Genomic DNA, 106,775 nt, shown 5'->3' with positions numbered 1-106,775 from the left:
ATACTATAGCCTGGCAAATGAAATTAAAACAAATTGAGCCCATGTTCCAGTAGGCTAAAATGCAAAAAAAATAACATTCTTAAATAGAACATAATAGCTTAATAAAACAAAAATAAACAAATAAGCAGGATATAGTCAATTCACAAATGAAACAAATAATTTGATCTATATCAGTGGTTCTCAACCAGTGGTCCGGGGACCACCGGTGGTCCTTGAGGGGGTTCCAGGTGGTCCCCAGCTAAATGATGGAGAGTCGGTAACCAAATGGACCATTTTTATATCTTTAACTCTTGAGAGCGTAAAATGAAACCAATTGGACCCTTATGGGTCCATTTGGTTTCATTTTATGCTCTCAAGAGTTGAATAATTGTTAATTAAACATCTGCATTACTTAATTAAAGAATTGTTATTTTGATCAACGTTTGCCTGTTATCTCTTATGGTACCAACATCAATACAGCATGGAATTGTGGACAAAATCATCTTGTCTGATAACAAAATACATGTGATAGTTGCAACTAACCTGCTGGGTCCAGGACTTCTGCTGTTGTTTGTTGAGGTGTCTGTTGGGCTGCTGGTGGCTGATGGGCTGCTGGTGGTGGCTGATGCATTTCTCCGGATCACGGGGAGGAATTATCCACAAGTTGAACGGAGATGTAAGTGAGGAATGATGCAGATCAGAGGATCCTAATGCAGATCAGACAACACTTCACGTTCACATCACCCGCATCCTATTCTTCTCCTCGAAGTGCCTGCCGCCTGGTCACACTGTCACAGGTGCAAAGTGGTGCACGAATAGTTCTTATAATCCAGTCATTTTCGCGCATATAACGGTGTGGATTTGTGTCAATTTACCACGTTTGTTCAAACTTGTAATGCTATACTGTTCTTTGGCTGCGGTGGTGGATAGGTTACTTTACTTATTCCTTTAGGGTTCCGAGTCTCAGACAGACTGAGGAACAGACGATGAAAGGTGTACGTAACCGATCACGCCATTAGCCAATCAGCAGTCAGATGTAGCCTACCTCTATTTCACTGTTTCCCAAGCAGTGGGTCGGGACCAATGTTTGGTTTGCCGACACATTTCTATGGGTCGCAAGAAAATGTCCCCTTTTTTCGTTTCCTTTTTTTTTTGCAAAAAAGGTTTAGCAAAGAGATTCCATCAACGAAAAAAAGAGAGCTTGTAGTTGGGTCCCAGGGAGACATCAAATTTCTCTTTTGTGTCTCGAGATAAAAAGTGTGGGAACCACTGCTCTATTTAATCAACTGTTTGGAGCAGTTCTTCTTAATCTTGAGGGAATGAATGCGGATTCATAGAAGTTTGTTTTTTCAGGGGTGAATGTGTTTTTCACGGTTTCATTTGGCTATTGCTATACTATACATACTTAAGACTAGAGAAAGAGAATAGCCTACATACACAATGTCACCCACAGAGGAAGATGCTGCAGGAGCCAGCAGGGATGTGGAAGCCAACATATTAGGCTAAGCCTGCTGTTCTACAGTGTCTTGCTGTCTTCCAACGGCAGATAGTAGGCACATTACAAGTTTATCTGGCTGTGTATAGGTTAATATCTCCAAAATAAATAGTAGGCTACTATGATCATGTGGTGTTGTTGTTGTTGTTGTTGTTGTTGTTGTGTGTGTGTGTGTGTGTGTGTGTGTGTGTGTGTGTGTGTGTGTGTGTGTGTGTGTGTGTGTGTGTGTGTGTGTGTGTGTGTGTGTGTGTGTGTGTGTGTGTGTGTGTGTGTGTGTGTGTGTGTGTGTGTGACCACATCAAGCATGGAAGGGATACAAAAACAAAGTGCTACATGGCAAAATATTTATTTGAATTTATCAACTTTTTTTTATAACACTGATACAGGCTTCAGCATTTTATTTAAACTGATAGAGCACAGCTGATAGTCATTCAATAAATAGCAGAGAATGAGATCAGTTAAAAAAGTGCAGTATAATATCTGTGTAGTATTAGCTAATATCTCTTGCACAACTCGATATTGTAAGTTTGCAACATGTTTAACCATTAAAAATACTGCGTATGAATACTTTTTTCCCTCTTAAAGGAGGAGTTCACAAAAAAAGGACTTATTTTATATCAATTGCACGCCCCATAAAGCCTTGAATTCATGGATTTATTTTTGTTTTTGTCGCATTCCTAAGCCAACAATTTGATGACCGTGTGTATTTCCGGTAGGAGACACGAAGAATCTACTTTGTGTCTCCTACCGGATACATTAGTCGGTAGGAGACGGGAATCAAATTATTAGCGTAGGAATGCAACAAAAACAAATCCATGAATTCAAGGCTTCATGGGGTGTGCAATTGATAGAAAATAAGTCATTTTTTTGGTGAACTACTCCTTTAAGTTTATTTCCAGTGACCAGTACCTCACCATAACCTTATTATATAACCTGTTATGTTTACTCCTATATTATTATTTACTACATGTATCATTATGTTTTAACACGATTGATCTGCAGAAACCTTAAAGACCAAATAGAAAAACAAAATGCACTATAGGGGTTATGTTTATGTATTTCTCATACAAAACTTATCTCAGAGAGTTATGACATGAGCTGTAGTGATAGCACAAGAGAGAGAGAGAGGGGCAGTAGCCACACATGACAGCCAAATAAAACCAGTTTATGAGCTCTGCCCTATACATTTTCGAGTGAAACAAACAACTGCTTCATTCACCCTATCGCTCTGTCTTTCACACACAGACACACACGCGCACGCACACGCACACGCACACGCACACACACACACACACACACACACACACACACACACACACACACACACACACACACACACACACACACACACACACACACACACACTACAAGCAAGCGCACACACAAACTCACTATTGATTCACATTCCTATCCTAAACTCTATGGAAATATATATTGATGATGTAGACAAAATATATAGGCAGATAACAGTGCAAACGGCTGTCAAAAGCATCAATTAGTCTTTTAAAAGGATAAATGAACTGTACAGTCGTGGCTACACAATGCAGCAAGAAAGGAGGATTCATGAACTGAACTGCATTCATACGTTATCTGTATGTATATCTTTATTTGTTTATTTAACCTGTTTCTAGCCTGTGTTTCTTTCTCTTCTGCTCTCGCCATCCTCTCTCTCTCTCTTTGCTAAATCAAAATGATTCTGTGGAAGGTAAATGTTGTCAAAGCATCTCCACAATGTAGATGTTACAAATTATTCCCCAAGTGTACTGCAGTCCCTGTCACTGCCAACCTCCTCCGCTGCCCTGGGGAGGTGTAGACAACCTCTTCCAAAACACATGAAGTCGCCAGCCACTTCTTTCAACGTCATATTGAGGAGTTTCACCATGAGAGCATACAGTAAAATGTGAACAGAGGTTCACGCTATCTTCCCCAGTTCCCCTCCCCACTGAATCAATCAGTAGGAGTTGCTAGTGCAGCGATAAAGACACAATTCCCTGCTGGTTTCCCACCCGCGAACACTGCCGATTGTGTTCGTTGGAGTGCCAGACCAAGCTGGAGCGGGACCTGGTCCTCTGCGGTGGTGGGTGAGTGTTCTACGCCTATTATTATTATGGACACCCCGCGGTAAGAGCTTTTTATGACACACTGCAGGTGGAAGACTTGGGAGGCTCTTCCAGGATGGATTCTCTACGCAGGTCGTTTGGCAAACCTCCACTGGGGCCCCACAGGTTGAGCTCACCATAGATCCCTGTCTCTATCATCTCCTCCTGCCAGGGAATGGGGATGTTCCCTATGGCAAATTCATCAAAGAAGGCCTTGTCAGGGTCATCTAGCTGCACTCCTCTGACTGTGGAGAAGGCTCCCACATCATCCAAGCTCTTAGCGTAAACACGCTTGGAGTCCGGCACAAATGGGGGGGACAGCAAACCTAAGAGGAAACACAGTAAGGTAGTAATGTGAAGAGTTATAGACATGCAGACAAAACAATGAATAACTGAAATGGCCTGTAGCATCATGTTAGATAGACATTATGATTGTCTAATGTCTACAACATGATATACACTCAGTCATTCTTAATTCCAGTATTTCTCACAGACACTAATTTTGCATGTGAACGGTTTCTCACACATACCAAATTATCCAGCCATCCACGCGCGCGCACACACGCACGCACGCACGCACGCACGCACGCACGCACGCACGCGCACGCGCACACACACACACACACACACACACACACACACACACACACACACACACACACACACACAAACACACACACTGTACACACACACACCTGCATCCAGCTTCCTCCAGTTGATTTGACTGAAGAAAATATGAGCCCTGATTTCATCACAGGAACCATTCTTGAAGCCCAATCTGTTGGTCACATCCTTGCACAGCAGGGCCTCACAGATTGATTTGGCATTCTCACTGAACTTCTCTGGGTAAGTTATTGGATCATTCAGGACGCGATTCTTCAGCTCCTTGGGTTCCAACTGGGTAGAACATAGTAGAACTTAACTCTTCCATTGAAACACACCAAGTGCACAATTCTAAAGCAAAGGAAAAATGTGTTACACGCTCCAACATAATAAACTATAATAATAACAGCAACTCCATATGCACTTTATATATTATCAAATAAACATATGGAACTGGAGTGGACACATTCTCTTCTTTGTTTTATAGATGTAGCACTGGCCCTTTAAGGAAAGTGCATAAAGAGGGGTGGCCAGGTTTGTGGCCTCCTGTCTAGCCAGAAGCCTGGTTTGAGTGTTTGTGAGAGAGACCTGGAGGCATGAGGGGTACAGACTAATTCTCGGTAAGACAATCTGAAACAAATGACAAGGTTTTTATAACTCATTGTAACAATAGTATATATATATAAGAGTTTAGATAGGCTGACAATATTAGGCCTGTTGTTAACTATACTAATATATATCTGTACTTCCAGAAGCCTCCAGGTCCTTTGAGCAGCAGTACCCTGTGGCTGTGCAGGCCTTTATCAATTGGAGCCATGAGCATATATTGACTATTTGGGTATGTTTGTTATTTTTCTGTATTTTGTCATCTTGCTATAGGAGCCTGATGAATTGTTGGAGGGTTGGTCTAATGCTTTATTATTTGATTTTTGTAGGAGCTGAACTAACATCACTGTTTTCCCCTATATATATATATATATATATATACTATTTAGACTGAGTGCAATAGGGTTGACTGGGGACAGAGCTATACTGGGCCATTAAGTAGCATTGCATGATTTTGATTTTGGTTTTGCTTATTTGAAGTTTGTTTTGATTTGCTTATTTGCTGATTTGCTTTTGGTTACTTATTTACGTTATTTTCTTTTGGTTTTGCATTATTTGGATTTGATTTGTTTAATTTCTGTATATTTAGTTTAGAGGCCCCGAAGCCCTTACCCTTATTGCCCCTTTGCCTCTTGAGTTTAGTCCCTTTTGCAGAACTCTCATACTAACTGCTTTCTTTTCTGTATTTTAACCTGACTATTTTTATACCAACTGTTGAATAAACTTGACACATTTGATACATCAGCCTCTGGTTCTGTTAATTCTGAACCCGTACCTTCCTGGGGAACCTTACCTTGTTCAGTCCTATATATCTATATATATACAGTATATGGTTAATGTGTTTAAAGGATCCCTCACTCCTCTGTGTGGGTGGCGTAGTCATTGCTTTACATGGCCCTGCTACATAGACATTAATTCATACCTTCATAAACTATTCTAACGATACAGTTTAGTGTTTCATGACACTCTAACAAGTCCACAATCACAACATCAGAGACAGCTCCACGGATGTTAAACCCAGATTTGGCTCAACAAAGGGAACAAACTCGTTCTCATCTATGCAACAACGTGGAATGTCCTACCAAAAGGAGTTTAGGAGTGTAAAACCCTACTCACTTTCAAAACTGCACTATGCCCTTATCCAGTTTAGTAGACCTTGTATTGTGAATTGTACTTCCATGTACTGTTTCTCATGTCTTACTAAATAAAGAACATTAAACAATCAATCACACCAAAACCCCAGTAATGAACCACTTGAGCCTTATTTTCACCACTTAAACCCTATACTTGGTTTACCAGAGTCCCACAGGGATCTAAAGTAGTGCCTTTTCTGTTTTTGCTTTACATTAAATATCTTCTCTGAAAATAGCCGATCGATAAGCTCACAAAGCATTATGAGGTTGTAGATTTAGATTTTATACGAAAGTTTTCCCCAGAATACAGATGCTGGGGTTTAAGTGGTTAATGACCACTTAATGACCAAAATAGGTACATGGAAACCAAAGTTAAAGTGGTTAAGAGATCTAACACAATCTAAAAAATGTATTCATTTAACTACTCCCTCAGTCCTTTTGAAAAGAAAATAGAGATTTTTCTTTCCAGTCTTGCATGATGTTTTGGTGTTGTTTTGGAAGTAGCCATGGAGAGACAGCAGGTCCAGGACCTTACAGGTTGAGTTTCACCTGCACAGCTCTGCTGACAAGCCCTGCATTATTTATCAGCACTGCACCTTTATCAGACTCTGTTTAGATTCAGGTCATTCATTCATTCATCTCCACTGATATTCATGTTATAGTATATCACAACATCAACTGCTTTATGATGGATATTGTTACATTTATGTGTAAATATGGCATAATGCTAGCAATAATATACGTTTTTCACCCCATGGCAATCTTGTGGCCCAGACAGTTAGCTGCCTTACCATAGTCTATGTAACAAAAACCCACCTTCACCAGCAAAGCTGCCTTCTTCAGGGTCGAGATTAGAAATGTTTGAGAATAGGATCACCAATCAGTGACCAATTATATTGGGAAGTCAAAAACAGGTTCAGTGGTAGGACACACACAACTGTGTATATTGTATTAACCTGATTTCTGATGTGTGGTTTCAGTTGGGTTTTTTTTTTTACATGAAAGTATGGGAACATTTTAGACTGTATATTTGTTATTTTCCCACTTACACTTTGATAATTGTCCTAAAACTAAACTTGAGTCAGTAGGACACAACAGCAGTGACAACACACAAATGTATGTGGCGAGGAATTAATTGGTGGAGAAAGTTTTTAGAATAAAATAAAAAACGGTACCTGTTTTAACCCTGCCTGTAATTGGTTGCTTCACCTTACCTGTGATTTGTGATCCTTTAGACATGTGTATATTTAAATGTCTCAAACATTTCTGACACCAACCCTGAAGAAGGCAGCAAAGCCAAAACGTGTTGTTGTCCTCCTCAAATAATGTTGATCTAAAGCTATGAATGTGTGGTGACGCCTATATATTTGTACTGCTTTCTGTCGTTGGCCAGCACCTCACTACTACAGGTGTGTATTGCATCTCTTTGGACTGTCGCTGGACTTTGGCCTGTGTCCAGATTCAGCCGCAATCGTCACTGTCCTGTCTATGTCCTGACATTTTTTATTCAAAAATAATACTCTCAAAGAAGTATTTTAAGGTGCAGTAAAGCATGAGCTGCTATCTGTTTAGACCTGCATGATGGTAGCAATATCAGCATCATGCCACAGGTAGGCATGGTTGAGCTATGAAATTGTGGAAGCCAATGTGGCGTTCAAATACTGGAGACATCTTAAGAAGAGATTGAAATGTGTTTACACAATAAAACACAATAGGTAATACAATTCTGAGTAATATTAAGAATAATATTGCAACTTACAGACATAGCGTATGACACAGATATAACGTCACCAGAGTAAAAGCACGATCAAAGGAGACAACAAAACAAGTAAAGAAGAGAGAAGGGGAAAGAGTAAAGGAAGTTTCTTTAGCATACCTTCTCTCCTCGACTCCTGAAAGGCCCTTTGGCAGCCATGAACTCATACAGAGTGACCCCCAGTGTAAAGTAGTCCACAGACCAGTCATATTCCTCCCCTTTCAACAACTCTGGTGCCATGAAACCTGGGTGTGAAACCAAGGTCATTACCTTCCTGTGTCTCGGTAATACAAAAAGGACTCTGCTCTAACAATACAATTCTGACCTTAGATAAACATGGTCTAAAGATTTTTACATGCATTTATACATAAGTCCAAACACAGCTCAATCAAAGCTAGAATCCCGACGACTAAAGACTGTTGTCATCTACAGTAGCCTATGTATGGTGTCATTAAAGGAGACCCTTTGCAGCTACTCTGTAACTGTTGCCAATAGACTGGCTTTGCAGAGCTGTTGAATCTTTTTTTGGCTTGAGTTTGGTCTATTTGAAATTGTTTTCTTTATCAGCCTACTGAGGACACATAGTGCTAGAGCGCTTTGGTGGTGAAGATCTATTTGGTGCAAGATGTTTAATGTAACAAAAGGAATAGTGTGAAGGTCATGGAATGAGCGGATAAAGCTCCTGATTGCTATAATTGTGACTGCAGGGTGCTGCTTTTTCTCTCTCTCTCTCTGTCTCTCTCTCTCTCTCTTTTCTAATTTCCTCGAATTTCGATTTATTAATAATTTTCCTGAACATAATTTTGCGTTTTTTGTCTCTAAGATTATGTACCCAATTTATTAAATGTTATACGTGGTATATGTATATGTATTGTAGTTGTGTTTGTATATTCCAGCCTTGTGGGGAAGGATGGTGGGTGGTTGGGGAGGGTGGAAGAGGGTTGTTTTATTTTTGTAACTTGAATGCAATTGTAACAGAGTGGTTCACTACCTCAGCCTGATGGCCTGAACCTCTAATATCTCCTCCAAACAATAGGGACATCCCTTTGGCTTTGCGGTTAAGATTTTGGCTTTCCACGCGGGAGACCTATAGGTTCAAATCCCGGGCGTTACTCAATGTCATGAATACATGTCTCTACTCTTTGAATAAACTTTCCTTAAAAAAGTTTTCTTTTTATCTGCAACATGTAGAGTCAGTCAGTGAGTCATTTGCACTTGTGCATACAATTGTTCATGTAATCAACTCACTCACACATACATTGCCAATACACTATATAAAGTTTGAATAGAAAACACAGAAGAGATGCTTATGGATATATATATCATTATATGATGATGATTATTTTCTTTCCCCTAGAATCGAAAATGTAACCCATGAACAGGAAAGTTACTATACACACATCACCCAAAACTTTTCTCATTTGTGGATTCTGTTTCAGTGCTTTCAGTGCTCAGGTGAGAGCAGGTGATTTGAGAGGGCAGAGAGAGAGAGAGGAAAAGTTGGGGACCCCCTGGAACCACCTCAAGGACCCCCCCCCACTTTGAGTACCACTTAGTGCACTAACTGGTGGAGTTACCAGTCACCCTCCGAGCCGGTGATTTGTAGGTTGGTTTAGTTCATTAGAGCACCGTACCTGGAGTACCAGCATAGCCCTTGATTTTGTGTTGGTCGTCAGCCAGCTCTACAGCCAGACCAAGGTCAGAGATACGAACGTGACCTGCGAGAACAAACACGAGCACAATGTCAATTACACTTCACTAACGCACACGTCGAGCCTATACGTCTTTGACTCATTAGCCTCCAGTAGTCCAATGATAACTCAAAGATGCCCTTGTGTTAGAAGAGAGAGTTGATAAAAGTGTGTGAAGGGGAGATGCATTTGAGTGCACACTTTTATTATACAATTAATAATTGCATGTCTGTGTGAATGTATATGTGTATATGTATGACAGAGTGAGCGTATGCGAAAGTGCAAGAGCGAGAGAGTGAGAGATTGAGTGAGTGAGTGTGAATGTGAATGCAGCGTATGTGGGCTGACCCTCATTATCCAGCAGAACATTCTCTGGTTTAAGGTCTCTGTAGATGATTCTCTTCTGGTGGAGGTGTTCCATTCCCTGGATGATCTGGGCAGTATAGTAACAGGCCCGCGTCTCATCAAACCCAGGGTTGTTCTCATCCACATTATAGATGTGATACCTAGTCAGATTGGAGATGAACATGGGTTAACTGATCATCTTCAAAATACAAATATTGGATGGATGTAGAAACAAATGTCACTGTGTAAGTGAGTGAGAGGACCTTTGTGAATCCCCATGGGGAAATAAAAAAATATTGGATCGATATAGAAACAAATGTCACTGTGTAACTGAGTGAGGGGACCTTTGTTATTCCCCCAGGGGAAATTCGGTTTCAGCTTAATCCAGCTGATGGCTGTGCAGATGCAGATGTAGCGTCAATTCGGCCGGGAAGGCAAACCCTGAATCTTGGACTTACAAGGCACCGTTACTAGTCAGCTAAAGAGCCAGGCTCTCTAGTGAGCAGCAACGCAGTACCCTACAGTCTAATAGTCATCCAACCCGGTGACCTTCTGATTACCGTGAGTGAGTGAGTACAATGAATGAGAGAACAGTGAGTGACTGCATTTTGGTGTGGGGGTGTGTGCGTGTGTGTCATCTGACCTCAGGTCTCCTCCGTTCATAATGGTCATGATGAGACAGAGTTCCGTCTTCGTCTGAAAAGCGTAAGCCAGTGAGACAATGAACCTGCTATGGACACGAGCCAGGATCCTTTTCTCCACCATTGCGCCCTAAAACACAGAAAATTAGATTGTTGTCATACATACGTCAGTATTTTGTGTGTGTGTGTGTGTGTGTGTGTGTGTGTGTGTGTGTGTGTGTGTGTGTGTGTGTGTGTGTGTGTGTGTGTGTGTGTGTGTGTGTGTGTGTGTGTGTGTGTGTGTGTGTGTGTGTGTGTGTGTGCGCGCACGTGTGTGTGTGTGTGTGTGTGTGTGTGTGTGTGTGTGTGTGTGTGTGTGTGTGTGTGTGTGTGTGTGTGTGTGTGTTGATTGATTGAATACTTTATTAACAGTTTGCAGATTGTACAGAGGTACGGTTTACAATAAATGTTAAAAGGATAACACAAAAAGCCTGTCTGTCTGTCCTTTTTCAAACCTGTCAACTAAGTAATGTTTTTAATCACAGAGCAATCATCCCTCCAGGAAGGCTATGGGATAAGCGTCCCCCCAGGCTATGGACCGGAACTAGCCAATCACAGACATTCACAATGGGTGTTGTTGTTGCTTAAACACTATTATTTGCACCCCCGCCTTAAATCATTACAGCAAATAATGATTCTGCATTCATGGTCACCGAATGTGTTTCACAATTTGTCATAGATTAAACGAATATAACAGCTAATGCTAACACACAGATGTACTGTAGAGCCATATTTGTACACTACCCGAGTTAAATTAAGACTTAGCCCTAGCTGTTCCATTTATAAACACAGACATTCATAAGGAGCTCAATAATCCTATTAATACCAGGCTTGGCTTATCACATAAGCCAAAGATGGATATTGTTACACACAAATAATGTAGATATGATGGACAAAAGGAGCATCCATATAGATTGTGTGCAGAAACACTACTACATGTCCGTAATATAAAAGCACCATAAAACGATGGAAAAGCAGGAATATATATGCATGTGGCACCATAGTAACCTATTAGCTCTCACATAAACCTCACATGTGGGAGATGAATAAAACCACCATGTTTTCCAGAAATTGATATCTTAATTTTAAATATACATCAAATGTATTCTTTGCTGTCAATGTCAGAACAACACATTGTGATGTAATTATTGTGTAATAACTATGAATGGTGCTTTTAGTGTAGGCCTACTTATAGCATGGTGTCTATGGCAGTCCACGTTCCAATCATGCCATGTGATCTGATCGTAGCTATTGCTTTTGTACAGGACTTTCTGGCAAAATATTTCTACATAAAGATCTCATTTTTTTAACCAAAATAACCTTGGTGGCCCTATTTTGGGCAAATATTCAAAATCGTTTACATTTTTCACTTTATTTTAAGTGAAAAATGTGCAATGTGTTGTGAGCTTATTTGCCGTACAGCAAAGTATATATGGCTAAAGTGATTTTAAATAAACCCTCTCTTTTTTTACTTCCAGAAGTGAATTCAACGCCATCAACACCATTTACTTGAAAGTGAGGACCAGTGCTGTGCTTACCGGATAGCCTTTTCTTTTCTTCAGCCTTTTCTTGTTGAGCTTCTTGCTGGCATATAGTTTCCCTGTGCCCTTCATCATACACGCTGACACCTCCCCAAAACCACCTTTTCCCAACACACGGAAGTCCGAGAACCAGTGCTCATCCATGGGCTGCATCTCCAGCCATTTCCACTGCAGAAACCTCTTCAGGTACATGCTCTCTAGGAAGAAATTGTAGGGCACTTCCTTGAGGAAGTCCATCACACAGTCCAGGGTCTCATTCATTAGGGCATCGCCGGCCTCCTGGTGCTTCTCCTTGAGTTTAGTAATGCAATTCTCCGGCAGGAATGGGCAGAAGTATTTGGCATCAGGCTCCATGTAGCGGGACAAGATGTTGCTAGCCTTCTGCACGCGGTCCTCGTCTTCTGCATTGTTATATACATCGATATCCTTCCAAAGGCGGCAGGGACCCTTGTATTCGTTGTTTGCTTCCAGAAACTCTTGGAAGAGGCGATTGCCAATGGGCTGCTCCACACACACAAACTGGAAACTGAGGTCTAAGGTCTCCATCAAGCTCTCACACACTGTAATGTGTGGCAGTTTGAGGCGCGAGTGGTATTTCTTGTCACGGTTGGCTGCCGGGTTGGCGGGGCCGTCGTAGCTCCCGCGGGCCGAGATGTAGGCAGAGTTGGCCACTAACGTTGCACCCATATCCATGATGACAGGAAGGTGTCAGGTGGGCGTCAGGTATAGAAATTACCAAAGAGAGGTGCTCCTAGATGAATGAAGTCAGAAGATGTTTGTTCAGGAGAAAGGAAGAAGGTAGCAGACAAGCAGAAGGTCGACTGAAATCCTGAAAGGAAGTGACAGAGATATTGTCCTCTTTTTTCAGATTTCTTCCTGTGATTCAGGAGTGTATAATATTGTCTGCACCCATTTGTCTGTTTGTCTGTCTGTCCATAACAATTCCACCTACAGAACGAATGGGATAGTGAGTACCCAGCCTTTACCCCGTCGCAGACTATGACAGGACCTGATATAGATAATGATGTACCCTCCTTGCTCTCTCTCTCTCTCTCTCTCTCTCTCTCTCTCTCTCTCTCTCTCTCTCTCTCTCTCTCTCTCTCTCTCTCTCTCTCTCTCTCTCTCTCTCACACACACACACATATACTCATACTCACAAACACGTGCGTGCACATACCCCTTGATCTACCTTACTCATCAGGTTTCTCTAAAGACTTTATCCACTAACTCCATAATACCTGTGAGCTTTCCCATGAGCATCGTGCAAAGCAACAGAGCAAGACAGAGGCAAAGGGACCCAGGGAAAGGAATAACGGAGACGTGGTGGTGTTCACACAGTGGGGGTACAACGAGCGAGTGGTATGCAGTGACTGTGAGAGCGCAAACGTAGAGCCACACAAAGCATCCATTGTCAAAAGTATAAAATCTTCCTGGATTGAAAACATCAATGTGGTCCTATCACCAAAACACTGAATCAACTACACAGAGGGTTTGGCTCTCATGTTTTCAGTAAACATCCTTTGGTCTCCAAAATACTCAGAGTAATGTCTAATCTTATCTAGTCATATCTAGTGGATTCTATAACATGTATAACTCTGGGTAACAGTAAGTGCTGTTCATACTGAATTCATATACTGCACAGCCTAATTTGTACTTTGTCACACAACCTTGTTGCTTGACAAAATAATGTATTTTCAACTGAAAATCTGTTATTTTTAAGTGACTAAGTATAAATTAGCCCTAAGTGTGCATAGACTCTGTCATAGACTGTGACTGTGGTATCTGGCATTGTGTCATGAAGCCATAATGACAGCTCAAGGTGATCCATAGTTTGCCCAAAGGACACCAGTGCGGAAGGATACTCTTTACTTGTTGGCCAACCTTTGTTTCCGTACCAACGCCATACCAAGACTTATCACTGCCTTATAAAAGCCTGAATCAAAGATAACACACGCACCACAGCCTGAGTGTCAGGGAAGGAGTTTTAGCATCATTTAGTATGAAAGCATTGACTGGCAACCAAACAATAACACAAACACTTAGAAAGGGAGTGGGGAGGGACAGGAGAGGGGAGAAATAACTAAGTTGAGTAAAGAGTGTTAATAAGAGAGAAGAGACTTGTGCTGTGGATCCTGCTCAATACAGAACCTCAAGATGGCAACCTTGAAGGAGAAGAGAACTTGTGGGCAACGCTGTGAAGACTTTGGACGCTTTGTCTGGAACTCTGATGAAGGGAAATTTATGGGGAGGACACCAGCGAAATGGGGTAGGAAGAAGTATAAAGATAAGTAAAATCTTACGTGGCAAAATAAAGCTATATTTGCAACTTATGAGTTTTAGATCTCTTTGCACAATGGGACCAATATAATATGAATGACTAGCAACTAGAGTCTAATATTTAATGACAAGATATGCAAACTATTAATTTATTGATTAATTCAAGTGTCTTATTGTCTTCTCCTGCCAGGACATGCCATTTCACATCTGTCATTTTTACAATCTTAAATTGTTTACCAATGATACTATAACATATTCCTAAACCACAAGAACCCCAGCATCCCTATTCTGGGGAGAACATTCGGCAAAAATTGCAGATCTCACGGCAGACCTCGCAGCGAGCTTGTAGATTGGTTATCAGCTTAGAAATTTGGTGTAGACTAGAGGGGGGAAAAGGAGCCCTGTATAGAGAGGCCTGCGGGACCGGTCAATGAAGTATATAGGGTTTTTTATATTAGTCAATTGTTTTTATTGTTACATATGGTACAATACTGATACACGCTGGTAGCATAATTAGTTTCCCTTACAGGATCAGTCAAATATTAAATTCAATTTAACATAATTTATTAATAATTATCTATTGATGGCACAGAAATTATTGTTATTATTGTGACTCATCAGAACATGAAATTACTGAAATAAGTTCTGACTATTCTGCTTTATTTGAAGGATGTACCATTGAAGGATGTATACACAAGTATTACTTTGGATGTGATGTTCCAGGCAAAGTCCTCCTCATTAAAAACGTTTTTAATAGCATTCCCGTCCTCTCTTACTTTCAAGGCCCCAGGGGTCTTCAGGAAAAGTATAAAAAGTTGCCATAACTACTACAGGAGTAGTATGGCTCATGAGCCATTGATGCTGATTTTAAGTTGCCTTGAATCTAAATGAACAAATTATCCAAATGACACCTCAAGTAGATGCAAATATGTGCATTTAGATTCTGCACCACGCGCACACGTACGCACGCACGCACGCACGCACGCACGCACGCACGCACGCACACACACACACACACACACACACACACACACACACACACACACACACACCTGTGTGCTTACATAATTTATAAACACACAATACAAACACCGATACTCACATGTGCAGCATTTTGTATGACTTTTCCTGTCCTTTTAATGTCACTGTATATGACTGTGTTTTCAGTGTGTGGACATAGAGATAAGCACAGTGGTTAAGATAAGACTTTAGGGGGTTGTGAGACTCCTTCCCCTCTGTTTGATTTTACAATCAGATTATCCTAGCTCTCGTCTACAGAGGGCACCTTGACTTCTGGCAGTGCAGGCCTTTATACCCAGGGTTCGATTTGCTGCCCTTGCTTTTGATATCCCCCATCTGATCATTCATTTTTAATCACCAGTGGTGGGGATATGTTTTACCCCTGTCTCTGGTCAGACTGAATACATGCATTTCCTTTTGGGAAAAGTAGACTGATATATCTGATATTTATGTTTGATAATATCACAATTTAACAATTGAATTATAAATGTACAGCATGTTAACCCCATCAACCCCGGCGTCCCTATTTTGGCTAATTAAAAAATGATTGATTTGATTTTCAAAAATAGTAAAAATAGCACATCTACAAGCTCACAGCACGACACATGGCGATACGCTGTGTGCTTGTAGATTGGCAATTTTTGCTATTTGTTGTGCTTAAGTGATTGAAAATAAAATGTAACCCTTATATGCCCACATTCAAAATCCCAAACTACCTCCTGGGGTATGAATAAAACCATATGACTGGCTCAAAATTGCATAAAAGAATATATTGTGGACATGTTATGTGTCATCTCTCTCTCTCTCTCTCTCTCTCTCTCTCTCTCTCTCTCTCTCTCCCTCTCTCTTATAGTGTACATAAGTCTGTATTATGTGGCGTTCTATGTGGTGATGACAGGACTATTTTCTCTAGCCATCTGGGTACTCATGTACACGTTGAGCCCTTATACACCGGACTACCAGGACAGACTGTCGTCGCCAGGTAACAACGCAACAGTAGTAGTAGTACAGTGGTAAAGGCAATTACTTTAAATTAGATATCATGATACCGTATGTTACATAACCGTACGACTGCTGCAGCTTGCAGAAAATAAATGATTTTCAAAGGTAATAACTGAATACAGTTTTCTTTTAAAATGAGACTAATGGTTATTTTCTGTCTGTCCAGGGGTGATGGTGTGGCCAGACACCTATGGCGAGGAGCAAGTGGAGATCAACTATAACACATCAGATCAGAAGTGCTGGATGAGGATGAGCAACTGTCTTCACGATTTCCTGATGCGTTAGTACAGACTCCTCACGGCCCATGGGGTCGCAGACCCATTTCCATGGGTTGTAGTTTTTTTTTTTTTACCCCCCCCCTTTTCAAAACATTTTTTTCAAAAGAGTCTCAAAAGATTTTCAAAAATGTTCACACAAAAAAGAAAAACAAAGGAAATCAGAATCAACTTTATTGTCACATCACAGGTGTACAGTGGGTGAAATTAGTTTTTGTGCTAGCTCCATCATTTTAGTTATATCCATATAAAAGAAAAGGAAGGAGAATAAAAACGACAATGTATCGACACATTTACACATAGTATATCTATCCGGTCCGGTAAGTACCTGAGGTAAGACATAAGGTGCGGTAAGTACCTGAGGTGAGCATAGCAGCAGTCGTATATGGGAGACCGGAGACAAAAGTAACAGGGGGCAAAAGTAACACACTCAATAACTCTAATTAGAAATAAACTAGAGGAGTGAGACTTCTTGTGCACATGCTCAGTAGGGTCCTCTCTCTGCCTATGGAACGATAAAATGATAATTTCATCTCAGCAGAAGTTTTCAACAAAAAACGGATTTTGAGGTGTAAATGCAAATTCTTCTGCTGTCTAAAGATAAGATGTCAGCTAATTAAACTTGGATGAAATGTCAGCTAATTTAAACTTGGATGAAATGTGTTTTCAATGCAAGCAGATTTTTTGTCTGGGATTTCATACTTTTATTATTATTATGAACATATTTCACTAAATGTCACAAAAATAAATATACATTTGAAAAAACAAAATTGAAAAATACAAAATAATTGTAGTCATGTATATAAAACATTCGTAAGTAAAACTGTTAGATTATAAAAAATACATATTACTTAGTGATGTGCTTTTATTTTAGATAAAGTGTATTAATATGGCTTATTTTTTACAGTGTTACAATTGTCCCCAACCATTGTTACAACTGCCCCCGTCACGGGGGCAATTGTAACACTGTGACTCATTGCATTCAAATTAATATTTTAGTCTTGTCCTTATTAGTGAAAGCTTAAAAATGGTATTATTAGTTAGGGCACATATATATGTTTCTTATAGCAAAAGATGACAAGGATATTTCAAGTAGCCTAGTGTGAATTATGAAGGCAAATACAAAAAGTATTACTTTTGTCCCCTGACTCCCCTACTGTACATCTTATGCTATGGACGTTAGTTAAGGTGCGAGAATAATAAAAATCAGTTCATTATACATGGGATTAAGGAGTGTCAGCGCGTGTCGACCGCAAAGTCCACATAAGGTCCACATGAGTAAGAGCAAACAAGTCCAAGTCACTGTCCATGGTATTATCCATAGATAGGTCCATGCAGATGAGCAAAAGGTCAAAGTCCAGCCTGACGACAGGCCGTGATCATGCCTTGTGCAGCAGTCTAACAGTACCCGGGTGGAAGCTGTTCATGAACCTGGTGGTGTTACCCTTGATACTGCGGTAGGCGTCCTTTCCTGGCCGCGGTCGTTGTAGGGGTATGAACAGTTTGTGGCTGGGGTGGTGCCTGTCCTTGATAATGCCCTGGGCTTGGACTATACACCTCTTATTGTACAGTTCCTGGAGCTCTGCCGACCGCACCACTCGTTTTTTTTTCTTCTAAAAAGCCCGAGGATGCAGGGTCTTACTCCGAACTTCTTCAGGCTGCAAAACCAGTACAGTCGCAGCTGAGCCTTTTTTCTCACGTGCGTGGTGTGTGTCCCATTTGAACTCCTCCTCGATTGGGACACACACACCATGCACATGAGAAAATAGCAGATCTACTCAGCTCACAATGTGTAATTCATAATGTATCTTTGTAAGTCTGGATCCAAGAGACACACCACATTTCTCTTTTGGGTTTTGAGCAGAAACGTTTTTGGAACCACCAAACCACCAAATTCGATACAGTATATGAACAGCTGAATCTGCAACAAGCACAGCAATTGTCTAAATGTTCTTTCTTTCTTTCTCACTCAGCATACAATGACACCAACCAAGCGCACTGTAACACACATAACTGCACTAAAGGCAAGTTCTTCATCCAGAAGACCTTCGCAGCACCTAATCACACCAAGTGGGTATGCCCTTTCACCCAAAGCATGCTGGGACCCTGCTCAGGTCTGGAGGACCCCACCTTTGGCTACAACGGCAGCGTGCCTTGTATTATCATCAAGATGAACCGGGTATGTTCAGCGTTATATTGAACCAAATAGTAGTGCAGTTTAACCACTTGGGCCTAGCATAGAGTCTAGTACTGTATAGTAGTGGTTCTCAAAGTGGCCGGGGACCCCCAGGAGTCCTTGAGGAGGTTCCATCGGGTCCCTGGGAAAATGATTTAATAAAGCATCAAAATCAGTTTAACCACTGTAACCCTATGTTCGACTTCTTGAAAAAAGCCGATCTACAAGCTCACAAGGCAAAACGCATTGTGAGTTTGTAGATCTATTGTTTTCCAAACATCTTTGGAAAAAAGGGGAAAATGTGGAATAGCTTTGAAACATTTTAACAACACAAATCCTGTATGGGGATCCCTGGCACAAGACATTTTTCAGACAGGGGTCCACGGCCAAATACATATTAATTTGGGGGTCCTCAACATGAAAAAGTTTGAGAATCACTGCTGTATAGAGCCCTTGGGAATCCGGTCAACTTAAGTGTAGGGTTTAAGTGCTGAGTATTTGCACTGCACATATAAATGACAAAGACTGAGGTTGATAAACTTAATGTTGAATCTTTCCAGATCATTAATTACTTGCCTACCAACAACACTGAGCACCCTCCTTATGTCAACTGCACTGTGCTGGTGAGTAATAATAACCACATGAGATGTTCCACACCATAATGTACAATATGTAGTCCTAACATGTTGTGCATGTTTTTGTGCATAGGAGGGACAGGAAAACGTTGCACATATCGAGTATTTCCCAGAGGGGGGAATTCTCGATCTCCGTTACTTCCCTTATTATGGCAGACTGGCACAGGTAAGCAGTGTGATAAATAAGAATAAATCTGCATAAATATTAGCTCTACAAATATGAGACAAAGAAATCAGAAATCATGACTTGCCCTTGTATAGCTCTGCTGTCAGACAGAAACCAGCTAACTCCAAATTGTTCATTTTTCAGGAAATAACCAGCTAACTCCACCCCCTTTGGTGGAGTTAGCTGGTTTAGCAGAAAGTTTTAGGATCCAATGGAGTTAGCTGGTTTTGTCTGACTTTTTAATACTTTTCAGTGGTTGAATATTTTTTTAACCAACCCACAGACGTAAACGGTGATCAATAGCACTGATTTATGAAAAAAAATGAAAACGCTCAAAAATGGAGTTAGCTGGTTCATGCCCGACAGCAACGATTGGCTATAACAGTGGTTCTCAAAGTGGAGTCCAGGGACCCCCAGGGGGTCCTTGAGGGGGTCACCAGCTAAATTTGTTAATATAACATCAAAATCAGTTTTGACCAATTTAACCTTATACATTGGCTAAAATAGCAGATCTAGCCGACACGTTACTTAGATCTATTTTAAAAAGATATGAACAATTTTGAATATCTTTAAACACTTCAACAACACAACTCTTGTATGGGCGTCTCTGGCACAAAACAAATTCAGATGGCGGTCCGCGGCCAAACACATTAATGTAGGTGTCCTTGACAGGAATTTGAGCACCAATGGGCAATAACATAAAAACATAGGAACAAAAGATAATGTGTAACTAGTTGCTTTCTTACCCGTTTCTGTTTAGCCCACATATGTCAACCCACTGGTAGCAGTTCGGTTCCACCTGATAGGGAAGAAGTCTGTAAAGGTCCAATGCAGAGCGGTTTCAGAGAAGATCGACTATCAAAACAAACATGACCCCTACGAAGGAAAGGTCATCTTCTACATCAAAGCTATGAAATGAGAAATAACACAACAGCAGGAAGGGGCTAAAGAAAATGGGTATTTGGATACCCAATCATCAACCTATACTGTACTTGCTAGTATCAAGTACCGTAATAGAGTATTATTGCTCTTTGAAAACCTCAACCCATATGTATTCAATGTCATTCAGTGCCACATCATAACTGGCAATAAGTGGTGGAACATTTACTCAAGTACTTTTACTTATTTCCATACTTCCTCCATTACATCTCAGAGGAAAATATTGTACTTTTTACTACACTATTATTTGATAGCTTTAGTTAGTTACATACATACATTCATACATTAACTGATAAATGATGATGTAATATCATAGGTTAAGCTACCCAGCATCACATAAAGTGATTAAAATCAGTCTTCACAAGGTGCAACATTACATAAAAGATTAATGCTTTACTAATTACAATACATTAATATATTGTATTTTGTGAATCGGGCCATTCTGTATAGTAATTTTACATTCTGTATACTTTTGATGCCAATACCTTTGTACTTTTATTGAATACAGGACTTTTACTTGCAACAAATTATTCCTACATTGTAGTATTGCTATGTTTACTTAAGTAAAATATCTGAGTGATTCACTGCTAGAAATTACAAAGCTCTAAACTCAACTTCTGACATTTGTAAGAATCAAGTGAAAAAACAATAAGCTTGGTCTCTGTTGATGCTAAAAAGCTCATGTTCCTGATGATTCCAAACTTTCTTTATAGCATCAGCCACTGATTAATCATTAACACACATTAATATCTACAGTTAACATACCTATTGCTGTTGATTGTACTAATATAAACAAGATTTGCCAAGCTTTGCTGAATGATTCATTGTACTATCTGTATTGTTTTACGGAAAACTGAATTAAACATTTAAGCCCAATGATAATAATTATTGTGACATGGCACACACACAGAGCAATAGAGTACAGCAGGCCTATACGTATCAGAGAAAAGGTAAGTTTTGATGATTCTTTTATCTGTTGAGATCTATGGAAAACACTTATCTCAGCCACTCTCCCCATCCCATGCGACTATCTATTTTTTGTAAGCGACACCATCATAAAAGTAGAAATCTGGGTTCAGTGATGTTGCACTGCAGAGATGTGAGGCTTTTTTTTTTATATAATTTTTATCCCACGATTTTGTAACCCCATTTTTTCACCCAGTGCAAATTGCCTATGTAATCCTGGGCGCTACTCTCCCTCTGCCAGAGATGTGAGGGTGAGGCTTAGACAATGATGCTCTGTGCATGACTGTGGTGACCTTTTCCAGAAGGTGGTATATTCCCGGTTCCTGTTCCGGGTTCTGTTGCTGCAAATTAAGCTATGAGAAACTGACCCGGAACAGGACACGGGAATTCCACTTTCAGGAAAAGGGAACTACAGTAATGCACAGAGCCTATAGGTTAGGAACTGAGAATGAAATCATGTGCATCAACTTGGATGTTGTTGTTTTTTTACTTCATAGCAACAAATATGTATTTACAGAGACTAAGTCTCCAAATTGCTTAATTTTCGGAAACATGTTAAAACTTCTAAAGACCAGTATCTTGACTGGTTACTTACCTCTGTTAATAGGATGAGGTTTCTTATAATCCTGCTGACTGCAGTGTTTGTGGGTCTACAGCTTACACACAGGGACGTGCCTGACTGACACACACAAACAAACAAACATGTACATGCGTATGTACGTACATCTTATCATCTGCATTATTGGTAGTTACTAGATTATCTGAGAGAAGGGATTGATTTCTTGGAGATCCTGATCTCCAAAAGTGGTTACCTCGAAGGTGATTATTGTTTCATGGAACAGATTAGATTTGAGCACATCGACCTGCATCATCTGCTTATCCAATCATCCATCGCTCGGCTTCTGTCTGCCTTCCTGTATGAGTGCAGACTATGAGTGTGCTAAAGAATTAAACTAAAGACTCAACACTTCCCTCCAGCTGCAGCAGAAGCAGTAGAGATAGACTGAGGTCTGAAAAGTTCCATTATATACTGTAACTATATTTTCTTTCTTTTGTAAGATTGTCTCCTCCTGGATCCAAGACAAAGACTGTAGTTACACCCACAAAGTGAATACATTCTTACTCACACAAACTTTAATAAATAAACCAAAATAACTGATATACAAAATGAAGCTTGTCTGACTGAAATAAAGTCATCATATGGTTGTCACTCAACTAACAAACAAAAAAAGTCACCTCAAAGCATTTACCAAAATACAGAAACTTTGTTAACAAACTCCCAGACAAACATTCACATTTTATATAAAATATCAAAACATTCATATAACATAATAACAGCTATCTTACAGGCAGTTATATGGCACAGGCACATTATCAATGGAATTTAAAGACAAATCTAAAGCCAGAAGAGAGCAGTCTTTCTTGTACTTCAAAATGTGGTCGGGCAAGCCTCAAAGACATTCTGAAGTATCATGTAGTAGTTTCTTTAAATATATCAAAGTTGAGTGAATACAACTATAATATGGAATTACTTTGACCAACTTTCTATCTTAATACTATAATACCAGTATTTCTCTCACTTCTTCCTTTCTGATATGTAACTTAACACTTTCCCCAGATTCTGCAAGGAATCAAGCTCCAAAACTGGACGAAAAAAGAGAATATAAAAGCAAAGCATAATGCTTTCAAATCTGTCATCCAAAATAGATTCCCTGCGGTATGTTCATGAGAAAATCCTTCACATTACACAACACAGCAGATACACAATGTACTCAAACGTCCGGACTCAAACAGTAGAGTTATTATGATAAATCTCAACAACATGAAGTTCGTGAACACATTTAACATGTCAAGAGTTGACAAAAAAAACAACATGACCGTTCACTAAGCTCCCCTCCCCACACACACACACATAAAATATTCGATCATTTATGGAACTAGAGCTTCAAAATCTCTCCCACAGCCCGTCAACAAGGCCTGCAGTATGCCCTCGGAAAATATGTGCACAACATACTATTTCAACAAACAAAATACAGATAAATGTTTATCACTAGGTTCCCCATTAACAGTTTAACCATAGTGTTATTATGGTATTCCGATTATTTGTATTACTGTTGTTAATTACCGTCTATATGTGTGCTACTTCACATTCACTTACAGTATATGGTATGAATCAGAGTCTATGGCAAATGGCAACGGTTCCTAAACTAGCATTGGACAATTGCTATTGGGGGCGGAGCTTAGCGAATGATCTATTGGTCAATATTGATGGTACAAAACATAATGCAGATTAAATGTAAAAGTGCTGGTGCTGGTTAACCATATTAATAATGAGAAATTAAACAGTCTCTTTTTGATAGTTACAGTATGCACACTGACAGTTCCAGGAAAGTGCTTCTAAGGAGATTGTCAGTGTATGTCAGAAGAATGAGAGGAACAACATACAATCCTCAGTGTTCATTTTGCACTCTTTTGAAGGCTGTAAAAATGACACTCTGACACTGTCAGAGCTATTGAGTTGATGATGTGCTCAGTGCTCCAATGCCAACATCACCCGCAATCTTTTAGACCGCACACCGGCAAGCAAGATCACTTGTGCAGCATCTACTTAGATGCAATAAGTGTCAGGAAAATGGCTGTGCCGCCATACTGTGTCCCTTTAACGAAGGGATTCCATAAAGTGTTAAATATCTCTAGAGGTTCCATATGTATGTAATGGGTCATCCATGTTTTAAATATAGTATTCTTCTATTTATCGTCACAGTTTTTGAGCAAGTAGTAGGATTTTTTTGTAACGCATATTTTAAGACCGCTGATGGACAGCCAGCCAAGAAGAAGAGTACCCCTTTTAGTTCATGTGAAACAATTACACATAATAACAGAACAGATCATATTACATTCTTTTTGTAAGCTGACATCAGCACATTATGTTCAAGTGTAAATGAAGTAAACAATAGCTGCTTCACGCAATGCCAACCTGGACTTCTGCAGGGGTACACATCCCTGCTCTTTGGTTCTAAATCCAGTCAGCTAAGCGTTTTGCGTTCGACTCGGGGAACCCATTTGTGTGTGGCAGCTCTCCATAGTACAGGTGCCAACAGCTGACTCAGCGTGGTGACACTGAGAACCAAAAGATACACCTGAATGAGGGAGAGAAGAATACAGAGAGAGAGAGAGAGAGGTGAGGGGGGTTAGATAGGAAGACATAGATAGGAAGATAGAGAGAGAGAGAGCATAAAGAAACAAAGAGGAAGACAGATAAGATGCTGGAACATAGGGGTGTGCTGATATTGATGCTGGTAATGATCGACTCAATACAGATAACGATGCCTCATATTTGGCATTGGTGAAGCCCACCGATGCCGTGGTCCAAATTAACCCATTAAAACCGGCGAAAGCATCTATGTCATTTTAGATTTTTGCATTGGCTATTCAAAAATAGCAGATGTACAAGCTCGTAGCTCAAGCTTGTACATTGTCTATTTTTTAAAATGTTTTGAAAGATCTTGAAAGTGAAGAGAACTACTGATTTAGAAGGCATTTGTTCTGCTTAAAAGGATCCCTGGCTGATAAGCCAAATATGCCTTAATACATTATAATTGTCTTCTATAACTAAAATGTCAAATTAAAAACACCTTAAATATTGTATGTATTTTAGAAATAGTTCGGGCAATGCCCATTGCAAGTTGATGATGTCATTTGTGTGGTCTAGCCCTATGGAATTTATGGAATGCATGTGAAAATAAAAAACAACGTAATAATTCCTAAGGTTAATAAGAGCATCAAATCAATATTTTAAATATGTTTTTTTTGCACATGCATTCCATAAATTCCATAGGGCTAGACCACACATGGACGAATGACATCATCAACTTGCGACGGGCATTGCCCCTCTTGAGTAAGTTTAATTTTAGTTATAGAGGGCAATTATAATGTACATATGTATACATATGTATTAAGGCATATTTGGCTTACTAGCCAGGGATCCTTTTAATGGGTTAACCAGTCACGAGGGTAGCAGGCCTTTGAGCTCCAGTACACTGACCTCTCTGGAGATGATGCCGGTGCGGCGGGCACGGCTGCCCAGGACAAAAGAGAACTCGCTGACCTGAGCCAGGCCGGCCGACACGATCCAGCGGATGTGTCGAGAGCCTGTTGGCAAGATGGCCGAAAGCACCAGCACAGCCATCAGGAACTATAGGAGCAGATCACAAGATAAGAGAAGATAGATTTTTGTAGGAAAAAAAAGAAAACCTGGATATTTGGTCTCAACCCATAAAAGATGGTTTGGGAAACACTGTTGTAGGCTATTATCGCGATTAGGTGCTCAGTAGTCCAGGATAAAAATAATGAAAAATGGTTCTGAGGGAACACTATAAACACTATATGCACACACTGTGTACAGGGTAGTGCAGTTGGTGCTCCTATGTCCCTCCACAACCGATGCAGGGGGTGAAAGGGACTGTTTATCATCCTCAGCAGTCTACTTAGCATCCTCCTTTCTGACACTTCCATCAAAGGATCAAGCTCCACTCCCATAACGGAGCCGGTGCTCGTGTTGAGCTTGTTGATCCTGTTGCTCTTGCACGCTACACTTTAGTCGAGGGGTGGCCAACAGTTTTGGTCAGTGCCAGACAGTGAAAAACACCATTGATTGTACATGTTATTATAGGTTGTTAATTAGAATAATACAAGTAGAAAGGAAGTCAATAATTTAACCAATTTAAAAAATCTTTCAACCTAGCATCCCTATTTTGGTTTTCTAGGCTACATTTTTTTTTTAAACTCAAAAGAATTCAAAATATTTAGAAAATACTGATCTACAAGTTCACTACATGTCGCATCATGATGACGAAGGACAGCACAGGGCTTAAGTGGATGATAATAAAACCGAACAAAGAATTAGTCAATAATTTAACATGAATGATAAAGGTAAAATATAGATTCTAACTATCTGGGGAGATGTATTATGCACATCAAACAGTAATGGTTAATAATGGTTGTTTCTAATCAACTCAATTGATCACCTACATTTCCCAATCTGATCACCTGGTGGTATATCAAAAGAGTGAGATGCCAACCACTATGTTAGTCTGTGACGTGGACCCACTGTTGACTACATCATAGAACAGACACACAAAACAATAGGGCTGAAAATATAAGCTCATAGAGCTTACAGATCTGCAGGGGGTCCTGTTATGCCATTACAAGGGACCGGATGTGTGTCAGGACCAGACAAGAATATATATATGTGTATATGTGTGTGTGTGTGTGTGTGTGTGTGTGTGTGTGTGTGTGTGTGTGTGTGTGTGTGTGTGTGTGTGTGTGTGTGTGTGTGTGTGTGTGTGTGTGTGTGTGTGTGTGTGTGTGTGTGCGTGTGTGCGTGTGTGCGTGTGTGCGCGTGTGTGCGTGTGTGTGTGTGTCAGGACCAGACAAGAATGAGGTGGGAGAGGAGGAGTGACTGAGGGGAGGAATTACAATTACAAGAGAGACAACGTGTGTGTGTGTGTGTGTGTGTGTGTGTGTGTGTGTGTGTGTGTGTGTGTGTGTGTGTGTGTGTGTGTGTGTGTGTGTGTGTGTGTGTGTGTGTGTGTGTGTGTGTGTGTGTGTGTGTGTGTGTGTGTGTGTGTGTGTGTGTGTGTGTGTGAAAGAGAGAGAGAGAACAAGGAAATCTGTTATACCTTCATGATGACCAAGGTGAATGTCAGTACCAGCAGGATGGTGAGTTCGTACAGAACAAACGTAGGGAACACGTGGAGACCTGAAGCATTGCACAGAACACATGTCACATCTCTTAGCGTGGTCTCACTACGAAACAAGGTACTGACTGCATCCACTACATGAGAATGGAGACGCCTCTGCTAAAATGCTGGATCTAACCGATGGAGGCAAAGAAGATAATGGCCAGGAAATCTCTTATTGGTTCGATGCATCCCAAGACCTCCGATGTGACCATGTGACCCTGGGAGGAGAGCAGCGCTCCAGCCAGGAAGCAGCCCAGCTCCATGGAGATGTCCAGAGACTCTGTCACCTAGGGAACAGATGTTTATCTGACATTTGTAGAAGAGATGGAAGGTGCGGACAATAACATAGAATCAAAGTGTGGTGAATAGCAGAAAGAAGCGCTTATGAAAGACTAAAGTCGAATCAACACACTGCATTTTTGGCTTTTAAATCGGAGCTTGAAGTCGCGAAGGAGGGCCAAAGATTAGAGCATATATACCGTCAGCATGAAGAAGACAAAAGCAGCCATCCCCAGCACCAGGATCTCCTTGTTGCCCTTGCTCTCGGCATGCAGTCTCTTGTAGTAGGGGCCGATGAGGAACGACTTCAGCAAGGCACACAACAGCAACACAGCAGCCAGAGAAACCAGCACTTGTGCCAGGAGGACGAGCACCCGCAACCCTCCATACAGAAGACTGGTTCAGAAAAAGAAAGCATATAATATATATTTTTTAGAATAATTCTATAATAATGACATGACGCCCAAAATAGGAATGCCAGGTTGAAAGCGGTTAAAAAGGCAGGTCTCTTTGTCCTGCTCATAATGTAGCAACCAACCTGTCTACATCTCCACCCTGTGCTTGGATCAGAGTGGGCATGACAGCAATAAAGAGACCAAGCTGGACGTCCTGCATCACCAGCATCCCCAGGAGAACACTGCTGTAGTCCAGCTCACCTGTCACATGTTCACACACACACACACACACACACACACACACACACACACACACACACACACACACACACACACACACACACACACACACACACACACACACACACACACACACACACACACACACACACACACACACACACACACACACACACAAAATCAGTTGTGAGCAGGACAAAGAGGCCTTCCCTGCTCTGCATACATATGAACACGCCCACAGCCACAAACCATGCATAAATGCATACAAACACACATTTTCAACCAATTTAATGGCAAATAAGTATATATAATTGTATCGTTGACGGTTCAGTTACTGTAGAGCCATGGCGTTGCTCTCGGGCACACTCTTACTTATAGCGTTAACTGAGGTGATCTGTGAAATTGGAAGCTACAATCCATATCTATGTCTAGTTGTCTCCCCCTCCTGATGGAGAGAGTTAATTGCAACGATACGTACGTACTACAATAAAGATGCCGGTGCATCTAGTGTCCAATCCTGTGAGCCTTCTGTGTCAAATAACTTTGACATTATGAACCAGTAGTTGTAATACACGACACCAGGGTTGGCTTTTCTCAGTAGAAGAGTATGGAGACCACCTCCAACCACTGCAAATGTGCTACAGTAGTTTTATTGTATTAACATACCCTACCATACAGATTAGTAAAACATTATGTAACAACCGGGTTTTGAACCCGGGTCTCTCCCGCATGGAAAGCCAACATCTTATCCACTCGCCTAAAGGCGGCTTCCCCCTTCGCCGGAGGAGATATTAGCATTTCCCTCATCAGGCAGAGGCTTTGAGCCACTACTGCTACAATAATTCACTAAAAACAAGTCCCGGATTGTAGCTTTAAACCATAAAGCATTTAGCTGTATTCAAATCTGTGTAAACAAACAAATGGCTCTTACAGTACCTTCCCTCTCCCCTCTGGCTCCTCCAGCTAAGAAGCGTGATACCAGGGGAGTGCTGGACAGTGAGAGACACGTGGAGATGAAGACAGTCTGGGTGGGCCGAATATGCAGGACCTGTCCCCATAACAAGCCAGCCCCCACCATCAGCAGGCTCAAGTAGCATGTTCCCTGCACCGATGTCTTCCACACCTGTATACATATCAGTAGATAAAGATATTATGTACTAGCAGTGTTATGTTGAGCATATTTGAGCTGGTGAAGCAACGTACGTATACAACTGATGGGTAGGAGTGAATTCAGCTCAGTTTAAAAAATAAAATAATAATACAAAGTAGAACCTCTTCAGCTCCTGTAAATGGTGCCTTTCTATTGCATGGTTCAACTCTACCTAACTGTACTTTTTTGGCATCACCTCCGTCAAGGCAATGACAGGCAAGGTAACTTTATTTGTGCATGTAAGGCAATGCAATGTGCTTTACAGAAAACATTAAGCAAAGGAAACACATTATGAGAGGACACGGTCAAGGTTCCAAGCGAGCTCTGGCAATACATAAAGGTGATGTTAAAACACTGCGGACGACTGATTCGTCTGAGAGAATCGTTACAAGCAGGACAGACTCCTGTACTACTACTATACTGCAAGGAATGTCCTGAATACTGTTAACACACCTTTCAACTAGATGTTGTAAACGTGAAAGGAATTAATGTTGAGCAAATTAATTGTCTGTTGTTCACCTAATATGTTGTAAACTTTTTTAGAACAGTACAGGCTAAATGGAGATTATTTCCAGACAGTAGTAGCGACAGCATAATTTAACTTTAGCACCCTCCTACGCAGAAGGGTAGACATCGCTGTGACAACTAGCTACTGTATATTGACAGGGTCTGTCGAGTCGAGCCGGTTCTATGGAATGGGAAAGCACCATAAGAGGTCAAAGTTACAAATACCATACATTCCGTGTCAACCACTAGGTGACTTCAACTTGGAAAGATAGACATCCATTTTCCAACACAAAACAAGGGGAGCAAAAATGCAGGGGGAAGGGGGATATACATAGGATAACATCTGTTTAGTTAACCTTGTGCAGGCGTTCCGGGGAGAACTCCAATCCAACCATGAAGAGAGTAAAGAATACACCCAACTCCCCTAGAGTCTCCACCTGAACCATAGACTGTAAGGCAAAGAGAAAGTCAAGTGTTACAGTAGTTGCTTGTAGACAAGAAGCTGCAGTGTACCATTCTTATCGCTTTCTATGGTTGGTTACCAAATGGAAAAAAGCATCTCACAAATGACGGGAGCATTGCAATGCAGAGCACTCGATGTTTAACGTTGAAACCATATTGAAACCAACGTTGAATATTTAGTCGTGCAAGCTAGTCATCTAGTCGTACAAGCACCTGTGCATGCGAACATGCAAATTCCATATTCACACACACACACACACACACACACACACACACACACACACACACACACACACACACACACACACACACACACACACACACACACCTTGATGCTGTTGAGTCCAGAGGGTCCTAATAGGACCCCACAGATGATGTATCCAAACATGGGAGGGAGACCCATCAGAGAACAGAGCCAGCCACAGGGCAGAGACAGCATCACCACTGACACCAGGTCCTGGACACGCGCACGCGCGCACACGCACACACACACACACACACACACACACACACACACACACACACACACACACACACACACACACACACACACACACACACACACACACACACACACACACACACAGCAAATATTTTAGACTGAACAAGGGCAACATAGATGTGTGCATAGATGAGTAGCAAAATGCCAAACTAAACTTATGTTAATTTACATTACTAGGCCTACTCAGGAACGATGCAAGTTGGAAATGCATGCGCCACCTGGTTAAGCATTACCCATTGTACATGTGTCAGAGAGGGTGTTTTTTTATGTTTTTGGGGATCCACCGATACAACCAACAACAACACCAACATTGCCTATCTGACCGACCCGACGGCGGGCACGGCGCTCCCTCGGGTCGCTGGCGACGAGCGCCAAATGGCCGAACAGTTCTCGAGATACGTGAACAACAGACGCACACACGCAGTCATGCACAGACAGAGATTGTGTGCATTTATAGTATGATTACCTTAAGGCAAGGTAGGGTAGGAGGAAAAACTGACCTTAATGAAGTGGGGATCTGCTCTTGGCATGGTGGAATCTCGTGGTTTGGTCAGCACATACTGGTTGTTCTGGGAGTCAATGAGCATGCTCAGACCCAGGTCATCTTCTACTTCTCTCCTTCTGGAGAGATTTTTCCTCTTCCCTCCATCCTCCTCGTCATCCTCCACCCGCAGCACTGCCTCCACATTCACTCCCTTCATCTACACAGCAGACTAGCTGTCAGGGTTTGCACTGTCTGTATTATTTGTTATTATTTGTTGTGGGTATTTTGTTATTTAACTCCTTTCTTTCTTAGTTTCTTTTCATAATTGAGGTTAACCGTTTTCACAAAACACATGCTCATTTTGTTTTGTTCCATCATTCCAAAATTGTGGTTATTATCACTTCCTTGTTTATCTATAAAGCTCAGATGAAGTCCATATTGTCCTCTGCTGACCTGTTTGTTATAGTCAAAGGCGTGCTCCTCGATCTCCTCCTCCAGGCGGTCCGCTGCCCTGCGGACGTCCTCCAGGATCTTGTCCAACATAGACAGGGTTTTGTTCTGAGCTTGAGCGATCTTTATAGCTTCCTGCTGGTGCTTCTCAGCTGCCATTAGCTCCACATACTCCTGCTCCTCCTGAAAGATACAAACAAACACATGGACAAGATGAGGCCATTGAGGCATACTGAGAGAAATACAAAATAACAATGTTCACGACAACAAACATTCAGACAACACAAGTCACTTTTTAACAGGTTATTAATTATCAAGGACAGAAAAGCAGTAAGTGATGAGTAACTGATATCGAGTTGTGTAGAATTATGCTCACAAACCAATGACTATTTTTTGGGGAGCAACACCATCGTAAGATGAAGTATACATCATTATTCATGCTGCACTATGGGTTTCATACAGTCAGTAATGAATACAGATTATCATCCAGGCATTGATTGTTGCCCTCGCGTATCCAACCTCGGTCACAGGCATTTCAGCCTGGACACGTAGTATTTGCAGCTCTTACTGCATAAATAAAGCAACAATAATATAAGCATGATTTCTTCCTTGCTCAACAGTGTTATTAGAATAAAAATCAATTAGTCCGCCTCACTACAAATAAATACTGTCATACACCTGTATTTCCCTTGGCAAATGAGAAGGTACTACCCCTGGGATTTCCCTGCAGTGTTGGGAGGGAGTTGTGAAAACACTGCATGTGCTGCTTGCCATTACGTATGCCTTCTGTGAACCATCAACGGTTGCTGTTTTCAGCAGTGTTTTAGTTCCTTTGCACCTGGAGACTTCTACAGTACATTATCTGAATCTGAAGCAGCAGTTTTTCAGCTGAGTTTCAACCACGTTTGACCTGGTGAATTATTTAACATAAACCTCTGAGGTTTAAGCTCAGCCTCAGAGGGTCTTTATCAGAATCAACTTTTTTTTTCACCAAGTTTACAGGTGTAAAGAAGTAGGTGAAATTTGTTTTTGTGCAAGCTCCATCGTTTGTTATTTTCAGAAAGATAAAAAGAAAAGAAGAGGGGGGAGGGGGGGGCACGGAGAGCAAGAGGAAGACACTAAAAAAAAACATGTCAAGTAGTGGCAAAAATCAAAGATATCTACATATTTACACTTAAGCATAAACCAGCAGGTTAGACATAAGGTGCGAAGTGGTGACACTTGATTAGACAAATTTTAGGTGCAAAAGAGTATCAACGCATTGTCAGGTTCACATAGTCCATAAAGGTCAATAACTTTCACAGGTAAAATCCACATGGTAGATCCACAAGGAAAAGTAAAGTCCATGGCCAGCCTGGTGACAGGCGGTGGCCAGGTCTTGTTCAACGGTAGCCGGTTGGAAGCTGTTCAGAAACCTGGTGGTCTTGCCATTGATAGTACGGTAGGCCTCCTTGCCCATGTGGCTGGGGTGGTGCATGTACTTGATAATGCGGTGCGCTTTGACTACACAACCCTTCTTGTACAGTTCCTGGAGGGAGGGAAGCTCACCTCCCATTATGCGTTCGACCGCAATATGGGACTATGGTGTTGAATGCCAAGCTGTAGTCCACAAACAACATACGTAAGCACTTGTCCTTCAGCTTCTTGTCATCCAGAGAGGTGCCAGTGCAGCCCATCATTCCACTTTAGCTGTGCTGATTGGCCAGCTGTTATATCGCTTTGATTGGTCAGCTGCCGTATTCCTTTATCTACCTTATGATACAATGTGTAGTGTCCTCATATTCACCTATAGTTAAACTGAACAAATCTCCACATATAAACTACTTATCATCACCCAACCTCCCACTGAGCTCACTTTGATGGCTGCCTCCCTGAGGGCCTCCAGTCTCTGTCGGCTGCTCTCCTTAATATTGACCACATCTCTGTAGTCGCCCTGGAGTGCCCTCTGCAGGCCAATGACTGCTTGGAAGACTGAGCGCTCACTCTCGTTCAGCTCTTTCTGGAACACCTCCAGAGTGTGCACCTGGAAATAGGCAGGGACAAAAAGCAAGATTAGTGAAAGAATAGAGAAGCATCTGTTACCTCCACCCACTTCCTTATAACCTCTCTCGCAAACATGGGCGACATCTTATCTTAATACACTGTACAAAACATTCTTCAACTGGCTCAAGGCATCATACCGTTATGATTTAAAATGAAAATGCAGTTAAGTTATGGCAAACAAATATGCTGCATATAGGATGAGGAGAGAGACTTTGTTCATATTTTTAGTTATTCAGAGTCTGGTTCCTACTTGGAAGAGCTTCTCGGGTTCTGAAAGTGACCGATCTTGTCCTACAGCATCTGCTGCTACAGCCAGCTTCTGGACCACCACATTCTTCTGCCGCAGGAGGCCCACCAGCCGCTTGCAGTTGTTGGCCACCCAGCTGCGGCTATGAGAGGCCCCTCGACCCCGGTGAAGCTTAATGGCATGCTGGGCTACCTGGTCCCTCTGCAGCGTGGCGAGAGCTCCCACCAGAGCTCCCACCAGGCCAAGGCACAGAAGTCCACGCACAACCTGCATCCAATCCTCTACTTCTGTCGCTTAAGAGAGTCAATACAGAAGAAGAGAGAAGAAGTGGAATTGGAGGGACAGTTGGAGAGAGCTGACAAGAGACTTTACAGCTCAAACTTGGCTTCATGTGACATGTTAGATCGCAATCTCAGGACACAGGTTGTTCTTTGGGGTGTGGTCCGTTACAGCTTACAATACAGCAGCCTACAATACAATCACTATATAAATACCAGTACAAGCTGACACACATATTTATTCTGTGATCTAATGGGCCACTCATACATAAATAGCATATCTATCAACAATTTAATAACACCTAACTAACTGGTTTGAGTGGCTTCTCAACGCCTCCCGTACTCTGTCCAATCCACTTGATTTTAAAGGCTGTATCTCCGCCGTGAATTTCATGTCATGCCATGCATTTAGTTGAATAATGGTTTAATCCCATTTGAAATTAAACAAATTAAACCTGTACCTCTGTGAGCATGAGTCTTATTTTCCAAAACACTCCACTATCCCTTTTCGAATGACTGGACTGCAGCTACTCTCAGCAGCCACTCACTGGCACCACAATCAATGAACTCACTGTTCTGAAACACAGAGAGAGAGAGAGAGAGAGAGAGAGAGAGAGAGAGAGAGAGAGAGAGAGAGAGAGAGAGAGAGAGAGAGAGAGAGAGAGAGAGAGAGAGAGAGAGAGAGAGAGAGAGAGAGAGAGAGAGAGAGAGAGAGAGAGAGAGAGAGAGAGAGACACACAGAAGCATGTCATTAGTCCTAAGTTGTGTAGTATTAGTACTTCACATTTTCAGTCCAGTCCAACTTGTTTGTACATGTAGGCCAACATGGACAAAGCATTATATAGGCTACTTACTTACTTACGCCTAATACCCCTTCTGGGGGATAGGCCGTCATTATATAGGCTAGCCTATATATAATTAGGCCTAAATAGTTGTTCAGTAATAGTAAATAAACATATATCACATGAATGAAAGTTGAATTAAAGTTAGGTTCTTAACTGAATAATATGAGTCCCATATGTCTAGAATGCAGATAACGCATTTATTCAGCATTCATTCCACAGGAACTGACCTCAACCAACATGTACACATGGCAACACCACACACAGAATAAGATGAGCAGTTTATGTGTGAACAACACAGACTGTAGTGTAATAACATAGTAATAACGGTCTATCCCAGAAATGAACCATGTCTACAATACAGATGCTGATGCAAACGGCTAATACAAGACTATAGTAGCTACCTGTAAGATGTCTGCAATGCTTGGCTCTGAGCTCCAGTACGAATGAGGAAGGAAACAATCCTGCTCTTGTGCCACAGCAGCACCATACCTCCCCCTCCTCCCTGCCACATAGGGACTCCCTCTTTCTTTGGTGTTTGGCCCAGGTGGGCGTGGTTGTATGCCTATCCCTAACCCTAATCCTCCCAACCTTAACCTCACTAAAACTATGCCTAAACCTAACCCTAAACTTAACCCCACAAAAACTATGCCTAATAACCCTAACCTTAACCTCACAGGATCTATGCCTAAACTAACCTAGCCTCAAAACCACGCCCACCTGGTCGAAACACCAGGAAAAGAGAGTTCCCTGCCACATAGTTGAAGCCAACCCATCACAACTTCATGCAACCAACTTCATGTTTAGTTCGACGGCTAATGTTCGGCTAGCTCCAGGTCTGTGTAGGTATAGAGGCTAGAGCCACGTCTGTATCAAGTAAGTAAAAACAACTGACCATTCAGAGTAATGTGTTCTCGTGAAGAAGCTAAATCAGGCGCGTTTTAAAATTCAACATGTTTGTTGATCTTTAGTTGTGTCTTTGCTAGTACAAAAAAAGAGAAGAAAACTCGTCACCCGAGAGCTGTCAGACGAATACCGAAACGCTCGCCCCAAAACACAGTCGCCCCGGGGCAAATCCGGCGACCTCGGAACGGTCGCCACCTGGTATTACTAAACGTAACTTCAGTAAACTATGCCTAAACCACATAACCTTATTCCTAAACGTAACCTCAGTTAAACTATGCCTAAACCTTATTCCTAAACGTAAACTCAGTTAAACTATGCCTAACGACCTAACCTTATTCCTAAACGTAACCTCAGTACATTATCCCTAAAACCTAACCTTATTCCTAAACCTAAGCTCAGTAAACTATGCCTAAACCTTACATTATTCCTAAACGTATCCTCAGTAAAACTAGGCCTATCCTATCCCTAAACTTATCTAACCTTAACCTCAAGATACAGGGGTCTTCAACAGGGGGTCCGGGACCCCTTGTGGGTCCTCAGAGTTACTACAGGGGGTGAGGGGGTCCGCCAAATCTTTGTGTGATAGGATTTTTTTTTAAACTTATAACCACTTGAACCACTTTTTCTGAGGAGAACTTTAGCCAAAAATAGCAGATCTACAAGTGCGAGCTTGTAGATCGGCTATTTTTGGCAAAGAGATATAGGTGTAGAGGGGAAAAAGGGCAGACCAAGTAAACAAAAAAAGTTTAATCTAAATGCAATTTTATACAATATGTAGTGGGGGTCACTGCTTCATCTCTCTCTCAGCTAGGGGGTCCTTGGCCTGAAAACGTTGAAGACCCCTGCTCAAGAACATGAACCGCTGGGGGCGAGCGGTCCGCGAAAAAATGGGGGCGAGCGTGTTTTGGGGCGAGTCTTCTGGTTACCTGTCAGACTAGACTAGCTCCAGCCAGCTGAGTTTGACACACACTCCAATGACACAACCAAGCTAACAGTCTGTCGTTAGCCTCTTTACTATTGACTCGACGCCTCGTCGTAAGTCACTGAACGGTCGTTTATACAAACAATACAACATTTAGTCCGAGTTATCACAAAAACAATCGTAAACTATGACCAGCTTAAACTCTACTTCCGAAACATAAGATCGCTGTTTTGATATGGGAGTTGTAGTTCTTTTGTGGCATCCCCCCCAAGCTCTATTTTGATTGCCGTAAACATTGTCGTTATCGCGAGATTAATGTCCACACAGAGATCTCTGTTGAAACATTATAGAATAGAATAATAGAATAGTGTGTTCGGTCCGGTGCACAAACTTCATGCTTCGAGCAACAGCAACAGTGCAACCTCCGATTATTAACACTTCACAAGCCTTCAGTGGTGGAAAAAGTACTCTCATTTTTTTACTTAAGTAAAAGTATCAATACTAGAATGTAGAAATACTCTGTTACAAGTCCGGAATTCAAAATTGACTTGAGTAAAAGTGCAAAAGTATTGGTATCATAAATGTACTTAAAGTAAAAGTAGAAAGTACTCATTATGCAGAATGTTCCATTTCACAAGTTTTCAAATGTATACAAATCTTTTGAAAATAGCAGATCTACAAGCTCACAATGCATCACATTTGGCCATTTTCAAATGGCCGAAATGTATACGGCTGAAGTGGGTAATGTATGTTTTGTAATAGTAATAAAAATCTACAAAGTAACTAGTATCTAAAGTTTTCAAATAATAGTGGAGTAAAAAGTACAATATTTGCCTCTGAGATACAGTGGAGTAAAAGTACTTAAAATTAGAAATACTCCAGTAAAGAAAACATACCTCAATTGTACTTAAGTACAGTACTTGAGTAAATGTACTTACTTTACACCACTGTTATTAACACATCATTCATGAATCATAAGCCTTTATCTGGTGACAGATTGATACGCTATTCTGCATAATGTAACATCGGCATTAATGTGAATTAAGTGTCCAGAAGCACTTTGATAAACAATTAAGCCAAGACTCCCACAACTAAAACAATGCCTGGCTCATCAGAGATCCAATAGGACTACAATTCCCACGATGCAAAGCGCACTTCCAGTAGCGCTGCAGTGTGTCTCGCGCATGCGCACCGCGAGTAATTGGATATCAACTTGGCCAAAACAGAGCAGCGGGTGATAAAATGGTAGGTAAAAGATAACAAAACCCAGACCACATTTAGAACCCAGTTTAAACAGTGCAAATAAATGGCCATTATGAACGATGTGTGTGGACGGGGACGGGGACACCAGTATGAAGGGGAGCGGTGTGTGTGTGTCCTCTGTCAAAATGATGTCTGGTTGGTTCACTGTGTCGTGAATATGAGGGGAAATGGAAGGTCAGTTGTTGGTATTTTGAGCCCGGGGGGGCACGTACCTTTCCCTTTTTGGTGTCTAGTCTGCCCTGGATGCCGTGCCGTGCCGTGCCGGGTTAAGACTGCATACCCTGCCAACCAACTCCTCGCTCTCTCTCTCTCTCTCTCTCTCTCTCTCTCTCTCACACACACACACACACATACACACACACACACACACCCTGCTCTGGTAACTGGGTCGCGACAGACTAGCTCGTCTCTGTGAATGTGTTTGATCCACATCCAGCACCTCGGGTGGGTCAGGTCTCTGGACTGCAATCCTCCACATAGAAACATCCAGCTTTGAATTTATACCACCTTATAGATTCGTGTTATTCCGTTTCTGGTAAACAAACGCGTGCCAAACGCTGTCATGGAATTGTTCTTAAATATAGCGAGCTTTTATTTTACGATTATAGCTTGTGGCTTGAGTGCAGCATTGCCATCATTTTGTGAAGTTTTGACAGCTGTGATTATTGCTGCTACTACACGTTTTTGTTGATTGAAGGAATGTAAACAATAATAGCTTTGACTGATCTTGATACACAGTGACACAATTACACCGTGTGTCTTTGGAAACATTGGATTAAGTGTCTATATGTATTTTAACCACTGTGCTATGGTATTTATCTATTGTGTGTAATTGTATTGTAGTGTGTTTTGTTGATGTGTTTCTGCTGTAGTGGAGTGTGTCTATAATAAAGTTGGATTGAACAAAAATATGTATTCAAATTTAGCTAGCTTGCAATTACATAGTATACTGTACATATGCAGCTGTCTTGAGGTTTATCATAGCAACAAGTTTTCTGGCAAGATGTTTTAAAATATAGAATAAATATATAGAAATATATGGATCAAACCATCTGAAGGTTTAGAGGCATGTAATGTAATGGCATGAATTGCAATGAATTATGTGTGCTCCCATTCGTTTGTGTTGCAGCATAAGCTGAAGTCATCGCAGAAGGACAAGGTTCGGCAGTTCATGTCCTTCACGCAGGCAGGGGAGAGGACAGCCGTGTACTGCCTGACACAGAATGACTGGAAACTAGAAGTTGCCACAGACAACTACTTCCAAAACCCAGACCTCTATTATAAAGAATCCATGAAAACCTCTGTGGATCGCAAGAAGCTGGAGCAGCTCTACAACAGATACAAAGGCAAGCTCCAGTGGCAAACCGAAGCTCGTGTTTCAGAGCTCACCAGCTCTGAAAGGCGAATGTCATGCAACTTTTGTTGTGTGTTTTTTTTTCTTGCACTGCTAATACCTAATTTATACTCGCCAAAAATAAAAAGATCTACAATCCGTGTTGTCTTGTATAGTAGATCTGTTCTTGTTGGCAAGCGTCACCCTCATGCAATGGAGTATACATTTACGCTGAAGCACTTAAACGACGGGGTGCTCAGAGCTCTACACTTGGTCCACTCCTTTTTTTTCTTACACCAAACCTTTTTCCCATAAATGGCAGATATACAAGCTAACAACAAGTCGCAATGCGAGCTCACAATGCATTGCTATGCGACACGTTGCCACCTTGTACCCCCATAATAGGGACTCTTGGGTTCATGTGGTTAACTCACCTCTGTTGTCTTCACAGACCCCCAGGATGAGGGCAAGATAGGCATTGATGGGATCCAGCAGTTCTGCGATGACCTCACCTTGGATCCAGCCAGCATGAGCGTTCTGGTGGTGGCGTGGAAGTTTCGAGCCGCCACGCAATGCGAGTTCAGCAGGAAAGAGTTCCTGGATGGCATGGCTGAGCTAGGGTGAGCAGCTAGTGATGTGGTAGCCTTGCACACATATGCAACAAACTCAATGTTGCATTTAACCACTTAAGCCCTATAATACTTTATTTTACAACGAATAGTGTGAATAGTGTGTCACGATCTGACACAACCAAAATAGGGAAGCCAGTTTGAAAGTGGTTAAAGGTGCTGTTCATTTTTCAGATAGTGATAACTAAAGCATGGGATGAGAGTTGCCTATTGTATACTTAAATTGAGTGACCAGTTCAATGAAAATTGATCATGTAAAACTATTTGTATCAGAAAGACAAGCCGTGAAGGATCCAGAAGTCGTTGTTCTTACATCAACAGCTATATATTCAGCAGAATAGTCCATAGCAAATACAATTCACCATTGTGGAAATTTGCAGCAGTGGAATTTTGGTAAATTTGGTTTTGTGTTGCACGCTTTGGTGATGTTGTGTGTCTGTCTGTTCCCCAGCTGTGACAGTCCAGAGAAACTGAAGGCAATCCTCCCCAGACTAGAGCAGGAACTGAAAGACACAGGGAAGTTTAAGGACTTCTATCAATTCACCTTCAACTTTGCCAAGAATCCAGGCCAGAAGGGCTTAGGTAAGCCTACAAGTAGAACGTACAAGAAAGACCACTTTATCTAATAAAAAAAATAAAAATAAGAAACAATGCTGCTGGTTGCTGCAAAAACAAAGTGGTCTTCCCATCACAAAATAGTGCCAACTGTATATAAAAACAAGACACTAGATTACTTACTGCAAATAGCTTTAAAAGGTTGATTTTGTGCTGCTGAGGAGAACTTAGAAATGGCAACACGTTTCACCATGGTGTTTTCTTAACCACAGTATACTATGTCATACGACAAATGGCAAAAAAAATGCCAATCTACAGGCTCATAATGTGTCTCATCGTGAGCTTGTAGATCTTATTTTTGTCCCTACCAATTTCTCCCAAACAATTTGCACTTATCCAATTGGCCCAAAATAGGGATGCCAGGGCTAATGTGATTATACTTATATGTTGAATTATTTTGTGAGTACATAGATTGGTTAGTTGTTTTAATGGCGTGCCCACGGTATCCATTTTCATTATATAACTGGGTGTTCGCCAGTTATTAAAACATCTTAAAAAGTATTAATCAATTTTGCCGCCATTAAGGCCTTAAAAATTAGGAAATCTGAAATATAAATTTCAGTGCTCTTAAATGTTTTGCTTTTAAAAAAAGAGAAAATGTGGTAAATAAGTTAGACCGTTTAAATAGAAAATTCATATTCCTTTACGTGAGATTTTGTTTGTTCATCATTCCACAAGTAATTGAATGTGACTAATTGTGGACATACTGTACTAGAGGGGTCAAACCACTGCCACACGCTGACACGGCCAGGCGATGGTTAAACAGGCAGGGTATAGTGGATGGTAAATAACCTGCACCTCTGCCGCTGCATTTACAAGTACAATATATGCTTGCCACATTTCCTCTATCACGGTATCTTTTGGGATCTTTTTGGGAACTCTGACAGATAAATTAGTTGAGAAAAGTGAACAATCTTATGAAATGTTAAAAGGATAAAGGATAATTCCTTTTAACAGGTCGTTCATGAAAGTCCTTGCGGTCTTGTTTCCAATGAGAACCTGTGAGCAATTAGGGGTTAAGAGTCTTGCTCAGGGACAAATTTCATTTCATCGACACATATGCTGACCTGGCCTGGAATCGAACCTGGGGCAACCAGGGCCTCTGGCTCCCTAGGCGGGCTCACTAACCATTCAGCTCACTAACCATTCAGCTATGGCCGCCCCCTGTTTTGTATTAGAACAAAAGAGCATGTAAAGCTGACCCGAATGTGAAGCCGGTGTTATTCCAGATCCATTTCTACCTATTAATCAAGTAGTTGGAACAGTTAAAACCAGCTTGCTATGTTTCTTTTTTCTTTTTTTTTATAGCTAACTTATGGGAAAACAAGATCATCACTAATGCTCTATTGTATAATTAACTCTAGTACCAGTACCAGTATGAGTAGAAATGTATACTGTAGTTTGTGATTGATACTGTAGATTGTGATTGTAACAGGAAGAGATGAGAGAGAAGGCAGGAAGGAGACTTGGGATAAACAGATGAAGGAAACGTTGCAAAGCTGATTCAATATCTACAGAGATTGGAGGGAAATGATCAATTGATTCAAATGCAGAGCAGGAGTCAAGTGTTGGAGATGCAGATATATTAAGACAGACAAGAAAAAGACATAAAAAAGCAGTGAGAAAGGAAAGGAGCAGGTAATACTACACAGCACCACTGTTAAAAGAAGAAGGAAATAAAACAATATATATAATATGTGACTCGCATATTATATAATATCTTCAGTAAAACTTAAAATTATGATGAACAGCTTGGGCATGCTATGTAAATTATTTAGGGTACTTTTTATACAAGCAAAACAGCCTTAATATTGAATAAAGCCACCCTAACTGGTGCAACTGACCATGGTCAACATATGTTAACCAAATGGTTAACATATGTTCACATATCCAGTGCAGCCATAACCTGTGCCAGCCAGTACCTGAAAGTTGGTAATCTTGCTTTGGAATTGTTATGACTGAGATGGATTGCATTTCAATTGTTTTGATGTCAAATTTATCACAACTTTCCACTCACAGTGGTAATTAAGTACATTATTATATACAATTACAGTATGTACATTACTGATACCCTGCGTTGTGGTTTGCTACTCCGTATAGACCTGGAGATGGCGGTTGCTTACTGGAATCTGGTTCTTACTGGTCGCTTCAAGTTCTTAGACCTCTGGAATCGCTTTCTACTGGTGAGTGTGGGTCCCAGAACAAAACCTTGTGTTGTGATGTTGAACCATGTTTTAAGTATTGACTGTTTTGAGTGTTTAATTGTGTACAGACCTTCAAAAGTAATTTTATTCTATGAACAATTAATGTGAATCTGGATATGAATTTGAGTGTCAGTTCTTCAGGTGATTCTGTTGAACTCTGTTGAACTGTGCTGTATGTTATTTAGGAACATCACAAGCGATCAATTCCTAAGGACACCTGGAACCTGCTTCTGGACTTCGGCAATATGATAGCAGATGACATGTCAAACTACGACGAGGAAGGTGAGCTCATTAAACTCCTATGGAAAAAAGTTTGAGTGTATAATTTATGAATTCCATGATGAATCCTTATCATGATCGCAGGCCCAGATATCTACTGGTACTTGTGTATGACTTCTGCGACGTTTGTGCTGTTTTCTGTTTAATTGTTTGATTTTTTTTTTTTTTTACACTGTATTATTGCCATATCAGTGACCGTGAATAAAGGAGAATATATTCTTGTGGTCTGCTACCAAGCCAGCAGAGGGCATCTGCTTTATCCTTAACTATTACATCACAGGGAAGTTGACTTAATGAACTTGGCTATTGCATTAAAATCACTTGTCACTGTAACTGACCTTATTTTGTCTCTCCCTAGGGGCATGGCCTGTCCTCATAGACGACTTTGTAGAGTTTGCTCGGCCAATTGTGACGGGGGGGAAGCGCAAAACCATATAGTGCTGCCCTGGCTCCAAGCAAGGGGTGCAGTTTTTGTGTTTCTCCCATTTTTTTGACTGAGGATTTTTTATACACATGAGCCAAAAAGAGACTACTCGTCAATAAGCCTTTCTGCAGGCTGTCTGTGAGACTGTTCTGCCAGTTGTGAGAGACCATGGTTGGGGAGTGACCTGGGACGGCCCGTTCAGAAAGACAAATGAGAGGGGGAAACAACAGCAAGTGTTTTCTTTGGGTTTTTTTGTTTGCTACAATTTGACTGCCAGGGCGTCTGCAGTATTCCTCGCTGATGAGCAAACCACAAGTGGATGGCTTAGAACCGCTGCTCTGGACTTGGCTCGCTTAAGTGTCCCCTCCCCTCCCCAGGGCCACACCCTGGTCTGGTGGAGAGGGACGACAGCAGAAAGTGTGTTTTCTCTGCAGACGCTGAGATGATGAGGTGTGTGACAGTAGGATGTGGCCTCTTATTTTGCCAATAATGAATTGAATAAGGTGTTGTTAAATTCTGCATGTTTTTGTTTCCACCTGCATTAAGCAGTGCCATGGAAGATTGGGAGGAAAAAAACAGTTATCTACATTATTTTCACTGAGATTAAGGGGGGAGGTAACGGCTAAACACAATCACATTTCAGAGCAGAAAAGGGTGCTTGTTTGCCATCACATATATTATGTGTGTGTGTATGCGTGTGTGTGTGTGTGTGTTTGTGTGTGTGTGACTGCGTCTTTGTGCGCAAACTTCTGCCTCTATAATCTAAGATTTAAGAAAAGGAAAAAAAATCTCATTTGGTTTTATTGTAAAGTGAAAAAAAGGTCAGAATTGATAATCCACACTGATTAATGGTGTAAAAGTTCAGATCCACTTTTCATATTCAGATTGAGAATTGGAAAGAGCAGCATGCTTTTTGAGCTCAACACCAGCAGATACACTATTGTTACAGTTGTAAGATACTGTACCCATAGGATTATAGACATAGAGCTTTAGAAGAATGAATATATGAAAAATTAAGAAAACATTTATATCCATGATGAGAAGTATTTGAGAAGCATTTATAACACCTCTGCGTTTGTCCATTTTTTGTTCAGGTTTTTTTTTTTTTTGCAGTGTGTAAACTGTTGTACACAAGGAGAAACTGACCGGCACATTGACTGTTTTTCTACTCATATCCAGGTGATGACTTGTCTTGTACTTGCCAACTCTACCAACTGCACTGATTGACACTTTTTATGTTGTAGATCTTTTACCAGGTAGCACTGCACATATCTACATAGCTCTTCAGTTTACGTGACAGTAGTTATCACTTACATTGTACACTTTTGTAAACAAACGCCTACATCCCAGTTTGCTGTTCTATGTATTTTAACTTGTTTTTACACTGTTCGGGTAACTCTGTTGCTATTCACCTATTAGCAACTATATCCACATAGTGTTTTAGATAGGCGGGTGACAGTGGTATGTGATTTGACCATTTCACTACTCCAAACATTGAAAACTTCAATTCAAACACTTTGACACCTCGGTATGCTAAATGCATTCACTCTTGGCTAAACACGTGTAACATAAAATAGAACTCAGGTACCAGTAGTTCTCTCTTCCTCAGCATCAGTGGGAGCCAGAAGGCTAGCTTGTTTACTTTGTCAGTGTTTGCTATGTTCTCTGTGCTGAACACCACCCAGCCACACTGAGGTTCGCCTGCTACTAGTTAAATCGGAGCAACCGTGTTGTGGTTTAGGGCAGGGGCCATTGAAAGTACTGTATACACCTGTTTTAGTGACAAGCCTGTCAATAGGGAGCAGATGGGGATAGGCAGAGAGAGCGTTAGCCTTGATTTTCATCAGGTCAAGATAAGTATGTTAAAGTTCTCAAATGTTATCTGCCTAAATCTTAATCAGAGAAGTAGTACCATAGATACTAAAGGTAAAGGGAGGTGGGATGGTAATTAATATAATGATTATGCCTGCTTACACCAGATATGGTGTATTTAGACCAGTACCATCATGACTGTTAACCACTTTCAACCCGGCTAAAAGTTTAAAAATAAATATTTTTGAAAATCAGCCAAGTGGTTAAGATGGCCAGAAGATGGGTAAATGTGTGATGATTCTACTAATATAATAGGTAACGAGATGCGCTTGGATTCCACTTAGATGTTTTGGATATGTTGCAACCTTACTGATGAAAAGATTTGCTTGTTAATCCTCTTTCAAATCTTGGTTCCCTTTACAGTCAAAGATTGGGTACAATTGGATCAGTCTAGATGGCAATATAAAACCTTTTCCCTGTTCACATGTATTTGACTAATGACTGGAGATCATTTGTGGCTTTGAACATTACAAAAGAGACATCCTTCATTGTCCTAAAATGGTACATGTGGTACGTTTTATTTTAGTTGTCAAATGTGTTGTCAACTGTGTTTCTAGTCATGATCAGCTCATTCTGCTCAAAACAGTATTATTTCTGCTGGTAATAAAAAATATATATTGACAGCATATTGTCTTTTGTCATGGAGGCATACAGATCAATGTTGTGGGGGGAAAAGGTTGTCAATAAAGCATGTTTTATTACCACTTACTAAGTATGTCATTTACCCCAACAAGAAATGTATCCCTTGACAGAGACGTTGGTTTAGTAAGAGATACTGTATGAATGCAAGTTTACTTAATGGTTTGGGTCGCTACTCACCGGCCCTGACATCTAGAGTTCGGGAACTACGTCGCACCCGATCCGACCAATATGTCATTGTGTCAGTGGCTTTGTCAGAGTACCCGTTGCTCCTTGTGTGCCCATACAGTATCGAGATCTCTGTATCTGTCTGTCTACCTGTGTCCTTTTTGCCAGACCCAGGGGGTCGGCCTACAGGAGGCTTTGTCGGTCGGTCGGTCAGTCCCTCTTTTCCTCTGCACACACGTCATGCGAAGTCCGGCCATTCAGATTTCAACCACTAGGGGTCTGGCAGTGCTCCTAGGAGCACTTTTTCTAGTTATGGCCACGTATGGAGATCTCTGTATCTCTCAATCCTCGTCTCTTTATGCCCATATATTGGAATGTTTTTTTTTGTTTTTGTCTCATTCCTGAGCCAATACTTTGATGACCAGCGCGTCATCAAATTATTGGCTTAGGAATACGACAAAAACAAAAATCTCTGTGAATTCAAGGCTTCATGGGTTGAGTAATTGATAGAAAGTAAGTATGTTTTTGGGTGAAGTACTCCTTTAAGCCAATTTTAATATATGATAGGATGTGCTGTGTGTCAGCAATACTTCATGTCTATTATTTCGTGTTTGTGTGCGTACGTGTGTGTGTGTCAGCATCACAACACTTGACCCCTATCAGGTTGCATTCCTCTGTCGTCATCCGCAGCTCTCCTGCTCATTGTGCTCTCTCCAGGATTGGAGCTACATCGACTTTATCCAGTAACAGGTAGCACTGCTATAACCAGAGGGAAGGAGGAGGAAAGGGAAGAATAGGGGACGTGGATGAGAGCTCTTGAATGTTTAGACGGGGGTCTCTGGGTTAAAATTAGAGTATGGGCAAGGCTGTATCGCAAGATCCTGAATCCTGGAAAGTATTGGTGAGAACTGAAGTGTATGGCTCTCAAGTGCAGTGTACAAGAAAGGCCAATACCAGGCGATGCGGCAAGAGCATGGAGTAAGGGTCAATAGCCAGGGTGTGGGCGACTAGTGGGTTTACGCAGAGATGATGCTCCATTCTTATCCTCTCCCTGTGGGGTGAGAGGGGTGTAAACGAGACCCAGGACCAGCTGACAGACATGGAATCCAGCATAACAGTCCATTAACATCTCTGACCCCCAGACCAATCTATCAAGCCCCCACCCCCTCCCTTACTGCCTACATCACACCAACTAGCTTGTAGGCCATGGAGCCATGGGGATTGCCTTTTAAGGAGCCACCTGATCACAGTTGAGCCCACTGCCGCCCAACACAAAGAAGCTATGGTTGATAAAGGCGTGTGTGTGCATGCCTGCCCTCCGGACCGATGGAGTGTTTGTCTGTTAGAGAGTGATAGACTGGTGAGAGACATGATAAGGAACTGGGAGAGAGACTTAGGGGGTAGGCGGCAGTAGAGGTACGATGTACAACGTATTCTGTGTTCAGTCAGTGCAGAACTCTTTGAGCATGTGTGTGGCTGGGTTAAATCCTTGGGAATCTGTCAGGTGAGAGAGATTCCTTTGTGGAAATAGGGGCCATCAGAAGCTTAGTTGAACTTGTGGAAGAAAGCATTTGAACCGAGCTGTCCAGTTGGCAGTGGCTGACGATCTCTAATGGACTTCTAACCAGTGCAGTTTGTGTGTAAGAGGGACCACAGAAGTTTTAAAGGCATCAAGCATCATGGAGAAGTTCCAAGCAGCCATGGTTCTGGGTGCTGTGGGTGATGCCTTGGGGTACAGAAAGGGTCGTTGGGAAAGCTGCACATCAGGGCGTCAGATCCAAGAAGAACTAGCCTCACTGGGGGGCCTGGGGAACTTGAAGTTGGACGCAGATAACTGGCCCTTGAGTGATTCAGTGTTGATGCATATGACCACAGCAGCGGCACTTATAACAGGTAGGTGAGCATTTGTTGGAAAATGTTATGGAAGATTTATTATTTGCTCCAAATTGGAGAACTAGATCCAAATAAGAAGAATTGTTATTTTACATTTACAAATAAAAGTTTTAAGCCACAGTTTGTCAGCTGATACGCCACTTCAGAATTTGTTTTGTTTGTTTTATAGATCACACATTGTAGACATGTCTTTTAGCTTATTTGACTAGTTTCTAATTTATATATAGCTAGTATTCACTCATCTCTTCTGTACTAACATAAGACCCCACTTGTTCAGATCCACCTTTTAATCTTTCTGAAATATACAGAGGACCTGAAAAAACTTTCCATACAGACCATGAAAGTTGATCATCACTTTCTGGCACAATATTTCTTTAGGATAAATCCTACTGACATGCCTTAATCCAAACATGCAGCCATAAATAATCCAGCACCAGAAACAGATCCTTAAATGTCAGCCTCAAATGTGAAGGTCATCATTGTATTGTTTCATAATTTCATCACTTGTTTCAAGCTTTGTCACAGACTGGATGGGAGGTGCTAAAAGAGAATAGTCCAAAATAGAATGTTCTGGGAAAGCCTGATCCTCATCTCTTCCCCTGCTGAACAATAGCTGGTCAGAGACTTCAATGATCCTCCATGATCCTCCTTCCATGACCCTTCCATGATCCACCAGGATCATGTTTGGATACAGTTCAAAGCCAGTGACAGCAGTCCAGTGAAAGGCTGGTGACATCTTTTGAGATTAGGCCACTTGCGTGCACTGTACTTCCAATACACAGTAGAGAAACATGCACATAGAAACACACATTCAAACTCAAACAGGTAAAACAAGGGGTGCCCTGGTGGTGGCTCACCTGGTAAGAGCACATTCAGTACCACATAAATAAGGCCATATTCCTTTTTGCAGATGGCCCGGGTTTGAATACAACCTGAGGCTCTTTGCTCTGTCACCCCCCCTCTCTCACTGTAACCATAGAAAATAAAGCACAAATGAATCAAATAAAAGACATTCCTTGCAACTATTTTTATACAGCTGAATACAAAATGGTAGATTGATGTCTCACCATAAACATAAAACAAACAAACAGGTATTTTAATCATTTTCTTTTGAACCACTTTTAGTAGAATATCTTCGCTTCGGGGAGAAACCAGCTATCTCAACTTTTCAACTTTTTGTATTTTATCAAATAAATCAGTGCTATTGAACACCCTTTACATCTGTGTGTAGATTTTACAAATATTGAACCAAAGAAAATTATTAAAAAGCGCTTATGAGTAAAAACACGGTCGGTCAAACCACCTGACTTGGAGTTTTTTTCCATTTTTTCCAGTTAGACGGGATCTATTTTTTCCACATTAATGGTCAAAAAGTGATGATAATATAAGGACACATTCAAGTATCTGACAATGGCTAAAGTCACCATACCAACTTTGATGAGGCAGTTCTAAAAACGTGTTTTCTTCTTTATTTCCTGAAAAGTTAATATTTTGAACATAGCTGGTTTCTTTCTGCCCGACAGCAGCAATATGTTCCCTCTTTACACATTGATCATGTCTGTCTCTGCTCAATTCACTCGACTGTACCTCAATCCAGGCCGTGAAAGCCCTGTCTCTTGCCAAAGCCTATACTACTAAATTAGAAGGGATGCTCTGTGACTATGTGTCACATAACCAAAGCTCTAGGTCCGCTGGTGGTTCCCAGTGGACCCCCCCTAACGCGTGGAAACATCTACTCACCAATCCTGCAGGCATTCTTGGCCTAATCTGCAGCCCAGCAAGCTGAATCTAAAATTAGCTCACCATGCATGCCAAACATGAATGACGCAGTTACTGTGTGTGTGTGTGTGTGTGTGTGTGTGTGTGTGTGTGCGTGCGTGCGTGCGTGCGTGCGTGCGTGCGTGCGTGCGTGCGTGCGTGTGTGTGTGTGTGTCCAGACTTTTGGTGCTTGGAGGACCTGTATCGGGAGCTTGTACGTGTCTATGTGGAAGCTATGGTGTCACTTCAGGGGCGCGCTCCTGATCCTACCACCACGGAGGGCTGCGCCCATCTCAAACCCCACAATTTCCTGCTGGCCTGGCACACACCCTTCAATGAAAAAGGTGTGTTTTTCTTCTGCAAATTTTTTTTAATGATAATGTAACATTTTATGAGCGTAAACATAATTCACTGGTTCCCAAACTTTTTAGCTCGAGACCCAAAAGAGAAATTAAACGTTTGCCCGGTACCCAAACTAGAGAAAATAGAAGATCTACAAGCTTATGAGCTTGTAGATCTGCTATTTTCACTACTTCAAAACTCAAGTTTTTTATTCATTTTATTTATGGGAATTATTTGATTTTCTGATTTTATTTATAAAATACTTTTGGAAAATGTTGGAATTGTTTTTAATTGATGAAAAGTTTTTTTTTTTTAAAAAGTGTTTTTCTTTTGTTTAAACTTTTAAAAATCTTTTGTAATAAGATATATATATATATATATATATATATATATATATATATATATATATATATATATATATATATATATATATATATATATATATATATATATATATATATATATATTTTTTTTTTTTTTTTTTTTTTTTAAGGAAAAAAGGGGATATTTACTCGCGACCCACAAATGGGTCCCGACCCACTGTTTGGGAAACAGTGACATAGATAACATGACTGCATGTGTACAAATCTGTGTCTTTGTGTCCAGGCTCTGGCTTTGGTGCAGCCACCAAAGCCATGTGTGTGGGTATGAGGTACTGGCAGCCTGAGAGACTGGACACGTTGGTGGAGGTCAGCGTTGAGACGGGCAGGATGACCCACAACCACCCCACAGGTTGGCACATATTAACCACTTAATCCCTATTTTATACTTTGTTGTACAACGGAGTCGTGTGGCAAACACAGTCGGATCTACCTGAGCTTAAAGATCTTTTATTTTTATTTTTATTTTTCTACCAATAATGACCAATAATGATTTCAAGATTCAAGAGGCTTATATTTGTCACTCACTCATACAGGTACAAGCAGCAAAATGTTGGTGTGGCATGTTCCACAAAACTGTGATAACAGTACAACAGTACAACTAGATAATACTGTACGTAATAAAATATATATATATATATATAAAGAAGAATAAAGATGCAGAAATGGAAAAAATGAAGTTGTCATTAGTACAGGTTAAACATGTACAAAATAGGGATGAAAAGTTGAAAGTTGTTAACAATCACGTCACTTTCCTGATGAAGGCAAAACATATAGAAGAGATGATATCCAATAAATGTTGGATGTGAGTAAGTGTGTGGTCTTCCTTTTTGTATTCCATATTCTTCTGAGCGATGACCTTCAACCCCCCCCCCCCCTAAAATAATAAAAAGTCTGCATATTGCCATACATTTTTCACGTATTGACTATATTCACAAGGCCACTGTACCCAGATGTCATACTCGGGAGGTAGGAAATCCCAGCCCAACACGGTGGGGTTTTCAGCTCAGGAAACTGAAAGAAGAGACATTTGTCTTAACATATGTTTTGTCTGACCATATTCTTACAGGAGCAATTTTGCTCATACAATGTCAGAGCACAAAAGTTCCTTTCCCACCCACTGAGTATGACATTAGAGCAAACTGGCTGTTGTGTGGTAATAATGTCTTTTCTTGAACCAACATTTCACTGCACATACTTGTATGAGTAAATGACAAATACAAATCTTTAAATCGTAACAATGTATTGTACACTCTGTAAATTCAGCCAAACCATGGGTTTAAATTCTCTCTAGGCAATGTTGTCATAGTGATAAAAGGTGGGTATCTTGGCTTCAGGCTTCCTGGGCTCCATGACCACTGCGCTGTTCGCATCCTATGCTGTCCAGGGGAAGCCCCCGGTGACCTGGGGCCGTGACCTTATGAAGGTCATCCCAAAGGCAGAGGAGTACTGCCGGAAGACCATACGACACATGGCAGGTCAGAGTGCATACAGTATGTGTGTGGACTGCACAGTGGTGTCCAAAAGATGCATGCACACCAAAATAACTTTCAAGGAGCAGAGTCTGAAACCAATTTGACTGATCAAGTCTTTATCAGAACATCAGATGTCCTTGTTGAAATGTTAACTGTCCCGGATTAAATTGGTTGTGTGAAACTTTTCAAAATGATGTTCTGAACAGTAGACCATTTTGGTTTCATGGTCCAATAATCTGGGGTATAATTATGTTCTCATACAGAAGAAAATGTGATATTTTTCAAAATACGACAAAATGCCCCAAAATATTAAATATACTATGGATAAAATATATTGGAAATAATATATTTTTTAAATATAATTACAAGGAGAAGTCCAACGCATTCAGCTCGGTGCTCAACAGGGACAACTTGAATATTCAAGAAGAAAAATATCTGGGGATTGGGCTCTTCAGGGGAGACTACCCAAGTAAAACACTGGAGCACTCGACTGGTCTGCACGTATTTATTAGTCAAACGGTTGACCCTGAGGAGTCGAAACGTCAGTCACCCCTGCAAAATGATAAGTACATGCAGACCAGTCGAGTGCTCCAGTATTTTATTTGGGTAGTCTCTCCGGAAGAGCCTCTGTATTTTTCTTCTTGCCCAAATATAATGTCAATATGTCATATAATAATATGTCAATATTAGCAAACCAGTGTTCATGTGTGTAACCTTATAATAACCTGTGTTATTATGTAGAATATCAGGAAAATTGGTTCTACTTTGAGGCCAAGTGGCAGTTTTACCTGGAAGAGCGAGGGATAGAGGAGGAAGGACAGAACAAACCCCTGTTCCCTGATCGCTACGATGCTGAGGAGACAGACAAGGTAACGCTTCAACCAGGGTTTCCCAAACTTTTCTATGGCAAGGTCTCCCAAATAGGAATAGCCATAGCTATTTGAGGGACCTTGCCATGATCTACAAGCCAGGCTGTGACTAATTGTGAGCTTGTAGATCAGCAAAAAAAATGTTTTACCATAATGACATGCACATGAACTGAATTTGAAACTACAACTTTTATATTGTACGCATTATCCATTATCCTGTCCTTTCCAATTGGCTCCCCCTGGTGGCACCCCTTGGGTCCCCATTTTGAAAACCAGCACAAACACACAGTAAAATCCAGAGTGTTAACCTATGATTAGAATGAACACTCTCGACAAAGGGCAAAGGGCAAAAGATACATTAACAGGATGTTACTGTACACAGGGCAAAATAACATAATACTCATATCATATTAACACATTCCTGAACATACAGATGTATAAACGCTGGAGCTCTGAGGGGCGCCCAGGCCGTAGGGGACACGATGCCCCCATGATCGCCTATGATGCCCTTCTGGCAGCGGGCAGCGACTGGACAGAACTCTGCCGGCGGGCCATGTTTCATGGTGGTAGGTAGCAGCATCCAACTAAAGAACACTACAAAACACATAAAAGCAGTGTTGGAAAGTAACAAAGTACATTTACTCAAGTACTTAAGTACAATTTTGAGGTACTTCTACTTTACTGGAGTATTTCCAATTTTCAGTACTTTTACTTCTACTACACTACATATCAGAGGATCAGAGGAAATATTGTACTTTTTACTCCACTACAATTGTGTGAAACCTTGAGTTACTAGATTTTGATTATTATTACAAAACATACATTAACCACTTCAGCCCTATTTAAACTTTGGGTATTTTCAAAAATATGTATATATTTGTACACATACTAGATAATAACTTGTCAAACAGGACATTCTGCATAATGAGTACTTTTACTTTTGTTACTTTAAGTATATCTTTTAAGTACTTTTGTACTTTTACTCAAGTCAATTTTGATTACCGGACTCTTACTTGTGACAGAGTGTTTCTCCATTGCAGAATTGATACTTTTACTTTAGTGCTTTTCCCACCACTGCATTAAAGACATCACAATGCCTGCTGTGCTGACTGAGCCCTTCCACAACTCATTGTGTTGTTTCAGGTGCTGGTGAAGCCACAGGCCTGATAGCAGGTTGTCTGTACGGCCTCCTATATGGCGTTAGCCAGGTTCCCAACGGGCTCCACCAGGATCTAGACCGACGGCAGCGGCTGGAGGAGCTGGGAGCTGCACTCCACAAGGCAGCATCTGCAGAGAAGTGCACAGAGAAGTAACCTGCTCTGCTCTACACTGGTGTGACCCCTACTGGGTTTCAGAGGACCTATGGCTGCTTACCTCTGTCCCATACTGCCCCCTAGTGCACCGTAGTGGTATCTCAATAGCCTCAAGTGGTTACTTTCCTCTCTGTTTTCTCCCCCTCTCCCCCTGCTTACTCCATTCAATCCAAAGGTGCTCTATTGAGGGGGGAATAATTTATTAAATAAGCAACTGTTTTTTTTTTGTTGATGATGTGTGATTGTGTTTTTCTGACACCAGCTAATATGAAATTATTGTATTGGCGGGTAAAGTAATCTGATCCTGGTTGTTTTGAAAGTAACTACCCCCTAAGGATAACCCTCTTCCCTGACCACTCGAAAGCTAACCTGCATTAACCTTCAGCACATACACTGAGTCAATTCAAACTAGTTACATATTGTTTGTTTGATACAATTATCTCTGGATTTTGCACAGCCTATTGTGCACAACCTAAATGATTTTAATCACGCCTCCTCTTCAGAGAGCTTATATTTTTCAGATTTGTAGCAAAACATACTTATTACCTGAACCTCAGGTGATCTATAAAATCCATACTTTTTACGTGGTTGATTGCTGTACGTATTGATAGTGATTTTTAGGTTATTTTAACATATTATTCGATGTATGTAGACTATGCAATAATGAAGCTCCACATGGCATTTACGTAAATGTGATTAGTTGCTATCATCTGCACTGTGATACATCCTTATGTATGTTTTACTGTATATGGTAAATTCACCACAACATGGTGGTTATTAAATCTGTTATTATTTGATTAAAATGGACTCCACTATACCACTCCTGAAGTCCTTGTCTGTCTTACCTTAAAATGATAAGTAATGCAACATTAATAACTGGCTCCCTATCTTCTTTTCCTACATTTCTAGCCTATTTCTTGTCTCTTCTTTTACCCGACCCAGCCTGCTATTCCCTAATCACATTTAACAGCTACGGCACTGCTAAATTAGTTCATTTCAAGTTTAGTTTTTACCTTACTTTCTTTACTACACTGACTAACGTTCACTCAATAAATAATATAGAAGTTCGGCACCGCTTCACGTTTTCAAAAAGGTAATTGAGTCCATACACTTTACTGTAAAAATCTGTAACCGCTTCCTATACCTGGTTAGAAGAAGTATGGGGATTTAGTTGTGTATATCCTCTATTCTCCACAGATTGGGTTCCAAGAAAAGTAAAATCAGCCCTGATTCCAGCATGCTGAAGAAGTTGGTCAGAGACCGGAGCTGTCGTCCAGAGCTCCGAGGTATTCTAGAGAGCCTGCTACACTACATAACTCAGAACTTTGCCAACCACACTGGCACGGATGGAATCTTGGAAACCCCAGAGGCAGTTTCAACACCTGAGAGGAACATGAGAGACGGTCAAATGACTGAGGCTCCAAGTAAACAAACTCAACTAAAGTCAAAATCCAGGTTCACTGATGCACAGAAAATTACAGAACACAAGAGAGGAGGGAACAGTTCTAGCAAATTTCGGAAGCATGGAGTAGATAAAACAGTAGATGACAAAGCACCACGACGGCTCACCTCGTTCCAACTCCTCCAATCCAAATTTATGAGATCCACACCCAAACCACCAATGACCAACCAACGCGATGTGGGGGCTCTGGCTTCAAAAGGAAGAGGGGGAGGCTGTTGCCCCCAGAGTCAAAACAAAGAGCCTGCTTTGGACAATAGGGAGAGTTTTAATCCTAAAGGAGGCCAAGGGCTGAAGAGAGGAGGCAGTGTGAAAAATATAGTGGCAAAGTTTGCTATGGCTGAGCACAAAGAAAGGAGAGTGGATGTACTGGGGCAACAGTCCATCAAGCCTAGACAGATTGGGAAAGGGCCTCTGCTCTCTTCATTAATGGAGAAGTTTGAAACCATGGCAACCGTCTATAAAGGAGGAGACTTGAGATGTTCCAAAGAAAGGCCTTTGGGAGGAGTGAAAGTTTCAAGTCATATCAAGCAGATTATGAGTTGTCATGGAAAAGAGCAACAGCAGGAGACATGTCAAACTGTCAATTCACCAAGACAACTGAAGCAGGTGAAGACGACATCTGCTGGGCTACAGCCGAAACAAAACAATTCAACTTCAGATGGAGATAAACAAAGACCAGAGCAACGTGGCAATGTTATAGATCAAACTGTGCACAGACAAAGACAACCGAAGCAGGTCAAGATGACAAATGCTGGGCAAAAGCTGATAAGAAATGATTCAACCACAGATGGAGATAATCGAAGACCAGAGCAAACCGACAATGTTACAGTTTTAGATCAAACTGCCCACACACGAAGACAATCGAAGCAGGTGAAAATGAGATCTGCTGAACAAACCCTGATAAGAAATGATTCAACCACAGACGGAGAACTACAAAGAACAGAGCAGCAAGTACAAGTTAGGCCTACTGTTTCAGATCAAAACGTCCATGGACAAAAACAGTTGAAGCAGATCAAATTTAAATCTGGTGGGCAACAGTTACGATGTGATTCAACCACGGATGGACAAGAACAAACACCAGAGCAGCAAGTTAACGTTTCAGATCAAATTGTTCATGAAAACAAATCTAAATCTGCTGAACAACAGCTGAAAGGAAATAATTCCACCACAGAAGGGGAAGTGCAAAGAGAAGAGCAGCCAATTGGTGTTACATTTTCAGCAAGAGAAGATTTAACACAAAGAGAACTAAATCAATTGACAGCCAAGCAAGTAATGGACCAGGCTTCAGATCAAAACAAGTTTGGAGGTTCAGTGCAAGTTATAAAAAGGCAAGTTTCTGATGACACTGTACAGACCTGTTGTTCGGGAGAAGATAGCACAATTAAGAGTGCAGTTCATAGTCTGCAAAGTAAAGCTCAAATTTTGAAATATGCAAGTCTGCAGCAACTTCTCCATTCAATTCAATCTGTTGTAGAGTGGTCACTCCAAGAGCCACAAAGACTTACACCTCACATGGAGAGCTCAGTGAAGCGGCATGAGGCCATTACTCTGCCTTGCCCTTCTGTGTGGAACTTAGAATGTGTTGAATCCTCCCCTGAGCAATGTTTAGTGCAACCCAAACCCAGGACCACAGAAAGCCCCCTATCTCTACATCCAGAAAATATATGCACCCAGGCAAGGGAAGCTTCTGATGTGGACGCACAATACTCTAACATTGAGAGAAGTACACGTGGACCTTCTAATAGTGCTAGTGATGGGAATGGTCCTCTCAAACGCTCAAGTGAGGGGCTTTGTATGTACACAGCTCAAACCCCTGTATTAGACAGGGTGGTGAGACAGCCAGATGCATCCCAAGTTCATATCACTGCAACAGGACTGCCCAAGTACCCGATTCCACGACCTGATCAAACCAGCTCCTCCCCTCTTACAGAACCACACCCTGGATATATGACCCCCGCAGTTACCATGTGTCTTTCATCTTCAGATAATGATCTGACTGATCTCAATGCTGGAAAAGCTACATTGGAGTATTTAAAAGACCGTGTAACTAACATCAAAGTGCAAGCGTTCGATATGGCATCACAAGACTGTCCAACAGATGATAAGTTGCAGGAGATAGAAGAGGAAGGGGAGAGAGGAGAGGACAGAGAGACACTCGAGCACAGAGACAAAGTCAATACTTTGCATTGTTCTACTCTTTCTGAGGTCACTACAAGCAAATCATCACTGGACGGCGGCAAGAACTCAGTCCCAATGCAATCTACTACAGAGATAGACCAGCCTCAAACAGGCGGCCACAATGAGAGACCAAAGTACAGGACTATAAACTACGGCGATCCCTCAGTGAAACGCACATATAAGCCCAAAATCATCCGTTTCACAGACACCTTTACTTTCTAGATTAGTCATAAGGCACCTACACACTGTACAACTTTTAAAGTCTAATCTCATTTGCCTTGTACTCTACCCTCACACTCTACAGTGGAACCTAGCATGTAATAGTATATCCAGTGGACCTCATTTAACCATATTTCTGTGTAACTATGTGTACTTATTACTTATTTTATGACGGAACAAAGAACAAAATGAAACATGCAAATGCAACACATTTCATCAATCAAATGTTTGATGTAGTTTATCTGCATTGGATCTTTTTAAAATATACTTGTATTAAAATATATTTCTTAAAACATTTTGTGTTTATTGCTTGATAAAATAAATTGAAAATGGAAAAAAAATCTTTGATTTAACTCTTGGTGTATTTAATAACAGTAGCAATAACCCCCATATAACCTAGGAGTTCATCTGGTGTTGGTTCCTCTGCAAACATTGCACCTTTCATGTCATGTGCTTGTCAAGGTTGAGGTGTTGCATCATGGACCAGGCTGTGCAAGGGAAACAACAACATTGCATTAACAAGCTCATCTGAACCAATCTGCATGTCTCAACATGACATCCGGTCTACTTGCAACAAGAAGGTTACAATATGTTCTCCTACTGTGTCAATACTGTTAACACAACAGGTTGGTTAAATGCTGAACAAATATTGCGAGCAAACATTCACACCGCAGGGAAATAAATACAGGCTAGGCTGTGCAATGGTGAATTAACCTTTCAATGTTATTTGTAGGTCACATGCATTGTATTTGTATTTTATGTTTTTAGTTATTATTATTATTATTATTATTATTATTATTACAACAAAGAGACAGTTACACAGTTTAAGAGTTTTCTTTTAGGTAGGCATATTTCCTCTTTCATTTTCATTGGCAGAAGGTGGAATTGTTTTTTGTTATTGTCATCATATTAAGTAAAAAAGTGAACACCTAACAAGGGTTTAATAATTGTGATTCTTTTTTTTAAAGAATCTCTTGTCCCATATTGTTAATGCTAGACCCTCTTCTTGTGATCATCTGAGCAGTACATGTTACAAACGTTAACCAAGATGAGCATTCATTGTACACAGAATTTACACCCTAATTTAACATGAGAAAATGTTAAACAAAGACTCTGAGTTTTTCCCAAACACAGATCATGCTTAAAGATACAAGGGCTTTACAAGTGCCAGCTGTATGTGCTGTGTTTGCAGCAGTATATAACCTACATATATGTGCTTCTAATTCTGTATGTTGATTTTATTTTTGTGTATGTGTTTTTAACATCAACCTGCCCATGGACAATAGATTAAAAAAATAGCCATATGGATCAAATCTGGCATATTTACATACACTAATAGTGATTTTAATTCATGTGTATTGTATAAACTAAAAACACATGACATGTTTTGCCTGTTTTCCATAATTACCCACAACACATTGATTTTATGCTTAAAGGCTTCAAGGCTTGTGCAGTTATTTGTGGAATTACCATTCCTAAGTGACCACATCTAATGATGGACGCATGATTTCATGCTGCAGCCTGCAAAGTCAGGCATGCCAGTGATTGGCAGTGGTGGAAAGTAACAAAGTACATTTACTCAACTACTAACTGTACAACTAAGTACAATTTAGAGATATATTTATTTTACTTGTGTATTTACATCACTTGATACTTTATACTTCAACTCCACATCAGCAAATATTGTACTTTTTACTCCAATGAAATTATTTGAAAATATCAGCTACAAGTTTCTTTGTAGATTTGGATTATCTTCCTACAAAACATATCTTAACCGATTATGCCTTTGAATTAGAGCTTTCACTTTGGCACTTTAAGTATATTTTGATGTCAATACTTTTGTAATTTGACTCAAGTAACATTTTTAATACAGAACTTTTGCTTGTAACAGAGTATTTCTACATTGCGGTATTGCTACATTTTCGTAAGTAAAAAATCTGAGTGCTTCTTCCACCACTGCTGATTGAAAGATCACCCATCAATCCCTGCTACCCAGAAGATCAATTACCTTGCAGGAACGAGTGTCATTTGGCCTTACTTCAGTCTTCTGACAGGAGGAAGATGAAACGCCAACATCCATCTTCCGTATCTTCCTTCTATCCACAAACTGTATCCTGAGGATTAATATAATGGGAGGATGACAGACACATAGAAAACATTGGCAGAAAATAAAGACACTGGTGCAGTGGTGGACAAAGTATTCAACCCCGGTACTATAGAATAAATATAGATGCTTCCGGACTGGTCAAATATTACTTAACTACAAGTGAAAGATGCTCAGTAAAATATGTACTTGAGTTGAAGACAAGTACTTGCTTTAAAAAATATATAAATATTCAAAAGTATGTGCTTTTAAAAATATTCAAAAGTACAAATTACAAAATAATATCAATACATTGATTGCTGTACTGAAATGTTGCCATTTTCTAAAGAAATGTATACATTTCAACAAAAAAAACAAAAAAATCAATAATAATAAGTGCAATATTTGTCTTTGAAATGTAGTGGAGTGAAAGTCATAAGTATCCAAAACAAATAAGTAAATGTATTCAAAACTCAGATGTACTCAAGTAAAGGCACATACTGTTCATCACTGACTCAACTGAGGTGAGGAGCTAGCTTCCAGACATCACAATCTGTGTGGCACCATTGACACTGCTTCCTCAATCTCAATGAAGTTAATTGGCCCCCAGGGGTCCTTGAGTGGGTCAGGGCAGGGGGTCCCCAGCTAAATGATTGATAGGTTAGTTGGGAACCAAATTGACCCTTATGGATCTGTAACTCTGAGAGCATACAAATGGTACAAATGGATTTGGTTCCATTTGTACACATTCAACCTTCTGAGTTAAAATAACACTGAGGATTGGAAAGGGTAGATTGAGTCCCAGAGATAAAATAAATAAATACAATAAAATGGTAGGCTATCAATGGATTTCAAACTTTTTCATGACATGTCATAGACCCCAAATAGATTTTCATCAGGCCACAGCCCAATTCCTTTCCTACGCATTCCTTTTCAAATAATTGTGTGCTACATTATGTAGGCTACCCTGATCTGTAATAATGTTGATGATATGCTTGATACAAATGATATAATTGTCATAAGAAATAGATGTTGGCACTACTGAAACATATTGTTAAAATGATCACTCTTCAATTTTTTGTAATACAATAATTTCAAGTGAATTGAAATATAATTAAATTAAACTAGGCTATTTCTCATGTGGCTGAGGACCTCCTGGAAGTTAGCCTGACACTCAGCCTGAATTTTCATTTCGTTTCACTCCTGAACATATTTTTTAATGGGCATGGCTAGCGATTCACGGGCTGCCGGGGCTGGAGCCAGGCTACCTGGAAGTGGAACCCCTCAAGAACCCCACTTTGAAAACCACACTGGCCTAATAATGCATATCAAACTGGGGGCCCTTGAAATTATTTGAGGGGTTAAGAATTACAGCCATAGCAGGTGTGTGTGTATGTGCCCTGTGAATGGACGTGATCACAGCAGTGAAGTGAAGCACTGATGAAGCACAGAAACGGTTGACGTCAGGTGAGAAATTCCTTATCAACCTGATATGGGAGTGGCACTCGTTTAACCCCTTCACGCTCAGTTTCAGGCGTTCGTCCTCCTAGCCCTGGTCCAGAGCTTTAGTGAGTTCAAAACTATTTCACTACTCACCGAAACAAAGGCAGTTTGGACGTATTTCACCATCTGGTGAAATACGTCCACCAGATGGAAATTATTTTATCTACTCCACTGCGCCCTCTACAGATCTGGTCAAAGGTAATTTATATTGACAAGATCTGTAGAGGGCGCAGTGGGGTAAATACAATAATTTACTGTATAATAATAATATTATACAATAATATTACACAGAGAAGGTAGGGTGCTGAGAGGCTTCCCACCCTGGAGAATATACTTTCAACAACACAAAACAGCCTTTGTTTCGGTGAGTAGCGAAATAGTTTTGTTTATTTTTGACTAAAGACGGAGTCCTCGCAAGCAGGTGTAATTCAGGGAGACCTCACTACCGCTCTGGACCGGGGCTAGGGTTCCTCCCTGCACCTTTCTCTGCAAGCTGTGATGACTGATGTTTCACGTGACACAATACGCATTACGCAATACATAGGCTTACCTACTGACTGAGTACACACACAAACACACACACACACACACACACACACACACACACACACACACACACACACACACACACAAGTTTTTTACCAAGTTTCTACTGTGTCGCAGCTCGCAGCAAAAATTACGTTGCCTGGAGAGGGCGTGTCTATTTCACATTCCAGGCTTGATTGACAGGTGCCCCGAGCAGCACTGTAATTTAGTCCCTTGAAGGAACGACAATCCAGACCAGATTGACTGAAAATGAGCCCATTTTGACACGCTTTCTCTATGAAATGGAATTAGTCATAGATGCTCCGTTTGATCTTAAATGACGACCGTGTTGTTTGACTCTAATGCAGACAGAGAGTCTCTTGCTGCAGGACCAACAGGACAGGTGCATGTCTGTGTGGACTCTGGATCATTCGTCAAGAACAGTGATAGAATAAGAAGATCGTCCCACGCCAGCCCGGGGGTTGTTCATGACCATTGGATCGGTATTTATTCACTAAACAAACACTCCCAAGATTTAACTATTTGGATTTACTTCGCAATCGGTAGTTTAAGAGAACGAAGTTAATCACAGCTTTCGTGTTCCCCACAACAAAGTCCCTCGGATCGAGGAGCGCACACTCATGGAGAAAGTTACAGCCACCGAGCCAGCAGCGTCTCCGTTCATGTGTGGGCTCAACGTTTGGACCACTAGATAGTATAGTTTTGTGTCTTCTTGCAGACAGAGACAGGCTGCATGAGAGACTTGAGCACGGATTTCCCACCAGGATCGGGTTGCAATGGAGAGGAACGGGACCCACACGCTGCAGCAGCTCAGCAGCCCAGGCGGCGTCAGCGGCAGCGCCAGGGACCGGGTGAACAGGTACTGTTGTAGGCCATGAGGCTAACAGGCTAGCAGTGGATCGGGATGGACGTATCATTATATTGGTACACAGTACACACTGGAGTTGATTTAACGGCTAGTGTTAACAGTATCAGTGTTGCCAGGTTTTGTTAGAGAAACAAGCAACCCAGGTCTATGAAAAACAAGCCCAAAAGATTTGAAAATAGCAGATCTACAAGCTCACAACGCGTCACATGGTCTGCTATTTTCAAAAGATTTTTTTTGACAACACAAATGTTGTTCCCTGGCGCAAAATATTTTCAGATGGTGGGGTCTGCGGACAATATATAGCCTAATCTTAATTTTGGGGGTCCTTGCACATTTAAATTGTTTACCACTGGTTTAAACAATATTAGGAAACAAGCCCAAATAAGCAACTACACTTTAGAAACGAGTCCAAAAAACATTAACCCGCAAACTACCAATTTTTACAAGCAACTTTACAGAAAAATAATCACTAAGTCGCTTATAATAAGCCGAGATGGCAACACAGACCCTTAACATAACGTATTTGGTATTATGGTTCCTAAGGATCAGGTGGGGACCCCCCTCACGGACCACTGGGGGTCCCCGGACCCCCACGCTAAGAACCATTGATCAAACACACACACACACACACACACACACACACACACACACACACACACACACACACACACACACACACACACACAGGCAGCTCCACTGATCATGTCCAACCCAGATTTGGCACAAACAAGGGAATTATGATCTCATGTGATGCTATACAACAACAATGTGGAACTGCCTATCAAAAGGAGTAAAGGAGTGTAAAACCCTACTCACTTTCAAAACTGCCCTAAAGATACGCCTTCCAGGAGGCTGCAATTCCAAACTGGCCCCTGTCAAAGTCTTAACCCACCCACCCCCCCCCCCCCCCCCCCTCCTCCTCCTCCTCCTCCTCCTCGAACTGTTTATTGTACATATTTCTTGTTTTTCATACCAGTAACCTGTAAGCTGATTGTATGATGTTCTGCATAGTAGTGTATATCTGTCTATTTTCTTAAATGTCATCATGAGTTGAGTGCGTGGGGATCTCATTAGAAACAAGCTGTTGTGCTTTTATGAGCGATCCAGTTTAGAGGACCTTGTATTGTTAACTGTACTTCATGGACTTTTTCCATGTCTTTCTAAATAAAGTACATCAATCAATCAATCAATCAATCAATCAATCAAACACACACACACACACACACACACACACACACACACACACACACACACACACACACACACACACACACACACACACACACACACACACACACACACAGGGAATAAATCAGTTTACACTAATCACCAATAAACTTTCTATGTATTTTGATGGTTACTCATGTCCCTGTCCAATGTCCCAGATGCAGTGACATTCATCCTGTGAACCTGCTGCATCTAATTTGTAGACAAGTTGGACAGAAAAGCAGTGGTGGAAAAAGTACTAAAGTGTTTTACTTAAGTAAAAGTATCAATACTGCATCAATACTGCAATGTAGAAATACTCTGTTACAAGTAAAAGTCCGGAATTCAAAATTTACTTGAGTAAAAGTAAAAGTATTGGTATCAAAATGTACTTAAAAGTACCAAAAGTATAAATTACTCATTATGCAGGATGTACCCTTTCACAAGTTTGTATAAAAATCTTTTGAAAATAGCAGATCTACAAGTAGGGTTGAAGTGGTTAATGTATGTTTATTTTGTTATAATAATCAAAATCTACAAAGTAACTAGTAACTCAAGTTTTCAAATAATTGTAGTGGAGTAGAAGTATAATATTTGCCTCTGAGATGTACTGTAGTGGAGTAGAAGTAGGCCATAGAAATTTTGAAATACTCCAGTAAAGTAAAAAAAAAATACTAAGTACACTACTTCAGTAAATTTACTTAGTTACTTTCCACCATTGCAATTAAAGACGTCTGAAATCCACCATCCTCCAATGGACAACATGGGATAGCCTAGCTCTATTGTACTGCACACACTGGCTTTGTGTACTGTAGGACATTTGACAGGGGAACAACATACCAGTTGTATAGCCTACTTTAACCCAGTGTTTTCACATCCATGTCAAGTTAAGTGTAGGACAGTGTTCAGTATTTAAAATGGTATAACTAAGTGGTTTAAATTGTCTTTTTGCTGTACCTATCACTGTAGATAACGGCCAGTAGCATTTATTTCCTTCTTGAGAGTGTAAGCACTAAGCAGCATGTCAGATTATAGGATTACATAAGCATCTTTGAGGCTTTGAGTTGAGCCAGAGTCTCCCATGGCTTTTCACTCAGTCTGGAATCAGATTGCTGATGACTCAGTTCATTGTCACAACAGACAGGCTATGCACAAAATTACACATTTATTTATAAAAAAAGAAGGAAATACAAATGGTCAAACATTATTATAGCTGATGTAGGGCTGTCACAAATTCTCACAATCATTACGTTTTACTTGACGATTAATTGTCATACAAATAAGTGTTGATGATTTAATTGTGTTTTTGGCATTGAAATGAACTGGAACATGTGAATACAAAAATATTTTCTGTTTGCGTTTTAGGCTTTGAATGGAAATGATTATGAAGTTTATGCCAAATAATTGCAATTAACTCAAATAAGAGTTAGCTCTACTCAAATGCCAGCAATGCCTGATTTAAGATGGTCGTCATGACAAAGATTTGGTGCTTTGGACAGTCTTATGAATGATTTTATTCATGCTCTGATGGTGTGTGACTTTACTTCCTCCAGTGTGGATCCGTATGGCTTTGAGCGGTCAGAGGACTTTGATTATGAATCATATGAAGAGCTGATGTCAGAGTACCTGGCTGTGCTCACTAGGCGAGCCATCCAGTGGTCAAAGCTACTCAAGGGCGGTAGCAAAGTGGAAAAGAATGTCAAATGTGAGTGTGATAACCATTGAAGTACAAGTGTGCATTATAGCTCTTTCACAGATTAAACTACTGGGTTCTAAAGTGAGTTATTGTATCTCCCCTTCAGTAAAACGTTACGTACGAAAGGGGGTCCCCAATGAACATAGGGCTCTAGTCTGGATGGCTGCCAGTGGAGCTCTTGAACGGCTGGAGAAGAACACAGGCTACTACCAGTCTCTACTGGTCGCCGAGCATGACCCCAAACTGGTGGAAACCGTCCGCATAGGTCAGGCTTCACTCACTCACTCACTCACTCACTCACAAACACACACATTGTTTCTCATTGTCACTCTCTCTCACGCTCTTATCTCTCTCTCTTAAAAAGTCTTTCTCTCACACTCAGTTTATTGGCACTCACTCACACAAACTTTCAGTCTCTTACTTTTGCTTTCGCTTGCACAATGTCTTTCTCTGCGGTCTCTTTCTCTTAGATCTGAACAGGACATTTCCAGACAATGTCCTGTTCCGCAAGACGTCCAGCCCATGCATGCAGAAACCTCTTTATAATGTGCTACTAGCGTATGGACACCACAATCCAGCAGTGGGCTACTGTCAGGTAATGCTGAGCTGTTCAAATAGAAAATCCACCTTAAACCACAATTCATAGAGGCCACATTTTACTAGATTGTCTAGATCTGATACCTGAATTTGTCTCCCAAAGTTAAGAATCTCTTTTAAATTCCTCTAGTGTTTGTGGGTTATTACATTGAATATGGTGATGTAAAGTGTAAAGTGGCCATGTAGGCACATTTTCTGTTTCTGAAATATTAAGTTCATTTGATTGCAGTCAACCACGCACCACAAAATCAATCTGAAAGATTTGCTCTTCATCACAGTTCTGGATACAGGACTGTTTATACGTTTCTTGTCAGGGTTTCTAGCGTTGGGGTTTCTAACCCCCCCTTTTTTTTACCAAATTTGATTACATCATCATTTTTCAGTGAAAGACATAATGCATGGCATTTAGACAGTACATACAGCATGAATGAAAAATATACACACAGTGCAGCAGAATTCAACCCCAAAACAAAAAAGGGTGCGCTTGGAGCACATTTCTTTGCCATGCTGGGTGGCCTGGGTGGCCTACCCTGGGTGGCAAGCCTGGGTGGCAACCCACAACTGTGTCAGTTGTGGGTTGCAGCCGGAAGGACGAGAGGAAGCTGCGGGGGAAATAGCGTGAGCTTTTCTGCGTTGTGGTGGAAGAGAACATGTACTAAACAAAAAAGGAAGTAAATTAGCTCTATTTGAAGGACCACATCAAACATGAGGTGGTTGTGGGCAAATACTCCGGCATGGTCATGCTGGACCTACAAAAGGCATTTGACACCGTAACTCACTCTATATTGATTGAAAAGCTAAAAGCAATCGGCTTTGATAACACATCAGTGGACTGGATGCAAGCACTCCTATCTGGAGGGAGAGAACAGGTGGCGGAGGTGAACGGTTAAGTTTGTTCTACTGCTATGCCACCAAAATGTAGAATGCCCTACCAACAGTCACAGTCATAAAAAAGTGTGAATCCTTACTCTCCTTCAAAACCACTCTAAAAGAGCACAGGTGGCTGCAATTTGGAGCTGGCCCCTGTAAAAAAAATCAAGCCTTTCACTAGAAATGCACCCCCCCCCCCCCCCCCCCCCATAACTGTTTACTGTACATATTTTTCAAAACAAACAAGCTTTCTTGGGTTAAATCCTTTTAGCAGTATTAAACTGTACTTTCTGTGCTTTTTTGGTTAATAAAGTATTCAATCAATCAATTTGGAGGTGCAGTCTTGAGGCTCATTATATATCATCCCATATGCGGTTGATTGGATGTTGCGTTCAATGACATATGGTGTTGTTTGTACAAAATAGGCCCTGCGTCCACACATTTGTGAAGCCAATTATAGGCAAACTGTATGGAATATCAAAACCCTGGCGGTCATTGTCACGTGAATCATGAGATAATTTGTAGCTAATTTGGTGAAGAAAATCATGTTTCTGCAACAAGCAGTTAACATTAAAGAAAAAAGAAAGAGGATTGCACTTAAAACAAGATCTGTTTTTAATCTGACATTTTATGCCTATTACAGATCATAAAACGTATTAGGACATCCAACCTTCATCAGTGTGTGTGACACACAAGTAAACAGAATAAACAAGCAGACCAATCTTTTTCTGAGTGCAGAATGTTTTGGAACAGTTTACTAGGACAACACACCAGATAGTCAGAGTGCGGTGGAATACAAACACATTTATTATCTGCAATAAACTGTGTTATTTGTTGCATTTGTGGAACCCGAACCCCTATGGGTGGAAGTGAAATTGATCTGTGTTGTTTAAAGGCCACTGAATGTGTGATTCAAATTTCAGGTACTGTATATCGGCGGCAGTTCATGAATTTTGGACAGAATCTGTGTAGGAGTAAAAGCAATATATATATATATATATATATATATATATATATATATATATATATATATATATATATACATACATACATACACACACACTAAATAGGTACATTCTGTGGGTGATACATTCCATATATTCTTTAGTTTAAGTGCATATAGTGATTCTGTATGTATGTCCTCTGTATGTATGTCCTCTTCCACCTAACCTGCTTGCAAACGAACCCAGTCCACTTTTTCCATAACCCGGTCCCTTATACTTAAAGCCTGGGTTCTCACTGATATATAAGGATAATTCCTTTTAACAGGTCGTTCATGAAAGTCCTTGCGGTCTTGTTTCCAATGAGAACCTGTGAGCAATCAGGGGTTAAGAGTCTTGCTCAGGGACAAATTTCATTTCATCGACACATATGCTGGGATGGCCTGGAATCGAACCTGGGGCAACCAGGGCCTCTGGCTCCCTAGGCGGGCTCACTAACCACTCAGCTATGGCCACCCCTATATATATATAGCATTATTAGCTCTGGGTTCTCTTCTCACTGATATTATTTCCCAGTTATTTTCCCTCTAGAGAATCTTCTGAACGTTGTTATTCCTATTGTATAGAACAGATTGAAGTTGAATAACACAGATGCACATTCTGTTGATAAATGTAGAAATATAGTTGTCCTTCTTGAAACTTTAATTGAAGTGTCTAATGTTATACAGTATGCAACATAATGTTAACTGTATAACTGTCTTTTAAAATTATTAATTTTACCCATTGTCCTTATTTTGAACCTGCACTTCCTCCAATGCTTCTTCTGCTACTGCTTCCCTTTTACAAATACACTGTTCTCCCTCTTGTTCAATTTGTTATCCTAGTACTAACAGCTGGGTAGTTCCTTCTATCCTGTCACCTGTTGACTTGGACGATGCCCTGAAATATAAGCCGTTTGTTCAGCTATTTGTCAGTATGTACTGCTGCCTAGTGGTTATGGTTGCACTTCTTCATGCATCTGCCATGCTTAACTAAGCACCAAAGGAATCACAACATTTTAGCCTGTTAAAAGCATTAGCTTAATGGTTCCTCTTTTACAGTTCAATTACATTTTATGCCAATCTATCTTCATATTCACGCTCTATAGAGAAATATGGTTACAATCTTGAGTAATGAAGGCAAAGACGTTGGCTGCCATGATATTTGTTTCCAGAGTGGTCACTGATACCCAACACTACATAGTGTCTCTTTTAAGAACAGTAGTTTAAAACACAAACTACTTGGTTAAAACAACACCGATCAACAGGAAGCTGTATGAATACCGGCACCCAATTAATGAAAGCGGAAAAAAAACGTGTCTATTATTGTGTCAGCGGGTGCATATCTTTTATTAGTTTGTCAAAGAGCAAGCGTGTGAGCATGTGAACAAGATAGCATTTGAAAGGTAGTTTTCATGCGGAAGCAACTTGTGGTTTGCAACAGGCAGCAGAATATCTTTTGCAAATTTGTTTTCAAAACAAAAGACTATACAAGACGCAATGAACAAGGTGAAGTGCAAATATGGCAAAGGAAGTGACTCAACTTCTTGGATAAAAGAAGGGTGGAACAGACATTAGTGTTACATTTATATTGAAAACATGAAGCTCTTTCAAAACATACAGTACAGCTTGCTGTCAAATTCTGACAAATGGTCTCATAAATATAATGTTTATAATGTATTAAAATCTGTTTCTAGAATATTGTTGACATACCTTTTGCATTCAGGTTAGCATTAGTTACATTAGGGACAGAATAATGCTATGTTTTGTATAATCTGCTGACTTACAGTAGGTTAATTTACATTTTTCTTGTGAAGGTATCATTTTAAACTGTGTTTGTATCTTCAGGGCATGAACTTCATTGCTGGTTACCTGCTCATCATCACTAAAGATGAGGAGAAATCTTTCTGGCTGATGGAGGCTCTTCTGGAAAGGATATTGCCAGGTGTGTATTGTGTTGTCTTGCACCACCAATAACCACATCACTGTTCTTGTTTTGCTACAGTATGTGCTATGAATAACCCTTACAGGAGGTCACATGGTCTTTATCTCTCTGTAGCTTAAGGCCGATGTGTCTGTCTATCTCACTCTCTCACTCAAACACACACGCACAGTTTGATGAGGCAGTCACATTGATCTGCTTCTTGTAACGAATTCAACTACCTGGTTTATGATAAGCCTATAAAGTATGCTTCAGATGTCCAAGGTGTTTAAACCAAACAATTGAAAAATAATGAATAAATAGATAGAGTCTAGTCTCATCAGTGTGAATGTATAATAATTGCATACAGGGTGTTTAGTTTAATCTGTATGAACTAGGAATTGAATTTGCTGTGTGTGTGTGTGTGTGTGTGTGTGTGTGTGTGTGTGTGTGTGTGTGTGTGTGTGTCTGTCTGTCTGTCTGTCTGTCTGTCTGTCTGTCTGTCTGTCTGTCTGTCTGTCTGTCTGTCTGTCTGTCTGTCTGTCTGTCTGTCTGTCTGTCTGTCTGTCTGTCTGTCTGTCTAGACTACTATAGCCCAGCCATGCTGGGCCTGAAGACGGACCAGGAGGTGTTAGGGGAGCTGGTCAAAGTGAAAGCCCCTGGAGTGTGGCAGAGCATGGTGGAGCAGAATGTGAGTTGGACCCTGGTCGTGTCCCGCTGGTTCATCTGTCTCTACATAGATGTCCTCCCAGTAGAGGTAAGAGGAGGGGTGCATCAAAGTTGTGGTGCCGTGTCGGAAGTGTCCTTGATTAAGACACTGAACCCCCTAAACCACTGCTCCCGATGAGCAGGTTGGTATTTTGTATGGTTGCATCATGCCACTGGCGTGTGAATGCGTGCCACATAAACGCATAAAACGGTGTTCTGTCATTGAGGCGTGTGTGACTGGGTGAATATGAATTACATTACCGTAAATACAAACATGCATGTCTGTATCTGTCTGTGGAGGATGCTGTCTGTGGAGGATGCGCCAAACACAGAGGATCTCTGTGTTTGGGTGGTGTGTGCACCGGCTGTGTTACATATTTATTTTTATGTGATTGAAACGGTCTGTAAAGTACTGTTATACTATCCTAGATAAACTGAATGATTTAGTTTGTTAAAACGGTACATTCTTTGGTTCCTTCTCTTCCAAAGACAGTTCTGCGGATCTGGGATTGCCTGTTCTATGAGGGTTCTAAGATCCTGTTCCGTGTTGCTCTGACACTCATCCACCATAACCAGCAAGTGATTCAGCAGGCCCGGTCACTGCCGGACATCTGCCAGACCTTCAAACAGATCGTCCACGAACCGTTCGTTGAGGAATGCCATACTTTCATGCAGGTAAAAAAACTTTCTAGGTGAGATACAGTTTCATCTTATTGGAGGAGGACCAGTAGATGTGAATAGGTAAATTGAAATGGTATCCCATATTAACCACTTATGTCCTATTTAAAAATAACAAAAATAGCACATCTACAAGGTCACAACAAGCTGTGATGCGACACATTGTGAGCTTGTAGATCTGCTATTTATTTGTATTTTTAATTTAAGTAGTTAAATCCTATAATCCCATCTGCCTTTTATCTATCCTAGAAAATCTTCATTGAACCAGGAAGTCTCTCCATGGCAACCATAACCAAACAGCGGGACATGTGTCGTGCCCGTATCATTGCGGAGGAGTCGTGAACCCTGACTTGTCAGTCAAACACAATACACATTCCAGGGATGTGTCCCAATACTCCATTTTTGTCTCCTTTACACTCCTTTGGCTTTGATGAGTGACCTTGGAGTTTTGAAAAGAGAGATGATTCTGACTTGGGATAAACTCTCAACACCTCATTTGCACCTTTTTTAGATTATGGTTGTTTATGACCGACTTTACTGTCACAGTGATTGCTGCATTTAATTTGTGTCTTAAATACACATTCAACCAATAGCACTGCATAACTGTAAATTGATTAATGTTGGTATACACAAAGCGATGACTATGCATTGTAAGAATTGTAGCCTAATTTCTATTTGAGAAGCTAAATGAATGTTGCATAGATTCAATTTGGGTACTTTCTAGACATTTGAAATAGGTATTTTCACTGTGAAGTTTGTCTTAAGTGGATCGACTTTATTTTCTATGAATCTGATAACATGCATAAATTTGCACTTTACTCCTGATAGTGTGCTACAGCAGAGATAAAGCTTAGCAGAATGTTGTATGTGCTATACCTAGTTGATGCCCTTAAGGGGGATTATCATAAATATTACAGCGAATCACGGCTTTACAGATTATCTGTGATAATTTCATATCTGAATAATTCTTCGTCTAGGTTACAAAAGGTGGGTGTGAAGTGCTGCACTTATAGACCCCCTCCCTCCACTGAATTGCATTAACATTTTTCCTAAAGTTAACTCCTCTGGGAGGCATGGCTTTGACGATACAGATAATTATGTGCAGAACATGCCTTCAGAGTGTCCTTGTCACATTCTGACAGTGGAGGTGGGGAGCTGCTCTGTATTTTTGCAAATCTGAGCCGGTTGTGTGATGTCACCTATACTGTGAACCTGTCATGGTCCAATTACTTCCACCTTAGACAACGTTGCGCTGAGTCTGTGGTATTCACATATTTGAATATGAATAGATCCAGAAATTCTCGAATAGGGAGAGTTTTACTTATGAAAATCCATTTAAACAACATATGTTGTTTAACAACATAATACAGTATGTTGTTAAATAACATAATATGTTTTTCAACATGATTTATGATTATTATTAATCAGAGTATTTTACATACATTAAGACATGGCTGGAGGGGGACTTTGTGTGGTGTTTAAACACAAGTTGTATTGTCACAACTACATTTTTCATTCCTTTATATTTCAATAGCCATTGTTATTCTTGGGACTGTAGGAATTGTCTTAACTGTTATGAGATCACGATCACTTGAAGTTTGCCCTCCAGCCAGCAACGTGATGAGCACTCTGGCCTTCTCTCTGGTTTGGAGAAATGGCTATGGTTCCTGAACAAGCTTTGGTGCACTGTAGTGAAATGCTGACCTGAATTACATGTTATCTATACACAATTAAAGTGCTGCCCTCTTTCCTCACAATGGTGTCACTGTTCTTTGTCTGGGTGTTTACAGGAAAGGCCTCGTAGCCGTGCTCAAATTAAACACGTAAGAGCTATAACAACATACAGTATTTTAAACCATTTTTTATGGGCTTGTATATATTGGGTTGGGCACTATTAGAAGAAATGATAAATGAAGTTTCTTTAATTTACTTTAGTGAGATGCAAAATAGAAAACAAGATCAAAGCATTCTCTATAAAAATAAAAGATCAAATCACTACAATTGACATTAACAATCATTGGAGGGGGAAATCAAAACCAATAATTCACACAACCTCTGAAGACTGGAAAAAACAAATGGCACAATCCAATTCTATTTAAATAAAAGTATAGTCACTCTTAATGTATATGGCTCCAGCCATTCAACAGCATTTACACATAGCAGCAACAGATATTGTATTTACTTGGCAACTTAAACCAAAACCAAACGGTGAGAAAAGCCTCATTGCATTTACAGCAAAGTTATATAGGCTTTTATTCATAGGCTTCCCTTTTCATTGTAGAATATGGGCCTTCTATAAATCTCATTGTTATTAAATGCAAAAAATACCGAGAAAATTTACTTTTTGTACAGAGGGATATTCATTACAGTTGAGAGAATCTTTATGTTCTAACAACTCTCTCAAACTAACAAAAACGTTAGTTTCTTTCCTGTCTATTTTATTCAAACCACTGACCTACTGGACAATTTCTACAGTAGTGCAGTACTTGATAGGTGGCAAAGAATTATGTTTTGTCGCAAAACGGTCAATTTTGCCATTGATTCAATTCTGGCCTGTTTTGAGTATGACTCAGAATTATATAATTTGATACAAGATGGGTTATCTCTATCTTCTCTCCCATTTTAGTCACTTTAAAATGTGACCTAAAAACGCCTATTTACAAAACAAGTATTTGATACAATATCAAATAGATATGAAAGCAAATTCAACCAAATTAAATATATTTAAATAAGAATAGAACAGAGCCGAAGAGACAATCTAGCGGGAGCAATTTTGAGAAATAATATATGATTATTAGGGCTCACTTCATCCTGTCCGTGGATAGGACCACAGGTATGGTTACACTTTGTCCTTGCACACTTGAGCCTACTCTACAGCCTAAAACAGGGGAAACTAATTTATACCAAACAATGGTTAGTAAAAAGCAAGTATTGGGTTTCTCTTCACCATCCATGTACAGTAAGTAACAGAAAGTCAACACAAATACTCAAAGGTCACATAGGCAGTGCAGACATGCACACACATTTACATACATGTGCATACACACATACACCCCAAAAAGCACTGAGCATCAATCGCTTTCACTCACTCATGCATGTACTCACACTATAACCCATTCATACACTCACGCAAACATCATGCGCCAGATACACACAAGCACGTCCATCTGCGCCTCATTTGCACGAATGACGGTTTAGCTCTACACCTGAATGGATCAGTCAGTCGGGTATGCGACAGGGATACTTGTGATGTGGCAGCAATAAAGAGAGTGGTCATGTCCATTCAGATGGTCTGGTATCCAGCATGGCTTCTCTTCCTGCCAATAAGGTACGCTATGAGGACAATGAGCACCAGGCCGGCCAGAGCTGCTCCCACAATGATGGGGATCAGCATTTGGTCTTGGTCCATCTGACACTCCTCCGCTGAAGGAGAGGAGAACAGAAGAAGCGTATAGAACATGTATTTTAAGTTGTTCAGCGAGGAACATATTTTGCTGAGTACATGTGCTCTTTTTTTTAAACAACACCCTGCTCCACATTCATATTCTATAATAACATATATTCCCACCTGGTAGCATACCACTAGAGCCCAAGTTAAAGGTTTTTTGCAATGAGAAGCTCCTTAGGAACAACTGGATATTGAGTGCCTTGCTCAAGGGCACATTTGACCACACAGGTGGTGATTGAGAGAAAAGCATTATTCATATACATTTGCCTAGTCATTTTTTGCCATGTTTTTCAGGTGGACTGAACCTGTGTCTGTCTAATCACAAGCCCGTCACAGGGCGACTCACTGATAACCCTTAGTAACATTCATTGGCAGCTGCTCAAAGTGGAATAAATAGGTAAAGACTAAATGACAAGGTGGGGATAGAGCAATAATCTCTTGTGAATTGTGTGAGATTTGATAGAGGTGAGAGAGGATGACTGTGGCCAGAGAAAAGCAGATCTACCTGTAGCAAACTGATTGGTAGTAACCCCAAAGGGCTGGACTTGCAGTCGGAAGGTGTTGAGAGAGAATGCAGCAGCCACAGCCAGAGTCTGCTCTGCGCTGCACATGTAGGAACGGCCCAACGAACTCGTCATGTAATCAAGGCTGTCGTTACTGGCTGAGAGTGGAGCTGGAAAAAGGGAGAGAGAATGATCAGGAGGCAGGACTCTTTATTGTAAATGCAGTCCAAGACACCATGTACGTTACTAAATCTAAACCAGGTTTATATGACATATGATATGATAGTAGATTACCAGTCATATCAGGCCAACCAGCAACCAGAGCAATGCCACTCAGGTGGTACCTTTTAGATGTGGTATTCTGAAGATGGAACACCATGGGGAAGGAAGAGGGGAGATGAAAACACTGATCAATAGAAGTATGCAGTGTAACAGAAGTATGGCTCACTCACACACACGCGCACATATGCACGCACACGCACACGCGCACAGTCGCACACACACACACACACACACACACACACACACACACACACACACACACACACACACACACACACACACACACACACACACACACACACACACACACACACAGAGGGCTAACCTTACCAGAGTGAAGGTAAAGGTAAGGGTGGTGGTTGTGTCCTGCGTTAGCACTAAGGCTGCACTGTTGGTACCACATGATCCTGCACTAGTTGTCAGATTAGGATGCAGGTTCACAAGTTCCTGCACAGTCTGGCAATGGAGAGAGAGAGTAACAACTATTATGATCTTGTATCAAGGCAGTCCATATAATACTGTAACTCTGTCACATGGTATTTACCGTATTTTCCGCACTATAAGGCGCACCGTCAGTGCGCCTTATAGTGCGGATGCGCCTTATATATGTATCAATATTGGTTCCCTTGGTTTCCGCACTATAAGGCGCACCTATAATGCGGTGCGCCCTATATATGAAAATAATACATTTATTGAAGGTGCGCCTTATACTCAGATGCGCCTTTTCGAGCTTTTACATATTTTTCACAAATAGAAGCTCTACAAGCTCACAATGTGTTGCATCACAACTCGTGAGCTTGTAGATTGTCTATTTTCAAATAACCAAAGTGTAAGTGGCTGTAATTGTTGACAATAATATAATCATAATTTGGATTGTTGCCCAAACGTTGGGTTTGGGTATTACCTTATTCTGAGATACGGAGAAAAAAGACACATTAAGCTGCAGTCCCATTTCGGCCAGGAGACATTCTGTGCCGTTGACATTGGTTAGTGAATATGAGCCCCGTTCAGGTTGTCCTGGAGGGGTAGGAACTGGGGCTGGGGCTGGGGTGGTTGTTGTCACAGGAGGAGGGGGAACAGTTGTACTAGTCTCATCAGCGGTGCAGACACTTTCTGAGGGACACAAAATGTAAAGAATTACAAATCTGGCTGACTTACAAGCACATACACCAACACAGACAGACCATACCAACACAGACAGACAGACAGAGTGTCATACCATTAGGACTCAAATCATCCCCAAGCATATAAGCCTCCAGCTTGACATCAGAGAAAGTGACGGTGGCGGTGCCCACTGGAACACTGGCAGAGCTTAGACAGCGGTAGGTGGTGTTGACCCTCGCCCAAATCCCTACAGACGTGGACACCAAAGTAACCACACCTAGATGGGTCAGAATTAGTATCATTAGTTACAAACCCATACTACCTGTGGAGTGGAACATGAGCTATGGACGTACAGATATTGGGGTCTTATAAAGCCAGCTTGAGAAGCAGGTGGGTGTCTTTATAACATAATAATCATAATCATAATAATAATAGTTGTCTTTGTCTCCGCCAGGAGACTATGTTTTCGTTCTCGTCCTTCCGTGTGTCCACCAAGCTAACATTGGTCAAGCTTCACGTGACACGTGACAATATGTTGAAAGGGTGTGCTTTGATTGGCTAGCGAGACGCATGATGAAATAGAGCCCTATATAAATAGGTGTGTCACTTCAAAAGATCATTTATATCTTTTGAAGTGAGGTAAGACAGGATTAATCAGGAACAGTACTGGCGGAGACCTGTGCTCCGAGGAGCACATTTTCTAGTTTTAATTGATTTCAAAAACCTTTATTTTTAGAAAGAATTATTTCAACATAAAACATCAAAAAACATGTAGTTTATAAATTTCATTGCTTGTGACTGTGATGTCCTCACCAGACTTGTTGGCCTGAGGGAAGATAGAAGTATCACTGAGGTTGTACTGGACTGTCAGGTTGGCCACAGTGTAGAGGCTCCCATTGGTGGAGAAGCCCAGCCCCAGAGAGTGACCTGCTCCGAACGTGCCCACCAGCCATGGCGAACTGCCGTCGCTGCCGCATGAGCTGCTCTCCGTGTCCACTGTGGTGGAGTCGGGGAGTGGCACCTGTACAGTACTCTGAGAAGAGGTGGGGAAAAAGGTAGTTGGTTTTGAAAGTCGGACATGATACGCATCATGGTTGATATTGCAGATTTCACTTCTAAAAGTATGCGATAGCACAGTGGGGGCCACCAGGGGGCACCAGGGAGGCCAATTGGGAAGGAGAGAAATGTGGAAAAAACTAAAACAAACAAAAAACATTATATTTTATAATATGTATTATTAGAATCTTTTATTAAAATTCAACTCATATGATTAGGCATATTGTGCCAGTTTAACCACTCTCAACCTGGTGTCCCTATTTTGGGAATGTTATTATTTTCTAAAATGTTCTAACATGTTCAAACATTTTCAAAAATAGCACACTAAAAAAAACAAGCTCACAATATGTCACAATGCGATGCATTGTTGTGATCTTATATTGGCTATTTAAAAAAAAATCTAGGGCTTTAAAAAAAAAACATTTTGCAATATGGGGGCCGCAGTCAGAAGCTATGGCTATTTGTTGGGGCCTTTGCAGGAAAGGTTCGGGAACCCCTGCACTAGGAAAGGGCACAGCAAGAACTTTTTAAATACCGTTGCCCCGGTGGTTTCATATGTGATGGAGAGGCGAGCAGAAAGATCCGCTTTGATGCAGGTGGAGTTTCCCTCCCTCACTTCTAGTGTAACAGCCTGGACGCAGCCTGCAGAAACATACAACATAATGGTGCACAAAATGACTAAACAGCCTCTGTAACGACCCTCCGTTTGTTTATATGTAATACTTTTATTGTGAAAACCCATGTGAAGTCAAGAGTCAATAGCTGATTATTGCTGCTCACAGAACACAGCTCCACAGAAGGCTGTGATTGATGGCATTGATTGATTGATTGATTGATTGATGTACTTTATTTAGTAAGACATGAGAACAGTACATGACAGTACATAACAGTACATGGAAGTACAAATTCGCAATACAAGGTCTACTAAACTGGATAGCTCAGTTAAGCACGTAGCTTGTTTAAGATGAGATCCCCATGCACACAAATCATGTTGACATATAAGAGACAGACAGATATACACACTACTATACAGAATGTCATACAATCAGTTTACAGGTTACTGGTATGAAGGGTGAAAAATATGTACAAAAAAGAAAGAGAGGGGGGGGGGGGGTTAGGTTAGGACATGGGGTAGGTTAGGACTTGGACAGGGGCCATTTTTGAATTGCAGCCTCCTGAAGGTGTATCTTTAGGGCATTTTTGAAAGTGAGTAGGGTTTTGCACTCCTTTACTCCTTTTGGTAGGGCATTCCACATTTTAGATGAATAGCATGAGAAAGAGTTCATTCCCTTTGTTGTGCCAAATCTGGGTTGAACATGGTTTGTGGAGCTGCCTCTGGTGTTATGATCATGGACTTGATTAACATTTTGGAAGTATTTTGACAAATACAGGGGGATCCCAATGTTGTGGTGTATCTTGAAGACCAGGCCCATAGCAAGTTGCTGTACTCTGTCCTCAACCCTAAGCCATCCAAGCCTAGCAAAATGATCAGGGGTTAGATGGGTTTTGTAATTGAGGCCAAGAAGTAGCCTTACAAGTTTGTTTTGGGATGTTTGGAGCCTTGTTTTTAGGGCCTTGGAGGTGTTGTGATACCATGAAGTGCATGCATAATCATAATGACCTTGTATGAGGGCCCCTATAAGAATCTTCAGAGTATTCTTACTGACTTTACGAACAAGCCTCCACATCCTCCGTGTTATTTTGTGGACCTTTTTGATCGTCTTTTCAGCGTTTTTGTCACCTGAGAGGTTTGCCTCCAAGATGGAACCCAGGTAGGTAATTTCCTCCTTTCTTGTGATAACATTTTCACCCACTTTGATCGTGAAACTCTCAGCCTTTCTAAGGTTAGGGTTGGACCCAAAGAGGATGGATTCAGTTTTACCCAGGTGTAATGAGAGTTTGTTGTCGGAGAGCCAGATGCAGATCTTGTTGAGTTCAGTGCTGAGAGTTTTCTCAACCTGCAGCCTGTCCCTGTCCGAGACCAGCAGAGCCGAGTCATCTGCGAACAGGAACAGTTTGCAGTCGCAAGCTGAGGACATATCATTCACATATATCAGGAACAGTAGTGGTCCTAGTATGCTTCCTTGAGGAACACCACAAGTCACTGGGAGAGGGGGGGACTGGGTGCCGTTTACTTCCACCACTTGCTCCCTCCCCTCCAGGTAGGATCTCATCCAGTTCACCGACGTGTCATCAAAGCCTATTGCTTTGAGCTTATTGATCATAATTGGGTGATTAACGGTGTCAAAAGCCTTCTGGAGGTCCAGCATGACCATGCCGCAATATTTGCCCTTGTCGACATCTTGTTTGATAGAGTCGTTCAAATAGAGAAGGCATGTGTCAGTGGAGTGGTTTGTTCTGAAACCAGATTGGAATTCGTAAATTAGATTTTTTTCGGCAAGGTACTTATCAACCTGTTCATAGACTATTTTTTCCATGACTTTCGAGATGGAGCTAAGAATAGAAATAGGGCGGTAGTTGCCAGGGTCTAATTGGTTTCCTTTTTTGTACAGAGGGGTCACTCTTGCTTTTTTGAAGTCGTTAGGGACCCGTCCCTGTATGATGGAGAGGTTTATTATGTGGGTAATGATTGGGGCAATGGAGGCGGCTGAGTCTTTTAGAAATTTAGCGGGGATGTTGTCGGGACCTGTGGCTCTGTGTTGTTGGAGTGCACTCAATTTTTTAAACACCTCATCTGTTGACACAGGGGAGAGTTTAAAATCATCTTTGCGTACACCCTGTTTATCGTAAAATGAATCAACATACTCTCCACCATGACTCCCAGAGTGAGGGGGTAGTTTTTCAACTAACTCTGAGGCCACGGTCGTGAAGAATATGTTGAGGATTTTACTCACTTCCCGTTTGGATGAAATGAGAGTGTCATTCACCTTGAGGTTTATGTTTGTAAACCTGGTTTTCAATTTCTTGCTGCAGCCTAGTAGGTTGTTGAATAGCTTCCAGAGCTCACGTGGTTTGTTTTGATTTTCCTCAATTTTGCCATCGAGGTAGCTTTTTTCTGCTAACAGCAGCATGCCATTAACCTTGTTTCTTAGCATGTTTTTCTCTTTTTTGAGTTTCGCTACGTGGGATTCGAGACCTTTGTTGAAGCTTTTGGCAAGTTTGATCCTACTTTTATGATAGTCAGAACACTTTTTGTCTCTGACTTTCATGGTAGTAAGGATATCCGAATTCATCCATGGAACCGAGCGGGTTTTGACCCTGATGGTTTTCATGGGAGCCACACTGTCCAAAATTTGAATGAATTTGGTTTTGAAACCAAGCCAACATTCGTCTACCTGTGTGCTGTTAAGTACGTCGGACCAATCCTGTTCCTCCAGTCTGTGATCTAAGTCCTCACTCTTGTAGTTTTTGAGGTCTCTGATCGTGACTGTTTGGTGGTAACCGGTCTTAGGTTTACGTTTCTTTCTGGTGCAGAAGATCATGTTATGATCAGATATGCCACAGGTAGTAACACCACTATTGAGGATTTTGTCCTTGTCCGTTGTTAGAATGAGATCTATGATAGTTTGAGTGGAAACACACAGCCTTGTGGGCTGAGTGATCAGCTGGTGGAGTGAGTGCCGATTACAAAACCCCCTGAATGACTTAAACACTGACGCTTCCTTACGGAGCATGTCAGTGTTAAAGTCACCAAGAAGTACTGTCTCCTCATTGTCCACTTTAGCTAAACATTCATCAAGTCTATCATAGAAATTCCCACCTGTGTTGCTGAAGCCAGCATTTGGGCAGCATTTTTAGCAGAGACACTAGAGCTTCTCATTCAAACACTGCAGCCCGGTCAAACAATGCTCAACTTTGAGTTAAATATTCACCTTGTTTGGGACGGATGGAACAGATAAAAGTTGTTTGGCCACTGGAAGGACATAAGGACGGACGGGAAAGCTCTTCAGTGACTGATTGTGAGTGACGTTTGATCTTTCCAAACAATATACCTACATGAAATCTGTATGGAATCTGGGCTTAACACTTGCAATGTGTTGTTTCAGTTATGTTGCCAAAGAAAATGCTGCGCCATGGTCTTTAAGGTTTTAGCACCCAGCTGGAAGGGGAACCGAACAAGGTAGATGAATGAATATCTTTAAATGTTATGAAACTGTATTGATGATTACTGGAGTTTGATATGGTCTTATTGTTGGGGTTTTATTTGTCATGGTTGATACCGTTGTCACTGTATTGCATTTTGATAAGGTTTGAGCTATGCACAGTAATGATTTATTGGATGTATCATGTACTTAGGTTATTTGTGTAGACCTACTGTGTATGCTTAGACTTGTGTTGCTGTTTGTATAATGTGTTTGTTTTATGATTATTTACGCTGATTTCTTTTGTCCCTCCCCCCTTTGTTTCAGTTTTCACGTTGATTTATTAAAGATCCTATAAATTCATCAGTTGGACTTCACCATTATTTCAGCCTGGGTTCGCTACAGCCTCCATGACTGGATGTCAGAAAACATATTTAGATGATAGATGTAACAAAGGCCATTAATGTAATTAATATAACACTAGGTAATAATACTAATCATTTACGACAATATTACTACACATAACTTACAAATACTAACCACACTGTAGTTTATACTATTGACCAGCAGAGAGCTGTAGAGAGCAACAAATAGAGAGCCAGGACAAACACACAAACCCAACTCCTACATCCATTTTCAAAAGAAATTATTAGCCTCTAATTCCAATCTCATGCCTGTGCTTAAAAGGTCTTCAAAAAAACAGCACTCTAGCTTATGAATGGAATTTGACTTGAGGAAGTCCTCTGTAGTAGACTTATGTCAATGTTATGTGAGTGATGAAGAATGAAGAGTCATGGTTGTAAAACATAAATAAATAAAAAAGCCCCCCCCCCCATCCTTTCCAAGCATGGCTCAGACTGACAGAATTACAAAACATTATTTACAACCTCGGCTTACTTTCCCTGGCACCCCTACACTCATAACGGCTATTAATACTTCCCCAGAAGATGCCAACTCACTCCTGTGTTTGTGACTGTGTGTGGCTTAAAGCATTGGAGAGAAAAACACCTTTACTTCAATTGATATTAAGCATTGTAGGTGTATGCAAGTTTCTACTTTCCAAAATATCTAAAATATAAGATGTACAGGCAACCATTGTTGTTGTTTTTTGGTGTGTGATCTGCAATATGATTTACTATTTGTTAGCAATATTCAGTCCTCTGTTCTCTGTTGTATCAGGTCTTTCAGTAGCCTTATAATTTGCTAATAATTTCCTAACCAAATGTGGGATCAATAATGAATTATTATTTTTTTGCCTGGTTTACTGAATGAACACATTTTCATGTCAAGGACCCCCAAATTGATATGTGCTTGGCTGCGGACCCCCATCTGAAAATAATTTGTGCCAGAGGGGGGCTCCAATAGCGAATATTTGTGTTCATTTCAAAATGATTCAAAATGATTTACAATCTTTCAAAAATAGCAGATCTACAAGCTCACAACTTATTTTTGAATAGCCGATTTATAAAATTGTGTCGTGTGGATAAACTGATTTTGAAGTTAATGTTGCTGGAGACCCTCTGGAACCTCCCCAAGGACCCCTGGCTGGGGGTCCCCGGACCCCACTTCGAGAACCGATTAACTAGCCTACAGTGGTCCACTCCATTCTGTCTCTCCACCCCCTCTTATCTAAGCAGCAGTAGTATAAAAGTCATCAGTAGCCAATGCAGTAGTCTACACATGACAGCCTACACAACATAGATATCAGATGTAGGCTACTGATACATTTTAAATGGGGTAGTCGGTAGTCTGCTAAATGACTGTAATGTAATGTAGTAGGTAGTGTGCATATAGATACAACTGCTATAGGCTATGAGAAAAGGATTCCTCAACTCAAAGGCTAATTATAATAATCATATGAACTGAATGAGCAAACATTTGAGTTGATCGCAGTCTTGTGCGAGAGGCCCAGGGAGCAGACTGGCTGAGTGTGTGGAGCCACCACAATAGATATTAGAATCACTGCCAACTGCTGTGTCAGAGCAGAGGGCCGAATGACAAGCCCACATACACAGTGTGTTGATCTGAGCACAAAATCTGAGCACAAAGCGACGCTGCGGTCACGTGAAGCGCACTTTGGCCGTGTTGCCATGTCCGCTTATTATAAGCAACTTTGGGCTTCTTTTTCAGTAAAGTTGCTTGTAAATATTGGTAGATGCGGGTTGCAGTTTTTTGGGCTTGTTTCTAAAGTGTAGGTGCTTATTAGGGCCCGAGCACTGCACCATTGCGAAGCCCTATTGAAATTGCAAAAACATTTTCAAACCTTTGCAATAATGAACTCGCGCTAAACGTAATCAAAACGTTAAGTAGTAACAAAAAATGACTGAATTGTCTCAAAAAGGGGCGTGGTCAAATAGCTCAATGGCGCCCCCTACAAAATGTCAATGTTGAAGCCCCACAATACAGTTTCACCTACATGTATGACAATTGGTACACACCTGTATCATGTCCCGACTTACAAAATGACCTAAACCAAACAGGAAGTCAGCCATTTTTAATTTATCGAGTGGTTTTAGCACATTTCATGCCATTCTCACAGGTTGTACTTTAACAAACTCCTCCTAGGAGAATGGTCAGAATCACCTCAAACTTGCTCAGCGTACACAAGAGACCTTATCAAGAGTTTTCATAAAACGTCTGTCGTACAGACTTGAGAGTTGCGTCACTTAATTTGGTTGAGAGTCCGTGTCCTTCAATGCTGTTACTTAGCTGAGCTCCGCCCACTCTTCGGATTGGTCATACATAGTTACTATTTTTGTTATAACTTTTGAACAGTTTGTCGTACAGACTTGTGAGTCACGTCACTTGATTTGGTTGAGAGTCCTTGTCCTTCATTACTTAGGAGTTACTTAGCACCGCCCCCTATTCTAATTGGTCGATATTTGCCCCTAACGTGGACAGAGGTGCGAGGGCCCGTCATCGCTGCTTGCAGCTTTAATTTGGGCTTGTTTCGTAATGTTATACCAGTGGTTCTCAAACATGTTCATGTCAAGGACCCCCAAATTAATATGTATTTGTCCATAGACCCCCATCTGAAAACATTTTGTGCCCGGGAGTCGGGACCCCTGTACCAGATAGATTTGTGTTGTTTAAAAAATATTCCACATTTTCTGCACAATTAAAAAAAAAATAGCAGATCTACAAGCTCACACCAAATGCGATGCGTTGTGAGCTTGTAGATCTGCTATTTCCAAATCGTTACAGTAACAGTGCTCATGTGGCCTGCGGCCCTGCCAGCCGTCGCTTCTTTTGAGCTTGTTTTTCTAGACCTGGTTGCTCATTTCTCACACAAAATCTGGCAACGCTGCTCACAGGGCCAGTGTTGATCTGGGCACAAAGCGACGCTGCGGTCACGTGAAGCGCTCCAAGAGGGACAATGCGCGTGTCTCTGGCTGTCAGACAGACACAGTGCCTCTCTTACAATAACACACAGTAATTGGCTGTATTTTAAGCCTTTCACTTAATTCTTCGCGCTTACTGTCATCAGTGTCACATAATGAGATACAATTGCTGAAAAACTTATATTTAGGAAGAAGTAGAAACTCTTCCGTCTCACCTGTCGACACCTGCAACAACACATAAGGCAGGGCTGTTTGCTCCAATTTCCTAATGCATTTGCAAGCTTTTCTGTCAAATGTGACGTGTAGGCCTACCTTTATACTGTCAAGGCCAGGGGTCTTCAACAGGGGGTCCGGGACCCCTAGGGGGTCCGCCAAATATTTGTGATAGGATTCTTTTTTACATTAACCACTTGAACCATAGCATCTCTATTTTGATGAACTTTAGCCGAAAATAGCAGATCTACAAGCTCACAAGGCATTTTCGGCAAAGAGGTTTAACGTAGAGGAGAAAAGAAGCAAATCAAGTGCCAAGTATTGAAGGTTTAATTGGTTAAATGTCTGAAATAACAAAAAATATTAATTTACACAACACTGATGATAGTCAATGAAGCTATCTATGAGATCAAGGGAAAAGTTGAATTTGCAACACAATTGTATGCAATGTACGGGGGTCCCTGCTTCGTCTCTCTCTCAGCTAGGGGGTCCTTGGCCTGAAAACGTTGAAGACCCCTGGTCAAGGCTATAAGCTACACCGTGACGTCGTTTTTGAGGAGCAGTAAACGGTACAATGACGTAACACACACACAACACTCACCTAGAATGTGAAACCAGACGATGAGAGCGAACAAAGAAAAGGAGCCCGTCATGTTTCAAATCCTTAATGTATTATTATTATTATTATCAATAACAAAAAACCCAACGATGGCCACTTTACAGACGCAGGTAGACCAGCGCGTAAGATACGCACTTGACGCGTCGCTTCTTCCTTCCTACGCCGTCAAATTGTAGCTCAGTCAGATATTACAAAGATAACGGTTCTTCTCGTTTGTTTGTTTGTTTTTATTCTGCAGTTGTGGCTTGATTTAGTTTAATTCTGGGTGTCTTCATGGTCTCTCTGGCTGTGTATAGTCTGCAGCAGATAGATACGATGGTTCATGTCCCGGAGAAAGAATGTCCGAAGTCATGTGAACCACAGCGCAGTGTTGCCAGATTTCGCAAGGACAAACAAGCGGCCAGGTCTATGAAAACAAGCCCAAAAACAAGCGACTAGGTCACATGATTGCTTTTGAAATAGCAGTGGCTATTTGAAAATAGCCGATCTACAAGCTCACAACGAGTCACGGTGTGACGCGTGAGATTGTAAATCTGCTATTTTCAAAAAATCTTGTATGGGGGCTCCCTGGCACAACATGGGGGTCCGTGGACAAATACATATTCATTTGGGGGTCATTGTTGATCATGAAAATATTTGAGAACCACTGGTTTAAACTAGTTAAAACAACAGTAGGAAACAAGCCCAAATAAGTAACTACACTTTGGAAACAAGTCCAAAAAACCGCAACCACCAATATTTACAAGCAACTTTACAGAAAAACTAGCCCAAAGTCACTTATAATAAGCGGACATGGCAATCCTACATGTGAACCAGTGGCTTTAGAAACACCCAGCACGGTCACGTGAGGTCCGAACAGAGCTGTACTGTCAAAAAGCACAATGCTTTATGTTTATACAGACAAGATACCATGACATATTTTAATAAGTATACTCATCAAACCGGTTAATGTACTATGTAACTGTAAACGTCTTTATAGGAATCTAATAACATAGCTATCGCCTTTTCTAAATGTATTAAGACTTGTAAGCTTTGATCCGCTTGTAAGGGGTAAGATAACAAAATATATCGGGCATCATATTGTAGCCACACACAATCAGACAAAGACACTAGTCTAGCAACAACACCCGAAATCCCAGACGAGCAGTGGTGGAAGAAGTAGGCTACTCACATGTAAAAGTAAAAGTATCATTATACCACAATTTAGAAATACTCTGTTACAAGTAGCCTAAAAGTCCAGAATCTTAAATTTACTTGAGTAGCCTAAAAGTACAAAAGTATTGGCATCAAAATATACTTAAAGTACCAAAAGTAAAAGTTTCAAATGTAGTCTTTTGAAAATAGCCTATCCACAAGCTCACAATGCATCACATTGCAATGTATTGTGAGCTTGTAGACCGACTATTTTCAAACGGTCGAAATGTATATAGGTATATAAGTGGTTAATGTATGTTTTTGTAATAACAATCCAAATCTGCAAAGTAACTAAAGTTTTCAAATAATTGTGTAAAAGTACAATATTTGCCTCTGAGATGTAGCGGAGTAGAAGTAAAAGTACAGAAAATTGGAAATACTCCAGTAAAGTAAAAAATACCTCAAAATTGTACTTGAGTGAATGTACTTAGTTACTTTACACCACTGCAGAGGAGACATCCCTGGTTCACATTTTTGCTGCTTTCTGCACTGCAGACTATAGCAGCAGCATGTGAGCCCTCCTATGAACAGGTCTGTGCAATGGGGAAGTCAGCTGATGGCCTTGCATCAATTCACGAGGGTGTGCGGAAACCCTAGAGGGAACGCTGTGAATGTCCAACAACACTTATCGGGACCCTGTCACATTCTGCTTGCATATTTGTTGGGTTTAAAACAGAGAAGAACATGCCACTTTTATGCGGTAAAAACCTGGCAATTAGTGTTGATACGTACACTGAGAAACATTGCATTACTGCCAAGCTCTCTGGTCATAGTTGATTAGAGAATTATCAGCAGAGCATTTTACTTTATTTTAAAAAAGTGAACTCAAATGTTTCGATTCATTTCTAGCAGCTATAAAGCCTCATTGTGATTTGTGGCCTTTATAATAACTTATCCAAGTCTATAATGTAATCCTACTAGATGTCAACAGGTTATCCCACATCTCACTTAAGGCAATGCTCAAATCATTTAATTCCCAGTTCCCACTATATCAACATTATGCATTGCCTAAAACATCAGTGTGACAGTTGCAGGACCCTTGGCTTTCACATGGGAGTGTAAGCGTAACGCTTTATTAGTCTTAGCATTAGCTTTTTTGGACTAATCAGCCTACGGGTATATTAAACATAATATTTGAGACCAAGCATGCAGTCTACATTGAGAAAAGGCAGCTTTGTGACATCCAACAGTATTTTATGAACCAATGTGTTTTGTAATCTTTATTGGGCATTACACCACTGGAGTCTTACTACCAAGCTGTAGAGAAATAGTTGCAGTCGACACAAGGTCTCCCTTTGTTACATAACGGTTTGAGCTGCCGACAGCTGTCCTACTAGGAATAATTTGTTGTCCTAAATAATTACTCCCAATTCATGAGACAAAATCCAATTAGGCTGCAAAGGATAGGAGACATTCATTGCATTGTCAGCAAAAGGAATTAAGAGCAAATAGCCCACAGTGATGGGAGTCTTTATGGTAGGCATACTCACATAGAAATAAATTCTCACCAATTCATAATTCAAAGCAGTCTGACTCACTGATCGTCGGCCATCCATTCATTGATTCATTAAATATCCATTTATTCATGTTCACTTTTCTCACTCTTACAAAGAATACAATCTCATCTACAAAAATTCAGCTCACGACACTGGACATTTTTGGTCAAAATATTAGATCGCTAAAAGGAATACCCAAGTGGCTTGACCTCTTTTTTTAAGCTGTTGCATCCCAACCCGCCCCCCAAACCAAGAACTCCTGCCTCCACCCTACAACCCCTCTGCCACAGTTCATTACATTGTAGCCACACTCTTGTTTTCCTTGCCTTTGAGTCCTTGTCTCCAAACACTGTTTCTGTCCAAATCAGATTATGATTGCCAGACACAGCTTAAAAAAAAAGAAGGGAAAAAAAAGAAGCAAGTGGCCACAAGAACTACAAATGCTGGCCATAAGAACTACAAATAAAACTAAAGACAAACCAATACAGCGGAAAATAACTGATTAAACCAAGTGGATGGAGCCAAAAAAAAAGAAAGAAAAAAGAAAAAAAAAGAACATAACATGGGAAAGTGCTAGTTATTTTTTTTTGTTGAGTTTAACAATAACAGAACTGTGCAAGTCACATCAACTGACCATCAACCCGGACCATTCCTCCAAACCCATCTCAGACCAGTTCTACTCAGTCAGGGGTGATGTTGGGTGGAAACAGTGCAGCCGAGTCTGGCCTCTCTGGGGCACTCTCTGATCCGGACATTGGGTCCAGGATCCCGGACAGATGAAAAGATGGGCACCGGAGGAGAGTCGGGTGGCTGAAGGGCTATATGCTGTTTCAGAGGGGCAGCTCAAAGCTCGCCATGAGGAAAGCATGACAAGTGGTGCCACCTCAGGCAACGTAGTGGTACTGGTTAGGAGTCTCCTTGTCACGTTCCATGTAGTCTCTGTCTATAAGTGACTCAATCCTCTTCTTTAGATCACCCGGCTGTGGAGAAAACATGCGAGACATTAGTGGACTGCATTCAGGCCCATCTCATGGTGTGTCCATAGTGTGTGTTTATTTTTTATCTCATCTCTTTGAAAATGTATGCACGTAAAAATGTAGCAAATCTTAGTTACACTGATATTGTTCAAAGCACACAGGACATGCACACAGCCAGCCAGCCTACAAAGTGCAGTTTCACCTCTGAACACCACATTGTGATTCGTGTGGCTTGATCCATACTCATTCACACACAGAAACTTACAGATAGCCAAAGATAGGCCAGGGATGCCATGCTAGTAGACTTGATATCTTATATTATACGACAATGAAGGTAACTTTCCATGTGTTCAATAGAGTTAACAGTTTCTATTCTACTGTATACTAGTCTGTGAAGAAAGAACAATGATGTGTTATTTAGTTCTGCTCAACAAACTGGTAAATGCAGTAGTCAAAACCATGTTTTTCCAAATTCAAACCTTCGCCAAGATCAACACGTTTCTCTCTATCCAAGACCTGTCATCTGCAATTCCCTGTGCACTGGAATTAGTCAGTCCTCCCTGTCCTACCTACAAGTGGTCCAAAATGCCACAGCCAGGCTCTTGACAGGTATCATGGTGGCTATGTAAAGAAGGGTTACATTCCATGCAATGGCATGTGCCATAGAGAACTTGGAGGCAAACTGGAGCCAGAAGTTTGATGGAATGCATTGAAGTCAAAGAGAGCCAGCAGGACCAGCTTATGAACAAACAATATCTTTGAATGATTGCGACCTTTGTCAGATAATCGGTTCAGGAAAATAAAGGAAGACTTTGTTTTCTGATCTCTTGTTTTTCGATGCACACATCATATAATAAGTTTGTATCGCTATGTCGATGATTTCTGTATTTGTGATTTAGCTACCTCTTGGTCTGTACAACGTGTTGGTCAATGCTTGTTGTTTATCAATGTGCTTTACAAATACATTTTACTTGACTTAACACATAAGCTGCCATGGACGCAGATCTGCGTCCTATTAGATAAACCCGTGGGCTGCCAGAGTAATCTAGGACGCAGATCTGCGTCCTAATGTTTAATTTGGTTAATAGACGATCACGCTGTTTTATTTACATTCCGATCAGTTTCGTTTTCCACTCACCTCCGCTTCACCCGGAAGCAATTTCAGCGATTTCCGTTTCCGGTTTTAGCTTGCAAAATGCACTAATGCGACCAAAACACGTTTTTTCACGGAGACTGAGAGCTCCACTTCTATTTTCTTTAGTCTGGGTGACGAACAGTCATCGGTGTCGTGTATCACATCGTATTTAAGCCCGATTGTCGAAAAACGTCACATCCGGTTTATGACGTATTGACTGTTTGTTAGAGTCTGTTTGGGGGGGGTCGAGCGAGTCAGCAAGGTGTCAATTTGCTGCTCTCTACTGGTCGATCTGTCGTATGTGTTTAAAACTGCAGACAGACAAACTTAAATGAATTTAAATAACAAAACAAAAAAAACACCAAATCGCTGGCAAGGGGGTGAGTACATTATGAATAAACTCTGCCAGTCAATGTGTTAAGAAGAGCAACATTAGGAGACGAGGTACTGTACAGAAGGACTCCGAGATGCTTAAAGAGGTTACCTTGACAGGGAACTTCAGCTGGTTGTAGAGCTCTGACACCAGCAAGTTGTGGCTGAGGGTCTTCCTCATCTTCATGATGCGCACCACAGCTGCATCGATTTGATACTGTCTGTCCTGGAAGACGCGTTCTGTAGTGCTCACCTGCTCCTCCACCTGGTGGGAGGACCAACACATCACACACAACAGCATGAACAGACAAGCATTCAAAGTTGAGAAGGTTCCCTTCAAATACAAGTACTTTGACACAGATCATGCATTCTAGCGTTAATCAAACTACTGAATTTTATGAATTATAAATGTATCAGTAATTGATTTTAATTTATTTTTTGAACTGGGGGGACATTTTGAAATTCAGAAATATATATCAGAAAAACGGGAATCTCAAACAGTAATCGATAGAATAAATCGCTAATAGTCAATAGTTGCAGCCCTAATAAATTATATGACATTTTGAGTCTATGCTGCAGTAGGATCACTGAAAACCTGATGCTGAGGAGAGCTTGGGATGGAGAGAAACATGGTGTCCCTACCGTTTCTTTCATCTGGATCTGGTTGATCTTGATGCGAAACAGTTTGTGTTTGAAGTCGTTGTTGAAAACGAAACGGTCTCCGTCCTCCACATCCTTCCCCCGGGGGTTCTTATTGAGGACGCGTGCTTTCCCACAAGCGAGAGACTGCAGAGTACGCTTGAGCTCTCCTTCCTCTGCAGAGCACAGGAAATGGCAACATGCAATAGAATCAACTCACATGCAACTGGCCTCAAATAGGAAGTACAAATTAGAATACATAGTGTAAATATAATGGACAAGCATGGCACCTATGCCAGTAGCAGATAGGATCTCCTCCACGCTGAATTCCTCTCCCTCGTTGAACATTAGCAGCACCAGCGTCTGGAACAGTGACACCTGCAGCTCCTTCTTGCCCTGGAGAAGAATGGTATGAAACAAGTGTGATCCAGGTATTCCCAACTGCCTTCAATGAACAAGAAACTTATGCATGTCAAATTTCACACCATGCAATACCATTTGTATGTGTTATAACATCACTCACACCTCTTTGAACTCTGTTTTGAGTACAGCATGGCCCAGCGTGGGCTGCCATTGTAGCTTCCTCCCACTGTGCTTCCCCAGGTAGAACAGCTTAAAAACCTCCTGGAGCTTCACCATCTAACAACAAGAGACGGGAGGAGGGTTTGGGAACAAATTAAAACATATATATAGTGCTGGAATGTTTAACACTCAGTTGTGGAAATAATGGAGAGGGGCAGATGCAATGGGCAATTTAGCAATGGGCATTGCTTGCATGAGAAAGTGGGAAAAGCAATCTTAACCATTTTAAATCCGGTGTGCCTATTTTGGACACAAATATTCAATGATTTTCAAAAACAGCAAAAATGTCTTAACTACACGCTCAGATCGGCTACATTCATCACGCAACACTATTGTATGATGAAGTATAAAATAGGGCTTACCTCTGGGGGCAAGTGGACCTCCATGGGCAAGTATGAGGGCCAGTAGCCCATAGTGAGGATGTTGACAGTGAGCTCTATGTTGCTAGGCTCACTCTGGTTCTGAGTGTACTGGGAGAGAAAGGAATGCCAGGCTGAGTATTGGCTACTGAGTCTAGTAAATCAATCATGCATTCTAAAATGTATAAATACATTTTCAATTATAATGAAAATATACCATAATCTCAGATAGAAGTCTGTGTAAATTGAGGCAGGTGTGTATGTGTATGTGAGTGTTACCTGCTTGAACTGGATCATAATGTCTTTTGACAGCTCCATGTCTTTAAACATCCCCTCTAGCTTGCTTGTAAACGCTGCTCCACATTCTAGAGGAAAACCACATATCACATCTCATGTTATCACACTGATAACATCACACAGTGTTGCATCTTGCTTTTCAGTCGTTTAATCCTTAATTTATACTCCATCGTACAAAATAGGAGATCTACAAGCTCATGGCTATTTTAGGCGAGTGACACCGTCTTACGACAAAGTATAAATAGATCAGGCTTAAGATTCTAACTTGCAGCAGACTGTTATGCATATATTTGAGAACAGGAACAAATATCTCTGCCTTGTTTTAAGAGGGAGCAAAATGTAAAGGATTTGTATTTTATTCTAAGTGTCTTTATGGATAAACTAATAAATAAAAGATCATAGGCTCGGTTTATACCAATGTTTTATGATTAAGACCAGCGTGAATATATTCTATGCCAACCTTGCGCTTTTAAGGCATAGTTCACCCTCAAAATGATCCTAAGCCATAATTTGATGACCGGCGGCGGCTTCGGTAGGAGACTCAAAGAGTCAACTTTGAGTCTCCTACCGGCAGTGGTGGACAAAGTACTCAACCCCACGTTAACCCCCCCCGCCCCCGCAAAAGAAAGAGCCAGCTTTGTGCAGTTTTGGAGATGTAAAAACTACAAACTAGACACATAACTTAAACATGTGAGAAAATCCATCCATCGAACCTCAGAATGGTGAAGTAGAGCAGTGTGTTCTTAATAGCTTCTTCACAGCTTTCATGACATCTGACAATTCAGCACTAATTTCTTTGGCAACGTTACGAGTGACTCCCTAGCCCCCCTAGCATGCAGTTTAACCTGTAAACTGTGTAGCATGCAGTTTAACCTGTAACCTGTGTAGCATGCAGTTTAACCTGTGACATGTGTAGCATGCAGTTTAACCTGTAACCTGTGTAGCATGCAGTTTAACCTTTAACCTGTGTAGCATGAAGTGCCATCAGGTGCACACACAGGAGCCAACCAGTGCTTGACCACCTGCCTGTTTGCTTTCATAGGAAAAATTGCACATCTCTTATTTAAGAATCGGTCTGGCTGAACCACAGTTGCTCTCCACCCTGCTCTCATTCAATACAATGTAGGTTAGGTCGCTTTGTATTCTCAAGTCTGAAAACATTTCAGTTGAGCATGGCAGTCTCCATGTTTCTTGTTAAAACCAGAGTATAAAAGGCACAAAAATAGCAAATTAAGTTGTCAGCACTCGCTATGCAACTCTTTTAAAAACACGCAGCAGAAGAATGAAATTTCTATGTGGGTGTGAAGTGTGGTCTACATTATAGGACATTATGCAAGTAACACTCAAAAGTGTGAACTTGCTACAGTAGGCTCTGTTGACAGTCTTTTTTATAAGGACTTATCTATGAATTATTATCATTCATATTTGTAATTATATGAAGTATGTACACTTTTACTAGACTGGATCTATATTGTTTAACTTATCTGTTGCTTAAATTGCTACTGCCCTCCACACAGTGGGGATTGGGGGTATAGTTCTATAGTAGTCTTTCTTACAATTAATATTTGCTAATAGTATGTTGGATTCATGCATATTTTCAGATATTTAAAACAAAGCAAAAAAAAGTAGCATAAAAGATAAATGGGTGGCCCCCCTGCAATGACTCTGAGGACCGCCTAGGGGTCACGGACCTCCTGTTGAATACCCATGATGTAGATCCCACAGTGGAGAGTGTGTACTGTGATAGGTTTCCTTCTTTGAAGAACCCAGTGTGTGGCCAATTGCATTTTAGGGAAGAAGGAATAAAAAGAAAAGAAAAAGAACGGCCAACCTAAAATAACTAGTACTTCACAGCCTTCCAAGAAATGTATTTGAGTAAAAGTAAAATATTTGTCTTGGAATTGTACTTGAGTGAAAGTAAAAAGTATAAAAAAAATCAAATATTCAAGTAAAGTACAAATACTCAAAATCTGTACTTAATTACAGTACTCAAGTAAATTTAATCTGTTACTGTCCACCACTGCCTACCGTAGACATTAGCATATTTCGGCCGGTCATCAAATGATTGGCTTAGGAATGCGACAAAAACAAGAAAATGTCCATGAATTCAAGGTAATTGATAGAACTATCCCTTAAGATATTTGCCAGTCACTCCAAAGTCATATAATTTACCAGTCAACTATGCCTATGCCCTGAACTGAATATTCACCATGTTTGAGCTTGGAAAGCATTGACTTCTCAGCATCAACCGAGGCACTCTTGCCAACCAGTAGTCGCTTGGCCAAATCCTTCTTGTAAAAAGCCTCAAACACGTCCTTTCCTAGATGGAGAGAAATAAAAAGAGATATCAAAATGTAGCAAAATGCCACATGCATGTGGTCTGTAGCACTACTGTTAACAGGGAAACAAGCATCTTCACACACACGGTCTGCGATTATATAGAAGTGCTTTAAAATCAAATATTAAAATATATAATATTATATAATATTTTGGACCAAATACCTCAATACCAATAATGTGACAATATTATGGGGATGACTATTGGTGTTTTCACAAAATTAAATGACACAGTGAGATCTTTCATAAATAATGCCTAAAGTGCAAAACGGCAAATAATAAAAGAGCTAGAACAGTCAGGTAGTTCAGAAAAGTGCATTTAACGCCATATCACTATATTGTTATATCTGAAATCACAGAAGAAATCTAGTCTCATATCATGGCACCATCCTCCTCATCAGGGCAGGGATCAGTAAGTTTTAGATGGTGCTCTCCAAAAGCTGAACCGTTTCCAGCTCGGGCGCTGGGAAGAGGACCAGCGCATCTTTACCATAGAAATGCATGGCAACTCAAAAAACGATTTCTGTGGACATGGCGTCTTAAAGTTAAATAATTAATAAAGATTTATGTGGTATAACTTCTGCATACTGATAGAACTATGAACTAATCAAATGTTTGTGCAATTTTGTGCATTCCACATCCTGGAATGTCGCACTTAGAGGATATTTGGTTAATTAAAAAGTGAAATAAATAAATGAATGCCAAATTATGACTGACCATGTATGAAGCGGAAAATAATCATGATCTTGTCCAGGATTCTCTCCAGTTCTTCCTCAGTTGCCTCCTTGTTACCTGCACGCAGCTTCGAGTCCACATACTTAGCTGAATACAGAATGACAGTCAGAGAAAGAGTGTTATCACATTTTTCATAATTAACAAACAAACAAGCTCTAAATGCTTTTTGCAGTAGTTCTACATTTGCCACTCTGGTGTAGTATTCAGGGATACAATAGTAGTAGTTCATAATATGAAAAAAGCGACCTACCAGTCATACAAGGCATTAAAAATATAAATACAATCAGATAGCCTATAGAGGTCATATCATAACCACATGACAAACACCTGTTATATGCTTACAAGGAAAGGAAATCCTATTTAATGTATTCAGATCAATAAAAGACAGATAGACCAAATTAGTAAACTATCATAAAGTGTCAAATGGGCAGACACTTGTTTGCATTTTCTGCTGTGCAAGATGCTGATGTAGATGGTAAAAAGGAGGGGCAATAATGTAGATCCATTTGGGACTCCAGCAAATTAAGTACAGTATATAGGGTTTAAGTGATTAATACAAAAATGTAATTATCTGCATTAGATTAACCAATACTGAGAATGGGCAGAATTTACTGGAGGGATGTTGCACAGAAATCTGGATGGGCAACAGTTACAATTGAAAACCAATATGACATGTACAGAAACTAGTAATAGAGAAATATAGACGTATATGATTTTCTATTGTTACAATTATTATGCCACCTTTCCCATTATCACATTGAGTTTTAGAATAGGAAATCTGGTCTAAGCTGGCATCTACTCTCTTTTAACTTTTAATGACAAATACTAGATTGTCCAAGTGCACAGATGAAAATAAAACTCCTTTTCTCATTTACAGTAACTAACGTTACTTCACTCTACTCCCTCCTTTCTAGCCAGCTACACACCATACATGTATTATCAGGACATCTGAATGATTCAGGCGGAACACAGTGTGGGCCATTTTCAGCACTGATAACAATGCAAGCTAACGTAAAACTAGGCACTCAAAGTTATAACATTACCTACAGGTCCAGCTAATGTTAAAAGTAAAAACCATATATAAGTAAATGTTAATGATTCACAGAAAAAGATCGGCAAATAGTGCATACTGCTCTCAAAATTTATGTGCAGGGAGTATTGCGTAAAAAAACTCAGTTGCACAGACAAGGCATGGGATGCTCCCATGCAACATTTCTGTCATTGTTCTCATAAAAATGTCGTGCATGTGTACATTTGTCGCACGACTCACGCCCCAAAACAACATAAGTCTTTGGATTTCAACGATTCACATAAGTCACCCAAATTTAAATCAAAAGAGCAACATTCTCATAAAAGAGTTGTTTGCATCCCTGAGCATGAGAAACATCTATCGAACTGTTGTGACTTATCATTTCTCTCTCTTTACCTACCAATGAGTTCTGCAGGTTTGTTGGGCCTCTTGTTGATGAAGGTCTCAAATGCCTCCTTCATGGCATTGATGAAACTCTCATTGCGTCCAAAGCAGCCCTGTGCCACATTGTCCATCTTGTCCTTGAAGTCCAGAAGGTCCTGCACCATGTCCTTGTCCTTTTCTGGTGAACCTACAATGTCTCCTCCATAAGTCTGAATGCAGACAAATGATTTGAAGTTTAGAGAATAGTGCTGTGTAGAGTGTGTGTGTGTGTGTGTGTGTGTGTGTGTGTGTGTGTGTGTGTGTGTGTGTGTGTGTGTGTGTGTGTGTGTGTGTGTGTGTGTGTGTGTGTGTGTGTGTATGTGTGGAGGTACAGTATGCATGTACCTTGATGTAGTCCCTCCAGAACTGCAGCAGTGCATGGAGTCCTCCCTTGACCTTACTGAAGAGCTGATACAGGAGGGCCAACTCAGTCACACGATTCTCGTCCAACAGAATGCTCAGACCTGATGAAGAAACATAATAAAATAAATAACCGTTACATTATTGATTGATTGATTGATTGATTGATTGATTGAGTGTGTGTGTGTGTGTGTGTGTGTGTGTGTGTGTGTGTGTGTGTGTGTGTGTGTGTGTGTGTGTGTGTGTGTGTGTGTGTGTGTGTGTGTGTGTGTGTGTGTGTGTGTATATATATATATATATATGTGTACAGTATGTAGTACATACTGTACATGTATGTATACATATTGTCAAATAATTAAAAACAAAATCTCCGCTTAATTAAACTGGCCTTGTAAACATGCAGCTATGTCTAAAGATTGACAGAAGATTTTTCCCCTTTTCTTCTAAAATAGCTATTTTCGTATAAATTGGGCTTAAGTATTGGTTTAATATTTAATTAAATGCTTGTTATGAAATCTACTAAAATCACATGAAACAGGATTTATTTATTTTTTGTGAGCTTGCTGTCAACTGTGTGTTCCAAATCACAAACACAACCGAATAAAACATGTTTGTACAGCCCCTCTTGATGTAGACCACATAGACTCTCTGGCTTACTCATAAGCACAACATAAAAGGAATCATGTAAGTCACTGCAGCATCCTTACCCTTTTGCAGTATCGCCGTCATGTGTTCCCCTAACAACTGTTTCTCAACACAGGATATTAGTGGTTTTCTGTGAAGAGAAAATGAAACGGTATCAAAACGCAAAGCAATGCAAAGCAAGTATCAAAACGATGCTGTAAATGTTTAATCTTATATTTGTTATGTATGTTAATGTATTTTATCTCACTCTCCTTTGCTGACAATAGCACCTCCAACAAGTACTGTCAGAGCACTTTGCAATGACAGCATTTTCACTGTTACAGATTTGGTAAGTATACACTAACCACTTCAACCCTAGCTGCCTATTCTGGTGGCAAACATTTGCGGAAATAGCTGTGTCGCAACACGTGTAGAACGTGTGAACTTGTAGAACGGCTATTTTCGGTGAAGATATTTGGTGTAGAAGATAATACTTGCAGACCTAGTATAGAGCCCTGGGGGACTCTGGACAACTCAGTATATAGTGTTTAAGTTAAGGTATTACTCCCAATAAAGATCGCCCGAACAGTTTCCTGGAGGCAGAGATGCATTTGTCTGTATTAGTAAACAAGTGCAATGTGCCTCAAACCCACTTTACAACAACTACTGTATGTGAGACACATTTTAAACTAGCAAAGACATATTTAAAATGCCAGTGTCAGATGACAGAAGGGGTAGATTGCATTGTTCCAAGAACTTACCCTTGTTTTAAATTCTGTAAATATTTTTCATTATGGACATATTTTAATGTTCGGTGTAATAGTAATAGGGCTACATCACATTTGGACACAATCTGCATGAGAAACATGTATATGCCAGGTGAAAAGGGGTCTGCAGGGTCTTACTGGGTGCTCTGGTCAAGGTAGCTGATGACACGGTCATTCTCCTCCTCTAAACGACGTGACACGTGATGCAGATACTCAGGCACCTGAATGCAAGCGTGCACAGACACACGCACATGAAGTTGAGCAACCGATGCATTCAAACAACCAGCAGCGGTTATGAATGTATAAACAAGGTGTAACTGATGATTAATGATATGAATCAGTGCAGTAAAAGAAAAAATATAGGCCTCACATCTCTTTCCTGCATCAACCTCTGTCCCTCTGCTGCATACAGGCGGTTGGTCTCTACCAGAAATCTCTCCTCAAAGGACTCTTTATAAACCTGGACAAGAATGCATATGCGATTATGCGTATGTAAAAACAATGATACAGATTGGGTCCTCTAAAGTACTAACAGTGCAGATAATGCGGTTACCTGCAGGTCTGACAGCATGCCTAGTAGGCTTCTGACCAGACTGCGGTCCACTGTCTCTCCATTGCGCTCTAGCTCTATCTGCTCCAGAATGCCATCCACTGTGCGCTTCTGAACAGCACTGTCACTTACAATGTGGGTGCGAAACAGCTCTAAACCAGTGTCCCTGAAAAAACACACACACATATTATATTATAATTTAGTTCCAAACACTGGAATCACAAAGGTTTGGTCCACACTATCATTGGACTTGCGTCTTACCAAATGGATGGGAGAAGAGAATTCTGAAGAACATAGGTACGATCCAAGAACAGAAAGATGCTACGGATCATGATCTGATACAAGAGAAAAACAAAATACAGTCTGTACATGCTGTTTTCTTTTGCAGAACGGCAGTCGTTAACATAAAGTTTGATTGAAGCAGTGAAACAAGTAACAGTGCAAGTAGCTGATAAAATAAATATTGGCGTCTTAACTGTTTGCCTGCAGTGGTCCTGCCAACAGCGATTCATGCGCTTCAGGAAGGAGAGGCTGTCCAAAGACTCTGTGGGCTCCATGTTAAGGAAAAGCCTTCAAACTAGTCAGTCTGCTCTACATTCTCATGTGGACTGAGCAATTTGAAGCAAGTTCCTATCAATCAATATTGTGTAAATTTAGTCAACATTTCTTAATGCTTAGTTTCACTAGGTGCGAGCACTGAAATGGCAGTCCTTGTGGCCTTGAAATAAATCTTAAAAGTATTATAAATAACATTTTGACAGTCTTGACTCTCAAAAGTGTCTTTCATTTTGGCAAACACCCAACAATAATTTGGAAGAATAATTTCAGTCCCTGTCAAGTGTCAGGTAGCATGTTCAGATAAAGGAGAAATTATGTTATCAAATGTAACAAAGCATGCATTAACAATGAACATTAACAGGAACATTGTGAGTTATTTTTTAACAGCATTAGCTCTGTGTTGGCTACATGAAAATAAAATAACTATTTCTATTTAACCTTGTTAATAAAAGTAACTGGTACCAGATCATTGACAAGAGTGGGGTAAGACAAAACTACAAACCTACACTTTGACGGTTTACAGTGAGCAGAATATGGTGGTGAGAAAAGATGCTTTTAAACCTTGAAGAAGAGAGGATTGGTTGAAAATAAATGTATGTGTTATTAGCAAGCAATCCATGACAAGACTGCACTGTGATTTTCAAATCTTTGCATTGCTGGCTTTTATTGCCCCCTTGTGAAAAAGCTAGTGAAGAACTACTGTAAATTGTAATTAGTGGAAGCTAGTTGCAAATCAGATATAAATACATTTCACATTTTATGTGACTTGGCAACCACAATTCCATACACACAAAAAAAGGATATTCTCTGAACTGGTGGATCTGGGCCTGCACATGGTCTTCACAGACCTGACGTAGCTGTTTGTACAGTGTGGGAGAAACCTTATAGGAACACAGGTTCTCCACCGCCTTGGGAGTGTTTCCAAAAGAGACATAATATGGCAGAGGGGAAAGACAAACATTAACAATTAACCGAAAATATATCAAAACCGACATTTAGAACCAATAAACGACTTCATCTTGCTCAGGTACGTTAATCGAGAAGCAGGTTTTTCCTAATAATAGCATTTTTTTCTTATACCATATCAACAGAAAAACATTCTAATAGATTTTTCACAATCGCCAAAATCTATTAGACCAATTAACAACTCAACACTGTATTATACTTTGTTGTACAATGGTGGCTAAAAAAAATTGTGAAAATAGCTGATCTACAAGTTCACAACGTGTCCCATCGCAGCGCGCTGTGAGCTTATAGATTGGCTATTTTCACTTGATAAATAAAATAGTTCATTCGAGGCAAAAGTTTGAAATGCTTTTCATATTGATTTGAAGTCATATCGCCCAGTCCTACGTTCAGCAATTATGGCATACAAAGAGGATGTACCACATGTACGCATATTTAGCCTAACGATTACATTCACAAAACCTTGAGACAAAATGCACAGCAGAGAGGTTTTAGGATGTATCGTGTTAACAATCTTTCATGTCCTTCAGGAGAAACAACCTTACCTGGTAGAGCTCCTCCAAGTTGTACTTGATGGAGGTACTGTTCTGAATGGCGCCCACCGCATCTCGCAGCTTCAGCCAAGTGTCCTCAGTGTAGTTTTCAGCTAGTTTTGGCCTGTCTGTTGCACAAGACCGACAAAGATGTTAACTGTAAGTGATATATTTTGTTTAACAAAAAAAGGCTTTCTTAAAATGTTAAAGCTCTATATTCTGCTAGTAATCATGGCTATATAGTTTTTTTCAGTAACAGGGGTATCCTCTTCTCTCCAGCTCTTTAATAAACAGAAAATACATTTTCAGGTGGAGAGAGTGCCCATTTATCAGTTTTTATAATGTTCCAGTTCCAATGTATGCTCATTTCTATATGTTATCAATTCCAATTTCACTTATTTATCCTGTATCCTGAGGAGTTCTCTCTCTCATAATTGGATAAAACTGGTATCCCGACCTGAATATGTATTTTGTTTATTAAATAGCTGGAGAGAGGGCGAGACCACCGTTACTGAACAAACACTCTATACAGCAATGATTTATCAGAATATAGATTTAACATTTTTTAAACAAAATATATAAATGAATGCATCTTTAAAGCCAAAACCTCATATATAAAGACTGAATTAATGAGTCTACTTCTTCAGTAGAAATAACATTGTCATACAGTACAAAGACCCTTCAATGCAAAAAAGTAAACGGTAGAATATAATATAGCCTAGCCTACACAGGCTGAGAATGCTCTTTTATGAACTATGTATCGCTACAATGAACATGGAGATAACGTTGGTTAATTGTTAGCTTGGCAAATACAGAATGGCACATCATTTAATATGCATGTTTTTCAGGGGGCAAATCACAGGGAATGGATGGCTTCCCAATTGGATTTAAAATCCTTCCCCAGGTTAGTCATGAATATACATAAGATGTGTTTAAACAGGGTCTGTTACCACCACCGGTTCTAGACTAGACAGGCACTCATCCCAGTGCTATTATTGGCAGGAACAGATGCTAAATTATGTAGCTCACATTGATTGACCAATCAATCACATTATTTAACTCTGATTACAACATTTAACTAATATTTACTGATATCATTGATAGGTCGAGTCAACTTCCATAATTCTTTTATCTCTTCCGGAGGGAACCTACAAATATCTCAAGACTTCTTGTACCGTCTTAACAGAAACGTTTTACAGTTTTATGGAAAGGAAACAATTCTAGAATAAAATACATGAATTTCCCTCCTGGAATCAATAATGGTTTATCTTATCTTATGGCGGCCTCCAACCATGTTGCACAATCTATCCCTATTTGGACATGGCAAGTGAACCCTCCTTCTTGGATTCAGCATTATATTACAAACACTTGTAAAAAGAATTACACACTCTCTAAGGAAGGAACACCCTCAACCAGCTACTGTATATAAAACATGCTTATTGGATATGGCTCAATATTAGAATCAACAATATTTGTACATTGATGTCCTTTGTCCATAATAGTTCTGCATTACCAGATGCCTTGAGGGATGGAATTACTCACATCGTTTATAACAAAGGTAAAACATTTAGGAAATTGTATAAAGATGGCATAATGTTGTCCTTTGATTAGCTTAAAAGAGGAATTCCACCTACCTGTTACCAATTTCTTTAAATATTTAGTAAGGAACTATTTCAAGGTACAACAGGGTGGTCGTTTAATAATGCTTGAGCGTCAGACATTAATTGGACACAATTATAACATAGATATAATTGACTTTGTGTCCTTTATTTATGGAACAATAATGGAAGTCATCGATAAATATGTACTCAAGGTAAAGGCCAAATATTAGCATGATCCGTGATGTCTTTGAAGATGATGAGAAGAAAAAATTGTGAAAAAATGTGCACCATTTTTAACAGATATATGCTCACTTAAAAGTAGACTATATCTGAATAATGACATCAAGATTGCTGGCTTTCTTGTTAGGCTTCAAAGGGAGTCAAGGTGAGCACTTCTTCTTTGGCACCAAACACAATTAGCTCAGTGTTGTCTTTATTTAGTTGAAGGTAACTTTGGCACATCACTGATATGATCAATGCACTGACACAGCAAGTTTATGAGACCATAGTCATTCTCTGTAAAAGAGTATTGTAGACTAAATGTGTGTAATATTGTATTACTAATATTCTGCATGAATTGGCCATGGATACAATTAAGCACATTTCCTAAACCTATTCAGAATAGATACTGCTTTGTTTTGTAATTAGGTAACAGAGTAGAATGACATCATGTCACTAGTAAATACTATAGCAGGCTATGTATGGTGCATTAACCACATAAACCCTATTTTATAGTCGGACTATTCGAAAATAGGAGATCTGATAGCTCTGATAGTGAACTTGGATATCTGCTATTTTAGACAAGTTGTGGGGGGAAATTTGTGAAAATGTTTACCTCTTATTGACATGCCCAAAATATGGACGCCAGGGTTAATGTGACAAAAAGCTGTAAGGCAGCTAGGGGTCTTCAACAGGGGGTCCGGGACCCCTAGGGGGTCCTCAGAACTACTACATGGGGGCCACCAAAATGAATGTTTGTGAGATAGGAACTTTTTTTTATTATATTAACCACTTGAACCCTAGAATACTTTTTCTGAGGGGAACATTAGCCGAAATAGCAGATCCACAAGCTCACAATAGATCGGTTATTTTCGGCAAAGAGGTTTGGTGTAGTAGGGGGGAAAAGAGCAGATCAAGTGCAAGTGTTCTAAGTATTGAGGATATTAAGTGGTGAAGTGTCTGAAAATACACATTAACATTAACTAGGGGCGGCCATAGCTGAATGGTTAGTGAGCCCGCCTAGGAAGCCAGAGGCCTTGGTTGCCCCAGGTTCGATTCCAGGCCAGGTCTGCATATATGTCGATGAAATGAAATTTGTCCCTGAGCAAGACTCTTAACCCATAATTGCTGACAGGTTCTCATTGGAACTGATGATAGTGCTGTCAAACAAGTCTATGATGAAGCCCTATATGGAAAGGTATAATCTGCAACATAATGTTATACAATATGTAGGGGGGTCCCTCTCTCTCTCAGCTAAAGGGGGTCCTTGGCCTGAAAAAGAAGACCCCTGCTGTAAAGGCATCCTGGTTGCAACAAGCCGTTATAGCACCTCGGGTAATAATACTAATGTTACATGAGATCAACATAAACATTACCTTTGAAGTTCTTGATCACTAGTTTCTTGGAGGCGCCCGTCTTCCCAGAGGCCACGGTAGCAGACGTCCTGATGGTCACCCCGTTGCTGTTGTGCTCCGTCAAAGCCTTCTTGTCCTGTCGTGTGTCTGCATCCATCATGTATGTAATAGTGGGGGGTTAGTTAGTTAGCCGGCGAGCAACAACAAAACGCCACTGTTCCTCCAAACTGTTCTGTGGTTTTGCTTGTCAAAGTCGCCTGTCCCTCCTTGTGTCACCAACAGCTTCACCCTAACTGTTGAGTGAGCTCTTTGACTGACAGATAGGCACAAATAAGCGAGTCAACAACAACAACAACAACACAACAAGCTAACGGCTAGCTGGCTACGCTAACAAGCTCGCGCTAACGTTAACAGCAGTTTTTTTTGTTGCTATGCTAACCTGTTAGCCTAATGAGTTAGCCCCCCTTCCACAGCGCTTTAAAGCGAGGATTTCCGAATTACTTTTCCATTCTCCGTTGCTACTAGCTAAACATCAGCTAGTCCCAATGTTATTTTTTGACAGTAGCAATCCAAAAAAGTAAAATTGACATGTTGTTTATTGTAATATCGTGGCACTCCATCAGAGGCTTTTAGCCATGTAGCCAGCTAGCTAGCATAACAAAATGGCTTGTCTGAGTTGTCTCGAGCATAGAGTTGGTCGCGAGACAGTTCAGTTGGTCAAGTGCATGCTGGGGAATCATATTGGAGTTGTGTTCACAAACATATTTTAAACCTGCAGTAAAAGTAAAAGTGTCAAATATGCAGAAATATTCTAATATAAGTAAAAGTCCGGTATTCAAAATGTACTTGAGTAAAAGTACAAAAGTATTGGTATCAAAATGTACTTTAAAGTAACAAAAGTAGAAAGTACTCATCGTGCTGAGGTCCCATTTCAAATGTTTTCAAATGTATAACTTTAAAAAAAAAAATAGCATATAAGCTCACAACGCCTTGCAAAGCGACACGTGGTGAGCTTGTAGGTCGGCTATTTAGGAAAGTGGTTAATGTATGTTTTGTAATAATAATCAAAATCTTCAAAGTAACTAGTAACTAGTTTTCAAATAATTGTATAGTGGAGTAAAAGTACAATATTTTCCACTGAGATGTAGGGGGTAGAAGTAAAAGTATTTAAAATTGGAAGTACTTCAGTAAAGTAAAAATACCTCAAAATTGTACTTAAGTACAGTACTTAATGCACTTAGTTACTTTCCAC

The 106,775-nt window shown here is 40.6% G+C and overlaps 9 protein-coding genes across 11 annotated transcripts in view; 4 read left to right on the top strand and 5 right to left on the bottom strand.

Annotated features, from left to right (window-relative positions):
• tmem255b (transmembrane protein 255B) overlaps window positions 1-710 on the bottom strand; it is a gene marked incomplete at its 3' end in the record, with an annotated part of 15,752 nt that extends 15,042 nt beyond the window's left edge. The window contains exon 1 of the mRNA XM_084058397.1: window positions 523-710. Within this exon, the coding sequence (XP_083914523.1) occupies window positions 523-610 (88 nt within the window). The 5' untranslated portion in view covers window positions 611-710. The remainder of the gene's footprint in view (window positions 1-522) is intronic.
• Window positions 711-3,606: 2,896 nt separating this feature from the next.
• grk1a (G protein-coupled receptor kinase 1 a) lies at window positions 3,607-12,621 on the bottom strand (the record flags this gene model as incomplete). The annotated part of the gene is made up of 7 exons (XM_084060373.1): window positions 3,607-3,899; window positions 4,269-4,470; window positions 7,792-7,916; window positions 9,306-9,389; window positions 9,711-9,868; window positions 10,351-10,478; window positions 11,926-12,621. The coding sequence occupies 7 exons, from the start codon at window positions 12,619-12,621 to the stop codon at window positions 3,607-3,609; spliced, it is 1,686 nt and encodes a 561-aa protein (XP_083916499.1).
• A 1,461-nt stretch (window positions 12,622-14,082) lies between these two features.
• On the top strand, window positions 14,083-20,398 carry LOC311046219 (potassium-transporting ATPase subunit beta-like; the record flags this gene model as incomplete). The annotated part of the gene is made up of 7 exons (XM_084058412.1): window positions 14,083-14,194; window positions 16,079-16,207; window positions 16,394-16,507; window positions 18,476-18,681; window positions 19,239-19,301; window positions 19,387-19,479; window positions 20,240-20,398. The coding sequence occupies 7 exons, from the start codon at window positions 14,083-14,085 to the stop codon at window positions 20,396-20,398; spliced, it is 876 nt and encodes a 291-aa protein (XP_083914538.1).
• Window positions 20,399-22,496: 2,098 nt separating this feature from the next.
• tmco3 (transmembrane and coiled-coil domains 3) lies at window positions 22,497-35,565 on the bottom strand. Of its 2 annotated transcripts, none has more exons than XM_084084644.1 (15): window positions 35,412-35,565; window positions 34,627-34,741; window positions 33,891-34,180; window positions 33,453-33,620; window positions 31,601-31,780; window positions 31,164-31,364; window positions 30,490-30,618; window positions 30,056-30,148; window positions 28,979-29,165; window positions 27,946-28,063; window positions 27,608-27,803; window positions 27,265-27,415; window positions 27,066-27,145; window positions 25,430-25,579; window positions 22,497-24,524 (listed from the first exon to the last, which is right to left on the bottom strand). In XM_084084644.1, the coding sequence occupies exons 3-15, from the start codon at window positions 34,158-34,160 to the stop codon at window positions 24,411-24,413; spliced, it is 2,037 nt and encodes a 678-aa protein (XP_083940770.1). In that variant the 5' UTR covers window positions 34,161-34,180; window positions 34,627-34,741; window positions 35,412-35,565; the 3' UTR covers window positions 22,497-24,410. The 2 variants fall into 2 exon arrangements, with proteins under 2 accessions (XP_083940770.1, XP_083940771.1); XM_084084645.1 differs by having other exon boundaries at window positions 33,891-34,174.
• Window positions 35,566-37,692: 2,127 nt separating this feature from the next.
• Window positions 37,693-46,080, top strand: dcun1d2b (DCN1, defective in cullin neddylation 1, domain containing 2b). Its single transcript, XM_084056356.1, is given in 8 exon segments — window positions 37,693-38,064; window positions 38,066-38,080; window positions 39,228-39,444; window positions 39,883-40,051; window positions 40,512-40,642; window positions 42,776-42,858; window positions 43,065-43,161; window positions 43,517-46,080. Coding segments are annotated over 8 exon segments (879 nt in total). The 5' UTR covers window positions 37,693-37,977; the 3' UTR covers window positions 43,597-46,080.
• A 1,520-nt stretch (window positions 46,081-47,600) lies between these two features.
• Window positions 47,601-55,111, top strand: adprhl1 (ADP-ribosylhydrolase like 1). Its single transcript, XM_084049099.1, has 7 exons — window positions 47,601-48,154; window positions 50,092-50,256; window positions 50,861-50,986; window positions 51,972-52,112; window positions 52,851-52,978; window positions 53,412-53,544; window positions 54,122-55,111. Exons 1-7 carry the CDS (start codon window positions 47,941-47,943, stop codon window positions 54,289-54,291), a joined length of 1,077 nt encoding a protein of 358 aa, XP_083905225.1. The 5' UTR covers window positions 47,601-47,940; the 3' UTR covers window positions 54,292-55,111.
• A 7,365-nt stretch (window positions 55,112-62,476) lies between these two features.
• On the top strand, window positions 62,477-73,562 carry grtp1a (growth hormone regulated TBC protein 1a). Its single transcript, XM_084056489.1, has 8 exons — window positions 62,477-63,141; window positions 65,910-66,061; window positions 66,159-66,317; window positions 66,523-66,647; window positions 70,347-70,443; window positions 71,004-71,176; window positions 71,617-71,802; window positions 72,055-73,562. Exons 1-8 carry the CDS (start codon window positions 63,059-63,061, stop codon window positions 72,145-72,147), a joined length of 1,068 nt encoding a protein of 355 aa, XP_083912615.1. The 5' UTR covers window positions 62,477-63,058; the 3' UTR covers window positions 72,148-73,562.
• Window positions 73,563-73,709: 147 nt separating this feature from the next.
• On the bottom strand, window positions 73,710-86,768 carry lamp1a (lysosomal associated membrane protein 1a). Its single transcript, XM_084085501.1, has 9 exons — window positions 86,397-86,768; window positions 78,734-78,840; window positions 77,956-78,175; window positions 77,258-77,419; window positions 76,943-77,151; window positions 76,369-76,494; window positions 76,051-76,117; window positions 75,759-75,926; window positions 73,710-75,228 (listed from the first exon to the last, which is right to left on the bottom strand). The coding sequence occupies exons 1-9, from the start codon at window positions 86,446-86,448 to the stop codon at window positions 75,089-75,091; spliced, it is 1,251 nt and encodes a 416-aa protein (XP_083941627.1). The 5' UTR covers window positions 86,449-86,768; the 3' UTR covers window positions 73,710-75,088.
• A 2,085-nt stretch (window positions 86,769-88,853) lies between these two features.
• cul4a (cullin 4A) lies at window positions 88,854-106,198 on the bottom strand. 2 transcript variants are annotated; one of them, XM_084064686.1, is made up of 20 exons: window positions 105,545-106,198; window positions 102,361-102,476; window positions 101,654-101,757; window positions 100,768-100,837; window positions 100,553-100,626; window positions 100,295-100,457; window positions 100,112-100,201; window positions 99,880-99,962; window positions 99,058-99,125; window positions 98,336-98,454; window positions 97,968-98,160; window positions 96,520-96,624; window positions 95,675-95,785; window positions 93,448-93,533; window positions 93,172-93,279; window positions 92,753-92,866; window positions 92,518-92,623; window positions 92,231-92,403; window positions 91,701-91,853; window positions 88,854-90,084 (listed from the first exon to the last, which is right to left on the bottom strand). In XM_084064686.1, exons 1-20 carry the CDS (start codon window positions 105,681-105,683, stop codon window positions 89,989-89,991), a joined length of 2,271 nt encoding a protein of 756 aa, XP_083920812.1. In that variant the 5' UTR covers window positions 105,684-106,198; the 3' UTR covers window positions 88,854-89,988. The 2 variants fall into 2 exon arrangements, with proteins under 2 accessions (XP_083920812.1, XP_083920813.1); XM_084064687.1 differs by lacking the exon at window positions 88,854-90,084 and adding an exon at window positions 90,766-90,854 and having other exon boundaries at window positions 91,678-91,853.
• Between the last annotated feature and the right edge of the window lie 577 nt (window positions 106,199-106,775).

Source organism: Gymnoscopelus microlampas (genome assembly GCF_963454915.1).
Source record: "Gymnoscopelus microlampas genome assembly, chromosome: 1".
Classification (NCBI taxonomy): Eukaryota; Metazoa; Chordata; class Actinopteri; order Myctophiformes; family Myctophidae; genus Gymnoscopelus; species Gymnoscopelus microlampas.
The sequence above is the reverse complement of the archived record's forward strand: the minus strand, read 5'-3'. Positions and strand labels throughout refer to the sequence as shown.

Bases quoted from the DNA above. Each gene is read 5' to 3' on its own strand.
- tmco3 (XM_084084644.1), bottom strand. From the start codon at position 34,160: ATGCAGGTTGTGCGTGGACTTCTGTGCCTTGGCCTGGTGGGAGCTCTG. The intron at 31,781-33,452 runs GTGAGCTCAGTG...TGTATCTTTCAG, and splicing joins TCAGGGAGGCAGCCATCAAA to GAGGAGCAGGAGTATGTGGA. The intron at 29,166-30,055 runs GTTAACTAAACA...ATATGTATACAG, and splicing joins CCCCGGAACGCCTGCACAAG to GTGTGGAAGACATCGGTGCA.
- adprhl1 (XM_084049099.1), top strand. From the start codon at position 47,941: ATGGAGAAGTTCCAAGCAGCCATGGTTCTGGGTGCTGTGGGTGATGCC. The intron at 50,987-51,971 runs GTTGGCACATAT...TCTTGGCTTCAG, and splicing joins GACCCACAACCACCCCACAG to GCTTCCTGGGCTCCATGACC. The intron at 52,979-53,411 runs GTAACGCTTCAA...CTGAACATACAG, and splicing joins ATGCTGAGGAGACAGACAAG to ATGTATAAACGCTGGAGCTC.
- lamp1a (XM_084085501.1), bottom strand. From the start codon at position 86,448: ATGACGGGCTCCTTTTCTTTGTTCGCTCTCATCGTCTGGTTTCACATT. The intron at 77,152-77,257 runs GTATGACACTCT...TGTGTCCCTCAG, and splicing joins GGATGATTTGAGTCCTAATG to AAAGTGTCTGCACCGCTGAT. The intron at 75,229-75,758 runs GTAGATCTGCTT...CCTCTCCTTCAG, and splicing joins TACCAATCAGTTTGCTACAG to CGGAGGAGTGTCAGATGGAC.
- cul4a (XM_084064686.1), bottom strand. From the start codon at position 105,683: ATGATGGATGCAGACACACGACAGGACAAGAAGGCTTTGACGGAGCAC. The intron at 91,854-92,230 runs GTAGGGACACCA...TCCTCCCACCAG, and splicing joins AGATCCAGATGAAAGAAACG to GTGGAGGAGCAGGTGAGCAC. The intron at 90,085-91,700 runs GTAACCTCTTTA...TTTTCTCCACAG, and splicing joins AGCTGAAGTTCCCTGTCAAG to CCGGGTGATCTAAAGAAGAG.
- grtp1a (XM_084056489.1), top strand. From the start codon at position 63,059: ATGGAGAGGAACGGGACCCACACGCTGCAGCAGCTCAGCAGCCCAGGC. The intron at 66,062-66,158 runs GTGAGTGTGATA...TCTCCCCTTCAG, and splicing joins AGTGGAAAAGAATGTCAAAT to TAAAACGTTACGTACGAAAG. The intron at 70,444-71,003 runs GTGTGTATTGTG...CTGTCTGTCTAG, and splicing joins TCTGGAAAGGATATTGCCAG to ACTACTATAGCCCAGCCATG.